This window comes from Schistocerca americana, chromosome 11 (genome assembly GCF_021461395.2).
Source record: "Schistocerca americana isolate TAMUIC-IGC-003095 chromosome 11, iqSchAmer2.1, whole genome shotgun sequence".
Taxonomy (NCBI): Eukaryota; Metazoa; Arthropoda; class Insecta; order Orthoptera; family Acrididae; genus Schistocerca; species Schistocerca americana.
The window spans coordinates 181,993,037-182,125,271 of record NC_060129.1 but is presented as its reverse complement, the minus strand read 5'-3'; the positions used below and the strand labels follow the sequence as shown (position 1 = coordinate 182,125,271).

At 43.1% G+C, this 132,235-nt stretch overlaps 1 protein-coding gene across 3 annotated transcripts; it reads right to left on the bottom strand.

Annotated features, from left to right (window-relative positions):
- Positions 1 to 12,125: 12,125 nt before the first annotated feature.
- Positions 12,126 to 125,982, bottom strand: LOC124554075 (mucin-17-like). Of its 3 annotated transcripts, XM_047128124.1 has the most exons (10): positions 64,208 to 64,248; positions 59,236 to 59,405; positions 59,074 to 59,121; positions 51,727 to 52,303; positions 49,483 to 49,629; positions 47,969 to 48,046; positions 43,242 to 43,382; positions 32,086 to 32,235; positions 18,099 to 18,242; positions 12,126 to 12,642 (listed from the first exon to the last, which is right to left on the bottom strand). In XM_047128124.1, exons 2-10 carry the CDS (start codon positions 59,321 to 59,323, stop codon positions 12,165 to 12,167), a joined length of 1,851 nt encoding a protein of 616 aa, XP_046984080.1. In that variant the 5' UTR covers positions 59,324 to 59,405; positions 64,208 to 64,248; the 3' UTR covers positions 12,126 to 12,164. The 3 variants fall into 3 exon arrangements, with proteins under 3 accessions (XP_046984080.1, XP_046984081.1, XP_046984082.1); XM_047128125.1 differs by lacking the exons at positions 59,236 to 59,405; positions 64,208 to 64,248 and adding an exon at positions 125,846 to 125,982; XM_047128126.1 differs by lacking the exon at positions 49,483 to 49,629.
- Positions 125,983 to 132,235: the final 6,253 nt, after the last annotated feature.

The following is a 132,235-nucleotide window of genomic DNA, read 5'->3' as shown; positions in this document are numbered from 1 at the left end:
TTATTATGAGAGCTGCCTTCTTATAACTCGATTTATGACAGTCCCTCCGAAATATATACTAAACTACACTGAAGCACCAAAGAAACTGGTATAGGCGTGCATATTCAAATACAGAGATATGTAACAGGCAGAATATGGCGCTATGATCGGCAACATCTATATAAGACAACAAGTGTCTGGCACAGTTGTTATATCGGTTACTGATGCTTCAATGGCAGATTATCAAGAGTTAAGTGAGTTTGAAGGTGGTGTTATAGTCGGTGCACGAGTGACGCTACACAGCATCACCGAGCTAGTGAAGAAGGGGGGGGGGGGGGGGTTTTCCTGTACGACCATTACATGTGTGTGCTCTGAATATCAGGAATCCAGTAAAACATAAAATATCTGACAAAACTGCGGCCAGAAGAAGATCCTGAATGAACAGAACCAACGACGACAAGAGTATCATCCAGTGTGACAGAAGAACAACCCTTTTGCAAATTCCTGCAGATTTCAATGCTGGACCATCAACAAGTATCATCGGTCTTGTCTTTCAGAAATGAAGGAACACTCGTGTATCCTTGATGACTATTCGACACAAAGCTTTATGTCTCGCCTGGACAAAACTAAAATAAATTTTCAAAGGCAGAAGGCCCAAAGCTTTATCCAGAAAAAAAAATTAAATGAGGCTGAAAGCCGAAACAGTGCAAGACTTCACAAGTAAGAAATTTTCAATTTTAAAACGGCTGAAGGCCCGTTGTTTAAAGCCCAACTAAAATCATACAAATTCAAACTATCGGCTATGAGCCATTAAAGTACACAATCAAACACCAGTAAGAAAAGGCAGAGCAGCCAGTGGCACTCAGAAGTTTCCGGGAGTTGGTGTGCACTTGAAATATTAACGTTCACTTAGGGTAGACAGGTAGTTGGCCCAACTATATCCAATCTGCTGGCAATCCAACCAAGAGACAGTCAACGGGCCACCGATAAGACGACTTGTTTTCCACCCGAACAGTACACAAGGAACTCCAAAGCCAAAACGTAAAAGGCATAGCCGCCCACAACCAAGTATGCATAAGCTGTCAAAATTACACACACGTGTTGGACAGCAACAACATGGTGAGGAAAGAACTCTACCTGAATTTTATGTCAGCAGTCAGGGCAGGTAACTGGTATGCTAACAGCCAGAAGGCAGAAAATTCCGCTGATGCCCTTGGACTTCAAATAACCAAAATACAGTTAAACTCCGCCGGATGGTGGCCAAACTTTCGCCAACTTGAACAATCACTGTTGCTCACAGGAATACCCCCCAACAGCGAACCATGAAAATCAAGTGCCCAATGCCAACAGACTGGCTTCAGTAAGTAAATCACCACTCAACTTTGATGTCCTGGGTCGGTAAGCCGTAAACCCTTGAGCAATCTGAACAGCTCCCACACACTCTGACACTGTGTAGAGACCGCCAGTGGGTCTGGCCCAGTGTGCTGCGCAGAGATTTCCTGGCTGATCCACACTAACCGACCGGCTAGCCGGGAACTATAAGCACCAGACCAGTAAAAGGTGCGAATATTAATACACACTGCTGCTGCCACACATAGAAAGAGGACAAACCGTGGCATAACCGCAATAACTGTGGGAAACCAAACGCAGAGTAATGGTCAAGGTTTAAATCAACTCATAAGCTGGGGCTAGCATGGCTCAATCCTGTCTGATCACCTGCATCGGTTCATGCCCATTGTGCATTCCGACGGACTTGGGGAATTCCAGCAGAACACTGCAGCACCCCACACATCCAGAATTGCTACAGAGTGGCCCCAGGAACTCTCTTCTGAGTTTAAACACTTCTGCTGGCCACCAAACTCCCCAGACATATCTGGGATGTCTTGCAGCATGCTGTTCAGAATAGATCTCCACCCCCCTCATACTCTTACGGATTTATGGACAGCCCTGTAGGATTCATGGTGTCGATTCCTCCAGCAGTACTTCAGATATTAGTCGAATCCTTGCCACATCGCGTTGCGGTATTTCTACGTGCCCGCGGGGGCCCTACGTGATATTAGGCAGGTGTACCAGTTTTTTTCCGTCTTCAGTGTAGAAATGCAGTCACCAAGCTCTGAAGGAGCTAAATTTCATTTATTGCGTCCAAAATTTACTGAATAACTTTGAAGCAGTTTTTTCAGTATTGTTTCTGACGTAGCACTTTGACTACCACGTTTCAAGTTTGAGACTGAATAATTCCTGAAAATTATTTATCTGAACTTGACATTAATTTGAAACGAAAATATCGCTGGCATTTGAAAAGTTCACCAATATGGTATATTAACACTCAGTTTTGACTGAAGTAGTCTGTAAACACTTTGTTGGTTTTTCGACTGTGAGACATGTGTGGACGGTTGATAAGTGCGCCGTAGTTTGCGAACGGCTAAAGACACTTACGGCCGCAGTCATCTGTTTGTAGGCTGCTGCCTTGGAGTGTGGCAGCAGTGGAGATGTCGGCGCGCACACGAGACACCTCAGGCACCGCCGGTTTCGCCCACAGGGCTCTGCTATCAAGGAAACTTCCAGCTTACCCAAGCCGGGGCCGTGCACAGTCCAAACAAGAACATGGGAGGAGGGGCTTACTAGTTATTAGAAGCTGAAATGTTGTCGCTCGGGGTTGTAAATAAATCCACTCAGTGCATCTGCGGGTGTGCCTCCATATCTTGAGGGTGCAGTGTGCGGTAGGCTACAAGATGTGGCATTTGCGCCGCCAGGGGATTCTGAGGCCATGCTCGTTTCTCATGAGTGCCTGGTGGAAGTGGTGAAGACTGTTCGCCTCACTTGTGGTGTGCAAGTAGAGCTCACAATTGGGAAAATCCTACCGGAAGTCGATTGGGGTTCTTTGATTTGCAGCCAAGTGGAGGGTACCAACAAAAGACTTTGTCGATATTGTGATGGTCAATAACTGCAGATTTCTGGACCTGTGTTATGTGGTGGAGAATTATGGAACTCCTCTTGATAGGTCTGGGGTGCACTAGACAATGGAAGCAGCTACTCAGATAGCAGAGTACGTGTAGAGTGGACATGGGGTTTTTGTAGGCTAGAGGGCTGACTGAGGTTCTCTGAGGAGGAACACTCGGTAGTCAATATGCACATAGCGAAATCGGATTGCGTACAAAGTCAATACAGAATGAGATTTTCACTCTGCAGTGGAATGTGCACTGATATGAAACTTCTTGACAGATTAAAACTGTGTGCCGGGCCGAGACACGAGCTCGGGACCTTTGCCCTTCACAGGCAAGTGCTCTACCATCTGAGCTAAGCAAGCACGACTCATGACCCGTCCTCAGAGCTTCAATTCTGCCAGTACCTCGCCTTCTCCCTTCCAAACTTCAGAGAAGCTCTCCTACGAAGCTTGCAGAACTAGCACTCTTAGAAGAAGGGATATTGTGGAGACAAGGCTTTGCCACAATCTGGGGGATGTTTCCAGATTGAAATTTCCACTCAGCAGTGGAGCGTAGGTGGGAGACAAGGTGCTGGCGGAAGTAAAGCTGTGAGGAGGGATCGTGAGTCGTGCTTGGGTAGCTCAATTCGTAGAACACATGCCCGCAAAAGGCAAAGATCCCATTCTGTAGGGACTCCCCTACAGATATTTATTGGGGGTGTCAGTTGGCCGTTAACAGCCACTGAAGCCGAAATACCCGTAAACAGATTTGAGAGCACACACCGTGTGTCAACAGTGAAACCAACGCCCTCCAGAATCCGAAGCAGAAAGTCGTGATTGACACATTCAAATCCCTTATCGAAGTCTACAAAAGGAAGCGCACAAGGGACGGATGTTACAGCAGCAACCAAAACCATCTCACGGCACTCGACTATAGGGGTAAGAATGGTATGACCAGGTATGCAGCTTTATGTTTCGCAACAATCGTCTCCATCAGAGCCTCAAGGAAGCCGACTGTCAATGATTTTGTTTGTGTTGTTTTTGAAGCCCCTACTTTGGTTGCCAGCATCCCAGCTTACAGGTTGGATGCTTTCCAGCGGGACTACAGTTGTTGGTGCCTAAGCGGATGGCGTGATGGTTCTACTTCACAATCCTGCTGTAATCGATGATTTTTATCAGAGTTCGGTTGCAAAGCTTAAATACAAGCTTCTTCCCTTATGAGGTTTTGGTGACGCGGTTGTTCCGTGGGCTACTGCGGTTGATCAGCATATGTCTCTTGGTATCATCATTGATCGTTGTCGACTCAAAATGGCGGCGCTCAACTCGAAGTCTGTTCCGGAAAAAATTCAGGTAGTGATACTAGAGCATGAAAGGCGTTCTCTTACTCTGTTCCAGAAAGTCTGAATACTGGATACTTATGTCTTATACAAAGCTTATTACGTGACTCAAGTTTATCCACTTCCCTCGATGGTGGCGAAGAAACTACAAAAATTGTCTGGTCATTTCTTATGGAAAAGACTTATATTTTGCTTACGGTATGACGTGATTACGAAGCCCGGAGGGGGGGGGGGGGGGGGGGGCTGAACTTGACTGATATACGAAGGAAGACGCAGATGCTATATGTGCGCCGGACTATTTTGATGATGACGCAAGAAATTCACACATTCATCTTATTTATTTTTCTGTATCCATCCTGCTAGTCTTGAACCCCCTATTGATGTTGGTCGCATAAATTGTAAATAAAACACATTCGTGACTTACATCTTGCAGTGAGCTATTTAGGGGCTGACATCTTATGGACACCTGTCCTCACCATGAAATTCCTAAAGACTCGTTGGGAAACAGTCCCTTGCCCGAACCTCGTTGAACGAGAATTGCCGCAAACAACCTAGACGACAGTTTGGTTCAATATCAGTCTTCCGATTTTGCAGATGCGCGTAGCGTCCTCGTGGTGCAAAGTAGTAAATAACTTGATTCCAACGAACGAGCGGCTTTTCCGTATTGGGCTTCATGACATGGATTTATGTAGTCGTTGTATGTCTAAAGATGCGATACGACATCGCTTTACTTGTGGAGGTCATATGGCAAACTGGTCTTGCAGAAGGACACAATTGGCCTTCCTTAATCGATCTTCTGAGATTGCATACACTACGAACACCATATTTCGTCCAGATTCTTCTTTCTTTCCACGGTCGAAAACCCATTACCGTTATGTGGTTGCTGGGACACTTCGTTCATTATGTTGTAGGAGGCGAGGGAGGAGATCATGTGAACTTCTTGCAGTACATGGTCACTGCCTATTGGGCGTGCTTGCGAATGCCTCGATATCGAGACCACTTGGCCAACATGTTAAATCTTGTTTTCCGCCGGCAAGGTGTTGGTTAATTTAATGTTACTGATGATTAGTGTTTCTCTTTGTTATGTATGTTCCCATCTGATTTTCATCGTATCGATGAAGTATAGATACACATGAGTGTATACAATCCTTGCAATCAAATTGGGATATTTCTTGCTTTGCTTTCGTTTTACTTCTATTTTTAGATTATATTACAAACTATAAAAATGTTTAAAAAACACAAAATAAAATTAAAAAATACTAAAAGACCGTACAAAAATAATTGTTGATAGATATCATGTGAGCTTGGTGGTGGTTTGTCGGCTACGTTCTCGTTTTATTTGTTATTTTGTTATCATAATTAATTTGTTCTCCCATTCGCAGCTTATATTACATGGCGATTTGAGTATGGTCTACTGAAGCGTTGTGATAGTACCATTCTGATAATAAAAAAAATATTGTAAAGCACTTTCCTGCGAAAGGCAAAGGTCCCGAGTTCGTGTCTCAGTCCGGCACACATTTTTAACCTGCCAGGAAGTTTCATTTCAGGCAACTAACAGGCAACACTACGCAGTTTTCGGGCAGAAATATTTGTGTAGGTATTTCTACATTATTTCGCGTTACATTCCTTGTAGCACAAGCAGAGAAAGGTTAAGTCAGCCCGCTTTGACAATTTTCGATGTGAACAATATTAGCAGTGATCAATATTATCAGTGATTAATGTTATCACAGGGCTGTCGGCCTGCAAGTTGATGTCAGACTCTCAGTTAACTAGTTTGTCGGCATCTACAAAGCATGAGGCACTTAATTTGTTGTGATGATTCACTGGAGGTGAGGTCCATCTGAGCAGTAATTTGCATACAACAGAATATCAGAATATAGCAACCTGTTTTATAGCATTGCCGCAGTAGTGGCAATCCTTATCAGGTAGACGTGATGACAGCCTTCAAACAAGTTTTAAAAGTGTGTTGCAATGACCTTAAGAGCACAGCATTCCGTAGAGGGAAGGATTCTTCGGACGATCATGGAAATTAAATGGGACATTTTCGAAGAAAGACAACCTTTTTAATGAAACGCTACTCAGTAAACATAGAAAACTAGCACTCAAGGTAAGATGTGGAATGACGCTGCAGGTTGCTTTCTTTATCAATGCAGAGACCTTTGGACTGATGTATGGGAAATTATGCCTCGTATGAATGTACTGAAGACAATCTTTTTCCTTGGCCCAATCTTGTAAGCAATTAATCAATAATATCACAGAGTCCTGTCTCCTATTTACTGTACGTTGTGCAGGTGGGATTCTGAACGTTTCTACATCAACATCCATAGTCTGCAAACCACTTAAGTCAATGGCAGAGCACACTCCACATACTTTGCCACAGTAGCGACTCTGTCTGTTCCATTCGCATATGGATCACAGGAAGAATAACTTTCCAGTTACCTCCTGTAATTAGTCTGATCTTATCTCTTCTGACCCTTAGACAGTGATTTGATCAAATACATCTGGTGCCTTTTATAACTACACTTAACATGACATCTTAGTTGCAGTTTCGGTGGGAACAACATACTTGAAGAATCTTCAGATATATATTGTACATTGTTTGCAATCTCCTTTGTACACGGCATTTTCCCAGCAGCCTACAAAAGAACCAAAGCCTGCCAGCTGCTTTACCTACAACTTAACCCATGCAATCGTTATGTTTGCAGCCGTACAAACTATTACCGTCAAATACATGAGTTTGCTGATTCCAGTTTTTGCTTAGCTATATAGAAATCGCGGAATACTGGTTTTGTATTTTCTGAAAACCACAGTTTCATATATCTGATGATTCGAAGCAGGTTGCCAATCCTTGCACTTTTTTTACTGTTAGCAAGTTCTGAATATTTATATAATATAGCAAAACCTCAGATAATGAGTACAATCATGGCAGGCCATTAAAATACACGGTGAGTCACTAACTATTGCCACCAAGAATAACTCCGAAAGTATGATAGGAGCTGAAAAGTTTGTGGGACAAAAGTTGCATGGGATAACGGTAGCAAGAATATGACGTCGGTTTTTTGTTGCTAGGTGGTATCGCTTCAGAGATATGAAGGTCAACTTTGCTTTTTTTCAAATGGGATGATATACTTTGGTACCTATTTTCTGATAGCGGTGATCGAGACGAATCCAATTACGTGTAACAGTAAGGTCTTTGAAGGTCAGCGAAGGTCACAAAGGTGACATGAACGTCCATTTACAGAAGTTGTTCCAAGTGATGACCATTGGTATCAGTGCAGTGCTGCAATCTTCTTATCATGGATTGAGTGGTATTCCTTATCACTTCGGCACTTATCGAAGCACATGTTCTCTCGTATATCGTGCAAATAGTAACTAGTCGTCGAATACGGCGTATCAATCTAACGTGCCGTTGACGTGTAAACACCATTCGACGGTTTCGCAATACAACACTAACAGGAACAGTGCGACTTGTATCGTCGAATCAAACGAATGTGAATGATGTATTCCTTCCAAGAACAAGTCAATATGCTTCTCATTTACGGAGAATGCCAATGAAATTAACTGACAGCTAGAGACTTATACACTGAAAGATATCCTCAAAGAAATTTCAATGTACTCACCCTACACGTCGTACATTTCAATATGTGTAAGATAAATTGATAACAACTGGATCTTTAACACATCGGAAACATATCCGCCAAAGGAAACTTACTAATGTGGAAATGGATGTTGGTACTCGTGCCACTGTGGTTAGAGATCCTTGTGTTAGTTCGCGTCAAATCGCAAGGGAATCTTGTATGAGAGTTCGAGTTCTGCATCGCCATAAATATCATCCTTATCAGTCTCCACCCAGAATTAACTGGTATGGATTGTAAATGTATCATTAAATTCTCCCGATGGGCTCAACTTCACATTCAGAGGGCTGACACACTTAGTAATTTGATTTTATTTACTGAAGAGGCCACATTCACGAACCATAGAAATGTTAATTTGCGTAACATGCATTATTGGGCAACTGAAAATGAGTGAATGATGTATTCTCTCCAAGAACAAGTCGATATACTTCTCATTTACGGAGAATGCCAACGAAATTAATTGAGAGCTAGAGACTTATACACTGAAAGATACCCTCAACGTACTCACCCTACACTTACGGCAAGTTGCACACCACAAACCATGGTCAGTGAACGTATGGTGTGGGATTTTGGAGGACAGAATTATAGGCCCCTGTTTCATCGAAGCAAATCTCAATGGTAGGAAGTACACCACATTACTGCAAGAAACAGGTCTGTTATGGGAAGAAATACCTTTGTGAACAAGGAGCAGAATGTGATATCAACACAATGAGTGTCTGGCACATTTTTCGCTGATGGCTAGAAATTGGTTGCAGAGACAATTCCCAAATCGTTGGATTGGACGCGGAGGAGATGTGTCTTGGCTGGCTCGTTCACCACACTTGACGCCTCTGGATCTTTTCTTGTGGCGATTCGTAAAAGGCATTGTTTATAAAGACGATCCAACTACACCTGAAGATATGCGAGAGACAATTGTCAGATTATGTGCGCTTCGATAAGTGCCAATGAAATAAGGAATACCACTCAATCCACGATAAGAAGATTGCAGCACTACATTGATACCAATAGAGATCACTTCGAACACATTCTGTAAATGAACGTTCGTGCCACCTTTGTGACTTTCGTTGACCTTCAAAGACCTTACATTTACATGTTACTATCAAGGTTTGAACCTGTGAATGATGACTCCCTAAGAGAATGACAGTAGGTTCCATCGAGGTACTGAAGTGTGGAAGGCTCTTTTTCTAGAGCTGTTACTTTCATCGACATGAGATAGCTTAACCTTTAAAAAAATTCAGAAGAATTATTCCATTTTATTGTTTAATGGAAGTCTGAGTAACCGTATAACTTGCATCAATGGAGATCTGAACAACTCAGTTATTTATATTTACAGCAACATAATTAGAATTGCTAACATCATTTATGGGCCAATGTCTAGAATTTTACTTCATGTAGATTTGTTATTTTAATTACCACCTCAACTATACCATTCTGCTGGATGTATTTCACAGTTCGTGTTTAGTGTTGTGCAATATGTCTCACTGTGTCGCATTGATGGTTGACAATCTGTCTTGTGCTTGAAGGGCAATTACATTTATTTGACTATTGAAGTCTGATGCCGAAAAGTAGGCATAATAATATGAAGATTATATTAACGTTCTTTTTGCCTGTGCTGTGTACCATTTGTGACTGTGTTATGACGTCTGGTGGCTGCTTCAGCCTCTTTTGCCACAAGCAAAATACATACTTGTTTCATGGATTAGCACTTGGTTTTTGAGGAGGAGGAGGAGGAGGAGATTAGTGTTTAACGTCCCGTTGACAACGAGGTCATTAGAGACGGAGCGCAAGCTCGGGTGAGGGAAGGATGTGGAAGGAAATCGGCCGTGCCCTTTCAAAGGAACCATCCCGGCATTTGCCTGAAGCGATTTAGGGAAATCACGGAAAACCTAAATCACGATGGCCGGAGACGGGATTGAACCGTCGTCCTCCCAAATGGGAGTCCAGTGTGCTAACCACTGCGCCACCTCGCTCGGTCTTGGTTTTTGAATCTCTGTTGGGCTATATTACATTCTCGTTATATCACGGCTTGTAAGATACACTTGCTGCTTGCTGGTTGTCAGTGGAAATAACCTGTTTGATAATGGAGATTGATCACCATAATTATTAATCATTCTGACAAATTGCAAAGTATCCATTTTTCGAACTATTAAGAACACAATTGCCTTTCATTCATTGGGAGTGGGGTACAGTTTACGAGCTGTGTGACTTGCTAAGTGTACTGACGGGATTCGCCAGTTCTCATTTCCAGTTACCACAAGCCGTAGCTCAGCAGACTAACAGCTGAGGTTCGGCTTGTTGTGTTGCAGCCTCTGCAGGTCCTCTGCTGACATGGCGCTGGGCTGAAAAAAATTCACTGAAGTTGGACAGAAGGGAAATGTGGGAAGGTGGAACATTTGCTGCTGCTGCACCCTGTAATGTGGCTGTGATGACCCATGTTACCTGACACGTGGTAACATGTCTTGTAACTGCAGCATCACAGCTGTGTGGAAATGTTTGGAGGTTGTTATACCATTCTTAATAATTGACAATAGACTGATAATATGACTTCTCATGATAAGCAAATAATGTGGTGTGTATATTGGTACCAGCGACTGACTGTAATTTAACACAGTAGTAGCTACCGAACTATGGTTACTGCAGACACGTGTGTAAATTTACTCTGAGATCAGGGCTAAAGTGGTATGAATATTTTTATAAAATGTCACACTGTAACTACAGTTGCCCGTTTTTGCACTATCTGCACAGCAAGCAGAGAGGTAAATTTATTCTTAGATCTGAACTGAAATTGCATTTTGATTACAGACCATACAAAGCAAAAATTTGTCAATGGATAAATTTACAGTGGTTTTAGATAGTACCAAACATGCTTCTATCAAGCATTTTTCAGTAATTGGAAACAATGACATCAAAAGTATCCGGACACCCCCCCCCCCCCCCCAAAAAACATACATTTTTATATTAGGTGCATTGTGCTGCCGCCTACTGCCAGGTACTCCATATCAGCGACCTAGGCAGTCATTAGACATCGTGAGAGAGCAGAATGGGGTGGTCTGCGGATCTTACGGACTTTGAACGTGGTCAGGTGATTGGGTGTCACTTGTCTCATACGTCAGTTTGCGAAATTTCCACACTCCTAAACATCCCTAGGTCCACTTTCTCAGATGTGATAGTGAAGTGGAAACGTGAAGAGGCACGTACAGCATAAAAGCGTACAGGCCGACCGCGTCTGTTGACTGACAGAGGCTGCCGACAGTTGAAGAGGGTCTAATGTGTAATACGCAGACATCTATCCAGACCATCACACAGGAATTCCAAACTGCATCAGGATCCACTGCAAGTACTATGACAGTTAGGCGGGAGTTGAGATAACTTGGATTCCAAGGTTGAGCGGCTGCTCATAAGCCACACATCACGCCGTTAAATGACAAACGACGCCTCGGTTGGTGTAAGAAGCGTAAACAATGGACGATTTAACAGTGAAAAAAGGTTGTGTGGAGTGAAGATCATGGTACACAATGTGGCGATCCAATGGCAGGGTGTGGGTGTGGCGAATGCCCGGTGAACATCATATGCCAGCGTGTGTAGTGCCAACAGTAAAATTCGGAGGCGGTGGTGTTATGGTGTGGTCGTGTTTTTCGTAAAGGGGGGAGGGGTGGGCACTATCACAGCACATTCCTACATTGATGTTTTAAGCACCTTCTCGCTTCTCACTGTTGAAAAGCAATTCGGGGATGCCAATTGCATCTCACAAAGCAATTGAGCACCTGCTCGTAATGCACGGCCTGTGGCGTAGTGGTTACACGACAATAACGTCCCTGTAGTGGAATGGCGACTTCGTGCCAGGCCTCACTGACACAGATCAAAATCTCTCCTCAGTGCAGCAATGTGTCAAAAATGGGCTGCCATTCCCCAAGAAACCTTCCAGCACCTGATTAAACTTATGCCTGGGAGAGTGGAAGCTATCATCAAGGCTAAGGGTGGGCCAACACCATATTGAATTCCAGCATTATCGCTAGAGGACTTCACGAACATAATGTGTTGCAGATACCTAGTGTGTATTGTTAATGGAATATTTCTCTATTTTTACCTAGTTTTCAAGATTGGAAGCTCTAGTCTTTTTACTTTTCATTATACCTCTGCTTTTATCGTTGTGGTATCCATCTGGTGTTACTACAGGAGTTTTACTCACAGTGTAAGAATGGGTACAAAGACAGGTTGCTTTGTATGCTTTTTTCTGAAAACAACGAAAAGTACTGTAAAAAGGTTTATTTATTTTAGTCCACAGGTTGATCATAACACGTCTATCACCTGCTGCTGGTTGTACTGTCTGGCGATGTCCAGCGGGGTTCTCCCATTGTTGTCTATGGCCCCCTTGTCGGCCCCTGCCTCCAGCAGCGCCGTCGCTGCTTCCGTCTCGTCATTGAATGCTGCAGAGTGCAACGGCGTCCACCCGTCCACATCCCTGGCGTTGGGGTCGGCAGAGGACGCCGACAGCAGGCTGACGACGGCCGGGCGGCCGGCCCACGCAGCCAAGTGCAGCGGCGTCTGCTGGAACTTGTCCCTCGCCCCCACGTCCGCACCTGCCGCCAGCAGACGCCTCACCATCTCCTCGTATCCCCTGCCAGCTGCCCAATGCAGGGGGGTCCACTCATTCATGTCTCTCGCCCCCAAGTTCACTCCAGCCGCCAGCAGGGCCTGCAACTCCTCCATTGAGCCCAGAATAGCTGCCTGGATCAGCCTCCTGCCCTTCTCCTCTCCAGATAATGTCCTGCAAAAACCACAGATGTTCTAATAATTTTTTCCAAAAACACACACACACACACACACACACACACACACACACACACACACACACACACACACACACACACACAAATGAACGTGAAGTCTTGTGGCTGCAATGTGTCTGAAGGCAACAGTGAAACCTGCAGGATATGACAGTGAATTAATGACACATGCACTAGTTTATCATGATAAATTTGGCTCCAAGTAAATCTTGACTTCCTGAGCACACAGTAGAACTTTAGCCACTGATGTGTGTCCTCAGAAATGCACCATATCTTTTGCATTTAACAGCCTCACTGCAGTGAGCATAGCGCCAAAATTCTGATACTAAAAACTGTGTTCAGCAGTAAAATGTAGCGAACTATTTTTAAGCTAGGGACAATTTAGAACAGTTTCATGTTATTATCCTGCCAAATGTGATATCATTCCTGGTTAATCCAAAATCCATCAATCAATTAAGTACTCACTTTTTTCCTCTATAAATATCACATGCACGTGGAGTTGCTAATGTCACCCTTCCGACTAAAAATCAATTTCATATTTTAAGAATGGATATTAGAATTCTGATAACTGTGGGAAACGATTCTTGATCTTTTCTATGGAAAGGTGAGACAGGAAAATGTGAATTATGAACGACTGTACGGTGGCCAACAGGCTGTAAGTTCTTTTGACCCCCATGCTACTTTTCAAGGCGTGGTCTCGTTAGAGACATGGCGCCTTCGCCTGTCTTTGGTTTGTGCACTGGTTCACAAGGACTCACAATTATACAGTAAAGACTAGCAATGGTGCTAGTTAGTTTTGAGATGCACGGAGCAGTGACAAAGGTCAGTGTCACATCTACAGATTCAAACAATACTAAAAATGTGAGTGAAAGTCTGAGCTGTGGAATCAGGCACTTTTGCACAGAGCAGTCGACATGGTTCAGGTCCAGGTATTTTTCTATCTACTGCTGTTGCAACCTAAACCACATGCGGATTGATATGACCAGTGGCGTTGTAACTAACTAGTACGGTCACCATTGTTGTGCATTTTTCGGAATGTTCCACTGCCACAAACCTCCTGCTCCCGCGTAACAAGTATTCTGGATGGCCCACATACTGGAAGTGTAAGTTCTGACAATTATGTGCGCTTTTATATGCCTCAACGTTTAGGCTGTTAAAGGATAGGGAACTCTGCACTCCGAATCTGATTTTGAAGCACCCATAAACGTATTCTACGGTGGGAGGAGTTTCTGCTTTGCCTGCCTGTGTATGCTTATAGGACCAGCAGGGGTGTCAACCCATAGCAGTATGTCCGAGGTGCGAACACAGGACAGCCTCCTCCCACATTCAGGTGAGCAGTGACAGGACACAGCTCACCAGACACTTTTGTGAGTGGCGTTCCTGGCATCGAATGGCCTTACCACAGTGGTAACACCAGTTCCCATCAAAACACTTGGCTAACACCTCGATGGATGACCACCTGCGTCTGCCTCGCATTGTTGGCAGGCATGGTGCACTCAGCCCATGTGAGGCCAACATATCTCCACGTATGTGTGTATTAGTGTGATATAATTTGGCAGGTGCATTCACTGATAAACGAGGTGTCATCAAAACGTCAAGGGAATTTTTCTCTTTCTTGAAGATCTTTATTTATTCATCAACATCAGCTTTATTCTCTTCAGAGTAATCTCCGTCAGATAAAGCACTCCTGTGCCACTGCCTCCTTTTAGAAGCTTGGAAGCACTTCTGGAACTCACTTTTCGTTATTGTTATCAGCTCCTTCGGCGATCCTCTATTTTTCTCATTAGTGTTGGCAAAACGACGTCCTCTCATGGTTCTCTTCAGCGTCGAAAATAGAAATAAGTCGCAGAGGTCAATGTCCGAAGAATAGGTTGGCCACGTGAACACAATGGCTTTGTTTCTTGCCAAAACCTCACAATCAAGCATTGAGGTGTGATGGGAGCATTATCGTGATGCGATATCCACGAGCGGTTTTGTTACAATTCTGATCGTTTCTTTTTCGGATATCCTCGTGCAAACGGCGCGTTACTTCCAGGTAGTATACCTTAGTGAGCGCACGATCATAAGACAGGAACTCATGAAGCACTGTCCCACAGTAATAGAGGAAAACTCTGAGATGAACCTTCACACATGATCGAACTTGTCGAACCTTTTCGGTCTTCGTTCTTCAGGCAGTTACCATTAGGACGACTGGGCATTAGTTCTGACGTCGTATCCATACACTCATTTTTCGTCGCCTTTTGTAACCTTTTTTAGAAGTTCCGGATCGTTGTCGACTTCATTCAGCAGTTTCTGGGTGAAGTCTACGTGGCGTCGGTTTTGTTCGAAGTTCCATAATCTTGGAACAAACTTTGCTGCTACACATTTCATGCCCAAATCGTCTGAAAAATTGCTTGGAATGAGCCAAAGGACATGGCAAATTCATGAGCAACCTCTGTGATGGTGATTCGACAATTTTCGAAAACTGTTACCTATACTTCTTCGACATTGCCGTCAGTAAGTGATATGCTACCGCTTTCTCAGCGGTCGTCGTCTTCAACATCTTCTCGCCCCTCTTTGAAACGTTTACACCACTCGTAAACTCCTGTCTTACTTACAGTAGATTCGCCAAAGACCACGATCAAAATGTAGAACGCGTCCCTGCACGTTATTCCATCTTTCAAACAAAATTTATTGCAAATTCTTTGATCCATGTTTTTCGACGAAAAAAATGTGTACAACATGATAAAAAATTTTGAAAATCGGATGTATATAGAAAGCGAAAATAAAATGTTGACTAATTTTTGAACACACCTGATGCATGGGTACAGTCTTCAAAATGTGTTGCGAATTGAGTGAGTAATAAAGACATAACATTAAAATGTCATGCCGGGAGCGGTTGATTTTTGCGTATGCCAGTGTTTATAACATCCATCCTGAACTATGTGCCGTACAATGATATGATTTTTCAACCAAGTTTTCTGTTATGTGTGGATACAGTGTACAAAATGCGTTAGGAACAGCATTTGTAGTGACGAAGTAATAAAGGAATACGTTTTGCCTGAACGGTAATATTTCTGCATGAGGAGCGAAAATTTAAAAAAGCAAAAAACATTTTTGCCTTCCTGAAATGTATTTGCATTTGCGAATATGGACTACCATCAGCTGTAGAATGGAATGACGAAAGTGAAAAATTGTACCACACCGCGACTTGAACCCGGATTTCCCCACATATAACGAGTGGTCACTTCACCTTTTTTTCTTCTTCTTCTTCTTCCATCATCTCATGTTGTTCGTTCTTTTTCTTCCGTGCGGACGTCCCACGTCGCTTGTTCAAGTTCATCATTGATCCATTTACTCAGTTTTTTTATTACAGAGGGCAGCTAACCCTATGACCGAACACGCTCAGCTACTGTGCCGGCATGCCATTAGGCTCTCTGAGCACGACTAATGGCCAGGCACAAAGTTCCATGTGCCTACAAACTGTATATACATTATGTATATTCCCATAAAGGAAGACGTTTTATTTCAAAGTCGTTTGCCCGGTGTCGAGGAATATATACGATATTGCAATGATAGCGTTATTCCGAATTACAATGTCATATTCTTCCAGACATGAATGCATGTCCCAAGGTACATTACATCGTAATTTGGAATAACACTGAAATATCCTTCCATCATTTCGTAGGGGTCAGTTGCGAGCCACTAAGTGCTTTCAGTCTCAAATACTGGTTGAATACAAGTTGGGTATATACATACACAGCGATGTACTTACACTACTGGCCATTAAAACTGCTACACCACGAAGATGATGTGCTGCAGGTGCGAAATTCAACCGACAGGAAGAAGATGCTGTGATATGCAAATGATTAGCTTTTCAGAGCATTCACACAAGGTTGGCGCCGGTTGCGACACCTACAACGAGCTGACATGAGGAAAGTTTCCAACCGATTTCTCATACACAAAAAGCAGTTGACCGGCGTTGCCTGGCGAAACGTTGTTGTGATGCCTCGTGTAAGGAGGAGAAATGCGTACCATCACGTTTCCGACTTTGATAAAGGTGGGATTGTAACCTATCGCGATTGCGGTTTATCATATCGCGAAATTGCTGCTCACGTTGGTCGAGATCCAATGTCTGTTAGCAGAATATGGAATCGGTGGTTTCAGGAGGATAATACAGAACGTCGTGCTGGATCCCAACAGCCTCGTATCACTAGCAGTCGAGATGACAGGCATCTTATCCGCATGGCTGTAATGGATCCTGCAGCCACGTCTCGATCCCTGAGTCAACAGGTGGTGACGCTTGCAAGACAACAACCATCTGCACAAACAGTTCGACGATGTTAGCAGCAGCACGGACCAGCTCGGAGACCGTGGCTGCAGTTACCCTTGACGCTGCATCACACACAGGAGCGCCTGCGATGCTGTACTGGACGACGAACTTGGGTCCACGAATGACAAAACGTCATTTTTTTTGGATGAATCCAGGTTCTGTTTACAGCATCGTGATGGTCGCATCCGTGTTTGGCGACATCACGGTGAGCGCACATTGGAAGGGTGTATTCGTCATCGCCATACTGGCATATAACCCGGCGTGATGGTATGGGGTGCCATTGGTTACACGTCACGGTCACCTCTTGTTCGCATTGACGGCACTTTGAACAGTGTATGTTACATTTCAGATGTGTTTACGACCTGTGGCTCTACCCTTCATTCGATTCCTGTGAAACCCTACATTTCAGCAGGATAATCCATGACCGCATGTTGCAGGTCCTGTATGGGCCTTTCTTGATACAGAAAATGTTCGACTGCCGCCCTAGCCAGCACATTCTCCAGATCTCTCACCAATTGAAAAGTCTGGTCAATGGTGGCCGAGCAACTGGCTCGTCACAATACGCCATTCACTCCTCTTGATGAACTGTGGTATCGTGTTGAAGCTGCATGGGCAGCTGTACCTGAACACGCCATCCAAGCTCTGTTTGACTCAATGTTCAGGCATATCAAGGCCGTTATTATGGCCAGAGGTGGTTGTTCTGGGTGCTGATTTCTGAGGATGTATGCACCCAAATTGCGTGAAAATGTAATCACATGTCAGTTCTAGTATAATATATTTGTCCAATGAATACCCGTTTATCATCTGCATTTCTTCTTGGTGAAACAATTTTAATGGCCAGTAGTGTATATAACTTTCTCATCCTCACCCCTTCGAAATTTAGATGTATGTTACCTCCGCACTGTTTCATTCCAGACACGATGTGTTACATGTGCTTGAAATTACTCCAGTAGTTTAGAATGTGATGTTGAACAAACATACACATTTAAAATACATACAAATATAAAACGAAGACAGGAGACGCAGTAAAGTGACATTCGGTTTCATGACTATAACACTTTGTGAAATCCCAAATAACGTGTGTTGTGAATGTGGAAGAGAGACACGTGTAGTGACGCAACTCACCTCAGGAGAGCGATGGCAACGCTGTCAGGTGGGGGAGTGTCGTGGGTAGACATGGTGGTCAGTGCAGCTGCGTCGCGACTCCAGCTGTGGTCACTGAGTGGCTGAGTGGAGGGGGTCGTCCGGCTGACTGCAGTAGATGGCGAGCTGCACACAGAGACACTGCATGGCAAACTGTGTTCACGTGGAGGCCAGAGGACAGCTTACAGTGGACAGTATTCCTGAGGGTCTGTCCACACACTGACAACAGAACACACGCTGCCAAAGAAAGTAGAGGATTCGCTAACATGAATAACCAGTCACTAAATCAATCAGTTTACACACAGCTTCTCGCACACGCGCGCGCCCCCCCCCCCCTCCCGCCCCCCCCCCTCCCGCCCCCCCACACACACACACACACACACACACACACACACACACACACACACACACACACACACACACACACACACACAGAGAGAGAGAGAGAGAGAGAGAGAGAGAGAGAGAGAGAGAGAGAGAAACTGGTGCACTTGCCTAATATACGAGGGCAGTTCAATAAGTAATGCAACCCATTTTTTTTCTCGGCCAATTTTGATTGAAAAAAACCGGAAATTTCTGGTGGAATATTTTCAAACATTCCCGCTTCGTCTCGTATAGTTTCATTGACTTCCGACAGGTGGCAGCGCTGTACGGAGCTGTTAAAATGGCGTCTGTAACGGATGTGCGTTGCAAGCAACGGGCAGTGATCGAGTTTCTTTTGGCGGAAAACCAGGGCATCTCAGATATTCATAGGCGCTTGCAGAATGTCTACGGTGATCTGGCAGTGGACAAAAGCACGGTGAGTCGTTGGGCAAAGCTTGTGTCATCATTGCCACAAGGTCAAGCAAGACTGTCTGATCTCCCGCGTGCGGGCCGGCCGTGCACAGCTGCGACTCCTGCAATGGCGGAGCGTGCAAACACACTCGTTTGAGATGATCGACAGATCACCATCAAACAACTCAGTGCTCAACTTGACATCTCTGTTGGTAGTGCTGTCACAATTGTTCACCAGTTGGGATATTCAAAGGTTTGTTCCCACTGGGTCCCTCGTTGTCTAACCGAACACCATAAAGAGCAAAGGAGATCCATCTGTGCGGAATTGCTTGCTCGGCATGTGGCTGAGGGTGACAATTTCTTATTTCTTGTCAAAGATTGTTACAGGCGATGAAACATGGGTTCATCACTTCGAACCTGAAACAAAACGGCAATCAATGGAGTGGCGCCACACCCACTCCCCTACCAAGAAAAAGTTTAAAGCCATACCCTCAGCCGGTAAAGTCATGGTTACAGTCTTCTGGGACGCTGAAGGGGTTATTCTGTTCGATGTCCTTCCCCATGGTCAAACGATCAACTCTGAAGTGTATGTGCTACTCTTCAGAAATTGAAGAAACGACTTCAGCGTGTTCATAGGCACAAAAATCTGAACGAACTTCTCCTTCTTCATGACAACGCAAGACCTCACACAAGTCTTCGCACCCGAGAGGAGCTCACAAAACTTCAGTGGACTGTTCTTCCTCGTGCACCCTACAGCCCCGATCTCGCACCGTCGGATTTCCATATGTTTGGCCCAATGAAGGACGCAATCCGTGGAAGGCACTACGCGGATGATGAAGAAGTTATTGATGCAGTACGACGTTGGCTCCGACATCGACCAGTGGAATGGTACCGTGCAGGCATACAGGCACTCATTTCAAGGTGGCGTAAGGCCGTAGCATTGAATGGAGATTACGTTGAAAAATAGTGTTGTGTAGCTAAAAGATTGGGGAATAACCTGGTGTATTTCAATGCTGAATAAAACAACCCCTGTTTCAGAAAAAAAAGTGTTGCATTACTTATTGAACTGCCCTCGTAGTATAGGGTCCTGGCGAGCATGCAGAAGTGCCCCATCATGATGTGGGATGGACTCGACTAATGTATGAAGTAGTTTTGGAGGGAACTGACACCATGAATCCTGCGGGGATGTCCATAAATTCCTAAGAGTACGAGGGGGTGAAGATCTCTTCTCAACAGCACGTTGCAAGGCAACCCAGATATGCTCAGTAATGATCATGTCTGGGGAGATTGATGGCCATTAGAAGTGTACTCCTGGAGCCACTCTATAGCAGTGCTGGATGTGTGGGGTGTACATTGTCCTGCTGGAATTGCTTAAGTGCGTCGGAATGCACATGGACATGAATGGATGCAGATGATCAGACAGGATGTTTACGTATGTGTCACCTGTTAGAGTCGTATCTAGACGTATCAGGGGTCCCATATCACTCCAACTACACACCAGTACAGAGCCTCCACCAACTTGAACACATCTCTGTTGACAATTAACATACATTGAACGCGAAATGGCAGTTGGTGCAACATGCATGAGATATACCATTCAGGAAATCATTAGGAAATTCAGTATTCTGGGATGTACAGTGTCAAGAGTGTGCCCTGGATTTCAGGTATTGCCTCTCACCAGGGACTATGCAGTGGCTGACAACCTTCACTTAACGACCAGAAGCAGCAGCAGTTCAGTAGATTTGTCAGTGCTAACACACAAGGAACGCAGCTTGAAATAGCTGCAGAAACCAATGTTGGATTTACGACGAACGTATCCAGCAGGACAGTGTGGTGACGTGAGACATTTCAAAATCTTAACATGGGTCTGAAACAGCAACTGTGAAAATCTGGACAGGTTGAAAAAAATCAGCCACCCAGTTGCAAAACAATGGTTTATTAGCCTTTTACCTGGGTTCCCATATTTCTAAAAATATCTTCCATCATATGATGTAACAGGACCCATTCCTTCTGAAAAAGATATTTTTAGAAACATCGAAACCTAGGTCAAGGGCTAATACACCTGGTTGGCTGATTTTTTTCAACCTCTTTAAATCTGGCATTAATGGGCTGTGGCAGCAGACGACCGACACGGGTGCCTTTGATAACAGCACGTCAGGGGCTTGTTACCACATCAGTTGGACCCCAGACGACTGGAAAACCACGCCCCAGTCAAATGAGTTCTGATTTCAGTTGGTAAGAGCTCATAGTAAAGTTTGAGTGTGGTGCAGGCCTCATGGAGCTATGGAGCCAAGTTCTCAACAAGTCACTGCAAGCTGGTGGTGGCTTCATAATGGTGTGGGCGGTTTTTACATGAAACGGACTGGCCATTCTGGTCCAACTGAACATTGACTGTAAATGGTCGTGTTCAGCTACTTGGACTTCATGGTCCCAATCAATGATATGATGTTATTGGGTCATAACTGTTCTCTACTAGTTTGAAGAACACCCTGGATAACTTGAGCAAATGATTTGGCCACCCAGACCACTCAACATGAATCCCCTTTCTCCTAGCGTCTTCGGTTCTCCAATTTAATACTTGCTTAGAAGTCAACCATTTTGTTAGTTAAATACTACACCAGTGCTACTTTTTACGCCCGAAATATCTATACTTTGAATAGATGAAGTTTTTGATATCTCACTTACGTTCCTAGCCTCTGATGTTCTCGAAAGAACCTAAATGTATAACTTCATTCGAAGGAAGCCTTTTTAATAGTCAAATAGCACAACAATTAACTATATTTGTGGAAAATGTTAGGACTTGAAGGGATTAAGCTTTTGACACTTTATTTACATAGCTAGTAGCATTTATTAATGAAATATTTCAGTTTTCCTTGAAATGATTAATTAAGTTTTTTTAACTGTCCTGATTTTTTTCTTTAAGTAATTACATCTTTTTTTGCAAACCTGCACGTAACGGTGGTATATTTGATACCCCAATTGTCCATCTTTGTCAGATTATTCAGGGCCAAACTAGGCTATGAAAATTCAGAATAAAGTTTTACCCAGTTCTCTTAAATGTTTACTTAATTATCCTGATTGTCATAGGAAACGAACAATTTCTTCGCTAAACCAGACCCCATTTGCTCATTTCCCACGCTTCATTAGAATATAAAAATTAATACAAAACTCATTGTATAAGTTGTAGGGACTATTGTTCTTGTTAGAATAAAATCTTCGATAAGTCATTGAAAATAGTAGTAAAAAGACTGCATAATTCAGCAGAAAAAGTGTATTTTTTGTAAATAATCAAGAATGTATGATTGCATATAGAAATTGATTAAAAAATGTGATTTTGACCAGAAAGGAGAATACAGTACAAGAAAATGTCTGAAAACTGAACTCTCTCTCTCTCTCTCTCTCTCTCTCTCTCTCTCTCTCTCTCTCTCTCTCTGTGTGTGTGTGTGTGTGTGTGTGTGTGTGTGTAATAATTATATACCTGTGGTTAGTAATTTAAATTTACTGCTGTGTTTAGGATAACACATTATGAAATATATGACAGTAATTTATTATCTCAGTGCAATCCAGAAACATAGTTGGAATGTTTTCAGAAAGCAGCAGAGCAAAGTTAGTGTCTTCACAGAAATTTGTGCGTAATGTGTTGACAAATGAAAACAACTGTGGTAGGAGTGAAACTAGGCATGAAATTTACGAATGCAGCCAATGATCGAGAAGATGTAGTCAAATGAGTATTATGTTCAATGTATTGTAATTACCAGATTCGACAGTTTTCTTGTGGTTGCGTGTTAATGTGTGTTCTGGTTATTTAATCTAGCAAACTCATCTACGAATTTACCACTGACATAAAATAAAGGGCTTTGTAGACATACAGGTGATGTGAATGAAAAACTATCTTTGAAGTTGAAGTTTTGATAAGAAAACATGCAATTACCATATACTATAGAGTAACATGTGGCAATGAAGAAGATAATGGGTGGGAATTAGAACATTATCCAGTTTAGGTTATCAAGAGCATTTACGAAATATACATTTCAGTACTGCAGATAGAATTGCGTTTAAATATATGTATTATCATAGGATATCTTGAAAAGACTGTTGGTGATAAGTATTTTGTTTCGAATATTCGTTTTCGTGTTACATTACAATGAACAGGAGAGATAAGCTTTTAGTGGTTTGCGAGACAAGATACAACTAAATTAGGAATGAGTCAGACAATGCAGACAACATTATCTCGAAGGCAGGAATTCTAGTTTATCAGGCAATCAGTTAAGAGCTGTATAAACATTTAAAAATAGCTGAAAATTAAAGGAAAGTTACAAGTAATACTACACACTAGACGTGTAAGGAGGACTTGTACTGTATTTACCTGAGGACAGTTCTATCTGGAGGTCATATCAACTTTGAGGATGTTACAGACTGATCAGTAACTGCAGTGGATGGACTAGTGAACTCTTGGTAGAATGAAGCACTGGAATTCACTAGACAGCATTTAGTATCGCTATGGATAGCTACATGCAAGACAACCAAGATGATATTTGATAATGGCTCTTCTAGGAAGCAAGTACAGCGCCTTTGTCCAAGAAATACCTCCCTGTTTGAGTTATAGAAAGGAGTGGACTAAAGTCCTGTACATATCATGAGAATCAACTGACAAGAAAGGTGAATGGAAGGGCCAGCACCATATGAAACCACCCTAAGTTGCTCTGCTCTTGTGCAGTCTGGCTTGTTGTCTTGTCAGGTGTTGTATGTGGAGTAACCAGCTAACCAATCCAGCCCATGTACTTATGAGACTTTCTGTAATAGATGTCTTCCATGCCTGCTCTGATGGAGAACCAAAATCTTATTTTTGAAGACCAGTATACTCCATAAAAATTCCAATTCCCCTGCACTGTTTGGAGAGAATAAGTGGATCCTATTATGGAGATTGTACACATGTACCTAGAAAGAGAAAAGGTATACATAGCGCATCAAACAGTAGTGCTAATGTGGGAATTGCAATTACTCTGACCTTTGGCCTTACGACAGCTAACGTTTGCATAGGTCAACATTTAGAGAATGACAGCACAAGAAATGAGAAATTTTAAATACGTGGCTACCATCCTTCAACCACACAGCAGCATACTGCAGCGTTCTTGGTGCAGGTATTGAACGAGACCGATATATTCCCTTTATGCAGAGCTCACTGCTAGTAACAGAAAAGAAAGCAAACAATAAATGCTGCTCTGCACAAACTTCTTTACAGTGGCCTCAACAGCACAAGCACATACAATAAAGCCCGCTTTCTGCTTTTTTTTCTGAGCAGCACATCACTGTGTCCACCACTAGAATGGCTGCTGTTTTCTTCATAGACAGTGAACCTTTTGTTCGGAGGATTGATGTCAGAACCAAATTAAGAGCTTTTTCGCTTAAGCAGTTTAACAGAACTAATAACATCAAATAAACTCAGTTTGTGAAGCTACGAAATCTTGTCTCTTCCATGAATTTTGTTAGCCAGTCTGTGCGCTAGTAGACATAGTTCAATTTAGAGATTCCATGTACCTCTCATGACAAGTCAACGACAACTTTATGAGCTATCAGAAAATGCTGTATTTTACAGCACAGACGAATCTAAGGAAAATCAGAGGCAAAGATTGTTGGCTTGGGAATATACAGAACGATTCTAATTAGAGTCAAACTTTCAAACCGCTGTAGAAATAACACGACTGGTCAGAATGATGTAAAATTGTAACAGAATATTATTGGAGAAGGGGGAAAACGTATGGCAGAAGAAAAATAAATAGTTACAAAATGTAGCAAGAGATGGCACTGTAAGCATCTTAATCTAATAGTGATCGACTGCAAATGACAAGTGAATCGTACAACAATGCCTGAGGTGTACATTTGACGATAAACAGACTGCACTAATCAGTCTGCATGGGTGTACAGGTGTAATACAGTTATTCACCGTGGCCATGTCATGTCATATCATATCGGATGGAAAAAATCGGTTTTCAACCGTCATGAGGCCAAAAACCGCATAAAAAGTATCAATCACGTAGGTTGTTAATCATCCTGAGGACAAAAGCGCATGAAAAGCATCAATCACATTGGGTTTTGTCCTGATGCCAAAAACCGCATAAAAAGCGTCAATCAAAATCATATTGGATTATTAAGTTCCGTGTGACTGGCGCAAAACATGCTCAATATGCTGTCCAGCGTTTCCTGCAACATGTTGAAACCGAGAAACAGCATGTTCCACAACTGATAGAAATGTTTCCGGGGTCACATTCAGAATGTGTTGTGCAATGCAGCTAAGTTTGCAATCGGAACACTGAACACAACATCTTTCAGGTAACCCCACAGCCAGAAGTCTCACGGATTAATATCAGGTGATCGGGATGGCCAGGCTGTAGGGAAATGGCGACTGATAATTCTAGCATTTCCGAAATGGCGCTTCAGCAGCTGCTTAACTGGATTTGCAATGTGTGGAGGTGCTCCATCTTGCATAAAAATGATCTCCATCCACACATCCACGCTCTTGCAGAGCTGGAATGACGTGGTAACACGAAAGACGCTCATAATGCATACCAGTATGGTACAGGTAACAGGAATGGAAACACCTGCCCTCAAATAGTGCAAGGAGCCCCGTTACCAGTGTTTTGTTCGACATAATTTCTTCAGGTCTAATTGTCCCGAAGATTCTGATTCTTTTACTCTCCAATGCCATGCATTCGAAGATGAGGTGTGATGCAATTTCTTCACTCTCATAAAAAATCCTACACTTAGGGTCTTCTTCCGTTATACCCACTGTGTGCAGGTGTTTTTTGAAATTCACATGGGCGGTCATAAGTCCAGTCATGGGTTTGATCTCTTTCCTGTTCAATCCCAAGATTACAGAGCTTCTTGTAAAACATGGCTTGGGCATCATTACCTTACCATATTTTTGTTTATGGATCTTGGTCCAATATTCTACGTGCTGCTTCCTAAGCCAGTTCCATAGTTCTAGTTTGATCAGGGCAGGTTCCAATCCAATAAATGAAGTCATTGCCCTCATCCTGGCCAGTCTGTCGGTTGAGGCGTTTGTGTAGTTCTCTTTAGGGATGGGGGTAAAAACATATTTCCACTACTTCACATTACCCCAACCCTTCTTTTGCTGAATGCCTCAATCATAATGTTAGATCTAGATTGAATGCCTGTCATCACACGGGCCAGAGCAACTGGGATCGTTCACTGTGATAATTGGGGCGATGGCATTCAATACGGCATTCTGTGACACACACAAGTCAACACTGGCCAAGGTGCCTCTTGGGTATGAGGTGGCAACTCCGCTGCGCAATTTGTGGGCATCAGAGGACCTGTTGCCTAAAGGAAAGACTCCACAGCAAGTTGCGAATCAGTAGAGGACAACCAGGAAGAATATCCAGGGGGCCATAGAATGGAAGAAACACACTTAGATAAGGAACGCCAGTCTAATGCTTACTAAGTTGGATATGAGGTTCATGTTAAGAATTTTGAAGGGAATATTAAGTCAGCTGATAGTATTACTAAGAATTTGTTGGCCTGGTGTAGGGGACGATTCTTACTGTAGGATTATCTTACCCTTATAACATTGCTGCCAATGGCCTTGCTGCAGTGGTACCACCAGTTCCACCAAAGTTAAGCACTGTCAGGCTGGGCTAGCTTTTGGATGGATAACCATTTGGTCTGCCGAGCACTGTTAGCAAGCAAGGTGCACTTAGTCCTTGTGAGGCAAACTGAGGAGCTACTCGATTGAGAAGTAGTGGCTCCAATCTCATAAACTGACATACAGCCACAAGAGCAGTGTGCTGACCACATGCCCCTCCATATCCACATCCAGTGACGCCTGTGGGCTGAGGATATCACGACGGCCGGTCGGTACCATTGGGCCTTCCAACGCCTGTTTGGACGAAGTTATAACAGTGCTGCTACAAGAACTGCACACTGGTCAAGAGCTAAGGGTCCATCTCCGATTAAGACAGATACCAAGAGTTAAGGAAGGAGAATTTTCGGACCCAGCTGAATTTTATTGGGGGGGGGGGGGGGGGGGGGGGGGAGTCTGTGACACGTCGGCACTCATGTCACTCATGGCTCACCACTCCATCTATGGTGGGCATCGGGTCGCGTCCCACACTGACAGCGGACGTGGCATTTTGCTGGCAGGAGTCTCGCTGGTGCATGTGAGGTGTCATGGGAGGTGTGCATTGAGGCAATGTGGGTGGTGAGATGGTGCACTTGAGATCAGTTACCATGGCGCTGTGGATGATCTCGGAACTGTCCATGTTTGACAGCAACTGGGATGGAACATGCACTGTTGATTATGTACCCAAGCTGTGATTATGTCCAAGGGGATTTTCAATGCCACCGAGCATGCTCTGTGTTTCTGATGTTGGAGGTCGGCACTAGTCGTTGTGTCACAGTAAACTACTTATAGTGCTTATTGTGATTCCAACAAAGTGTCCTTGTGGTTTACTGTGGAACTGTCTACCTTTCAACATTGTCCCTGCATGTCATGAACGTGAGTTTGCTACAAGTGGCATTTTATTGCACTGTGTTGGTCTGCAAGCACTAAAGCAAATGTGTATCTGAGTGTTATTATTGGCAGGAGAAGCTAGAACGAAGAGGAAAGACTGATGTCGCATGGAAGAATTTGAGTCAGTGGAAACACACTGATACTAGGGAAAACACGATGCTTTATTTCATTAATAGATGTATACAGTTTGTTAAAGGGTGTACATAAAGTCCAGGAACACTTTCAGTTATTTATTGCACATGAACTAAACATTGTACGCATTTGATACATATTGCATTTTGAAGAGAAACTCTCAACATTTTCTTACAAACAATCGATATGCAAACCATAAGTGACCTGGCTGATGTCAATACGATAATCAAATCCTTTCCATACCCGTCCCAGCACAGCATCATCGACTGTGGCAGTCGCTTCCCATATTCTCTCCCGGAGCTCTGCTACACGGTAGAGGCGCTACATACACCAGATCTTTAATGTGTCCCCACAGAAAAAAGTCACATGGAGTGAGACCTGGTGATCGAGGAGGCCATTTCATGAATCATCTGTCCCCTTCTGTAGCACACCGATCCATCAATGCAGCTGCTCTGTGTTCAGGTACCCATGAACTCATGATAAAAATGGGGTGGAGCCCCATCCTTCTGAAAGATGAATGGGGAGTCCGACTGCAATTGAGGCATCAGCCATTGCTGAAACAGGTCCAAGTAGGAATATCCAGTGACAGCGTTCTCAGCGAAAATGAATGGCCTGTGCAGTTTTCGACGTGGCAAGGTACAAAAAACATTTACTTTTCGGGAATCACGCTCGAATTAAATGCATTTTTGTGGATGCTTTGTACCCTAGATTCGACAATTATGCCTGTTCGGTTTCCAATTAGTGTGAAAAGTGGCTTCGTCGCTAAAAATTGAACGATCAACAATGCCATCCCCATCCTCATTCAATTGTAGCAACTGCGAACAAAACTCAAAATGCTTGTCTTTGTCGTCGTCACTGAGCTTCTGCACTAGTTACAATTTGAATAGTCTCACAGACAGTTGCTGTCGCGGGACTGTCCACACTGTCACTGGAGCCATTTCGATTTCATGCGATGCACAACGCACTGATTTCTCTGGACTCCTTACGAATGTCTCTCGTATGTGCTCCACATTCACTTCACCCACACTGCGATGTCTGCTTCTCTTTCCTGGGCACAAGCAAGCCGTGTTAACGAATTTGTTGTTCCAGTGGTAAATGTCCTTCCTTGTTGGTGGCTATCTTACCGTACTTGGTTCTAAACATCCGTTGAACAGCTGTAGCACACTTGTTTTTGTCGAACTCCAACACACAGAAAGCTCGCTCCGCACCTGAACTCGCCATGGTTGCGACTAGCGCTGACTATTGGCAAATTACCAAACTACGCTGTGGCGGTAGACATGAAAAAACTTTCACGGTTTCTCTTCAAAATGACATGTGTATGATATCTGTACAATGTTTGGTTCTTGTGCAATAAATAATTGAAAGTGTTCCCATACTTTATGTATACCCTGTATATGCCTATTTGGAAGATTTCTTTTGTTCAATGCTGTTTTTTAGAAGAACTGATTTTAATGCATCATAATTAAATTCTCTTCTAACTTTTATGTAGTGTTGCTAATGGTCTCATTGAATGGACATACAGAGTGGGTGACACTAGTATAGGAAAACTGTTCCTCTGTCACGTGATTACACAGAAGTCGCCAAGTGATTTCAGGGAGGACTTTGTGTAAATTTTCTTTTTGTCAGCTGACACTTTTTCATGAAAAACCATTTCATACTTAATAATCGAAATATTTTCTTACTTAACATTTGCGTGTATTGAGGAGCGTGACGGCTGCAATTCTGTTGTTTAATGTAGTTTTTTCTAAATTTATGGGTAACTTTTATTAACAAATGACTTCAGAGTCTATTGTGTTGAATTACACTAATTTTTGGAGTGTTTTCGATTTTTAAACGCATTTATAAGAAAAGTAAAGGTTCCTAACATCAATCAATCGTTCTGTCCCTCGACTTCCAGCTACCTGTTATAACTCAAACCAGAAATGGTATCCAACAAAACAATACAGTCACTATTTTAGTAAAAGTTGTAGCGCATATATATATATATATATATATATATATATATATATATATATATATATATATGAATATAATAGAGGGGAACATTCCACGTGGGAAAAATATATCTAAAAACGAAGATGATGTGACTTACCAAACGAAAGTGCTGGCAGGTCGATAGACACACAAACAAACACAAACATACACACAAAATTCAAGCTTTCGCAACCAACGGTTGCTTCGTCAGGAAAGACGGAAGGAGAGGGAAAGATGAAAGGATGTGGGTTTTAAGGGAGAGGGTAAGGAGTCATTCCAATCCCGGGAGCGGAAAGACTTACCTTGGGGGAAAAAAGGACAGGTATACACTCGCACACACACACACACATATCCATCCGCACATACACAGACACAAGCAGACATTTTCGTATATATATATATATATATATATATATATATATATATATATATATATATATAGAAATGCTATGAGATCAAGATGTTGCTGTGTTCGATTATATTGTTTATTAATATGGTCTTCAATGGTCTTCTTTTGGTGTGAGTGCCATCTTCAGGTTATCTGTGGCAAGTATGTAATTTGGAGTTTGATTAAAAATTTCAAATTTTGGAATGGATAACACAACATATTATAGAATTATGATTTGCCATGTACACCAGGTGGTCTTGATATCTATAAGAGGTTGATGTCGCAGTTTCTGTCATGCTACTGTATAAGCTTGCTTGTTTGATGTTGATGGAGCTACTGTGGCTGTTAAACTTTTGCTGAAACAGTTATATACTGCTCCAGTTTTAACTGCTCCAGGAAAAGTTAAACGCACACTACAGCTCCATCAGTATCAAAGGAGCAAACTTACATAGTTGTGCAAGAGCGAGTGAGACATTGATGTCATGCAGATATCAAGACCACCTGAGGTACATAGCAAATCATAATTGTATAATATGTTGTATTGTCTACTCTAAAATTTGAAATATGCTACCAAATTATGTACTTTCCACACATGACCTGACGATGGCAGTCACACCGAAATATGCCTACTTCAGTGAACTATATAATGGAACACAGCAACGTCTTGGTATCATAGCATTACATTCAACGTCCTTATATGAGATATACAATGCAGCGGGCCCACATGAGTGCAAATTGTAGCATATTTCCCAAATATCTGCGTTTATTGAAACATATCCGTTCTGATCTGAATGTAATTCACACACCTATTTCAATGTCAAATTTTACGAAGGGAATAAATTTTCCTAATAACTACACTGAAGCGCCAAAGAAACAGGTGCAGGTCTGTGTATTCACATACAGAATTACTTAAGCAGGCAGAATATGGCGCTGCGGTCGCCAACGCCTATGTAAGGCAACAAGTGTCTGGCGCACTTGTTACATCTGTTACTGCTACTACAATGGCAGGTTCTCAAGATTTAAGTGAGTTTGAATGGGGTGTTATAGTCGGCGCACGAGCGGTGGGGCACAGCATCTCCGAGGAAGCGATGCAGTGGGGATTTCCCGTACGACCACTTCACGAGTGTAACGTGAATATCAGGAATCTGGTAAAACATCAAATCTCTGACATCGCTGGGGCCAGAAAAGGATCCTGCAAGAATGGGACCAACAATGACTGAAGAGAATCGGTCAACGTGATAGATGTGCAACTCTTCCACAAATTGCTGCAGATTTAAATGTTGGGCCATCAACAAGTGTCAACGTGATAACCATTCAACAAAACATCAACGATATGGGCTTTTGGACCCAAGACCCACTCCTGTAACCTTGATGACTGCACAACACAAAGCTTTACACATCGCCTGGGCCCGTCAACACTGACATCTGACTGCTGATGACGGGAAACATGTTACCTGGTTGGACGAGTCTTGTTTCGAATTGTATCAAGTGGATGGACATATGAGGGTATGGAGACAGCCTTATGAATCCAATGACCCTGCATGTCAGCAGGGGCTGTTCAAGCTGGTGTATGCTCTGTTGCAGTGTGGGGCATGTCCTGTTGGATTGACGTGGGACCCCTGATACATCTGACAGGTGACATGTACGTATGATCATCTGCATCCATTCACGCGCACTGTGCATCCGAAGGCTTCGGCAATTCCAGAAGGACAATGCGACACTAGGCATGTCCAGAACTGCGACAGAGTGGCTCCAGGAACACTCAGTATAATTTAAACACTTCCACTGGCCACCAAAATCCCAAGGCATGAATATAATTGAGCATATTTGGGATGCCTGGCAACGTGCTGTTCAGAAGAGATCTCCACCCACTCGTACTCTTACGGATTTATGGACAGCCCTGCGGGATTCATGATGTCAGTTCCTTCCAGCACTACTTCAGACACAGTCGAGTACATGCCACGTCGTGCTGCGGCAATTATGCGTGCTCACAGGTTCTCTACATGATGTTGGGCAGGTGTAACAGTGTCTTTGTTTCTTCAGTGTATATATCAACATTTAAAAAATACAATAATGTGACATCTGTCTTTTTGGGCATAACACTTGGTTCAAAACCCACATGCGCTGTTCTATGAATGTGAAGAAAGGGCACATGTCGTGACAAAACTCACCTCAGCAGAGTGATGGCGGTGCTATCGGTTGAGAGAGTCGGGCTGGCAACTGTGGGTGTGGTAGCTGAGGCGGAAGTCTGGCTGTGGTCGCCGTTGTTGCTCTGCAGCTGAGTGGTGGGGGCGACTGAGATCTCTGTAGAGGCTGGAGTGCTGTGAGGGGAGAAGCTACTTGAAAAAGTGCATTCACATGCAGGCCAGAGGGCAGCTTACTGCAGGCACTAACAGCTGGGGGATTGTCCACACACAGATATTAGAACACACATAGTCAACAACAGTAATATGCATACTTAGACAAATTACTTACTGTCGACCAGATCATTTTACAGTTTCGCTCTGAGCCCCTCATACAAGTAGCTTAGCACACCAAACAACAGTTTGTACATAATAAAGCACGACTGGAAAGTACATACAAGTTTCAATAGTTATGCTGGAGTGGTACAGCTACGATTGGACAGTTTAGTTTGAATACATAACAACGAAAATCACACAGAAATTGAAACAGCAATATCCTTTTAACATACGAGGTGCGACAATAAAGTAATGAGACTGATTTTACTTGCAAGATGTGGCAACCCTGCAGGCTTGTGTAGGCCCAATATCTTTGACCTTGGTCTATAAGCTGATTCTAGTCAAAGTGGCACATCGATGCAGCTGCTCAGTAGTGGGTTGTGTTGTAATAAGTCAAAACGTGTTTGTGTCTCTCGTCACGGACATAAAACCGCATAAAATTGCGCAATGGTATGCCATTTCTTTTTGCGTTAAACTGGGTGAAAACGCGTCGACAATTTACGGTAAGCTTCACAAGGCTTTTGGAGAGGAGGTTATGTCAAGAGCTCAAGTTTTTCATTGGCAAAAAATGTTTGGTGAAGGCAGAACGAATGTTGTAGACGAAGACCGCAGTGGACGACCAGTAACCTCACGGATGGATGTCAACTTGGCCAGGGTGCGTGAACTCGTACGATCTGATCGAAGATTGTCCGTGAAAATGATTGCAGAAGAACTGAACATCAATAGAGAAACAGTTCGTCTAATAATAACTGAAGATCTTGGTATGAGAAAGATTTGTGCAAAAATGGTCCCCAAAAATCTCACATCACAACAGCAAGAAACACGGAAAAATGTGGCAGCCGATCTGTTAGAGCAAACGGAAATCAATCCAGAATTGTTGAGCCGTGTTACCACTGATGATGAAAGTTGGTTTTTTCAGTACGATCCAGAGACAAAACGCCAAAGTTGGCAATGGTGCTGAAAGGGATCACCCAGACCAAAAAAAAGCTCGCATGTCAAAGTCAAACGTTAAATGCATGCTTGTCTGCTTCTTTGATTCCAAGGGAATTGTTTATTAAGAGTGGGTGCCTCCTGGACAAACAGTTAACCGATATTACTACAAAAAAATATTAGAAAGACTTTGTAAAAGAGTGCCTCATGTCTGTGCCAATATTGCTGATAATAGGATTCTGCATCACGATAATGCGGCATCCCATACTGCTCTGCCAGTACAGCAATTTTTAGCCTCAAAACAAATTTCAGTACTACCACAGCCACCTTATTCACCAGACATCGCTCTGTGGAACTTTTTTTCTATTTCCAAGAGTCAAAACGGCAGTCAAGTGACACCATTTTCAAATAACACAAGATGTCCAAAAAGGTGTGACGAGGTTCTTGGAGGATATTACGGAAGATGAGTTCAAGAAATGTTACAATCAGTGGCAGAAACGTTGGCAAAAGTGAGTGCAATCATATAGGAACTACTTTGAAGGAGACAACACTAAACTTGATTAAAACGGTAAGCAACATTTTTTTTCACATCAGTCTCATTACTTTATTTTCGCATCTCGTACATGGCGTGCGACTGCCATTATCAGTGTTTGTAGCTCACATGTCTGGAGTCAGGTTGAAAGAAGGACAGATGAGACACGGAGGTGCTAAAAATCTCTTTGTGTTATTCTGTATCTACATCTATACCATACTCCGCAAGCCACCTAATGGTGCGTGGCGGAGGATACTTCTGGTACCAGTTTCTGATCTCTCGAATCCTGTTCCACTCGCGAATAGTGCGTGGGAAGAATGATTGTCGGTAAGCCTCTGTATTGGCTCTAACTTCTCGAATTTTCTCCTCATGGTCAGTATGCGAGATGTATGTGGGAGGGAAGTAATATGTTGTCTGATCGTCCTGAAAAGTGCTGTCCCGAAATTTCAATAGTAAATCTCTCGGTGATGCACGGCGCCTCTCTTGTAACGTCTGCCAGTGGAGATTGTTTAGCATCTCTGTAACACTCTCTCGCCAGCTAAACGACCCCGTGACGAAATGCACCGCTCTTCGTTGGATCTTCTATCAGTCCTATCTGATAGGGTTTCCACATAGATGAAAAATACTCAAGAATCAGGCTAACAAGCGGCTTTTAAGCCATTTCTCTCGTGGATGAGTTTCATTTCCCTAAGATTCTTCCGATGAATCTGAGTCTGGTGTCTGATTTTCCCACTATATTTTCTATATGGTCATTCAACTTAAGGACGCTCTGGATAGTTACGGGCAGATAATTTACGGCAGACGCTGTCTCCAGCTGTTTGTAATCAATAGTGTAGCTGTATAGTAGTTGATTTCTCTTCCTATGTATGCGCAATATGTTACATTTATTTACGTTCAGGGTCAACTGCCAGAACCTGCACCATTCATCAATTCTCTGCAAGTCGTTCTGCAAATTCTTACTATCTTCTGGCGTTGCTACTTTGGTATAAACAACTGCACCATCTGCGAATAGCCTTAAAGAGCATCGGCCACTTTCTACTAAATCATTTACATATACTGTAGACAGTGTCGGTCCTATCACTTTTCCCTGTGGCACTCCAGATATTAGCTTTACATTTGTCGATTTAGTTCTGTTAAGAGCGACGTGTTGAGTTCTATCTGCAAGAAAGTCTTGAATCCAATCACAGGTCTGCTCCGATACTCCGTTAGCTTGTATTTTTTTCATTAAATGCCAATGTGGGACGGTGTCAAATGCCTTACTGAAATCAAACAACACGGCATCTGGTGGCTAACACACAATAAATCCACCTAGAAAGGAATATGAAGTAAACATAGGAAAGAATAATGTACACTGAGATAAGTCTTGGCATAACGATACGTGTAGGTATGGACGGCCGCAGTATCACGCACACAACGTACAGAAGGGTAGTTCACTGGCAGAGCTGTCGCTTGTACTCGGGTAGGACATGTGGAAAGGTTTCTGATGTGATTATGAGTGCGCGACTGGAAATAACAGACTTGGAACACCGAGAGGTAGTTTGAGCTAGATGCGTGGGGCACTCCGATATGGATACCACAATTAGGACATTACCACTCATCGCAGACAATGCAGTGGGTGACGTGCTTCACTTAACGAATGCGAGCGATAGTGTTTGCGTAGAATTGTCAATGCTAATGGACAATAAATGCTGTGTCATATAATGGGGTACACACGAGGAACGTATTCGTTTGTAGAGTGATTAAAATTTTGCGGTAATGTGGTATGGCAGCAGATGTCCGACTCGAGTGCCTTTAATAACAACACGACATTGCCTACAGTATCTCTCGTGGGCTTGTGACCGTATCGGTTGGGCTCTAGAAACCTGGAGACCGTGGCCTGTTCAGATGAGTCCTGATTTCAGTTAGTAAGTTCTGATGGTAGGGTTCGAGTGTGGCGCGGTCCCCACGAAACTATGGACCCAGATTGTCTGCAAGACACTGTGCAAGCTGGTGGTGGCTCCAAAATGCTGTGGGATGTGCCTACATGGAATGGACTGGGTCGTCTGGTCCAACCTGAACCTACAATTGACTGGCAGTAGTTATGTTCAGCTACTTGCGACCATTTGTAACCATTCAAGCATTTCATGTTCCCAAACAATAATTGGTTTGAAGACCATTCTGGACAGTTCGAGCATTTTATTTAGTGAACCCAATTCGCTGACATGAATCCTATCGAAAATTTGCTGCACATAATCGAGATGTCGCTTTGTGCACAATATCCTGAATCCTCAACACTTTTGTAATTATGGACAGCTACAGGCAGGATGGCCCAGTGTTTCAGCAGGGGACTTCTAACGACTTGTTGAGTCGGTGCCACGGGCTAAAAGATCTCTGACATGGTATTAGGAAATATCCCAAGACTTTCATCACCTCAGTGTGGTACCACTGGTTCGATGTTTTGAGAGGTTGCCAGAATGTGTGACCTCACCTTCTACCGCTACTGATGGCCCAAAAAATGTTCATTGACATCTGTATTCCGTGAGAAAACATGTGTAATGGTAGCAATTCTGTCTTGGGATTGGATGGGAAAAACATGAAACGGCACATGTGCCAGGAATAACGTGCTACAGTGACTGTACGACAAAGAGGTGCTTACGTAAATGGTGCCGCTGGGCGAGGCGGATCTCACAACAAAAAATAGAAGTGACCTCTTTGTCTGCGCGCAACAGAAGCTGCTTGAAAACGCGCCATCACGCCTATGTCGACCAGACTGATGTCAGCCAAGACGTCATTTCCATCTCACCGCTAGCTACTCGCTTTTCAAACAAACAAACTGAGACCAAGTATATACACAATGTCATCAAAAGTATCCGGACACCCGCAAAAACATACTTTTTTCATATTACCTGTATTGTGTTGCCACCTACTGCCAGGTACTGCATATCAGCGATCTCACCAGTCATTAGACATCGTGAGAGAACACAATGGGGTGCTCAGCGGAACTCACGGACTTCGACGTGGTCAGGTGATTGGATGTCACTTATATCATACATTTGTACGCGAGATTTCCACACTCCTAAGCATCCGTAGGTCCACTGTTTCCCATGTGGTAGTGAAGAGGAAAAGTGAAGAGATACATACACCACAAAAGCGTACAAGCCGACCTCGTCTTTTGACTGATAGAGACTGCCGACTGTTGAAGAGCGTTGTAATGTGTAATAGGCAAACATCTATCCAGACCATCACACAGAAATTCCAAACTGCATCAGGATCCACTGCAAGTACTATGACAGTTAGGTGGGAGGTGAGAGAACTTGGATTTCATGGTCGAGCATCTGCTCATAAGCCACAGATCACGCCAGTAAATGCCAAACGACGCCTCGCTTGGTGTAAGGAGCGTAAACACTGGGCGATAGAACAGTGGAAAAACGTTGTGTGGAGTGACGAATCACGGTACATGATGTGGTGATCTGATGGCAGGGTGTGGGTATGGCGAATGCCGGGTGAACGTCATCTGCAATCGTGTGTAGTGCCAACAGTAAAATTCGGAGGCGGTTGTGTTGGTGTGGTCGTGTTTTTCATGGAGGAGACTTTCTCCCCTTATTGTTTTGCGTGGCACTATCACAGCACAGGCCTACATTGATGTTTTAAGCACCTTCTTGCTTCCCACTCTTGAAGAGCAATTTGGGAATGGCGATAGCATCTTTCAACATGATCGAGCGATTGTTCATAGTGCACAGCCTGTGGCAGAGTGGTTACACGACAATAACATCATTGTAATGGTCTGGCCTGCTCAGAGTCCTGACCTGAATCCTATCGAACACCTTTGGGATGTTTTGGAACGCCTACTTCGTGCCATTGCTCACTGACTGACATCGATTCCTCTCCTCAGTGCAGCACTCCGTGAAGAATGGGTTTTCATTCCCCAAGAAACCTTCCAGCACCTGATTGAAGCTGTCATCAAGTCTAAAGGTAGGCCAACACCGTACTGAAATCCAGCATTACCGATGGAGGGCGCCACGAACTTGTAAGTCATTTTCAGCCATGTGTCCGATTACTTTTGATCACATAGTGTATATCCTACAATATTACAAATGACTTTTGTGTAATGAAGTAGATATGTAACACCTTAATTTTAATGAGCTGCCATTTGTCTCAAGTAGTTCAGCTTCCACGAGTTCCTGAGTGAGTGCTATTCGGCTGTTGTCAAGAAATAGGTGCCCATTGTAAGTATTTTTCAAATATTCAAATTTTTGTGAATTCCTAAGGGACCAAACTGCTGATATCATCTGTCCCTAGACTGACACACAACTTAAGCTAACTTATGCCAAGAACAATATATACATCCATGCCCGAGGGAGGACTCGCCGAACTTCCGGAGGGAGATGCCATGCATTCCGTGACTTAGCGCCTCAAACCGCGCGGCAAATATTTTTCTCCACGAGAAACTGGACACGTAGCGGATAAACATGATCTCTTCATATCTTGACTTGGATTACAAGTGGTGTTTAACGTATAAGAAATTATAGATAGTATACTTTTAAAAGTAAAAGTCGCACTAGAAGATGGCGGCAGATGTAGTTGTGCATTTCCGTCGAGTCGTTTAATGCGCAGGAACATACTGTAATATCAAAAAGCTGTGGGATGTAGAATTTCTACGAACTGCATTTAGTCATTTTCTTCGTCGCGGACGAAAGTCCTCCACGTCGCTCCTTATTCGTCATGTACACTATGTGATCAATAGCATCCGGACACAAGGCTGAAAATGACTTACAAGTTCGAGGCACCCTCCATCGGTAATGCTGGCATTCAATACGGTGATGGCCCACCCTTAGCCTTGATGACAGCTTCCACTCTAGCAGGCATACGTTCAATCCAGTGCTGCAAGGTTTCTTGGGGAATGACAGCCCATTCTTCACGGAGTGCTCCACTGAGGAGAGGTTCGAAAACATCCCAAAGGTGTTCTGAAGGATTCAGGTCAGGACTGTGCAGGCCATTCCACTATAGGGGTGTTATTGTGTGTAACCACTCCGCCACAGGCCGTGCATTATGAACAGGTGCTCGATCGTGTTGACAGATGCAATTTCCATCCCCAAATTGCTCCTCAACAGAGGGAATCAAGAATTTGCGTAAAACATCAATGTAGGCCTGTGGCGGGATAGCGCCACGCAAAACAAAGGGTGCAAGCCCCCTCGATGAAAAACACGACCACACCGTAACACCACCACCTCCGAATTTTACTGTTGGCACTACACACGCTGGCAGATGATGTTCACCGGGCATTCGCCATACTCACACCCTGCCATTGGATCACCACATTGTGTACCGTGATTTGTCAGTCCACACAAGTTTTTCCACTGATCAATCATCCAGTTTTTACGCTCCTTACACCAAGCGAGGCGTCGTTTGGGATTGCCAGTGTGATTTGTGGTTTATGAGCAGCCGCTCGACCATGAAATCCAAGTTTTCTCACCTCCCGCCTAACTGTCATAGTACTTGGTGGATCCTGATGCAGTTCGGAATTCTTGTGTGATGGTCTGGATAGATGTCTGCCTATGACACTTTAAGATCCTCTTCAACTGTCGGCGGTCTCTGTCAGTCAACAGAAGAAGTCAGCCTATACACTTTTGTGCTGTCCGTGTCCCTTGCCGTTTCCACTTCACTATCACATCGGAAACAGTGGACCTAGGGATGTTTAGGAGTGTGGAAATCTCGCGTACAGACGTATGACGCAAGTGACGCCCAATCACCTGACCACGTTCGAAGTTCCGCACAGCGCCCCATTCTGCTCTCTCACGATGTCTAATGACTGCTGAGGTCGCGGATAGGGAGTACCTGGCAGTAAGTCTCAGCACATTCCACATACTGTGAAAAACGTATGTTTTTGGAGGTGTTCATGTGCTTTTGATTACTTAGAGTATGTTGTGTAATGAAGACTCATAGTTGTGAGCTAAACACAGCGAATTAACCTCTAATGATCGAAAGGATTGGTTTACTAAGTTTTACAGTATATTTATGAGTGGCAGTGAGGTGCCCAGAAGTTTCAGTAGTGATTAAATCGTATCTCGAAACACTGGATATGTGTTGTAATCAGATCGACCATTCTTTCAACAGAAATTAGATATTTTCCATTCGTGTTAATTGGCAAGAATGGAGGTTTAACACAGTAAGAAATGGAAGCTGACATGTTTCTGAAGTTGTACAGTAGTGACTGCTGGTAATTTTTCTCATGCTAATGAAATCACAGTCAGTGTCAAAGAAGTCTGGTACACAAATCGAACTTCGTCTCGACACACTCTAAAAATTTCAAAATCGTGTAGTTCACAGAAAATGACAATGATAAATCCAAGTTCTGACTGTTCTGAAAGTAGACTCTGACTATAGATAAACTTTCACTTGCTACTGAATACATAAAATCAGACAATGGGTGCACTAACCTGACGATCTCAAACTGGCAACAACTGAATGGGAAAAACCCTTAAGATAGTGTTAATTGTCAAGTAGTGTTTACTCTGAATTGATGCAGTGTGTATAATGGAATTTCTACCAACTTCAAAAAGATAAAGAGTTTTCAGTATGTGTTGTGCTCGCAACTTAAATTTTAAACTAAAGTAATTCATTGAAAAGTGTCCTCCAGTTGTGTGTTCTGAATTGAATAGTGAAGTGAGAACTAATTTCTGTTTGGACTGGTTCCAAATAGTGCAGTGATTTGATCGAACTTTGACTGAGCTAATCTCTCAAGTTTCATAATTAAAGTAAATGCAGGAAAGTGTCTTAGGTCAGTGTTTAATCCAAAGGAGTGAGTGTATTCTGTTTAACACTGTGACCAGGAGAAACTTCTTTAATTTTTTTTATTTTACACATCTAGTTTCGTAGTACCAAATTAAGGAGCCAGTCTCAAAGGTCAAGGAACGTGTCAGTACATGAAAGTACAACATAAAAGTGATAGCAGACAATATAAAGTGTTTATGAACCCAAAAAAAGACAAGTCATAAGTTCATGTAAATGCAATCAACAACATAACACAGGGATCAGCTTAATTTTTCAAGGACTTATCGACAGAATAGAAGGAGTGACGCATGAGAAAAAACTTCAGTTTAGATTTGAAAGCTTGTGGATTATTACTAAGATTTTTGAATTCTTGTGGTAGCTCACTGAAAATGGATGCAGCAGTATATTATACATCTTTCTACAAAAGAGTTAAGGAATTGCGACCCAAATGGAGATCGGATTTCTGCCTTGTATTAACTGAGTGCAAACTGCTAATTCTTGGGAATAAGGTGATATTGTCAACAAGAAACGACAGCAAAGTGTTTGTATATTGAGAGGCCAATCTTAGAAAACCCAGACTATTGAACAAGGCTCGACAAGAGATTCATGAACTTAGATTTACTTAAAACACACAATTAAGTAGCATGGTACTTAAATGGAACTTTGGACGATTTTGGTGGAGCGAGTGAGATGTGTTAGTTAAATATTTTACCTCAGAGGTGTAACTTAAGTGTTCTCCTTTCGTACTTTGTCAAAGACAGTACATCTTTGGTTAGAGTTCTAACACTAACAACTGACATTGACTGATGTTCAAGATATTCGGCTCCACGGAACTTGGAAGCACGTGTCAGATCTACAGAGGATAATGGCTGTGCACATCACTATAGTCACACTCTGCAGGCATCTTCGAAGTGTGGTGTATGCTCTCATCGTTCTCGTCATCTTGAGTAGTACATCTCGACATTTCCTGTTGCAACCACAGCCATTATTGTCTTGCAGTGCAGCGTAGAGATAAGTACATGAGGCTGAAGCTCTAACTGCAGCTACAGGTTTATGGTCAGGCAGGAGCAAGCTAGTGGGTGTACGAATAAGTGTGAGATTCAGATGCAGACAAGGGGAGCTCTGCTGGTGAATAACAAGGTACGTTATGAGGATATTACCAAATACACACACAAAAAAAAGTTTTGCACCACCCCAGTGCCCAGAACTCCTGAAGATAGACGTTGACTGTGGATATTGTATCACAGGCACAGTCCCTTTGACTGTTCAGAGATGTCACTAAACCTGCCCTAAGATGTAAATACAACAGCCCATCAGTTCCAGTCATTCCACCAGGAAGGAGGTACATGGCTTGTGTTGCCTGTAGTTCAACCACACCTAGAAAAACAATAGCGCGGTTCGATCGCATCTCTATTATTACTTTGTGCCAGGAAGGGCTCTCAAGAATGGAAGTGTCCAGGTATCTCAGAGAGAACCGAAACGATGTTGTTTGAAAATGGAGGAGATACAGAGAGACATGAAGTGTCGATGATATGCCTCACTCAGGGTGGCCAAGGGCTACTACTGCAGTGGATGACCGCTACTTACGGATTATGGCTCGGAAGAACCCTGACAATAACGCCACCATGTTGAATAATGCTTTTCGTGCAGCTACAGAACATCTTGTTACGACTCAAACTGTGCACATAAGCTCCATGGCGAGGTCCATCCTTGCAACCATGACACAATGCAGCGAGGTACAGATGAGCCCAACAACGTGCCGAATGGACTGCTCAGGATTGGCATTATGTTCTCTTCAACGATGAGTGCTGCATATGCCTTCAACCAAACAACTGTCAGAGAAGTGTTTGGAGGCAACCCGGTCAGGCTGAACATGTTAGACACACTGTCCAGCGAGTGCAGCAAGGCGGAGGTTCCCTTCTGTTTTGGGGTGGCATCATGTGGGGCCGACGTATGCAGCTGGTGCTCATGGATGGCCCCGTAGTGGCTGTACGATACGTGAATGTCATCCTTTCATCAATAGTGCAACCACATTGACAGTGTATTGGCGAGGCATTCGTCTTTGTGGACGACAACTCGCGCCGCCATCTTGCACATCCTGTGAATGGCTTCCTTCAGGATAATGACATCACTCAACTAGAGGGGCCAGCATGTTCTCGAGATGTGAACCCTATCGAGCATACCTGGGATATACTGAAAAGGGCTATTTATGGACGAAGTGACCCACTAACCACTCTGATGGATCTACGCCGAATCGCTGGTGAGGAGACAGACAATGTTGATGATCAGTGCGTTGATGAACTTTTGGATAGTATGTCAAGTCGAATACAGGCATGCATCAATGCAAGAGGACGTGCTACTGGGTATTAGAGGTATTGGTGTGTACAGCGGTCTGGACCACCATCTCTGAAGGTCTCGCTGTATGGTGGTATAACATGCAATGTGTGGTTTTCATGAGCAATAAAAAGGGCGGAAATGGTGCCTATGTTGATCTATATTCTAATTGACTGCACAGATTCTGGAAATCTCGGAACCGAGCTGATGCAAAACTTTTTTTGATGTGTGTACAATAAAACGATATTTGCTTTTCTAACTTATGCCGCTGCACGCTGTACTATGGATGTGGAAAAAGAGCACATGTAGTAATGGAACTCACTGCAGAGTAGAGGCGGTGCTGCCATCAGGCCAGAGTGTGGAGTGCAGAGTCGTGGGTGGTGCAGCTGTGACCGAAGTCCAGCCACGGTTGCTGTGCAGCTCAGTAGCGGGGGTGGTCCTGCCGTCTGCAGTTGCTGGCAGTCTGCACAGAGAGGCAATGGTTAGGATAGTATTTCACCTGGAGGCTGGAGGACAGCTTACCACAGACAGTAGTACTGAGGAATTGTGCACACACACACACACACACACACACACACACACACACACACACACACACACACACACAAATAATGGGATACACATTGCCGACAAAAACAGTGGTTCAGCTAAGATACATGACTTACCATTGCTCTAATCAGTTTACACTATGCTTCTCCAGAGTTCCCCAAAGCAATAGCCTGGCATCTGAATCGACCGCGTGCACCGAAATAAAGCAGAGATGAAAGGTACATACAAGAGTCGACAGTTATGCTGGACTGATGTGACAATGACTGGTAGGCAGATTTAGAATACATAACAACAATCACTCATAAATTTCAAAGGCAACAACACTTTATGTACTACATATAGTTCAATTATCGTGCCTGGGCATCAGCCACTGGTCTGTAGGATATAGAGAACAGTAAATGGGGAGGCTAAAGAGCTCTTTGAGTTATTCCATTCCAGCTGTCTGCAGAAAGAAGGCATGAAAATAAATCGAACATACAAAAATATGGAAAATACAATTAAAAACGATAAATGAAACCAGTGATATGATGTAAGAAGGCGTTAACATGTGTGATGTTACTTCCTGGGGCTATCAAAAACTAAACTAAACCCCTCCCAAACAGGCCATGAAGACCCAACGGTTCCGACCCGCCGCCGTGTCATCCTCAGCCCATTGGCGTCACTGGATGGGGATATGGAGTGGCATGTGGTCAGTACACCACTCTTCTGATTGTATGACGGTTTCCAAGACCAGAGCCGCTACTCAATCAAGTAGCTCCTCAGTTTGCCTCACAAGGGCTGAGTGTACCCCACTTGCCAATAGCACTCGGCAGACCAGATGGTCACCCATACAAGTGCTAGCCCAGCCCGACAGCGCTTAATTTCGGTGATCTGTTGAGAACTGGTGTTGCCACTGCAGCAAGGCCATTTGCTCCTGGGGCTATTTGTGACACTAAAAACCGTAACCGACAGGAGTGTGCCTCGACATCCACAGGGACTCGCGCCAATTGAAACATACGTGCCATTAGAATACACAAGCGCCAACTGCCTGTACTGTTCTGGGACCAGCATGGTGACAATTTCAAACATCACGGGCCCTGGATATGCTGCTGCGCTTTCGACACGGGACAAACAGAGTGGCTGTTGTGTGGTTTTTACCAGTAGGGGAAGCAGATGGCGTGACACAGAAAGCAAGGGTATCTATGTCCGTGTGCTGTGAGAGCTTCTTGAAAGACGCCAACCAAGACATTTCCATTCCACTGCTCATTACTTGATTTCCAAGACAACTGAGAACAATTTTATGTATCCTATAGTAGAAAATAAGTAGATATATAAGAACCAACAATTAATTTTAATCGGGTTCTGGATGTGTCAAATTTTTAAATTTCCATGAGTTCCCCACCATGACTACTTCCGCCACCATTGTCAAGTAAAAGAGGTGCCGGCTGTAACAATTTTTTTTATATTGCTGTCTTAGTGCCCCACGGAAAAGTGTGTAGGCAGCAGATGGTCACTGTCTCTTGAAAGCAAGATCGGTTTCGAAATTCTGCATAATCTAAAAGAACAGAGGTGATATTATTCTTCTAAATGTAAACATCACAAAAGAATTGACCAGCTATGAAATGTTTAAAGGCAGTATGGACATGTGGTGAGTCGAGAATGATAAGTGTAGAATTGAAGGTATGACATTCAGCCGCCAAAATGAACTCGCTAATGTAAAGGAGGTAGAGATCGACTGAAACAAAAAGTTTGCTGGGGTGGATTAAAACTGTTCTGGATCGTGCAATAGGACATCCTCCTCAACATTACCCTTTTTTAATAGAAATAGTCGATACCAGGTATACTTTCGATTCTTGTATAGGTGAACATTATCTCAGCTGTTTAAGTAAATGAATTTCATTTTATTTTGTCTATGATCCATTACATTTCAGGCTAAAATGTATAAAAAAGAAATTAATTTATTACAATCGATATATATGTTCAGTTAAAATTACTCTTCTTTTAGAAATATTTGAAATTACGAAACATCTGGCATACTTAAAATTCATATTATTAATTGCACAATCTAATTCTAATTATTAAATTGGTCTCTGGACTCACTTATAAAAAAATGATATAACTTGATCAAGCTTCTTCTTTTGTCAAGAAAGTTTGTATTCTCTTTTACTTTGTAAACTCTTTGGATTATAGTTAGTACTGCAGAATGTTAGGAATAGTGGGCATGCCTCTGATGGAATCAGACATGTTTTAATTTTGGCATTAACACCGTAATTATTGTTTTTATGGAAGTGACATAAAAGAATGCGAAAAGCAAAGAAAAATGTCACAGAAAGAGAAATTACTTCATCAGTTATCAGATCAACAGGAACCCACTGAGTTAAAGGACTTACAGCCTCAAGATTAATCTCCTAGGCGTGCAGCCAACAACGAGAAAATGAAGTAAGTAAAAAAGGTTTTTTTTATATCTTACGCCTCTCTAAGCTTTTTAAACTAATGAAGAGACTAGAAAATTTAATGTGGGAAGGTAAGATTACAATTGGAACTGTAAACTGGGACTATAGCCTTCCCATTCATGTGCTCTACCAACAGTGCATGTGCTCTACCCGAACGCGACTTTGGACCCGCCCTCATAGCTTTACATCCTTTAATGCCCTACTTTCCAAACTTCTCAAAAGTTCTGCTGCGAAATTTGCAGAACCAGCATTGCCAGAAAAAAGGAAAAAAAATGTTCAAATGTGTGTGAAATCTTATGGGACTTAACTGCTAAGGTCATCAGTCTCTAAGCTTATGTACTACTCAACCTGAATTATCCTAAAATCACACACACACACACACACACACACACACACACACACACACACACACACACACACACACACCCATGCCCGAGGGAGGACTCGAGCCTCCACTGGGACCAGTCGCACAGTCCATGACTGCAGCGCCCTAGACCGCTTGGCTAAGAAAGGAAACACACTCACAGGCTGTGGCTAAGCCACTTCTCCACAATAACCTTTCTACCAGGAGAACGATTCTACCAACCATCGCAGGAAAACTTCTGTGTGATTTGGAATTTATGAGATGTGCTAGTGGAAGTATTATGCGGGGGATCATCAGTTGGTAGAGCAGTTGCCTCCAAAAGGCTAAGGTCCCTGGTGCGATTCCTGGTCCAGGCACCATTTACATGTGCCAGGAAGTTTCATTTGAGTGTACACTCTGTCTCAAAGTGAAAGATTCCGTCTGTGAGCAAGTTTGCTGTCAACAGTCTTAACCTCAGCTTTATTGAAAAATCCATTAAAGTGATATTCCGTTTTTGGTCCATAACACTTGCTGAATGCCCCCGTAAGTTATAATGTGAATGTAGAAAATGTGCGCAGAGAACTTACTGCAGGACAGACGTGGTGGCGTTACAAGGTGTGGGAGAGAGGCGGGGAGCCGTGGACAGTGCAGCTGAGGCAAGAGTCCAGAAATAGTCGCTGTGGTCGTGGTGAAGGGGAGTGGCTGGGGATTCCCCACTGTCTCCAGTGGCTTGCGTGCCCCCACAGAGAGACTGACGTGGCAAAGTGTTTTCATGTGGAGGTCAGACAGCAGATTACTACTTCTGATGGATCGGCCATACACAAATCATATAACACACAGTAACAACGACAGTAATAGGTCCTCTAAGATGAATGAATTACCATTGACCTAATTTATCACTGCTCTTCATGAAAACCCAATACTAGGAGCTTAGCACACTGATCAACACTTCGTAAAAAAAAAAAAAAAAAAAGCACGACTCAAAATTATATACAGGAGCAAAGAGTTATGCTGGAGTGATGTGACAAATATTGGGCATGACTCTGAATACATATCGATAACAACCGTACAGAAATTTAAATCAGAAATAGATTGAAGCCCTTCCTCACCCACACTGACATGATGCCCAACACGAAAGGACTACTGCCATCTCTGCATATTGGTCACTTTTCACTAAGTGATGTCTCGCAGAATGTGGGTACTGCGATGTCTGTGTATGTCTGTTATGATTAACGCCCTCATCTAGAGAGATGGTGATGATGATGATGAAGTCGCATTCTCCTTGACAGAGCGTGGGGGACGATGCAGGAGACCCACACCACTGTACCAGGCAAGGTCCTAGCGGAGGTAGTTTGCCATTGCCCTCCTCTGACGGTAATGGGGATGAATGATGATTATGAAGACGACACAACAACACCCAGTCATCTCGAGGCAGGTGAAAATCCATGACCCCTCCGGCAATTGAACCCGGGACCCCATGGTAGGGAAAAGAGAACACTACCGCGAGACCACGAGCTGCGGACTCTGGAGAAGGATTGGGTCTAAAGTTGAAAGAAGAGTAGCGGTTTGAGGGGAAGTGGGCAAAAGGTCCCTAGGCAAGAGCCAAGGCGAAACACCACTGCGATAGTTGGGGTGGGTTGTAAGAGCAGTAGCCGTTTTGTTGCTGACTGTATAGCTCACGCAAGGGTAGACTTTGTTAGTAATGGGTATCATACAGGTGCATACCTTTGACGTTGTGCAGTGGTGTTACTCGGCGTCTGCAGTGGGGTGCCAGTGTTGGCTTCTCGGTGAGCGTCAGCATATCTGTAACAGTTAGGTTCATCATCGTTTGGTGTCCAATAGGTTATATATCGTATTCAGAGTGTAGGGTAGAGTTGGCGGTTTGTTTGCGCGTCAGTGTGTGAGCTTGTCAGCTTCCCTGCTCTAGCCTGCTTTAATAGCAGCTGGCATATCTAGTCAGTGTTCCTAATTTGTAGGGGCTTGCTTATGTTGTCGCTTGTGGATGTATGTTAGCTCCTAATAGGGGGCTACGCCCAAGCTAATGGCAATAGCCATTAAATGTAGTTCAGGCGTTAGGGACCATGCTGTTGGAGGCACAGTGGTAAGTATGGATGCTAGATAGCTCTCTGTGTTATTCGAAGCTGTTGTCTACTAGAAAGACACCAAAATGAATCCAGAATAAGAATATATGGGAAAATAGAACAGGAAATGTTAAATTAAACCAGAGATATTATGTTGTGACAAGTCGTCAGCATGACTTTCTGATAATAATGATGGCCTAGAAAATGGTCAGCATAGCCCATGTAGCGTGAGAAATCATGGGCGCTGGGGCTAGATCTGCTCTGGTACAAGGATTGTGTTAAAAGTTGAATGTACTGTGCATCGCATCACGCTGTAGATATAGGACGAAGACAAGTACGTCTGTGTGGTTGACACAGACAAGTACGTCTGTGTGGTTGACACTGCTAGGAGAAGTGGATGACGTGACACAAAAGTAAAGGGACATCTATGTCCTTGCACCACAGGCGCTACTGAAAGCGTGTCACTTGACTTGCACACAGCTGACTGGCACCAGACAAGGCGTCATTTCTGCCTCGCCATGTGTTACTTGCCTTTCAAAAAACTATATACTCCAGTTATGTATCACATTATACAAAGCTGTACCACTGTGCACTAAGAGATTTAAATCCTGACAATTAATTTTAATGAGCTTCCACATGTGTCAACACATTGTTCCTCAATGTGTTCTGGATCAAGACCTCTTTGGCTACTGGTAAGTAATACCGTAGCTTCCATTGGTACTTTAGTAACCCACGGTGAGGTGTGTAGGTAGCAGATTATCAATGTCTCTTGAAAGCCCAATTGTTTTACAAATGTTGCATAATATAAAACAAATAAGGAGATAATATTCTTTTAAAATTGAACACAGAAAACATTCACTCAATTGTAAAATGTTTAGGGGCAGTCTGCATACACGGTGAATCGAGAAAAGTATGTGGAGCATCAATGGAATGACATCCACTCTCGAAACTTAGTGCAATTCAGTACATGTATGCTATGAGGGTTGTAGAAATCAACTGAAACAATAAGTTTGCTGTTAACAATCACAAGCTCTGCTTCATTTAAAACATAAAAATGCAATACTGCTAAATTCAATTTTTTTCCACAGCATTTGGTTAGTGCCACCATAAGCAACACTGTGGATGTGGAAGATGTGCGTCTGTAGTGACAGAACTCACCGCAGGTGAGAGAGGGCATTGCCATCAGGTGGAGCGGCTGGGCGTTGAGTGGTGGGTGGTGCGGCTGTGGCAGGGGTCCCGCCGTGGTCGCTGTGTGGCTCAGTGGTGGGGGTGGCCCCGCTGTCACTGTCTCCAACAGCTGGCGCGCTGCACAAAGAGATACTGCTCAGGAGAGTGTCTTCACATGGGGGCCAGAGGGCAGTTTCCTGCAGATGGTACTGATGGGAAATTGACAGCACACAAATAACAGTGGTCAACACATTGCCAACAATGGTAGTAGCTCCAGTAAGATGCATAACTTACCACTGATCTAATCACCGTATCCACCACTTTTGCCGAGCTCCCCATACTGGTATATTACCATACCAAGCAACAGTTTGTACAGAAAGAGGCACATGTGAGAGGTATCTAAACGGGCATAGAAGGCATCAGCAGACTCCTACATGCTCCATAAATCATCGAACATTCGTCGTCCACTTGCACCAGCGTGCACCAAATGATAGGTAGGTGTGAGGGCAATAAACACTGTGTAAGTGTTGTAATGCTTAGAGCCAATATCTGTTCGATGTCCAAATGATATTTAAGATCTGGTCACAGACACTGCCTGTTATGATATGTCATAGTTCGCTACATGACCACAGTGTCATGTCGAGTAACCCGCTTTTCTATAAGTTGAAGGAATACAATGATGCGAATTGGGTTCCCAATTAGAAGTTATGAAATATTGCCTCCTGTAATCTCACAGCATGGAGGTGGGGATCACAGTTCCATCTTTGGCGGAAGGAAGAAAATGCTTCAGACAAAATGTTTGTAGATTTAGCTGTTGAATCGTAAAAATAAAAAGCGAGGGTTCCCACTGAAGCTTTCTAAGTTGCTTTCCACCATCCACACATGGGGTGGGGTGACAGGTTTTGTGTGGTATCGTTGGATTTCTTCCTCTGAACAAACAAATTGGAATTACAACTTTTTTTTAAAACCTTTATATATATAGAAAGAAAGAGAGAGAGAGAGATAGAAATAAATGAGAAGTAAATCAGGCAGGAATTCCAGTGTATCCAATACTGCATAAATATTTAAGCATATAAGAAAGACAAAGGAGATATGTGGGAATTATTAGGCACTACACTTGTAGGAAATACTTGTATTGTGATAGAGTATGCAACAAAGGACAGTTGTATCGATAGGCCCCCATCCCATCAGTATTGTCGTTGTTAGAGATGAATTAGTAACAGCAGTAGGTGGGATAGCGAAGGTCTCAGTAGATGGAACCACTGCAGAGTAGACTGGACAGAAATGAATAACACTGTAGAGATTTTCAGGCAAGATGGGTGGGCAGAGATTTGACCTGCTCCTCCAAGAAGCAAGTACAGCGTCTTGACTGGTAATGTTCTCTCCTGTGCATGCAATAGACTGGAGTGTTCCAAAGTACAGTACACATTTTGGGGATGAAAGGCCCTGCGTCATGTGCAGCTGACTGAGGCTGCCTTGTTGTTGTGAGGGCTAGTTCTTTTTTGCCTTGTGGGGTGTTCACAGGATCTGCGAGGAGCAAGCAGCTGCAACCTGGTGCACATGTGCTCACGTCACCTGCTATAATAGATGTATTCCACACATGCTCCAACTGAGAACAACACACATCTTCTTGGAGCCTAATTTACTTCTGAAAAGTTATTCCTAACGTCGACGTATTGCTTGGAGGAATAAACTAACGATGCTATGGAATTTGCACACATATTGCACACATGTATCTAGAAAGTGAAAAAGAAGCTGTAGTACTGATGTGGGAATAGCGATTACTTCCTCTGTCTGCTTTGTTACAACTAACTTTTCTACAGATGAGTATTCACAGCACAGTAACACGACAGTCGGGAAATTATAATACGTTTCTGGCCTTATTGAACCTTAGTGCAGCGTCGTAAAGAGTTCCCATTGCAAATAATACGTGACGCACATGCTTCTCATCTTTATGTTCCCAATTTACAGCATGTCGCCATTTATAGGTACCTCACTGTCAGCAGCATCAGAGACAACAAGGCTACTTGCATGAACTAGTTAACACTAGCCTAATGGGACACAAAATAGATGGCCATTGATGATACACGACAGACACGTCTAAGGAAACTCAGTGGCAAACAATGTAGGCTGGTAAATTTACACACACACACACACACACACACACACACACACACACACACACACACACACACATATGGAAGTGGACAGCACAGAAGAGTGGCCTATGCTTACCTGGTTTCCATTGGCGTCTCCAAGAGCAGGCGATACACATCAGCCATGTCTTGAGGCTGGGAGCGCAGTGCATCAGCCCAGCCCGGTGTGAAAATCACCTGCACCAAGTGAGCCCTTATGAATTTAATGGCCGCCTGCTTGAGGCTGTCAGAGGAGTGCCTGACCGCGAGAGCAGCCGTGGCCGCCGCTGTCCCGACGGAGAGCTGTGCAGCCAGCTGCAGCTCGCACTCTGCCTTCAGGGCCGACACGCCGTACTTATCAGCGGCGGCCAGCAGTTGTGCAGACATGCTGGGCAGCCGGGGGGCCTGGAGTGTATACAGGTAGGCCAGCAGCTGGCGCAGCACTGGGCCCTCCACGTCCTGGACTGCGACCTGACCATTGCTGGCCTCCAGCGGGTCGTGGCGGAACATGGCTTCGAACACAGGGCTCCTGGAAGCCAGGACAGCCCTGTGCGCTGCAAGACGCGCGTCGCCGGCCACCAGGGTCACCACGGCGCCCTCCCCGGCGTCCAGCAGGGCGCTCAGACCCACAGTTGGGGTCTCCTTAGCCTCCGTTTCTGGTTCCACTGTGGACTGTCCTTAAACACACAGTGTCACTAAGATCCTTCTGCCCCCATAGAACACTCTGTTTACTTACTTGAGCCCTATGCAGATTTGCATCAAGTAACTATTGCGAATATTTTACATTTCATGTGGGTCGCAAGAATATGCTTTCTCTCTCGAAATAATGAAATAGGTGAACAGCTGCAAATCTCAATGTACATTGAAGAGCGAAAGATGCAGGTATAGGCACGCATTTTCAAATACAGAGATATAAACAAGCAGAATACAATGCTGTGGTCGGCAACGCCTGCCTAAGACAACAAGTGTCGGCCGCAGTTGTTAGACCGTTTACCAACTGAGTTTGAACGTGGTGCTATAGTCGGCGCACGAGCCATGGGACACAGCATATCCGAGGTAGCAAAGAAGTGGGGATTTTCCGGTACGACTATCTCGCGAGTGTACCACAAGTATCAGAAATCCGGTATAAACACCAAATCCCTGACAACACTGCGGCTGGAAGAAGATCCTGCAATAACAGAACCAATGACAACTCATGAGATCATTCAACGTGACGGAAGCCCAACCCTTCAGTAAATTGCTACAGATTTCAATGCTGGGCCATGAAGAAGTGTCTGCGTGTGAACGATTCAACGAAACATCATCGATGTGGGCTTTTGGAGCCGAAAGCCCACACGTGTACCCTCGATAACTGCTCGAAACAAAGCTTTATACCTCGCCTGGGCCCGCCAACCTTAACATTCTACTGATGATGACTGGAAACATGTTGCCTGGTCGGACGAGTCTCGTTTCAAACTGTATCGAGCAGATGGACGTGTGCCGGTATGGAGACAACCTCATGAATCTATGGACCCTGCATGTTAGCAGCGGACTGTTCAAGCTGGTGGAGGCTCTCTGTTCGTGTGTGTGCAGTTGCCCCCTGATATGTCTAGGTACGACTCTGACAGGTGACATGTATGTAAACATACTGTCTCATCACCTGCATCCATTAATATCCATTGTGCATTCCGACGGACTAGCGAAATTCCAGCAGGACAATGCGACACCCACATGTCCACAATTGCTACAGAGTGGCTCGAGGAACACTCTTCTGTGTTTGAACACTTCCGCTGGCGACCAAACTCCCCATACATGAACATTATTGAGCGTATCTGGGATGCCTTGTAACGTGCTGTTCATAAGAGATCGCACTCGCTCGTATTCTTAGTTATTTATGCACAGCTCTGCAGGATTCATGGTGCCAGTTCGCTCCAGCACTACTTCAACAATTAGTCGAGTCCATGACACTTCATGCTGCGACACTTCTGCGTGCTTGCTCGGGCACTACACGATGTTAGGCTTTCTTTGGCTCTTCAGTGTATGAAGGCCAATGACTGAATCACTCACAGACTGATCATCACCCAGCCCAATCCGCTAAGGATAGAAAGTTGAAATTTGGAGAGCGTGTTGGTCTTAAATTGTAGGCGTCGTTTAAGAAGGTATTTTTCGGAATTCCACCCCTAAGGCGGTGAAATGGGGGATAAAGCGTTTTTTGAAAATGGGTCATTGGCAACTCCTTAATACCTTTCTAAATGAAATGTAATAAACAAAAACTGTGGTGCTTTAGATGTGGCCAAGAATACGACACATGTCAGAAGCCTTGTAAGATTCATGAAGAATCAGCATCTAGCGGCAGTGCTATTAAATAACAGTTAACCTTCCATTTATTAGTAGAGCACTGGTATGACGCGAATTCGCGATACTCGGCATTAAAGGCTTGTGTCAATTTTGAAGCTAGAACTACGAAAATTGGTATGTGGTTTTTCAGTCAGAAATAAATAATACTTTGAGAATTTTTGGAAATTGAGCCACTAAGGGGCTAAAACAGTGGGTGAAAGTTTATTTGAAAATAAATCATGTTGAAGAACTAATGAAACATTAAAAAAAATCTGTGGAAATTGGTATTTGACTTAAAAAAAAGTGTTTCAGTGTTTCTGGAAGTTCAAGGTCTAGGGGAGTGCGACACAGGGTGAAAAGTTTAATGGAATTATTTCATTACGAAAGTATATTAAAAGCTAAATCTACGGAAATTTGTATTTGCCTTCTATGTCAGAAATATATACATTACGTGTTTCACTTTGTTTGGAAACTGAACCCCTCAAGGGGTGAAATGGGGGATGGAAAATGTCAAGGAAATATTACATTAAAAACTGTAGAGTCAAGTCTATGAAAATGGTATTTCAATTCTCGATTAGATATAAATACATATGTATTACAGAATGAAAGTTCCTATGCCAATATCACCACAAGAACGTAAAACGCATGATTAACAAAAGAACTTGGACTTCAGCTACCAGAATGATCTTTTTGGCAGAAGTATGTTCAGAAAAGACCACGCTTCGGTGGCCTTAATTTGCGCGAAATGTTTAGAACGTCTAGAAATTTGTGAACAATATAAAAATTCGATTAAAGAAAGAAATATCTGTGCACACCATACAGTCTGCGTGGGAGAAACAGCGAGTGGTAATCTAGTCTTTAATTAAACCACTTCAACAATTTTCTATTGCTTCAGCACATTTCGTCTGCAAAACAAGCCACAGATGTGGTGCAAATCTCACATCCTTAATTTCCTTCTACAGTTATTTGCCCAGGAGATATTTCACAAAGTGGCAGTTCTTTATTCAACGAGGTATCATCCTGATATTTCCATTTATTTAAAGGAACAACAATATTGTACTGCAGGAAACTGTATTGCTCTGCTCCTGACTGATACTCCTCTTTGTTGCCAGTTACACAGGGTCAACGACGGGCTAATAGAGTGTCGGGTGCGTTTCTAGGAACCATTAACTCGGGGTAGCAACATAATCAGACTGCAACCAGTTTTCAGCACTTCTTACACATGTCAATACTGCAAAATGTGATCAAAAGTATACGGATACCCCCAAAAACATACGTTTCTCATATTAGGTGCATTGTGCCACCACCTACTGCCAGGTACTCCATATCAGCGACCTCAATAGTCATTAGACATCGTGAGAGAGCAGAATGGGGCGCTCCGCAGAACTCATGGGCTTTGAATGTGGTAAGGTTATTGAATATATTGGGTGTCACTTGTGTCTTACGTCTGTACGCGAGATTTCCACACTCCTAAACATCCCTAGGTCCACTGTTTCTGATGTGATAGTGAAGTGGAAACGTAAAAGGACACATACAGAACGATTGCGTACAGGCTGATGTCGTCTGTTGACTGACAGAGACCGCCGACAGTTGAAAAGGGTCGTAATGTGTAATAGGCAGACATCTATCCAACCCATAACACAGGAATTCCAAACTGCATCAGGATCCACTGCAAGTACTATGACAGTTCGGCAAGAGGTGAGAAAACTGGGATTTCGTGGTCGAGCGGCTGCTCATAAGCCACACATCACGCCGGTAAATGCCAAACGACGCCTCGCTTGGTGTAAGGAGCGTAAACATTGGACGATTGAACAGAAGAAGAACGTTGTGTAGAGTAACGAATCACGATACACAATGTGGCGATCCGATGGCGGGGTGTGTGTATGGCGAATCCCCGGTGGACATCATCTGCCAGCGTGTGTAGTGCCAACAGTAAAAGTCGGAGGCGATGATGTTATGGTGTGGTCGTGTTTTTCATGGAAGGGACTTAAACCCATCGTCGTTTTGCGTGGCACTATCACACCACAGGCCTACATTGATGTTTTAAGCATCTTCTTGCTTCCCACTGTTGTAGAGCAATTCGGGGATTGCAATTGCATCTTTCAACACGATCAAGCACCTGTTCATAATGCACGGCCTATGGCGAAAGGTTACACGGCAATAACATCCCTGTAATGGACTGGCTTGCACAGAGTCCTGACCTGAACCCTATAGAACACTTTCGGAATGTTTTGGAACGCCGTCTTTGTGCAAGGCCTTACCGAACATTATAGATACCTCTGCACAGTGTAGCACTTCGTGAAGAATGGGCCGCCATTCCTCAAGAAATCTTACAGGACCTGATTGAACGTATGCCTGCGGGAGAAGAAGCTGTCATCACGGCAAAGGGTGGGCCAACGCCACAACATTGAATTCCAACATTACCGGTGGAGGGCAGTACGAACTTGTCATTTTCAGCCAGGTGTCGGGATACTTTTGATCACATAGTGCACCTTTCCTTCCTGATATTATTTTGAGCTGATGTACGCTAAAACAGCGTTTCATATGACATTAATAATTTGAAAGGTTAAGTTCTCAATTGCAAGATCTAATTTTCGTTCAATAAATTACCAGTTCCTGTTCATAACCAGTGTCTAGAAAATCCTCTTTAGATGATAAGGGGATACTTCAAATGAGAAGTTAAATTACGTTTTACATATATGCAATGTCCTTCTGTCTACCAGCCCAAGACTTCGTTATATTCATTTTAAAATCAGAATTTGTAGTAGCTCCAAAAAAACATGAGCAACTAGGTACCCTAGGAATCGACAATATTCTGTCCTAACTTCTCTATGTGTCTGGAATGGATATCAAAGTCCTGTTATATGCTCTTAACTGTAGCGTACATGAACACGGAAAACTGCCAGGTGATTTTGAGAGAAGCCTTATAATGCCCATACGCAAAATTAAGAATGTCTGTAAAAGCGAAAATTACCGAAAAACTTCACCACCCAATAAGAACCTCCTTCGTCCTCGAACAGTTGGCGCCACATTCTCAGAAAATCAATTTGGCTCCAAAATAAAATTTAAAATCACTTTAGAGAGCTGTACGAAAGAAATTTAAGAATGTACATAGCTTTTGCAGATATATAGTAGGTGTGTGATAATATGAAAGTAGGAATAAACTTGATAGCTTTGAAAGCATTATAAAAACGAGATAACACTTACTGGTCGGCATTGTACACAGGTAAAAACTTATATTCGCAAAGGAATCGAAGAAGAAAGTGGCGTGTCAGCAGCTACTTTTACTCCATACAAAGAGAAGACACCTAAACATGTGAGAGAACAGTTAGATATAGGTGTAGTGAAAGTGAACCCATGATAAATAAAACAGGTAAAGTTACAGGGAGATACTATAACATTAAAGTATATAAGGGCCAAAATCATAGGTGAAGGCTTTTTGATAAAGCACGAGAAACCAGTGTTCCAGTGTATCTATGTGACAAGCTACTCATATCTCGAAACGAGTCACCTTTTTCGAATCTATCTGCTAAGGATCCCATACAGCAAAAACACGAGCACTGTTTTTAAACAGTCCCTTTGCATCTTGTAGCTGCTCCTCAATCTCTGCCCTGCCATCCCTGCAGATTCGTCTATGTTATGGTCCCAGCCTAAGTCGGACCTGAACGGAAGTCAGAGAGTGCTATATCTGTGGCCTTCTGCATCTCGCGGAGAAACAGGACGAGCTGAGTTAATGCGGCAGGAGTGCGTTTTGACCACTCAGCGGAAATGGGAGAATGTTGCCGTAACCCCGCCAACCGTGTACAATGTGTAATGTCAGCGCCAAGTGAATCTTTCCCCTGGAGCATGAGGTAGTAGAAAAGACAGTACGAGCAGTTACGGTTGTTTCTTATCGGGAAAATTAGAAAGAGTTAACATCATACAGGTACTCCACTCCACACATACTCAGCTACTTGGGTAGCAGCTTCTAATGTACACCTGACCATTTTAGTGGGACCTTGCAGTTCTCAAGCCAATGGTGGAAGTCCTGGAAACTGCAGCCAAGCGTTTCATAGAACTGGCTTCCTCTAGATTCAGAACCAGGAGGCACTATCAGTTCTTCAGACACTGCTGCAGATTGTGAGCTTCGTCGGAACTCCATGAACAAGGCTTGTGTTCTCTGTCTTCTCTGCCAGATGCTGGAATGATCCAAGCACGATCTCGGAGCTGCAACGACGGGCATTGTCGTTCCAATGTGTGCCACAATCTGCATCAGGTGTATCCTGTTCTCTCAGTAGCTGCCGGAATAGCCTCTACAACATGTCAAATGAGGAAATCGGGCGTGAAAAATGAGTGAAACTCGTGTTGCTCCCCAACCCTTGTTGCAATTTCTCTAAGGGTTACCATCATTCGCCATTCATTGGAATTGCCGACGATTTATAGACCTCCAGCATTTTTGCGTTTGGCTAGTCCTCACACGGGACACAGCATGTTTCCAAACATGTGAAGTGAGTCACTTGTTGGTCAGAGGTATGGGTAAAACACCATGAGCTCTCTCTGATCACTCTCTCTCCTTTTCATGGCGTCTACTCACTCAGTGTCAAGTGCATCAGTAATTATGAAAACTGTACATCCTGTAGAGGAGCAGAATACACAGGAGAGGACGATACACGAGGCGTATGCTTGCTGTCTGTGGTACACGACTGTTACAGTTGAGAACTAGTATCTATTAACACAGCAGAAAAATCAGGGATAAAAATATATAAATTTTTGTTAAACGTTTTTTGAAGTTACAGTAGCTAACAGACTCAAAAGCAGCTATAATTTGCGATAAGATGTGCATCACTAAGCGATCAACCAAAGTCCATTTACTAAAAATTTTTTTTAGATGTAGCACTCGTAAATACCGACAAATCTCCAAAATTTCCGTTTCTTCACGTTGATATACGCTGAAATTTGGGATGAAGAGGATACAAGTAATAAAATCGTATAAAGTACACGTGTTGATTACAACTGACATTACAGCAGGTAACAGATTTTGCGAGGCAGTTATTAAATCACGGAAGTAGAGAACCACAACGAGATAGGTCAGCACCAAATGAAGCTATTAGACCTTGAAATGTCCTTAGAAATTATGCAAAAGAATATTTACCTGGGTTTCCAGATCTTAAGCGTAAAACATTGACTTCCAGATCGGGTCCTGTAAAAGAAATTCATACAAATCGCAATGGAAAAACTGAAAACATATTTTAATACTGCTTATGAAATGGTTATTCGTTATCTACACTTATACCAACAGAAAAAGAGAATTTACCTGTAATGGAATCTGAGTCACTACAATTTGCAGCTATGACTACGGCCACCAAAATGCAGATGAACCAACTAATGCTTCTGCAGAACATGACGCAAGGACTAAGATATCGGACCAAGTGAAGAACTTTTCTCACGAAATATTTTCATCAGATTTCCACACTGTTGCACGACCTGTAATTTTATGAACAAATAGAGTTACAAAATTGATTTTACTTTGCAAGCTGTATGGTATATTAATTACTGTAAATTAATGTTTTGATGTAACTTGGATTACGTCGTTCTAAGAGACAGATGTCACTTCGGTCAGCGCATTATATTTCTGTTTGCGTCTGATTAACTGTCGGAAAGTGCTCTCTAAATGACTTATAGTCTTTTGTCACACCTATATCAGTTGCAGAGGTATCGGTATTAACTTCAGTTTCTTTAATGAAGCTGCAGTATATTACATTGTGTGCCAATGTTTCACACAGGTGGAGAGAGGGATGGGGGTGTGTGTTGCCTGCAGCAAAGGCGTCAGGTGGCTAAATGAGCCTCAGGCGTGTAAGGACAGGCCAGGGGGAGCTTCCCAGCGAGGTCGTGGGGAGAACTGTTGTATTAGGAGTATAGGCTACACAGCTCTGTGTCGAACATGGCTGTTGCAAGCTTCTAGTCAACGCTATGATGAACCTAAGACAGTTAAAAGCTGATCGCAGTGAGACGAGTTCAAAGGAACATAGGCCACGATTTTGCGATAGTTATTGTAAAAGCTACGAAATTTTATGTTTGTGAAAATTATGATAGGTAGTAGAAAGTAATAACTAAGAACTGCTTTAAGCTATTGTGGAAAAAGCAGATATTAAATGAAAGCTAAGCAAATCAGTAAATACTACAGAAGTCACATTTCGGTCATTTTACGTGTTCTAAATACTGCAGCAGATTTTAGAACAGTATGACGGTGTAAATGTGCCATTACTCTGAATTTGTCAAGATTACACGTAATGTTAAAATAGCATGAGTTATGTGTTTCTGTTCGTAATAATACATCATCATGAATATTTGAAGTTTGATGATATTTAATCACCGGTGTATTCATTATGTAAATGCGCATTCATAATATTTCCGAATAAAAATTATGTGGTCAACATTGTGACTTTCTTCAGCGTCATATACAGTGAATAGCCAAAGAAACTGTTACACCTGCCTAAAATCGTGTAGTTCCCCAGCAAGCACGCAGATGTGCCGCAACACGACGTGGCAAGAACTGGACTAATGTCTGAAGTTGTGCTGAAGGGAACTGACACCATGAATTCAGCAGGGCTGTCCATAAATCCGTAAGTGTGTGAGGGGATGGAAATCTCTTCTGAACAGCACGTTGCAAGACATCCCAGATATGCTGAATAATGTTTATGTCTGGGGAGTTTGGTGGATAGCGAAACTGTTTAAACTCAGAAGAGTGTTCCTGGAGCCACTCTCTAGCAATTCTGGACGTTTGGGGTGTAACATTGTCCTGTTGGAATTGCCCAAGTCCATCGTAATCCACAATGGATATCAATAAATGCAGGTGACCAGGTAGGATACTTATATATGTGCCATCTGTCAAAGTCGTATCTGGACATATCAGGGGCCCCATATCACTCCAACTCCACGTGCCCCACACCATTATGAAGCCTCCACCACCTTGGACAGTCCCCTGCTGAGATGCAGGGTCCATGGATTCATGAGGTTGTCTCCATACCCGCATACGTCCATCCTCTCGATATAATATGAAACGAGACTCGTCCGATCAGGCAACATGTTTCCAGCCATCAACAGTCCAATATCGGTTTTGACTGGCCCAGGCAAGGTGTAAAGCTTTGTGTCGTGCAGTCATCAAGGGTACACGAGTGGGTCTTCGGCTCTGAAAGTCCCTAACGATGATGTTTCGTTTGGTTAGCATGATCACACTTGTTGATGGCCCAGCATAGAAATCTGCAGCAGTTTGCGGAAGGGTTGCACTTCTGTGACACTGTACGATTCTCTTCAGTCGTCGTTGGTCCCGTTCTTGCAGGATCTTCTTTCGGCAGCAGTGATGTCGTAGATTCTTGTTTTACCAGATTCCTGCTAGTCGCGGTACAGTCTTGAAATGGTCGCACAAGAAAATCCCAACTTCATCGCCACATCGGAGCTGCTGTGTCCCATCTCTCGTGCGCCGACTATAACACCACGTTCAAACTCACTTAAATCTTGATAACCTGCCATTATAGCAGCAGTAACCGATCTACAAAGGCACCCGACACTTGTTGTCTTACGTAGGCGTTGCCGACTGCAGCGCAGTATTCTGCCTTTTTATGTATCACTGTATTTGATCACGCATAGGTATACCAGTTACTTTGGCGCTTCAGTGTATAATAAACAGTGTACTCAATAATATCGTTGAGATGATGTGCAAAATGGCAACTACTGGATTCATTACACGCGTAATACCGACGTACAAATGTCTTGGACACTTCGCCAAGTACACCAGACGTCACACAGATTTCATTAGATCCAACAAACTGCCAACAAAAGTAACATTCATAGAGGAACTTGATGCATGGGCATGCACCATATAAGAGTAATAGGAACTGCTAGTAGCGCCTTTACTCGGTGAGGAGTTGTCTGCTAATGCACGTAACTGACACGAACCGATACAGGAAGACACAGAAGAGCTGTCGCGCTACAAGTCGTGGAAAACAGTTGAGAAAAAAAGAAAATGACTTGGTGCTTTCTTTAGCTTTCCTCGTTTTCATAACCAACTCTTTTAAGACTGAGTAACACTGAGAAGTTTACACCCGCGGTTACACCATGGGTAACAGAAGAAATACTTGAATTCATCGATGAAAGGAGGAAGTCCAAAAACGTTGAGGGAATTTCGGCAATACAGAAATACAAGTCGCTGAGGAATGGGATATATAGGAAGTGCAAGGAAGCTAAGACGAAATGGCAGCATGAAAAATGTGTAGAAATCGAAAAAGAAATGATTGTTGGAAGGACTGACTCAGCATATAGGAAGTCAAACCAATGTTTGGTGAAATTAAAGGCAATGGTGGTAACATTAACAGTGCAACGTGAATTCCCTGTTAAATTCAGAGGAGAGAGTGAATGTGTAGAAAGAGTACACAAAAGACCTTTATGAGGGGGAAAATTTAACTGATGTGATAGAAGAAGAAACAGTAGTCGATTTAGAAGAGATAGGGCATCCAGTATTAGAATCACAATTTAAGAGAGCTTTCGAGGACTAAAAATCAAATAAGGCAGAAGGGATGGACTACATTCTATCATAATTTCTAAAATAATAGCGGGAAGTGAAAGCAAAATATCTATTCACGTTGGTGTGTAAAATGTATGAGTCTGGCGACATACCATCTGACTTTCAGAAAAATATCATCCACACAGTTTCGAAGACTGCAAGAGCCGACAAGCGCGAGAACTATCGCGTAATCACCTTAATAGTTCATGCATCTTCGTTACTGACAGGAATGGAAAAGAAAATCGAGGATGTGTTAGGTGACGATCAGTTTGGCTTTAAGGAAACGTAAAGGCACCAGCGAGGCAATTCTGACGGTCCGGTTGATAATGGAAGCAAGACTAAAGAAAAAGCAAGAAACGTTCATAGGATTTGTCGACATGGAAAAAGCGTTCGACAATATGAAATGGTACAAGATGTTCGAGAATTCTGAAAAAAATAGGGTGAATCTAAAGGGAGAGACGGCTAATATACAATATGTACAAGAGCCAAGAAAGTTATGAGGGAGGATAGGTTAAGAGAGGACGACCAAGAACGAAGTGCTTGCATTAAAAAGACGGGACTGTAGTCTTTCGCCCCTACTGTTCAATCAGCACATTGATGAAGGAAAGAAAAGGAAAGGTCAGGAGTGGAATTAAAATTCAAGGTGAAACGATATCAATGATACGATTTGCTGATGACATTGATATCCTGAGTGAAAGTGTAGAAGAATTACATAATTTGCTGAATGGGATGAACAGTCTAATGAGTGCAGAATATGGATTGTGAGTAAATAGAAGAAAGAGGAAATTAATGAGAAGTAATAGAAATGAGAATAGTGAGGGGCCCAACATCAGGATTTATGCTCACGAAGTAGATGTAGTTAAGGGGTTCTACTAGCTAGGCGGCAAATTAACCAACGGTGGGTGGAGCAAAGAGGACATCAAAAGCAGACTAGCACCGGCAAAAAGGGGATTCCTAGTCAAGAGAAGCCTAGTAGTACAAAAATAGGCCTTAATTTGATAAAGAAATTTCTGAGACTGTACGTTTGGAGCGCAGCATTGTGTGGTAGTGAAACGTGGACGGTGGGAAAACTGGAACAGAAGTGAATCGAAGAATTCGAGAGGTGGTGCTGCAGACAAATGTTGAAAAAAATGGCTCTGAGCTCTATGGGACTTAACATCTATGGCCATCAGTCCCCTAGAACTTAGAACTACTTAAACCTAACTAACCTAAGGACATCACACAACACCCAGTCATCACGAGGCAGAGAAAATCCCTGACCCCGCCAGGAATCGAACCCGGAAACGGGAAGCGAGAACGCTACCGCACGACCACGAGCTGCGGACACAAATGTTGAAAATTAGATGGGCTGATAAGGCAGGGAATTAGGAGTGTCTGCCCACAATCGGACAGGAAAGGAATATGTGGAAAACACTGACAAGGAGAAGGTACCAGATGATAGGATATCTGTTAAAACATCAGGGAATGACTTCCATGGCACTAGAGGGAGCTGTAGAGGGCAAACACTGTAGAGAAAGAGATTGGGGTACACCCAAAAAATAATGGATGACGTAGATATGCATGTGCTGCTCTGAGATTGGCACAGGAGGGGAACTGGTGGCGGGTCGCATCGAACCAGTCAGAAAACCAGAAAAAAAAAAGGACAGAGAACTGGATAGTGTCAAATTCCAGAAAGGGATACGTTCAGCACACGGCACAGTAATGGAGAAAACACGTAGAGACTTACCAGACACGTGTTACCCCGTTCCGCGCCGTAGCAGCCTGCTCTGTGGCGGTCAGCGGTCGCGAGTCGCTCCTTTTATACTTGGGCTGTGCACGGCTGGGCAGGGCTGCCACCTCCCACCCACTCTGTTCTCCGATTTCCCTCTACTCCATACCCCACTCCACATTCCCCTGCCACTTTCCTGCAGTGATAACGCGTGAGCACGTCTGACGTCCGAAGTCTTGCTACGCGATGTCTGACAGCAACAAACGCCAAAGACACGTGACTTCTATAAGTAAGTGTATCGAAATTTTGTATGAAATCACTCAGTGACCACACCACGTCTATAGTGGGAAATGATAGAACAGGCCGAAATACTGAATTCGTTCTTTCGCAAGAGTTTCACGGTGGAAGATAGTGACGTGGTCTATCTTTTCTAGCCGAAATGCTAGATACTGAGGTAAGCGATCGAGAAACCGAATAGATACAAACGCTTAGTAGTAGGAGGGCATGCGGACGAAATCAGACATTACGCAAAAGAACTTGCTCCCCTACTACAGCAGTTTATCATTGGTCGCTACAGAAACGAACAGCGCGTAGTGAAAAGAAAAAAGCGCAGGTCATTCCCATTTCCGCCGGCCGGTGTGGTCGAGCGGTTCTAGGCGCTTCAGTCTGATGACCTCAGATGTTAAGTCCCATAGTACTCTGAGCCGTTTGAACCATTCCCATTTCCACGATGTGCCGTAGGACAGATGCACAAAATTACATCCCCACGTTGCCGACGTTTGTCTGTTGTGGAATTATGGCACGTGTTCTATGCTCACTTATTAGGTCTGTTCTTGATAGCAAATAATCTCCTGTATAAAAATGAGCATGGATTCCAGAAATTGAGGTCTGATCGAATTTTCTCGTTTTGAGATGACAGAGGGAGGGATCTGTTATACTTGTTAAAAACAAAGATCGCACAAATATTTCTCTAGTTAAAACAACGGGTTTCGACAGACTTTGCTGTTATCTTCATGTGTTAAAAAACCTTTTTCTTATGAATCGCGTTCATTTTAAGTTGGACCTCTCGCCAAGTTGTCATATGTGACATTAGGAAAGTTTATATACAGGGTGTTACAAAAAGGTACGGCCAAACTTTCAGGAAACATTCCTCCCACACAAATAAAGAAAAGATGTTATGTGGACATGTGCCTGGAAACGCTTAATTTCCATGTTAGAGCTCATTTTAGTTTCGTTCTTCCACCTACGCTCAATGGAGCACGTTATCACGATTTCATACGGGATACTCTACCTGTGCTGCTAGAACATGTGCCTTTACAAGTACGACACAACATGTGGTTCATGCACGATGGAGCTCCTGCACATTTCAGTCGAAGTGTTCGTACGCTTCTCAACAACAAATTCGGTGACCGACGGATTGGTAGAGGCGGACCAATTCCGTGGCCTCCACGCTCTCCTGACCTCAACCCTCTCGACTTTCATTTACGGGGGCATTTGAAAGCTCTCGTCTACGCAACCCCGGTACCAAATGTAGAGACTCTTCGTGCTCGTATTGTGGACGGCTGTGATACAATACGCCATTCTCCAGGGCTGCATCAGCGCATCAGGGATTCCATGCGACGGAGGGTGGATGCATGTATCCCTGCTAACGGAGGACACTTTGAACATTTCCTGTAACAAAGTGTTTGAAGTCACGCGGGTACGTTCTGTTGCTGTGTGTTTCCATTCCGTGATTAATGTGATTTGAAGAGAAGTAATAAAATGAACTCTAACATGGAAAGTAAGCGTTTCCGGACACATGTCCACATAACATATTTTCTTTCTTTGTGTGTGAGGAATGTTTCCTGAATGTTTGGCCGTACCTTTTTGTAACACCCTGTATATACCGCTCACAGATGGTTCTAACGTCAAAAAAACGCAGCACTCGAAGCACATCTGTTTACATAAGCTGGACATTTTCTGAGATTAACTGGTCGCTACTATAAGGTCCACAGCCCCGTAGATACCGCCGCTGCTGCGATGGCCCGGTAATCGACCTCAGAGATGCTCTTCACACAGTACCCCACTGCCGTTTAGTGAGAAGAAAAGTAAGAGCCTAGCGCGTCTTGGACCAGATTTGTGACTGGATTCGCGACCTCCTTGCAGACAAAAGACAAAACGTCGCTTCTAATGGAACAGAACCGAAAGATCTGAAGGTAATTTCAGGAGTACCACGATGGAGTGTGGTAGGACCGTTACTGTTTACAATATGTACAAAAATGATGTTGTATACAACGTCGGCAGCTCCATTCGCGGATGATGCTCTTCTGTATAAGAACGTAACAAGTCCGAAAAAATGTCAAATTCTGATGAATGTAACGCATTATGCTTACTTAGGAGAAGAAATCTACTGCTGTGCAACTGGACTGTTGTTGACAAACTGCTGGAAACTGTTATTACCGTAAAGCATCATGCAGTAACCATCTGGACACTGTCTCCGCTAATCACTCCACCACGCAAACATTGGGGTTGCACACGTCTGGTATGAGACAATCCCGGGGGTGGCGGGGAGGGGGTGTCTGGAGCCGCACAATAACCCTGTGTTCGGTGTGGGGCGGCGGTGGGGTGGGTGGACTGCTGTAGCCTGTTGTGGGGCTGTGAAACACTGAGGGCTACGGCTGGGGCGAAGCGTATCCGTCGTTTCTAGGTCCGCAGTTAAGTACATACGTACATGCATACATACAGTTACCTGGAACGACCTTAAGTGGAGTGACAACATACAGAAAAAAAAAAACAGTAGGCAAAGCAGATATCTGACTCATATTCACACGAGTCTTGAAAAAACGCAATTCATCCACGAAATTAGTGCCTTACAGGATACTTCTTCGACTTATTTTCAGTATTGTTTATTAGTGTGGGATCCTTACCAAGTTGGATTAACAGAAGATGTTGACAGGACCCAAACATGAGCGGCGCGAGACGTCACCCCTCTGTAACGCGATCGTTACACAGGTACCCAACAACCCCTAGTGTTGAGGTTTGCTGTTGACATTCCGAGAGAGTACGTTCCAGGAGTCAGATAACATATCAGTTGCTGCATCATACGTCTAAGGAAATGACAACAGCGAGAAAATCAGAGCAAATATGAAAGTTAACTGTGAAATATTCTATCCACGCGCTATTCGTGAATGGAAGGGGAAAGAGGCATGACACAGTTGTAGCTGAAGCTCCCTCTGGCGCACACCGTTGATGTAGATGTAGATGACGTCACCGGTTAATGGGGTAGAAATGCGGGTACTGCAGCCACACTACGTGAAACATTCAGCTGTCAAGTGTGAGTTGCGTAAAACGCAGCCCAGAGTTTTCGCTGCAGAAGCAGGAGGTGACCGTGAGCGTATCTGGGACCGTTCAACCCGAGATAACCTCTCGACAGTACGACTTCTTCCTCGACGCGATTGAGCCTCGTATTGGCTGCACACTGCTTCCTCGTCTGTATCCTGCACCGTAGTTCGCTAAATGTAATTTTCAGACGAAGGAAGATAAGGGTTAGGGTCCTGTCGACTCCGAGGTCATTAGCGACGGAAAGCAACCTCGGACAGTGTGCAGGATAGGGAAACTAATCGAGCGAGCGCATTCAAAGGGATTGCCACATACGCTGAAACTTCCCCTCCGAATGTAAAGAATGACTGTGCTGGTAAAACTATGTTACTTGATTTTCAAACACCAGAGTGAAAATGTATGTTCTGAGACTGTTTTCTCTTTACTTATTCTGATCATTTCTGAACTGACACACAATATGTAATTTGATGTAATGTAATGTAATATGACACACAGTAACAAGGAAAATGCAGAAATCATGGCAAAAGCATTTTACAAACTTCTGAATTGCGAGGAACCCAAAGAACCCTTACAAATCAACATCAATACCCCAATAAAAACCAAACCTAACAAATTAGACCCTCCAACTTTCCAAGATGTAGAAGAAATTCTCAAAGAACAAAAAAATTATAAGGCATGTGGAGAAGATCAGGTTTTTGTTGAAATGTGGAAATATGCAAGTGACACAGTCAAGACCTCCTTACACATGGCTCTAACAAAAATTTGGGTAACAGAACAATTTCCCGAACATTGGACCACAGCTATCATCCACCCACTACACAAAAAGGGAGATAAGAGCAACCCAGACAACTACAGAGGCATCTCTCTCCTAGATTGCACATATAAAATTCTATCCAAGATCCTATATGAAAGAATCAAGGAGCAATTAGAATAGGAGTTAGGGGAATACCAGGGAGGTTTTAGACCATGGAGAAGCTGTGCAGAGCAGATAATTAGATTAAAATTGATTATGGCATACTACAAGAAACGCAACGCAATCTGACTTTGAACAATCTCTACAAAGGAATAGCCCTGACTAACAATAATCTATACCCTCTATGAATCACTTACCACACAAAAATCTTCATTACTCGAACTACTGCAATACAGCGAGCGCCAATACTGCCAGCTAAATAAAAGATTCTAACTACTGAAGGCACTAACTACTGATACACGTGTAGTCAGCAAATGAAAGATTCTGATAGAGAACAAACAATGTATTTACCTTCGTCCACTCATATTAACATCTCAAAACTCTGGGATTTCTCTCCCCCCATCCATCACTCCTGGCGGTTCACCTCCAACTGCCCAATGCTATGCGCTGTTCACCTCCGACTGCCCAACAATACACTGGCGAATAACTTCCAACAATGAGTCCAGCCAGCCACAGACTGCACACAGCGCAGTCAGCGATTTTAATACCGAGCGCTGCACAGCGCTACCAACATACAAAACTAAACAGCCTACTTACAACGCTTATCATTCGTTGGTTGTGGTGCCAGCCAGCTCAAGAAGAGAAAAAATCAAATCCGGTGGCATTCTTCACGGAATGGGGAGATTATGCATGAAAAGGAAGTACAATGTGGGTCCAGAGAAGACGTATTACTGAAGGGAAAGCTACAGTGGAGCCCTACAGTAAAACTGCACAATGTGAGTATTCACAGAAAGCACGTAATATGATACTTAGGGGTACATACTGACGATTGACTGGCGATTAACCGGCACTTAGAACATGCAACTGATCAAGCAGGAAATCTGGAAAACTCGCAAGCATCAGCAGAATTACAGACTGCTGCTGCAAACTGAACGAATCTACCACTCAGCTTAGTTTGAATCAATAGTGCATGGCCATACTGAAAAGTGATGTCCCTGAACGAATTTTGTATGTGAAAAGTCGTCACCCTTGTAATATTGGGGAGGGGGGGGGGGGGGAGGGGAGGCGGGGCCTTGCAAGCGGTCTTCATGCTTACATTTTAAAAATATTGTAATCTACTCATATACCTACTGTATACATTAAAATATTGAAAGAAATATTTATTGCTTTTGATGAATTTTTGTATCAGGTTCTGTATTTTTCACTTTTTTTTTTGTATTTTTCGGTAGAACGTAAGCCAAAAATTTAAGTCTTAATACTAAATGTGGCTTTACGCAATGAATTTGTTTTTCATATTTTGATGTTCAGGATCACTCTTACATAACTATACTGCATATTTTTAAAAAATATGGTGTCAACAAAAGTGAATGATAGTTAACGAATACCTTATTTTTTTAAAAAAAATTGTGGTGCTCTCTGTGTACACATTACGAAAAATTTTCAGGTTCTTGGCCGTACCTATATGTCAGAACGTTATTCAAAAATGACGTTGTTGATGAAGTTGACAAAAGTTACCGAAATTGGTCTTTCTTGTGGTGGGGATAAAGTACATCCCCTTGGCAGTATGCGTTATTGGTATTGCTAGGGTGAAAGCTTTTTAAATAAAACAATCACTGAAACTTCCTGGCAGATTAAAACTGTGTGCTGGACCGAGACTCGAACTCGGGACCTTTGCCTTTCTCGGGCAAGTGCTCTGCCAACTAAGCTACCCAAGGACGACTAACACCCCGTCAGTTTTAATCTGCCAGGAAGTTTCTTATCAGCGGACACTCCGCTGCAGGGTGAAAATCTCATTCTGGAAACAAACATTACTAATAACTTACAGCTTTATTCTTCACATCTGCATACTCAGATTGAGCGAATTTCAGTTTGTACAGAACATTGTGGACATACCACGTGTTATACAGTATTAATGTTAAAGAAAAAAATATAGATTATAACAGTAGTACAAGGATAATTATAACAATCAAAAAATAATTATAACGATCAATAAAAATAATAATAATAACAGTAATAGTAATGCCCATGTATATGAAAGTAAACATATTTTACTTTTATGAATGTCAGTACTATTGCTATTTGGAAATTTTCTCGTTATGTTCTTGCAGCTTGTGAGTTATTCACATCGAGCAGAGACATAAGACGATAGAATGGGATGAAAAAGATATAGAAGAGGTAGCTAGGTTAGGGGAAGAGAAATAGAATGGTAAAATTCGGAGCTTCCATGAATACCGTAAGCTGGAGATACCTTGACGTCTCCCAACGTGTACTATCAATTATATTTTAGGCAAGTCGTAACACAAATTTCATTTCTCCCCACTTCTGATCAGTATCTCCTCATTAGTTACATGGTTTACCAATCTAATCTTCAACATTCTCCTGTAGCACCACATTTGCAAACCTTCTATTCTCTTCTTGTCTGAACAGTTCATCATCCATGCCTCACTTCCTTACAAAACTACACTCCATACAAAATACTTTCAGAAAAGACTTCTTAACATTTAAATAGGTATTAGATGTTAACAAAATTGTCTTCTTCAGAGACGCTTTTCTTGCCACTTCCAGTCTTCTTTTACATTCTCTTACTTCGGCAATTATCAGTTATTTTGCTGCCCAAATAGCAAAACTCATCTACTACTTTTGGTGTCTCGTTTCCTAATCTAATGGCCACGGCGTCATCTGATGTCATTTGCCTACATTCCATTACCACTGCTTTGCTTTTTTTGATGTTCGTTTCAGTCGTCCTTTCAAGACACTGTCCATTCCATGCAACTGCTCTTCCGAGTCATTTGACGTCCCTTACAGAACTTCAAAGCTTATATTTCTTCTCCCTGAACTTTAATTCCTTCTCTGAACATTTCTTTGGTTATCTTTACCACCCGTTCAGAGTCGAGATTGAATAGCATCGGCGATAGGTTACAACACTGTATCACGTCCTTCTCGGCCACTGCTTCCATTTCATTCCCCTCGGCAGTTCCATTTGCCAGTGTCAGTTGCCAGTGTACAAGTTGTACACTGAAGCGCCAAAAAAAGTGATATAGGCATGAGTATTCAAATACAGTGATATGTAAACAGGCAACGTCTATATAAGACAACAAGTGTCCGGCGCAGTTCTTAGATCAGTTACTACTGCTACAATGGAAGATTATCAAGATTTAATTGAGTCTGAATGTGTGTTACAGTCGGCGCACGAGCGATGGTACACAGTATATCCGAGGTAGCGATGAAGCTGGGATTTTCCCGTACAATCATTTCACGAGTATCAGGAATCCGGTGAAACATCAAATCTTCGACATCAACGTCACTGGAAAAAGATCCTGAGAGAACGGGACCGACGACGACTGAAGAGAATCATTCAACGTGACAGAAGGGCAACCCTTCGCCAAACTGCTGCAGATTTAATTGCTGAGCAATCAACAAGTGTCATCCCGCAAAAAGTACAACCATAAGTTCGAATTGACAGCGTAGCAGCCTCCTCCGAAGAAGATCCCACGACCGACGAGCTGTCTTCTTAGCTGGGAACACAACTTTAGAAGACGACAGGCTGGTGGAAAGAACGGTCAGAGACTCTTATTCAATTCCTCCAGATATCTCCAGCTTCCAGATCCAGGGAAACATAATTTATACTTTTCTTTCATTAGCAGGGTCCATTGCTTATTGATTTCGACGAATCTTGCGTCTCCAACAATGGGGAACGGTACTGCGCAACGCTGGATAAATTACGGCGTGCAGTTAGGTTGAAACGTCGGGAAAACTGTGTCAGGGGATTATGCCGTTTCAGGTTACGGCAGATCAAGTGGCAGACACCCGCCAAATAGTTCTGATCTCACCCCATGCCACTGTCACGCTTTCAGACCCTTCAAAAAGCCCCTGAAGGGTCGACGCTTCTTGTCGGACGAGGGTGTACAGCAGACAGTTACGGAGTTCACGCAACAGGACAAGGCGTTTTACTAAGCGGATACCTTACCGAATAATTTTACAGAAATTATTCAGTGAAAGTATTTATTTTTGCCTTACTTGTAGCGTTATATGTCAGCTTCACGGCGAAGTGCCCACAGTCTTACTAATAATCATACTTAATTGTGATGTACAGGTTTTAGTAAGATACTAGCAAATTTCGAAAAGTTTGCAATGAAAAATAGGGGTCGCTATGATTTTTCGTTTGGTGCGTATTACACCATATATTGCTGCGTATGAAATTTAGCTAACATGCTGAATTTTTGTTTAGACTTAGGAGGAGGTCTCTATCTGCCTCCGGTCTCGAGAAAATCGATCCCATGTAGCGCGCTCACTTCCGATCTCACGCCCGCGAGAATGAAATACTCGCAACATCTCTCATGTCTCCTAAACCGCTCGAGACATCGAAACGAAAGTTTGGCGAATGATAGAACACAAGGAGGAGAGTGTTTTGCCAATTCTTAAACACACGGAACTTTCTTATCTATGGCGATATATCACCACTTATGCTTCCCTTTTCATTTATTTCACTCCAGTGACTGTAATTTTTTAAGAGTTATCGACAGCTAGCGAAACAAGAGCTTTCTAGTATGAAAATAAACATGAAATTTCTTCTTTTGTTATTGCAAACCGACACTAGGAGGTTTTTCGTAAGCTATTGAGCTGTGTGATTGCCAATTACTTGTTTAATGAGGCACTCCGTTTCGGAATTCTGTCACAATAGCTGCTAAGTGAGATGAGTTTGGCAAATTACAATGTGACAAAGGACTTACAATTAAACTAGTCACCAAGAGAAATGTGGCCGTTACTCACAAACGGTGATGCTTCTCCAAATGAGAAAAGGTTAACAACTCACACAAAAATAGATTGCCAATTCTGTTGGAATTTTGGTGGAATCCCCATAACCCATCGTTTTTTTAACAATGAGCGACTGGAATGGAAGCTTACCAAAGGATTTTATTCCTTCTCTTGACCTGAGCAGTATTAAAATAATGACGAGCGTTCCTTCAGGCGGAATGATAGGCACTCGCCAGATACTGGTTACTCACCTACGGCTTGCCAAACTGACAGTGTGTGATCGCGAATAAAATAGTTGATATTGAGAAAAATAAACAATTGATCTGTCGCACAACACAATGGTCAGTGTATTGTCAGCAGCGGAGGATAATGGGCGCGATATGAATGATTTGAACGATTTGAAGTGGAATGATCATATAAAATTAATTGTTGGTAAGGCGGGTACCTGGTTGAGATTCATTGGGAGAGTGCTTAGAAAATGTAGTCCATCAACAAAGGAGGTGGCTTACAAAACACTCGTTCGACCTATACTTGAGTATTGCTCATCAGTGTGGGATCCGTACCAGGTCGGGTTGACGGAGGAGATAGAGAAGATCCAAAGAAGAGCGGCGCGTTTCGTCACCGGGTTATTTGGTAAGCGTGATAGCGTTACGGAGATGTTTAACAAACTCAAGTGGCAGACTCTGCAAGAGAGGCGCTCTGCATCGCGGTGTAGCTTCCTCGCCAGGTTTCGAGAGGGTGCGTTTCTGGATGAGGTATCGAATATATTGCTTTCCCCAACTTATACCTCCCGAGGAGATCACGAATGTAAAATTAGAGAGATTAGAGCGCGCACGGAGGCTTTCAGACAGTCGTTCTTCCCGCGAACCATACGCACTGGAACAGGAAAGGGAGGTAATGACAGTGGCACGTAAAGTGCCCTCCGCCACACACCGTTGGGTGGCTTGCGGAGTATCACTGTAGATGTAGATGTAGATGTAGAATGCACTAGCTTGCCTTGTGAGCCGGAGTTCGAGAAACATTGTCATGAAGGTAGATCTGCCTTTGTCAGCAGTACATTTCAACAAATTAAGTATATCTAATCATGACACTCTTTTAGGATATTCCTACTTTCGCAAAAATGCCGACCATTTTCTTCATTTGTGTAGCCTGTTGTTTAATTAGTTTATTAATGCTGATAATGTGCATGCAACAATTGAAATGCTTTTCAATTAAAACATTGTTATTTGTGACTGCTTTTCAACTGCTTCTAGCTTGCAGTGGAAATGTGTTGTTCACATGCATGTAGTACAGTGTGTCGTAGTACATTATTACATCCATATCAGAGTAATCACAGTGAAACTTCTATACTTCAGATCTTGGACGCTTTTTACCACAAGCACAAAGGGATCACACCTGTGGAGACTATCCCTTTCTAAATTTTTGTAACAGATCGTACATATACGCCAGCATACTAGGCAGCGAGAAGATAACCTTGTTTTACTTTCCTGCCTTGCTTTTTAATCACATGGTTTTATAATATTCCTTGCTTCCTGATTCACTACCCTCTTTCCCTTCTTGTGATCTGAAAACATCGCGGAGGCGTATGCTGCAATTCCAGCGGCCAATGGCTCATCAGTTACTGAAGTATGCATTTTTCTTGACAGAAGAAAAACAAAACAAAACAAAACTATGTAGATATAAATAACAGAAAAGTATAATGTACTAACGAAGAAAGCTGGAGCGTTTAAATGGCGAAAAATGAAACACTACCCAAAGGCAATAAAATTCAGTACACAGTAAGGCAAAATTTATCGTATGGGCAATACTACCACTGCTCATATGCACCGGTCCGATGTGAGCATATGGCCGGGCTACTTTTCCGCTCCCCGCCTCAGATTTCCCACGGTGCTAACGAGGCACGCGCGACGAGAGAACTGTGCCTCAACCACAAGGCCGCGCGACCTGGCGCAGGCGCGCGTCGCGTCCCAGTCGCGTCGCGTCGCAGTTTGCGCGGCCCCATTTGACCCTACAGGGTGTTACAAAAACGCGCGCTGCCAGCGTCGCGCCGCACGCGCTATACGCGTCTCAATTTGCGCCTAGCCTTACGGAGTTCACACAACAGGACAAGGCGTTATACTAAACGGATACCTTACCGAATGATTTTACAGAAATTATTTAATGAAAGTATTTGATTTTTGCCTTACTTGTAGCTTTACACGTCAGCTTCGAGGCGAAATGCACACAGTCTTACTAATAATCATACTTAATTGTGATGTACAGGTTTTAGTAAGATACTAGGCAAATTTCGAAAAGTTTGCAATGAAAAATAGGGGTCGCTATGATTTTCAGTTTGGTGCGTATTACACCATATGAAGCTGCGTATGAAATTTAGCTAACATACTGAATCTTTGTTTAGACTTGAGAGGAGGTGTCTATCTGTCTCCGATCTCGAGAAAATGGACCCAATGTAGTGCGTTCACTCCCGATCTCAGTCCCGCGGGAATAAAACACTCAAAAATTGCCTCATATCTTTCTAAACCGCTCGAGACATCGAAACGAGGTTTTGGCGATGATGTAACACAAGGAGGAGAGTCCTTTGCCAGTTCATAAACACATTGAACCTTGTTATCTATGGCGATATGGGAATAAAATAGTTGTTATTGAGAAAAGTAAACAACTGGTATGTGGCAAAACACAATGGTCAGTGTATCGTCAGCAGCTGAGAATAATGCATGAGACAGGAATATGGAAGCCAAGTGTACTTTGTGAGAGGAAGAATTCACGTCGTTCTAAAAACATTGTCATGTAGGTAGGTCTGCCTTTGTCAGCAATACATTTCAACAAAGTAAGTATATAATGTCACCACACTCTTTCAGGATACTGATACTTTTGGAATAATACCGACCCCTACTTCATTTGTGTAGCCTGTTGTATAATTAGATTATTAATGCTGATAATGTGTATGAAACCTGTGAAATGATTTTTCTCGTCAGGATGATGTTTTGATCAAAAACATCGTTACTCGTGAGGGCTTCTCGACTGTATCTAGCTTGCACTGGAAATGTGACATCCACATGTACATAGTATGATTTCTCTTATTACATCCAAATCCAAATAATGATAGTGAAACTTATGTACATCACATCTTGGACGCTTTTTACGAGGAGCACAAAGGGGTCATAGCTGTGGATATTACGCTTTTTGGACTTTTTGTAGCAGATCGTAGAGAAACGTTCGCATAACGGGCAGTAGGAAGATAACCTTGTTTTACTTTCCTCCCTTGCTCCTAGATCACATGATTTTGTTGTATTCTTTATCACATGATTTCGTAATATTCTTTACTTTACTATCCTCACGATGAATCGTCTGTCCTTTCTTACGATCTGAAAGCATCGTGGAAGCGGAAGATATAGTTCCAGCAGCTAATGGCTCACCAGTTATTGAACTGTGCATTGTTCTTGACAAAAGAATAAACAAAACAAAAATATACTATTAGGTACTAACGAAAAGAGATGGAGCGCTTACACGGTGAAAAACGAAACACCACTCAGTGACAATAAAATTCAGTACAAGTAAAGTCGTATTTTTCGGATGGGCAATGCTTCCATCGCCCATATGCGCCATGCCGACGTGAGCATATGGCAGGACTGCCTTCCCGCGAGAAACTGTGCCGCAACCACAACGCAGCGCGACCTGGCGCAGGCGCGTATCGCGTCCCAGTCGCGTCACGTCGCAGTTTGCGCGGTCCCATTTGAACCTGTGAGGCTATACGCGTTTCAATTTGCGCCTAGCGTTAAACCTGGTGCGTCGGCGAAATGATTGCCTCAATGCTCACGACCATTTTGCCTTATTGGCATACCGATTCTGAACTGCACTGCCTTCGAACGGAAATTTTTTGGTCGTGTTTCAGGTGGCCATCGATATCTAGATGTTCGCAGCATGTGGTACAGCCAATTATTCCACCCCTACAAGGCGCATGGGTAAGCACGTGGTACTCATTGATGACGTCACGTATTGGCCTGGATGTTGTCCCGGATGTACGACGGTTTTGTTGATACGGAGCCCTGGAATGGGGCTTAATCCCTCTCCCTGCTCCTGTGTGTGTCAGTGCTACGAACATCGTCTCTTTTCATGACTTATGGAGAAAGTCGGAATACGGAAGTTGTGGAAGTACTGGTTCGTATCCATTTCAAGAAACAGAAATGAATCAACAAGAACTAAATTTTATTCTAAAGATTTAGCTTGTGCTGCTCCGATAATACATATTTAAACTATAACGCCATTGGAAAAAAAGGAAAAAATCATTATTCTCCCCTATTTATGCCAGCCAATTAAGGAAGTTAAATTTTTTGTATACTGTACTTTATGCAAGTCTAAATTTATACACATGATTAAATGATACATCAAAGAGCGATATGGTAGTGAAGTGGGATTTATCTAAACAGTTTAGTGCACTGAGCAATCTCACATCTGACAGTAAACACTCCAAATAACCGATAAGCTGATATGTGAGTCGTAGTTATCGGAATTCAACACTTGTTAAACCAGCCTATAATTTTTCACATCCTGCGTGCTTTGGATGAAGTGAGGCACTTTGCACGGCCTGTAGAACCGCGTAGTTTAGAGGTCTGCATTGGGACGAGGGGCCGGCCGGAGTGGCCGAGCGGTTCTAGGCGCTACAGTTTGGAGCCGAGCGACCGCAACGGTCGCAGGTTCGAATCCTGCCACGGACATAGATGTGTGTGATGTCCTTAGGTTAGTTAGGTTTAAGTAGTTCTAAGTTCTAGGCGACTGATGACCTCAGAAGTTAAGTCGCATAGTGCTCAGAGCCATTTGAACCATTTTTTGGGAGGAGGGCCAGCCTCAACTATGGGTGAGTGCTGAGTGCCTAATCATAGGGTGGGGAAGGGGAGAGTGGAGCAGCGGGAAGGAAAACGAAGTATCGGGGAGCCTCCACTGTCGGGGAAATGTAAGTGCAAATGTATCTCGGATTCTAGTGGGAAAGGAAGAGACAGGTATCTGTACTTATATATAGAACATCACTCGTCTAAGGAGTGAAGAAAGATTTGGATTGTTTGCTGTAATGCGCCGAAACCGCCTGCAGCTGGAAAAAGCGCACTCTTTGTTTGTATTGCCTCAACTTATTATCGACTTTAATGTTTCCAGTGAATGAGGAGTTTGTTATGAGGTTTGTAAAGTTCCCTTATATCTCTTTGTGTTAAAATATTGTAGGTATGTCACACCTAATTGTCAGGAATGCTGTGTCCGGTCGAGTCAGCGAGTTTGCAACGGCCAGCCGACTGCCAAATCGCGGTGTGCGGCAAAGCTAACAACTACGGAACAGCCGGCCACTACGACCGTTTGTCGCCGACTGCTAAGAAGAAACACTCATTGTTAAAGAGAGAATTAGCGTAGTATGTTAGTTGCCAGAGAATGGTTGATGGCTTGTCCTTTTCGAGTTTGGGTTCAGTATCCGAGTATTGTTCGAGTGGTGAGCCTCGAGACAGGTCATCTCAAGAGTGTGGCGAGATCGGTTAGCACGTACGACACGTGACTCAGTCTGCAACAGAGATAGAACTCGTGTCCAAAGCAGTTCTAAATCGTTAGAAAGATATTTTGGGAAGATTGGTTCCAATGGCTCTGAGCACTATGGGACTTAAGATCTTAGGTCATCAGTCCCCTAGGACTTAGAACTACTTAAACCTAACTAACCTAAGGACATCACACACATCCATTCCCGCGGCAGGATTCGAACATGCGACCGTAGCAGTCCCGCGGTTCCGGACTGCAGCGCCTAGAACCGCACGGCCACCGCGGCCGGCTTGGGAAGACTATCGACTTGTGTAGAAAGTGATTATTTCGCCGATTTAGGAAGAGTGTAGACTCGACAGGTATAAGAAGCGCTCTGATTTATTGAAGTGCGAGATTACTTTCTCCGATTTGCGATTAATGGTGCGTTACGTTGATTAATAGCCACGCGTTTGTAGGCGAACTATGTTTCAATAATTGTGGGAGATTTTCCGTTGGATAGTGTATGTTGTTGTTGTGGTCTTCAGTCCAGAGACTGGCTTGATGCAGCTCTCCATGCTACTCTATCCTGTGCAAGCTTCTTCATCTCCCAGTACCCACTGCTATCTACATCCTTCTGAATCTGTTTAGTGTATTCGTGTCTTGGTCTCCCTCTACGAGTTTTACCCTCCACGATGCCCTCCAATACTAAATTGGTGATTCCTTGATGCCTCAGAATATGCCCTACCAACCGATCCCTTCTTCTACTCAAGTTGTGCCACAAAGTTCTCTTCTCTCCAATTCTAATCTTCAGCATTCATCTGTAACACCACATTTCGTAAGCTTCTATTCTCTTCTTGTCCAAACTATTTATCGTCCACGTTTCACTTCCATACATGGCTACACTCCACACAAATACTTTCAGAAATGACTTCCTGACACATAAATCTATACTCGATATTAACAAATTTCTCTTCTTCAGAAACGTTTTCCTTGCCATTGCCAGTCTACATTTCATATCCTCTCTACTTCGACCATCGTGAGTTATTTTGCTCCTCAAATAGCAAAACTCATTTACTACTTTAAGCCTCATTCTATTATCCTCGTTTTGCTTCTGTTGATGTTCATCTTATATCTTCTTTTCAAGACACTGTCCGTTCGGTTCAAATGCTCTTCCAAGTCCTTTGCTGTCTCTGACAGAACTACAATGTCATCAGCGAACCTTAAAGTTTTTATTTCTTCTCAATGGATTTTAATACCTACTCCAAATTTTTCTTTTGTTTTCTTTACTGCTTGCTCAGTATATAGATTGAATAACATCGTGGATAGGCTACAACCCTGTCTCACTCCCCTCCCAACCACTGCATCCCTTTCGTGTCCGTCGACTCTTATAACTGCCATCTGGTTCCTGTACAAATTGTAAACAGCCTTTCAGTCCCTTTATTTTACCCGTGCCACCTTCAGAATTTGAAAGAGAGTATTCCAGTCAACATTGTCAAAAGCTTTCTCTAAGTCTACAAATGCTAGAAACGTAGGTTTGCCTTTCCTTAATCTATTTTCTAAGATAAGTCATAGGGTCAGTGTTGCCTCACGTGTTCCAACATTTCTACGGAATCCAAACTGATCTTCCCCGAGGTCGGCTTCTACCAGTTTTTTCATTCGTCTTTAAAGAAACCGTGTTATTATTTTGCAGCCGTGGCTTATTACACTGATAGTTCGGTACTTTTCACATCTGTCAACACTTGCTTTCTTTGGGATTGGAATTATTATATTCTTATAGAAGTCAGAGGGTATTTCGCCTGTCTCATACATCTTGCTTACTAGATGGTAGAGTTTTGTTAGGCCTGGCTCTCCCAAGGCTGTCAGTAGTTCTAATGGATTGTTGGCTAATCCCAGGGCCTTGTTTCGACTTAGGTCTTTCAGTGCTCTGCCAAACTCGTCTCCCAGTATCATATCTCCTGTTTCATCATTAGCCACATTCTCTTCCATTTCTATAATATTGTCCTCAAGAACATCGCCCTTGTATAGACCCTCTATATACTCCTTCCACCTTTCTGCTTTCCCTTCTTTGCTTAGAACTGGGCTTCCACCTGAGCTCTTGATTTTCATACAAGTGGTTCTCTTTTCTCCAAAGGTCTCTTTAATTTTCCTGTAGGCAGTATCTACCTTTCCCCTAGTAATATGCGACTTTACATCCTGACATTTGTCCTCTAGCCATCCCTGCTTAGCCATTTTGCACTTCCTGTCGATCTCATTTTGAGACGTTTGTATTCCTTTTTGCCTGCTTCATTTACTGCATTTTTATATTTTCTCCTTTCACGAATTAAGTTCATTACCTCTTCTGTTACCCAAGGATTTCTGATAGCCCTCGTCTTTTTACCTACTTGGCGCTCTGCTACCTTCACTATTTCATCTCTCAAAGCTACCCTTTCTTCTACTACTGTATTTCTTTCCCCCATTCCTGTCAATCGTTCGCTAATGCTCCCTGTAAAGCTCTCTGTGACCACTGGTTCTTTCAGTTTATCCAGGTCCCATCTCCTCAAATTCCCACCTTTCTGCAGATTCTTCCGTTTTAATCTACAGTTCATAACCAATAGATTGTGGTCAGAGTCCACATTTGCCCCTGGAAATGTTTTACAATTTAAAACCTGGTTCCTGAATATCTGTCTTACCATTATATAATCTACCTGAGACCTTCCAGTATATCCAGGCTTCTTTCATGTATACAACAATCTTTTATGATTCTTGAACCAAGTGTTAGACATGATTAAGTTATGCTCTGTGCAAAATTCTACCAGGCAGCTTCCTCTTTCATTCCTTAATCCCATTCCATATTCACCTACTACGTTTCCTTCTCTTCCTTTTCCTACTATCGAGTTCCAGTCACCCATGACCATTAAATTTTCGTCTCCCTTCACTATCTGAATAAGTTCTTTTATCTCATCATACATTTCATCATTCTCTTCGTCATCTGCAGAGCTAGTTAGCATATAAACTTGTACTATTGTGGTAGGCGTGGGCTTCGTATCTACTTGGCCACAATAATGCGTATACTATGCTGTTTGTAGTAGCTTACCCGCATTCCTATTTTCCTATTCATTATTAAACCTACTCGTGCATTACCCCTGTTTAATTTTGTGTTTATAGCCCTGGATGGTATATATGAAAAGAAAAGTTCATGCAGAGTCGTTTAGTTATTTCGTGGTTGATGATAAAAGCACACACTAAGGGATAGTCGCGTTGTATTCTATTATCCTTTTCCAACCTGAACACCTTTTTTTTAAAAAAAAAAATGGTGAATAAAGTTGAATTCTCTGTACACTTGGGCATAGTAGACACTGGGAAAAATAATAAAAAAACTCTTCCATACAAAATGTAGCGGGAAAACAACTAGCACAATCGGAGGGTCAGGTTTTATTTCACCAAAATTATTCTCTGACTTCATGCTATTTGTTTGATATTATAAGTTACCTGAGGAACAGTTATCAATAAAAAATTGTTCTTTCATTACTTTTATTTATTAGTTATTATAAAAAATATTACATAGATTGTAAATCATATTCTGTGGCAAAAAAATTAATAATAATTTTTATTTATTTATTTTGTAACACAAGGTCATGGTTCAGACTGCTTCACTTTTCGTGAAATAATTTGAAACAATCCTTTCCTTTTGCAAGACATAAGTACTGATTGCATTTTATGCACTTTGTCTTTGTTCTGGAACTGCAGCACTCATACTGACATGTTTGTAGTGACAAAATATCATCCACTGTCGGCCAGTGATCATACCCATCATATCGCCTCTCCAAACCTGGTTTCGGATGGGGTTTGTAAACTTTTTCCTTTGTGGAGGTGCTTAACGTATCATCTAATGGTGTTTCAAACTCTTCAGCTGTCAATACTGTAGTAGTTAAAGCTACGAGGCAAACTGTGACATCTTCTTCTTACTGTGTCGATCGCTGGCTGAAATTTCCACAGTCTATTAGTTTTAGCCTCTTCAGGTGGTTTCATAGTATCAACAAAGGGCACATTATTCCTGAGCGCAAGGAACTGGTCTCTAGACATAGTGTCACTAAAAGCTGATAAAGAAATAGATTCCTTCCAGTACATGGGTAGCCTAGGATACCTCATGCACGCCATCGTTAAATTTATCCCAAAAAACACTTTCAGTTCATGAGCTGTAGTCCCTAGGGATTTCCCTGTCTTTGCAACACTATACATATTTGTATATTTCACTGCCTCTTCATAAACCTTTCACTGAAATATTAACAGAAATATTCAGCAGGAGTTCCAATTGGTGAAGAAAATGGGAATGATACACGAAATAGGTAAATCAGATCGCATCTCTTTGTCACTGACCTCAACAGCATTGTAATTAATGTTTGATGGATGAAACTTCTGAACAAAACTTGATCTCCGAAAAAGCATGGTCTGACACCTTCTGTGACACTGTTTGAACTCCTGCACTCTTCAGGAATTCCTTCAGCACTCAAATCAGCATCAGTCGAGTAGTCTGCCTGCTGAATATTTGCAGGAGAAGGAACAAACACGTCGTCTTCATCTGACGAAATGCCACTCAGATCCGAATCCTCTAATACAGAACGGATTTGATTGTCTGATAAACCTGCATACAATAACGGGAATGTGCATAAAAACTTTCCCATTCAAAACTGTATGAAAAGCAGTAATATAGGAAGGCCAATGACACAATCAACAACACCCACTCGAGGATGGAGTTACACAGTCAACTCCTAACCCGCACAATCGTGCTAGTACAAATTTAACGCACAATTACTGTGCAAAGATATGAAGTTACTAATGATTATCAATATCACATCGTTGTACACACTATTACAAATAACCATATACAGCAAATCGCCGAAACTATTCAATTTAACTTAATTATGAGCTACTAATCAGGCGCTGGCATAATGTTCACTTCTCGATCAACTTCAACAACATGTGCTGCAATCTGTTGGCGCCGAATGACAACATAAACGTGAGAAACGCGTAGCGCACAACCTGCACGATCGTTGCAGGGCGGTTGGTGGCAAAGGCAAGAGATTCAGTTTGTCGTAAAAAAATAAAAACCGGACCCGCACGATCGTGTGGGTTCGGGTGGAAAGGGTTATTGTAGTTCTATAGGTGTACGCTAGCACTATAGAGTAGTGACGTAGCCGTATTTGGTTATTATTTATTGTGTGAGGCGTGAGTGTCGTAAGACAGTATATTCCTGAAATCTCGTTGGATGCACTGAATGTGTAGTCTATATTAAAGAGAACGGTCGTCCTATGCAATAGTTATTTATTGAGAAACAGTCGGAAGTTTATTGAGAATTTGATAGTTTTTTCCTTTGCCCCTAAACGACAAATCAAGAACTATTTATTAGAGAACATGCTAATTGTATCTAAAAGAGATCGCCGAATGTTGTGTTTTGAGTTTTAAATATTAATGGGCGCGGAAGTCAACGGCTGAAGTAGTTAAGCTTCGGTTGATTATTTAAAGTTCATATAGTTGAAAAGTGGCGGTGACAGTTTTGTTGTTTAATTTTTTAAATTACGTTTGTGCTTAGTGGGGTTTTGAATAGAGAACTAGCGCATGTAATGTAAAACGCCGAGTTTTAACTGTAAACGAATTAATTGCACGAAGTACAGAATTAGTTGTTTCAAACTGAAGAAGTTAGTATCGACTTGTCGTTTATCTCTAAACTTTTACAAGAAAAATATTCAGAAGTTTATTTCAAAGCAGACTAATATCTTTTCGTATCAAAATAAAGCCAAAGGACATATTAGTAGAAGCAAAGTTCAAAGAAATTAAAACCCTAAAGAGAAGTTAGTAGCTTGCAACGAAACGAAAGACAATTAATATTTATTTAGATGGGGAAAACAAGTTTACTTTTTATTGAAAAATCGTTAATTATAAATGGAAATTTATTCTATTTAATCATGAAAGGTTGAGATTGACGAAATAGTTAATTAAGATGACATTTCAATAGAGTTAACAATGTTGTTGTAGCAAAGCGCCACCGATAGAAGTTATCGTTGATTGACAATGAAAGATAAAAAATATTAAATTACATCTTTGTATTGTCAGTGTAAAACTTTATAATGTTCACACTGATTGCTTGTATACACGATAACTCTTTAAAGCTTTAAAAGAGGAGACGCTACAAGAGGCAACGGATTTACATGCAGTATTCATCTGTTATATACGAAACTGTCGTTCTTGGTACCTGTGTTGTTGAGAAAGTGTTTAGTCGTGTTGCCAGAGTATACAGAGTAAGCATCGCTATAGGTTGTTGTTATTGGTAAAGTAAACGTATCATTCCTACTCCCCGTGGACTCTCGCATTTATTATTTTTCCGTTGACTGGTACTAGTTTTTGTGGTAGTTTATCTTTCGAATCTAGTGAATCCTGATAGATGCGTTGTTGTAATTAATAACCAGATAGCTACCACTGACCGATTTATACCACGAAAAGTGTTATTGTGTCCATCGTTTTCTACATAGTGATGCCGTAGCGAACTGTAGCGTGATTTATAGCTTGAGAAGCTGAATATTAAATCCTACGTGACGTCAAAGTGTTAGTACAGACGATTATTTCAAGTCACACAGATTACGACGTCGAGTGTAGGCAAGGTATTGTCAGTACAACTTATCGTAGTATTATGAGAGTGAGCTACGACGGTCACTCCAAAAGAAATGCACACTATTTTTGTAAAAATACAGTTTTCATTCTGCATGTGTGAAAGTTTTACAGTGTGTACATACATCATTCCCACTTGTTTTCAAACTTAGTTCAACCTGTTACTGTGAGTGGCGCCACCACAGCATGTCTTCAAGATGGCTGCTACACTTGACGTTCGTCAGAAGCAACGTGCTGTCATAGAATTCCTGTGCTATGAAAATGAGACAGTGGGAAACATCCACAAGAGGTTGAAAAAGGTGTACGGAGATGCTGCTGTCGATCGCAGTACAGTTAGTCGGTGGGCAAGCAGGTTACGTGATGAAAGCGGGCACGGCAATATTGAGGATTGTCCTCGCAGCGGCAGGCCTCGTACTGCACACACTGCAGACAATGTGCAGAGAGTTAACGAATTGGTGACTGCTGACAGGTGCATCACAGTGAACGAATTGTCACGCTACGTTGGGATAGGGGAAGTAAGTATTTATAGAATACTGAAAGTGTTGGCGTTAAAAAAGGTTTGTGCCAGGTGGGTTCCCAGGGTGTTGACAGTGGCTCACAAAGAAACAACAAAAACGGTATGCAGTGAACTTTTGGAACAGTACAAGAATGGTGGAGATGAATTTCATGGAATAATTGTGGCAGGTGATGAAACATGGCTCCATCATTTTTCACCAGAGACGAAGAGTCAATCAATGAAGTGGCATCGTGCAAATTCACCCAAGAAAAAAAATTCAAAACCACACCTTCTGCTGGAAAAGTTATGGCTATGGTGTTTTTCGATTCTGAAGGACTCTCTCTTGCTTGTGGACATCGTGCCAAGTGGAACCACCATAAATTCTGATGCATATGTGACGACACTGAAGAAACTTCAAGCTCGACTGAGTCGTGTTCGACCACATCGGCAAAAGCAGGATGTTTTGCTGTTGCACGACAATGCACGGCCACATGTCAGTCAAAAAAACTTGGAAGCGATCACAAAACTCGGATGGACAACACAGACACCCGCCTTACAGTCCTGACCTGGCTCCATGTGAATACCATCTCTTTGGGAAACTGAAAGACTCTCTTCGTGGAAAAAGGTTTGAAGATGATGACTCTCTCGTGCACGCTGCCACAGAGTGGCTCCAACAGGTTGGTCCAGGATTTTACCATGCGGGTATACAGTTGCTGGTTCCAAGATGGCGTAAGGCAGTTGAGAGGGATGGAAAGTATGTGGAGAAATGAAAATATTGTTCCTAAAGGATGTATCTACACACTGTAAAACTTTCAAACATGTAGAATAAAAGATGGATTTTTTTTTTAAAAAATAGTGTGTATTTCTTTTGGAGTGACCCTCGTACATTGTACGATGCTGCTTTTCACCTTTGTATTGCAGTGCTGTTAGAGCCTGTTCATACAGTATACCTCCTACGAGTTACTGGTATTTAAAGTGTGGTGCACTATCCTGTAGACAGTGGAACCATTACAGTTAAGATACTAGCTCCGATTGGGGAGTGATATATCGGTTTTCTTATTTTTACTGTATATACTCTGCCATTCCCGTAAATGGATGAATCTTTCTTGTTGAAGGCACCAGAATCTATAAGAACCAGTGAGATGGGTACAAGTCTTAACTGATCTAGGGAAACCGAGGAAGACCTAAATGTGGATGAATGGACGGGGAGTTTAAACCTACGTCTTCCTGAATACTTGTTCAGTGTTTTACCCCTCCGAATACTCGCTGTGTGAAAATTCATTCGCGTGAAACACATTTAATGTCTTTCACGGATTTATCACAAGAACTCCAGACACAAGTGAACAGGCAGATACTCTCTTTCTGCATTCTCTAAATGCATTCACGTAGTATCTCTCTTTTAACTAATAATAGGGTCATTATTGTAAAGGTTAGATTCGGAAATTTGTCATTATCTCAATTAATACTTAACTGATTGTACCAAGAGCGTTATAATGAATATGAAATGCTCAATATAAACCAAAGTTCCATTGCGTGTGAGAAGCGAGAGAGAAAAAAACGACCGCAATTATCTCAACATGTTTACTATTAAAAACAGTCTTGATCATGATTTATTTATCAAGGTGACCGGTTTCGACCACTACTGTGGTCATCTTCTGGCCATTGAGTAGGAACCTCTTTCTGTTGGAGAATCACTCCAACAAACCAGTCTCAATGGTCTGAAGATGACCACAGTAGTGGTCGAAACGAGTCACCTTGATAAATAAATCGTGATCAAGACTGTTTTTAATAGTAAATATTTGTAAGACATTGATCACTGCCTTTCCCGTAATGTATTCAAAAGTATCTCAACATACATCTACGTCTTATAACACAGGATTACTGCGTTCTTAGATGAGGTCTTTCTCTAGAGGAACGGGTTGTTGTTAGCAGATGTAAACGAAACACAGAAAGACTTTCATGCTAATGTGCTTTGTTACACTGAATTAAAGCTCTATTTAAATGTCTACTAACGGAACTAAAATGATAGTAAAGATGAGATAATCTCGTACGTTATCCGATTACAAAATCAGTGTGAACTCTTAAAGCCTTTCACATTGCATTAATACTCGGGTGTAATACTAACAATGGAAACGCCCTATCGCACCCCACTCAGATTCACTAATAAAACGACCCTGTGGATAGCCCGTCAAAAACAGATTACAGATCAAGCATGGAAGCAGGACGAAGATGTAATGAAATATGAAAAAAAAAAACGAAGTAGAAACAGTGAATGGTCCAAGCTCAAAATATGCAAGATACTGCAAATTCCGATAAACATGGCGTCGTGGTTGTGTGACCACGGTGTTGGACTCCATAGCGGAAGATCCGTGTTGAAACCTCCCTGGTGCCTCATTTCTTTCTCATAAAATTATGAACTTTCCATCCGCTCATCGACGTGCCTGTTCTCCTTCTGTAGTCTTGGGGCAGTTGCCATTCTATACAGGGTGTTGCAAAAAGGTACGGCCAAACTTTCAGGAAACATTCCTCACACACAAAGAAAGAAAATATGTTATGTGGACATGTGTCCGGAAACGCTTACTTTCCATGTCAGAGCTCATTTTATTACTTCTCATCAAATCGCATTAATCGTGGAATGGAAACACACAGCAACAGAACGTACCAGCGTGACTTCAAACACTTTGTTACAGGAAATGTTCAAAATGTCCTCCGTTAGCGAGGATACGTGCATCCACCCTCCGTCGCACGGAATCCCTGATGCGCTGATGCAGCCCTGGAGAATGGCGTATTGTATCACAGCCGTCCACAATACGAGCACGAAGAGTCTCTACATTTGGTACCGGGGTTGCGTAGACGAGAGCTTTCAAATGCCCCCATAAATGAAAGTCAATAGGGTTGAGGTCAGGAGAGCGTGGAGGCCACGGAATTGGTCCGCCTCTACCAATCCGTCGGTCACCGAATCTGTTGTTGAGAAGCGTACGAACACTTCGAGTGAAATGTGCAGGAGCTCCATCGTGCATGAACCACATGTTGTGTCGTACTTGTAAAGGCACATGTTCTAGCAGCACAGGTAGAGTATCCCGTATGAAATCATGGCGGTGAATCGAGGAAGTACAGTACATACTGACGAAACTAAAATGAGCTCTAACATGGAAATTAAGCGTTTCCGGACACATGTCCACGTAACATCTTTTCTTTATTTGTGTGTGAGGAATGTTTGCTGAAAGTTTGGCCGTACCGTTTTGTAACACCCTGCATATTGGTTGTAGAACATGAGTAACGAGATAAAAATATATTACCGTCGCAAGTAAATGTGATGAATAGTAAAAGCAAGCGAGATGCTGCGTAGACCTCTCACAGAAATAAAAACATCACATAAATGTGTGTGAACTATGTTGCAACAAAGGACGAGCCAAAACTTGCAAAATGGAACAAATGAGTCATAACACGTGATATTTGTGTAGAATAAGTAGGAGATACGTGTGTCTGTTGGTCCCTTCCTTATACTTCGCTATTGGAAACGGACGTTACACCACAACACAGATGGAAATTTGAATACGGTGAGCAAACATGTTAATGACCGGGCAGACAGTTCGTAATTTTGTGAAAAAAATATGGGGCACGAAGGACATTTGAACACAGAAATCCAGCTTCGTATATGAACACGGTGATCAAACAACCACGACGCCGTGATTCTTGCAGCTGATGGTGCACATGTCGAACTTGGACCGTTCGCTGTTTCTGTTTTGCTTCTTTTTTCACAGTCCAGTGCACCTTTTTCCTGTTTCTTTACGCTTGACCTGTGTTCAGCTTTTGACGCGCTGTCCACTGGGTCACATTACCAATACACTATCTGATCAGAAGTATCCGGACACTTGGTTGAAAAGGTCTTACAAGTTCGTGGCGCCCTCCATCGGTAATGCTGGAATTTAATATGGTGTTGGCCCACCCTTAGTCTTGATTACAGCCTCCACTTTCGCAGGCATACGTTCCAGCAGGTGCTGGAAGGTTTCTTAGGGAATGACAGCCCATTCTTCACGGAGTGCTGCAGTGGGGAGAGGTATGGCTGTCGGTCGATGAGGCCTGTCACGAAGTCGGCGTTCCTAAACATCCGAAAGATGTTGTACAGGATACAGGTCAGGACCCTGTGCAGGCCAGTCATTACAGGGGTGTTATTGTCGTGTAACCGCCACAGGCCGTGCATTATGAACAGTTGCTAGATCATGTTGAAAGATGCAAGCGCCATCCCCGAATTGCTCTTCAACAGTGGGAAAGCAGAAGGTGCTTAAAACATCAATGTAGACCTGTGCTGTGATAGTGCCACGCAAAACAACAAGGGGTGCATGCCCCCCTCCATGAAAAACACGACTACACCGTAACACCACTGCTCCCCCTCCCCCTCCCCCCCCCCCCCCCCTGCCATTTTACTGTTGGCACTACACACTCTGGCAATTGACGTTCACCATATATTCGCCATACCCATACCCTGCCATCGGATCGCCACATTGTTTATCGTGATTCCTCAGTTCACACAACGTTTTTCCACTGTTCAATCGTCTAATGTTTACGCTCCTCGCACCAAGCGAGGCGTCGTTTGGCATTTACTGGCGTCATGTGTGGCTTATGAGCAGGCGCTCGACTATGAATTCCAAGTTTTCTCACCTGCCGTCTAACTATTATAGTACTTTCAGTGGATTCTGATGCAGTTTTGAATTCCTTTATGATGGTCTGGATAGATGTCTGCCTATTACACACTACAACCCTCTTAAACTGTCGGCGGTCTCTGTCAGGCAACAGACGAGGTCGGCCTGTACGCTTTCGTGCTGTACGTGTCCTTTCACGTTTCCACTTCTGTACTACATCAGAAACAGTGGACCTAGGGATGCTTAGGAGTGTGGAAATCTCGCGTACAGACGTATGACCCAAGTGACAGCCAATCACCTGACCACGTTCGAAGTGCGTGAGTTCTGCGGAGCACCCCATTCTGCTCTGTCACGATGTCTAACGACTACTGAGGTCGCTGATATGGAGTGCCTGTCAGAAGGTGGCAGGACAATGCACCTAATACGAAAAACGTATGTTTTGGGTGTGTCCACATACTTTTGATCACATATTGTAAATGTGAGGGGGTGAGACAGGGAGTTTCCCTTGCAAGAAGTGGTATGAGGTGGGCCGAGCGCGTAGAGTTATTCGTAGAGGCGGCCAATGGGGGAGTTAGATGTGATGGGAACGTTCTCGAAAGGTGCTGATTATCTGTTAACGATAACGCCTGCGACACTACTGTGCGACCCATTCTAGAGTACTGCTTCAGCGTTTGGGTCCACATGGTGCAGTCCCAACAGTCTGAAGAACTTCGGAGACGTGCAGCTGGGGACGTAATACTGTGGTTTAGCTTTTAGCTCTAAGGAAAGCTAAAGGCAGCAGACAGATACTTGACGTTGCACTTGATAATGGAGGCAAACCTTAAGATAAGGTTCAAAATGGTTGAAATGGCTCTGAGCACAATGGGACTTAACTTCTGAGGTCATCAGTCCCCTAGAACCCAGGACTACTTAAACCTAACTAACCTAAGCACATCACACACATCTAGAGACAGGATTCGAACCTGCGACCGTAGCGGTCGCTTGGTTCCAGACTGTAGCGCCTAGAACCGCACGGCCACTCCGGCCGGCTGAGCACTTTCCACAAATAAGTACGCTACAGGCAACACTTCACAAACTTGGATTATTTATGTGTTGAAGTGTAATAGGAGCTGTTACAACTTGCTGTTTTGTTCTCCTTTTTCCTACTCGGTTCATGCAAATACGTGTATAATACATCCTTTCCCCATAGCACACACCTATTTTTCTGGGAGTTCGGCAACACTGCATTGTGTCACAATCTGGAAAACTTTTTCTTGGCCCAGAAGTACATTGAAAGTACGTTGACTTGTCTTTCAGTGTTTCCCATTACTAAACTGAACGTCACAGTTGCCTCCGTGGCGCTTTTTATCTTCTTTTTAGTAACAAATTGCAAGTAAAAATACTTGAAATAAAAAATTTGAAGATGTTTATGCCGCGAATTGCTGACATACGGAAATTTTCCAAAAACTGACACTTCACTATCTAGTACCTGTGCAGCCGCTTCCAGAAAAGTGAAGAGCGTTCTTCAGCTGTCAGAACTGGGAGTGCCGATATTTTTGAAAATGTAGCGAATCCGATACTTTGCTTTCTTAAGAAATGTATTATTATCGGCTCGCGATATATTGAAAGCAAGTATCGATATATGGATCGAATAGATATCGACTTGCTGGGCTATAAAAAAATCATCTGTAAATTGTAAATATACGGTCGGTTCTAGAGCTCTACATTTAAGTATAGATTCATTATTAGATATTCTGTACGTCAACAAGTCTTGAAAGGAGGATATAAGATGAACATCAACAAAAGCAAAACAAGGATAATGAAATGTAGTCGAATTAAGTCGGGTGATGCTGAGGGAATTAGATTAGGAAATGAGACACTTAAAGTAGTAAAGGAGTTTTGCTATTTGGGGAGCAAAGTAACTGATGATGGTCGAAGTAGAGAGGATATAAAATGTAGACTGGCAATGGCAAGGAAAGCGTTTCTGAAGAAGAGAAATTTGTTAACATCGAGTATAGATTTAAGTGTCAGGAAGTCGTTTCTGAAAGTATTTGTACGGAGTGTAGCCATGTATGAAAGTGAATCATGACCAATAAATAGTTTGGACAAGAAGAGAATAGAAGCTTTCGAAATGTGGTGCTACAGAAGAATGTTGAAGATTAGGTGGGTAGATCACTTAACTAATGAGGAGGTACTGAATAGGATTGGGGAGAAGAGAAGTTTGTGGCACAACTTGACTAGAAGAAGGGATCGGTTGGTAGGACATGTCCTGAGGCATCAAGGGATCACCAATTTAGTATTGGAGGGCAGCGTGGAGGGTAAAAATCGTAGAGGGAGACCAAGAGTTGAATACACTAAGCAGATTCAGAAGGATGTAGGTTGCAGTAGGTACTGGGAGATGAAGGAGCTTCCACAGGATAGATTAGCATGGAGAGCTGCATCAAACCAGTCTCAGGACTGAAGACTACAACAACAACAACAACAACAAGCTAGTAGTCTGCTTATCCCCCTTAGGGCAAAAACTGAAAGGAGAACGATGCACGTTCGCGCTTGGCGATAACCACGTTGCTAACAATGGTAACTGCACGTAGGTGGCACTATAAAAGGTGTCAGATGGGTCCGTCGTTGGGTTTCGTCACATATCGGATTTGTCCGGACCACTTCATGTCGACTTCCCTGTTTCTCTCATTTCTGCCAACGACCCAGCAGCTGTAGTGTCAAAATTGCGTGGTGAAGTTAAATGTTGCATTTTCTGTTGGTAGCGCCGATTTCTCCCCACACGTCTCCACCCGCCGCAAATAGAAGTCTTGTCGTTTAGATTTTTATTCATCGTTTTCAGCAGTTGTTTTTGAAGAATGCGGATGGGAAGAAATAGCACACTAGATGGGCTAAAAATTGTTTTCTAACGCAACTGGTATGCTGTTTCTTCGCATCGGAAATCTTATTATTCCATAAACACTTTCACTCCCCCACCAACCCTACAAAGGACTCCTTTTTTGAGCCACCTATACTTGCTCCACACATTCAAAGAGAAAGATTGGTCGTGACGAAAGCTGAAAAAGTAGCAAGTCTTCTTCACACAATGAAAGTAAAATTACGTTCTACTGCGATTTCGAAAAAATAATTTCAAATATCTACCGAAAATTGCCAAAAAAAAATATAACACTAAAGAAAAATTTCGGCGCTCGATATTGCCATTTCGATATCGATGTGTTGATCTCGGTGCAGATATTCGCCGATATACAGGGTGTTACAAAATGTACGGCTAAACTTTCAGGAAACATTCCTCACACACATAGAAAGAAAAGATGTTATGTGGACATGTGTCCGGAAACGTTTAATTTCCATGTTAGAGCTCATTTTAGTTTCGTCAGTATGTACTGTACTTCCTCGCCAGTTGGCCCAATTGAAGGAAGGTAATGTTGACTTCGGTGCTTGTGTTGACATGCGACTCATTGCTCTACAGTACTAGCATCAAGCACATCAGTACGTAGCATCAACAGGTTAGTGTTCATCACGAACGTGGTTTTGCAGTCAGTGCAATGTTTACAAATGCGGAGTTGGCAGATGGCCATTTGATGTATGGATCAGCACGGGGCAATAGCCGTGGCGCGGTACGTTTGTATCGAGTCAGATTTCAAGAACGAAGGTGTCCCGACAGGAAGACGTTCGAAGCAATTGATCGGCGTCTTAGGGAGCACGGAACATTCCAGCCTAAGACTCGCGACTGGGGACGACCTAGAACGACGAGGACACCTGCAATGGACGAGGCAATTCTTCGTGCAGTTGACGATAACCCTAATGTCGGCGTCAGAGAAGTTGCTGCTGTACAAGGTAACATTGACCACGTCACTGTATGGAGAGTGCTACGGGAGAACCACTTGTTTCCGTACCATGTACAGCGTGTGCAGGCACTATCGGCAGCTGATTGGCCTCCACAGGTACACTTCCGCGAATGGTTCATCTGACAATGTGTCAATCCTCATTTCAGTGCAAATGTTCTCTTTGCGGATGAGGCTTCATTCCAACGTGATCAAATTGTAAATTTTCACAATCAACATGTGTAGGCTGACGAGAATCCGCACGCAATTGTGCAATCACGTTATCGACACAGATTTTCTGTGAACGTTTGCGCAGGCATTGTTAGTGATGTCTCGATTGGGCCCCACGTTCTTCCACCTACGCTCAATGGAGCACGTTATCATTATTTCATACGGAATACTATACCTGTGCTGCTAGAACGTGTGCCTTTGCAAGTACGACACAACATGTCGTTCATGCACGATGGAGCTCCTGCACATTTCAGTCCAAGTGTTTGTACGCTTCTCGACAACAGATTCGGTGACCGACGGATTGGTAGAGGCGGACCAATTCCGTGGCCTCCACGCTCTCCTGACCTCAACGCTCTTGACTTTCATTTATGGGGGCATTTGAAAGCTCTTGTCTACGCAACCCCGGTACCAAATGTAGAGACTCTTCGTGCTCGTATTGTGGACGGCTGTGATACAATACACCATTCTCCAGGGCTGCATCAGCGCATCAGGGATTCCGTGCGACGGAGGGTGGATGCATGTATCCTCGCTAACGGAGGAAATTTTGAACATTTCCTGTAACAAAGTGTTTGAAGTCACGCTGGTACGTTCTGTTGCTGTGTGTTTCCATTCCATGATTAATGCGATTTGAAGAGAAGTAATAAAACGAGCTCTAACATGGAAAGTACCTGTATATAGATATATTATAGGAAAATATATCAATATATAGATATTTTATCAACAGCGCTAGACAGTACCGTGCCTGGTTGAGCAACCCCTCTCTGGCAGCAGACGAGAGGCAACCACTGGCCTCAGAGAGGCGAGGTGGGGGGAGGACCGCAGCGTCTGCCTGCACAGTGCTCAACTCCCCCACTCCCCTCTGCATACTGCAGACCGGGTACCGAGTCACATCCTGAACAGTATCCTAGAACTGTCCACCATCACGTCCCTCCCCAAGCTACTGACGACTTCTAGAAGAAAAACACGTACTGCAGGATAAATTCGTTGAAGCATCCTGGTAGATTAAAATTGTGCGCTAAGAGAGACTCGAACTCGGGACGTTTGCGTTTCGCGGGCAAGTGATCTGCCGACTGAACTATCCGAGCACGACTCGCGCCCCGCCTTCACAGCCTCACTTCCGGCAGTAGCTCGTCCCACACCTTCCAGACTTCACAGAAGCTCTCCTGTGAAACTGAGCGATTTGACGCAATGGTTACGACACTGCACTCGTACTCGGGAGGACAATAGTTCAAACCCGCGTCTGGCCATGCCTACTTAGGTTTTCCATGACTTCCCTCAATCGCTTCAGGTAAACACCGGGATGGTTCCTGTGAAAAAGCACGTCCGAGTTTCTCCCCCATCCTTCCCTAATCCGATCGGACCGATGACGTCGTTGTTTGGCCCCTTCCCTCGAATCAACCTACCAACGGATCTCCTGCGAAATTTGGAAGACTGGCACTGCTGGGAGAAAGGATGCTGCGGGGAGATGGCTTAGCCACATTCTGGTGGATGTTTCCAAAACGAAAATTTTCTCTCTGCAGCGGAGCGTGCACACACTCAGCTCCAGCGCCAAAGTTGCTTTCTGTAAATTCATTATTTTGAAAGAAGACTGACACAGTATCAGTTACTGACATATGAAGTGAGAAAGATTAGAAAACGAACATACCATAAAAACTGTGTAGTTTCGCCTAATTTAGGTCGCTTATCAGATAAGGCCGTCTTTGGAGAGCGTTTGCACGTGACGTGCATCAGATTTATGTAGCAAACGAGTCAGTTACCTTTATCAGACAATCCATCAAGCATCTCAAGTACCAGACACGTTATATTTTGTCTTTCGACAGTTTCACTTCTATCACAAGGAGAACAGTAGGTGTTGAGACTAACTGCAGCTTGCACAACATGTAAACTCCAAACCTATGATACCATGTTCTTCTATTTAGTAAAAGAGATTGAAAAGGGTTCATGGAGAGGCATGTCTGAAGCAAACTAAACGAAGAAGAAGAACCGTAATGCCATAAAACTAGACAGTGAATTACATGTCTGAAGTTTCAATATTGCTCCTTGGAAGTTAATGTCACCTGCATGTAGCTGGAGGAATCGGGAATAAGGACAGCTAGGAAAGGCGTGTGTTTTAAAACCCGGCAACCCTACATGAACCGTATTTCACAGACGCTGCCCCAGCAGCTCAACAGAGATGTGGCCTAGTTTTGTGGTATCGGGTCGGAGCAGGAGGCTGGTCAGTAGTTTTTCTGGAGTGGTGTTTACGTAATTAAAGCTTCTACATAACAACAGCATTATGTAAAATGATCTGGCTATGTAGTTAGAAACCAAAACTTAGTTTTATTGTAAACTGCTTATGTAATTAACGATTACAGCATACATTACTGAAAATAAAAAGGAGTGGTGTTCTCTAAACTGATAGTATGCCAAGTATAGCATTAGACATTGTATTAAGCATCGAAAGCTGCAATCCTTCACGAATTTTGGAGGAGTCGTTTCACAAATCAGTTTGTCAGTTTCTTTTGATTTAATACATAGCCTGTGCTATTTCTTATTTTTCGTCAAGAATCGTATCAAAGTCATCATTTCTTTGCTTGATTCGTGGACTGTGAAGTGACACTCATTTCATGTGCCGAGTTTTCTGAATTCTTCATAGCCGGCCGCTGTGGCCGAGCAGTTCTAGGCGCTTCAGTCCGGAACCGAGCCGCAGCTACAGTCGCAGGTTCGAATCCTGGCTACGGCGTGGATGTGTGTGATGTCCTTAGGTTAGTTAGGTTTAAGTAGTTCTAAGTCTAGGGGACTGATGACCTCAGATGTTCAAATCCCGTAGTGCGGCTATGGAGGGGCATGTGGTCAGCAAACCGCTCTCCCAGCCGTATGTCAATTTCCGGGACCGGAGCCGCTACTTCTCAGTCAAGTAGCTCCTCAGTTTGCATCACAAGGGCTGAGTGCACCCCGCTTGCCAACAGCGCTCGGCAGACCGGACGGTCACCCATCCAAGTGTTAGCCCAGCGCGACAGCGCTTAACTTCGGTGATGTGACGGCAACCAGTGTTACGACTGCGGCAAGGCCGTTGGCAGAACTACAGACACAGAGATGCTGAAAGAAACGCATTTTTCTGTCAAGAGCACAATACATGAAGCTTCGAACGACAACTATAACGGAATACTGTCGAAGGATTTTTCGCAAAACTCGATAAAATTCTGGTCATATATACCTCATGTAGTTCCCGACACTCACGGATGAGACAGGAAGTGAAATTAAGGTTAGCAAAGCGAAAGTAGGAATGTTGCACTCCATTCCCAAATGTTCCTTTACAAACGAAAATCTAGGACAGGGCTTAACAACTGGCCGGTTTTGAGCGCGAGTACTCGCGTCTGCTCAGGCACGTGCTCGCGAGCAGGTGCAAGGTCGCGGAGAAGGGAGGGAGGGGAGGGAGGGGAGGGAGGGGAAATGCGCGCGCACATTTGAATGTGATCTCGCGTTCTTAGCAGATTTAACTAGCCATCTGAATGCTTTCAACATTTTACTGCAAGGTAAAGATCTGCTAATTACTCATTTCATAGATCGAATACGACCTTTTAAAATGAAATTGACACTTTGGGTGAGTCAGCTAGAAACAGGAAAACTAGCTCATTTTCCCAAATTATCATCCATGCAAGATGTTCACAAAGACTGTGAACGTTATTCACATAGTTTAGTTGATCAGCGCTTTCAAGATCGGACAGCACTAGACAGTGATTTTGATCTGTTCTCTCCATATTCAGCGAATATTTAGATTCTTATATAAGTGAACTTCATCTCAGCGGTTCAACTAAATGATGCATTATATTTCAAGCTAAAATGTAAAAAAAAGAAATTAATTTATTACAATCAATATGTGTGTATGGTTAAAATTACTCTTCTTTTCGAAAGATTTGAAATTACGAAATATCTGGTATACATAAATTCATATTACTAATTGTACAATCCGATGCTAATCATTAAATTTGTTTCTGGACTCACATATAAAAAAATGATATAACTTGATGAAGATTCTTCTTTCGTCAAGAAAGTTGGTATACTCTTTTGGTTTTGGATTATAGTTAGCACCGCAGAATGTAAGGAATAGTGGGCACGCCTCTGATGGAATCGGACATGTTTTAATTTTGGCACTAACAATGTAATAATTGTTTCTATGGAAGTGGAATTTGTAAATACAATGTGACATAGAAGAATGGGAAAAGGAAAAAAAAGAATGTCATAGAAAGAGAACTTACTTCACCAATTATCAGATCAACAGGAACCCACTAAGTTAAAAAACTTATAGCCTCAAGAATAAACTCCTAGGTGTGAATGCAGCCAACAATGAGGAAATGAAATAAGTAAATAAATTTCTTTTTGTATGTATTATGCCTCTCGAAGATTATGAAACTAATGAAGAGACCGGAAAATTTAATGTTGATGTGTGGGAAGGTTAGATTACAATGGAAACTGTAAACTGGGGCTGTAGCCTTTCCTATTCACGTGCTCTGCCAACAGCACATGCTCTACCCGAGCGCGACTTAGGACCCGCCCTGATAGCTTTAGATCCCTCAGTAGCCTACTTCCCAAACTTCACGAAAGTTCTGCTGCGAAATTTGCAGGACCAGCATTGCCGGAAGAAAGGAAACACTCTCACGGGCTGTGGCTAAGCCACTTCTCCACAATAACCTTTCTACCAGTAGAACGATTCTACGAACTATCGCAGGAAAACTTCTGTGTGGTTTGGAAGTTATGAGATGTACTCGCGGAAGTAAAACAATGATGCCCATCGTGAATTATGTGGCAGGGGGACTGGGAGCCGTGGACGGCGCAGCTGAGGCAGGAGCCCAGAGACAGTGGAGTGGCTGGGGTGTCCCCACTGTCTCTAGTGAGTTGCGTGCCACACAGAGAGAGACTGACGTGGCAAGGTGTTTTTCACGTGGGGGTCAGAGAGCAGATTATTTCTTCTGATGGATTTCCCATGCACAGATCACAGTCGTGGGTCCACTAAGATGAATGAATTACCATCGACCTAATCAGTTCACTGCTCCTCATGACTACCCAATACCAGCAGCTTAGCATACTAATCAACAATTCGTACAAAAAACGCACGACTCAAAAGTACATAAAGGAGTGAACAGTTACGCTGGAGTGATGTGGCAAATATTGGACATGACTCTGAATACATATCGAGAACAACCATACAGAAATTAAAATCAGAAATAGGGTGAAGCCCCTCCACACTCATAATGACATGATGGCCAACACGAAAGGTCTACTGCCATCTCTGCATATAGGTCACTTTTCACTAAGTGAGGTCTCGCAGGATGTGGGTACTGCGATGTTTGTGTATGTCTGTTATGATTAACGCGCTCATCTAGAGAGATGATGATGATGATGAAGTCCCATTCTCCTTGACAGAGCGTGGGGGACGGTGCAGGAGACCCACACCACTGTACTAGGCAAGGTCCTAGCGGAGGTGGTTTACCATTGCCTTCCTCTGACTGTAATGGGGATTAATGATGATGATGAAGACGACACAAAAACACCCAGTCATCTCGAGGCTGGTGAAAACCCCTGACCCCACCGGGAATCGAACCCGGGACCCCATGCTAGGGAAACGAGAACACTACCGCAAGTCCAGGAACTGCGGACTCTCTAGAGAGATTGGGTCTAAAGTTGACAGAAGAGTAACGGTTTGAAGGGCAGTGGGAAAAAGGTCCCTAGGCAAGAGCCAAGGCAAAACACTTCTGCGATAGTTGGGGCGGGTTGTAAGGGCAGTAGCAGTTTTGTTGCTGCCTGCATAGGTCATACAAGGCTAGACTTTGCTAATAGTGGATGTTGTGCAGTGGTGTTATTCGGTGTCTGCAGTGGGGTGCCAGTGTTGTCTTCTCGGTGAGTGTCAGCGTACCTGTAACAGTTAGGTTCATCATCGTGTCCAATAGGTCATATATGGAAATCATAGCATTGGATTGTGTTGGCGGTTTGTTTGTGCATCAGTTTACATGCATATCGGTCTCCCTGCCGTAGCCTGTCGATCGGATTTAATAGCAGCTGACATATCCAGTCAGTGTTCCTAATTTGTAGGGGCTTGTCTATGTTGTCGCTTGTGGATGTATGTTAGCTCCCAATGGGGGGTTACAACCTAGGTAATGGCAATAGCCATTAAATGTAGTTCATGCATTAGGGACCAGGCTGTAGGAGGCACAGCATATGGATGCTAGATAGTGGTCTGTGTTATTCAAAGGTGTTGTCTACTAGAAAGACATCAAAATGAATCCACAATACGAAGATATGAGAAAATAAAACAGAAAATGTTGAATTAAACCAGAGATATGACGTTGTGACAAGTCATCAGCATGAGTCGTTTCACTTTCTGATAATAATTATGGCCTGGAAAATGGTCATCATAGCCCATGTAGCGTGAGATATCATGGGCGCTGAGACCAGATCTGCTCTGGGACAAGGATGCTGACTGCATTAAAAGTTGCATGTACTGTGCATCGCATCACGCTGTAGATATTGGACGAAGAGAGTGATGTCTGTGTGGTTGACACTGCTAGGAGAAGTGGATGACGTGACACAAAAGTAAAGGGACATCTATGTCCTTGCACCACAGGCGCTACTGAAAGCGTGTCACTTGACTTGCACGCAGCTGACTGGCACCGGACAAGGCGTCATTTCTGCCTCGCCATGTGTTACTTGCCTTTCAAAAAACTATATACTCAAGTTATGTATCATATTACACAAAGATGTACCACTGTGCACTAAGAGATTTAAATCCTGACAATTAATTTTTATGAGCTTCCACATGTGTCACCACATTGTTTCTCAATGTGTTCTGGATCAAGACCTCTTTGGCTACTGGCAAGTTATACTGTAGCTTCCATTGGTACTCCAGTATCCCACGGTGAGGTGGGTAGGTAGCAGATTATCACTGTCTCTTGAAAGCCCAATTGTTTTACAAATGTTGCATAATATAAAACAAATAAGGAGATAATATTCATTTAAAATTAAACACAGAAAACATTCACTCAATTGTAAAATGTTTAGGGGCAGTCTGTATACACGGTGAATCGAGAAAAGTATGTGGGGCATCAATAGAATGATATCCAGTCTCGAAACTTAGTGCAATTGAGTACATGTATGTTATGAGGGTTGTAGATATCAACTGAAACAATAAGTTTGCTGCTAACAGTCACAAGCTCTGCTTCATTGAAAACAGAAAAATGCAATACTGCTAAATTCAATTTTTTTCCACAGCGTGTGGTTAATGCCACCATAAGCAACACTGTGGATGTGGAAGATGTGCGTCTGTAGTGACAGAACTCACCGCAGGAGAGAGAGGGCGTCGCCATCAGGTGGAACAGCTGGGCGTTGAGTGGTGGGTGGTGCGGCTGTGGCAGGGATCTGGCCGTGGTCGCTGTGTGGCTGAATGGCGGGGGTGGGAGTGGCCCCGCTGTCACAGTCTCCAACAGCTGGCACGCTGCACAAAGAGGTGCTCAGGAAAGTGTCTTCACATGGGGGCCAGAGGACAGTTTACTGCAGACAGTACTGCTGAGGAATTGTCGGCACACAAATAACGGTACTCAGCATAATGCAATATTTGACACTGGAATTCCTGTCTGATCTACTTCTCATTTATTTATATCAAGGCAAATAAACTCCCCCCCCCCCCCCCCCCCACACACACATATATATAAAGATAGGATTTCGAAAATGTCCAACACTGCATAAATATTTAAGCATATCAGAAAGAAAAAAGAGATATTTCGGAATTACTAGGCACTAAATTTGTAGCGAATACTTGTAGTGTGATACAGTATGTAACAAATGACAGATACCTATGGTCCCAGTCCCATCGGTATTGTCGTTGTTAGAGATGAATTAGTAACAACGATAGGTGGAATAGGGAAAGTCTCAGTAGATGGAACCACTGCAGAGTAGACTTGACAGAAATGAGTAACGCTGTAGAGATTTTCAAGCAAGATGGGTGGACAGAGATTTGACAGCTGCTCCCCCAAGAAGTAAATACAGCGTCTTGCCTGGTAATGTTCCCTCCTGTGCATGCTATAAACTGGAGTGTTCCAAAGTACAGCACACATATTGGGGATGAAAGGCCCTGCGTCATGTGCAGCTGGCTAAGGCTGCCTTGTTGTTGTGAGGGTTAGCTTTTTACCTTCTGAGATGTTCACAGAATCTACGAGGAGTCAGCAGCTGCAACCTAGTGCACATGTGCTTACGTCACCTGCTTTAATAGATGTATTCCACACTTGCTCCAACTGAGAACAAGACGCGTCTTCTTGGAGCCTAATTTACTTCTGAAAAGTTATTCCTAACGTCCAAGTATTTCTTGGAGGAATAAACAAACGATGTTACGGAATTTGCAGGCACATTTCGCACATGTACCTAGAAAGTGAAAAAGAAATTCCAAACTGTAGCGGTCACGCGGTTCCAAACTGAGGCGCCTAGAACCGCTCGGCCACACCGGATGGCGGTGCAAATAATATGTGACACACATGCTTCTCATCTTCATGTTCCCAATTTACAGTATCTCGCCATTTATAGGTACCCAGCAGTAGCAGAGACAAGTAATAACGGAGGCTACTTGCATAAACAAGTCAACAGTAGCCTAATGGCACACAAAGTAGAGCTCGCACACTTGTTTGACAGGGCTGCAAACTGCTGCAAATCAAACGCAGCATTGTGCGAGTCTTTTAGAGGCTTGATGCCACAGACCTAATCACAGCTGGTTGTCTACAACTGGACAGATAGAACGAATGCAAATAAGATCGACACAATTTGTGAAGCTACAAAAAACCTGTCTTTCCCACTTTTGTTCGTTAACTGGTCTACTAAGAAACGAAGTTGAAACTAGAGATTTTATGGACGTGTTATAAGAAGTCAGGGAAGGCATCAGTAGCTGTTAGCAAATGGCCATAGCTGATACAGCACAGACACGTCTAAGAAAACTCAGTGGCAAACATTGTAGGCTAGGAAATTCACACACACACACACACACACACACATACACACACACACACACACACACACACACATATGGAAGTGGGCAGCACAGAAGAGTGGCCTATGCTTACCTGGTTTCCATTGGCACCTCCAAGAGCAGGCGATACACATCAGCCATGTCTTGAGGCTGGGAGCGCACTGCGTCATACCAGCCCCGTGTGAAAATCACCTGCACCAAGTGAGCCCTTATGAATTTAATGGCCGCCTGCTTGAGGCTGTCAGAAGAGTGCCTGACCGCGAGAGCAGCCGTGGCGGCCGCTGTCTCGACGGAGAGCTGTGCGGCCAGCTGCAGCTCGCACTCTGCCTTCAGGGCCGACACGCCGTACTTATCAGCGGTGGCCAGCAGCTGTGCAGACATGCCGGGCAGCCGGGGGGCCTGGAGTGTATACAGGTAGGCCAGCAGCTGGCGCAGCACTGGGCCCTCCACGTCCTGGACTGCGACCTGACCACTGCTGGCCTCCAGCGGGTCGTGGCGGAACATGGCTTCGAACACGGGGCTCCTGGAAGCCAGGACGGCCCTGTGCGCTGCAAGACGCGTGCCGCCGGCCACCAGGGTCACCACGGCGCCCTCCCCGGCGTCCAGCAGGGCGCTCAGACCCACAGTTGGGGTCTCCTTAGCCTCCGTTTCTGGTTCCACTGCAGACTGTCCTGAAACACACAGTGTCACTAAGATCCTTGTTCCCCCATAGAACACTCTGCTTACTTACTTGAGCCCTATGCAGATCTGCATCAAGTAACTATTAAGAATATTTTACATTTTATGTGGGTCGCAAGAATATGCTTTCTCTCTCAAAATACTGAAATAGGTGAATAGCTGCAAATCTCAATGTACATTGAAGAGCGAAAGATGCAGGTATAGGCATGCATATTCAAATACAGAGATATGTAAACAGGCAGAATACAATGTTGTGGTTGGCAACGCCTGCCTAAGACAACAAGTGTCGGACGCAGTTGTTAGACCGTTTACCAAGTGAGTTTGAAAGTGGTGCTACAGTCTGCGCACACAGCATCTCCGAGGTAGCGATGATGTGGGGGTTTTCCGGTACGACTATTTCGCGAGTGTACCATGAGTATCAGAAACCCGGTATAAACACCAGATCTCCGACAATACTGCGGCTGGAAGAAGATCCTGCAATAACAGAACCAATGACAACTCATGAGATCATTCAACATGACAGGAGTCCAACCCTTCAGTAAATTGCTACAGATTTCGATGCTGGGCCATGAATAAGTGTCTGTGTATGAACCATTCAACTAAACGTCATCGATGTGGGCTTTTGGAGCCGAAAGCCCACACGTGTACCCTCGATGACTGCTCGAAACAAAGCTTTATACCTCGCCTGGGCCCACCAACCTTAACATTCTACTGTTGATGACTGGAAACATGTTGCCTGGTCGGACGAGTCTCCTTTCAAACTGTATCGAGCAGATGTACGTGTGCCGCTATGGAGACAACCTCATGAATCTATGGACCCTGCATGTCAGCAGCGGACTGTTCAACCTGGTGGAGGCTCTCTAGTCGTGTGGGTGTGTGCACTTGGAGTGATATCTGACCCCTGATATGTCTAGGTACGACTCTGATAGGCGACATGTATGTAATCATCCTGTCTGATCACCTGCATCGATTAATGTCCATTGTGCATTCCGATCGACTAGCGAAATTCCAGCAGGACAATGCGACACCCGACATGTCCACAATTGCTACAGAGTGGCTCGAGGAACACTCTTCTGACTTTAAACACTTCCGGTGGCCACCAAACTCCCCATACATGAACATTATTGAGCATATCTGGAATGCCTTGCAACGTGCTGTTGAGAAGAGATCTCCACTCCTTCGTATTCTTAGTGATTTATGCACAGCCCTGCAGGATTCATGGTGTCAATTCCCTTCAGCACTAGTTCAGACATTATTCGAGTCCATTCCACTTCATGTTGCGGCACTTCTGCATGCTCGTTTGGGCCCTACGATATTAGGCAGGTACTCTTCAGTGTGTAAAGGGCGATGACTGTATCACTCACTGACTCATCAGCAACCATCCCAATTCGCTAAGGATAGAAAGATTTGCAGAGCGTGTTCATCTTATATTGTAGGCGTTGGTTAAAAGGTATTTTTCGGAATTCCACCCCTAAGGCGGTGAAATGGGGGATAAAGCATTTTTTGAAAATATGGCACTGGTATTTCCTTAATGCCTGAATAAGTTTCTAGATGGAAGGTAAAAACCGAAAACTGCGGTGCGTAGAGGTACCTGAAACACTCAGAAGAATGCAACACTTGTCAGAATCCTTGTAAGATTAATGAAAAATCAAGATCTAGCGGCAGTGGTATTAAATAACACTTAACCTTCGATTTATTAGTAGAGCACTGGTATGACGTGAATTCGCGATACTCGGCGTTAAAGGCTTGTGGCAATTTTGAAGCTAGAACTACGAAAATTGGTATCTGGTTTTTCAGTCAGAGATAAATAATACGTCAATAAAACGGAAGTTAGCAATTCACCCTGAAGAATGCGTTTTGCAGTAGTCGCCGAAACGTCGGAATTTTATAATTGACAATGCGGTCCCAAACCAAAACGAATTTTATTAAGTGTGGTAACGGTCACAGAAGCCTATGCTTATATAAAAAATACGTGTTTGAGCAATTTTTTGGAAACTGGACCGCCAAGGGGATAAAACAGTGGGTGAAAGTTTTTCTGAAAACAAATATTTAAAACAAATACGTCTATAGAAATTGGTATTTGATTTCTTAGCTAGAATTTTCTTTAAAAAATACGTGTCTGAGTGTTTCTGGAAGTTCAAGCTCTAGGGGAGTGAAGCAGGGGAAGAAACGTTTTATGGAATTATTTCATTATAAAAGCATACTAAAAGCTAAATCTGCGGAAATCTGTATGTGGCTTCTGTGTTAGAAATAAAAACATTACCCGTTTCACTTTGTTTGGAAATTAAACCCCCCAGGGGTTAAAATGGGGGATGAAAAATTTCAAGAAAATGTTTAATTATATTATAAAAGTTAGAGTTAAATCTATGAAAATAGTATTTGAATTCTCGATCAGATATAAAGAAATATGGATTAGAGGATGAAAGTTTCTAAGCAAATATCACCACAAGAACGTAAAACGCGTGATTAACAAAAAATTTGGACTCCAGCTACCAGAATCGTCTTTTTGTCAGAAGTATGTTCGGAAAAGAGCACCCTTCGGTGGCCTTCGTTTGCATGAAAAGTTTAGAAGGTGTTGAAATTTGTGAACGACATAAAAATTCGATTAAAGAAAAAAATATCTATGAACACCATATAGTCCACGTGAGAGAAGCAGCGTGTGCTAATCTAGTCTTTAATAAAACACTTAAACATTTTTCTATTGGTTTCAGCACATTTCGTATGCAAAACAAGCCATATATGGGGTGCAAATCTCATATCCTTAATTTCCATTTGCAATTATTTGCCCAAGAGGTCATTCACAATGTGTCAGTACTTTATTCAACGAGTTATAGTCTTGGTATCTCCATTTATTCAAAGTATATATATATATATATATATATATATATATATATATATACAAAATGTCTTTCTGGCAACCAACCCAAGACTATGGTGTATTCATTTTAAAATCAGAATTTGTACCAGCTCCAAATCACCTGAGCAACTAGGAACCCTAGGAATCGACAATATTTCGTCCTAACTTCTCCATGTGGGTGGAATGATCAAAGTCCTGTATGCTGCATACATGAACAGGGAAAACTGCCAGCAGATTTTGAGGGATGCCTTCTAATGCCCATATGCAAAATTAAGTATGTCTTAAAAAGCGAAAATTACATAAAAAATTCATCATCAAATACGAACCTCCTTCGTCCTCATACAGTTGACGCCACATTCCCAGAAAATCAATTTGGTTCCAAAAAAAAAAAAAAACTTTAAATTTACTAGTAGAGAACTCTATGAAAAAAATTTAACAAAGTACATACCTTTTGTAGATATATAGGTGTGTGATATTATGAACTTTAAAAATAATGTTTGAGAATATGAAGAAACTAGGAATAAGCTTGATAACTTTGAAAGAGCTATAAAAACTAGACAACACTTACAGGCATTGTATACAGATAAAAACTTATGTTCACAAAGGAATCGAAGAAGAAAGTGGCGTGCCAACAGCTATGTTTACTCCTTGCAAGGAGAAGGCACCTAAACATGTGAGAAAAAAGTTAGATATAGATGTAGTGAAAATGAACATCATCTCGAACCCACGATAAATAAAACAGGTAAAGTTACAGGGAGATACTATAACATTAAAGTATGTTGTTGTTGTTGGTGTTGAAGTCTTCAGTCCAGAGACTGGTTTGATGCAGCTCTCCATGCTACTCTATCCTGTGCAAGCTTCTTCATCTTTCTGAATCTGCTTAGTGTATTCATCTATTCGTCACCCTCTACAATTTCTACCCTCTGCGGTGCCCTCAAGTACGAAATTGGTGGTCCCTTGATGCCTCAAAACATGTCCTACCAACCGATCCCTTCTTCTAGTCAAGTTGTGCCACAAAGTCCTCTTCTCCCCAATTCTGTTCAGTACCTCCTCATTAGTTATCTGATCTACCAATCTAATCTTCAGCAGTCTTCTATAGCACCACATTTCGAAAGCTTCTAAACTATTTATTGTCCACATTTCACATCCATACATTGTTACACTTCATAGAAACACTTTTAGAAAAGACTTCCTGACACTTGAATCTATATCGATGTTAACAAATTGCTCTTCTTCAGAAACGCTTTTCCTGCCATTGCCAGTCTACATTTTATATCCTCTCTACTTCGACTATCATCAGTTATTTTGCTCCCCAAATAGCAAAACCCATCTTCTACTATAAGCGTCTTATTTCCTAATCTAATTCCCTCAGCATCACCTGATTTGCCGGCCGGTGTGGCCGAGCGGTTCTAGGCGCTACAGTCTGGAACCGCACGACCGCTACGGTCGCAGATTCGAATCCTGCCTCGGGCATGGGTGTGTGTGTGATGTCCTTAGTTAGGTTTAAGTAGTTCTAAGTTTTAGGGGTCTAATGACCTCAGAAGTTAAATCCCGTAGTGGTCAGAGTCATTTGAATCACACCTGATTTAATTAGACTACATTGTATTATCCTCGTTTTGCTTTTGTTGATGTCCATCATATATCCTCCTTTCAAGACACTGTCCATTCCGTTCAACTGCTCTTTCAGGTCCTTGACTGTCTCTGATAGAATTACGCTGTGATCGGAAAACTCAAAGTTTTTATCTCTTCTCCATAGATTTTAATTACTACTACAAATTTTTCTTTGGTTTCCTTTACTGCTTGCTCAGTATATAAATTGAATAACATTGGGGATAGGCTACAACCCTGTCTCACTCTCTTCCCAACCACTGCTTCTCTTTCATGCCCCACGACTCTTATAACTCCCATCTCGTTTCTGTACAAATTGTAAATAGTCTTTTGCACCCTGTATTTGACCCCTGCCATCTTCAGAATTTGAAGGAGGGTATTCCAGTCCACATTGTCAAAGGCTTTCTCCAAGTCTACAAATGCTAGAAACGTAGGTTTTCCTTTCCTTAACCCATCTTCTGAGATAAGTCGCAGTGTCAGTATTGCCTCACGTGCTGCAACATTTCTATGGACTCTGAACTGATCTTCCCCAAGATCGGCTTCTACCAGCTTTTCCATCCGTCTGTAAAGAATTCGTGTCAGAATTTTGCAGCAGTCACTTATTAAGCTGATAGCTCGGTAATTTTCACACCTCTCAACACCTGCTTTCTTTGGGTTTGGAATAATTATATCCTTCTTGAAGCCTGAGGGTATTTCGCCTGTCTCAAATTCTCGCTCACCAGATGGTAGAGTTTTGTCAGGGTTGGTTCTCCCAAGGCTACCAGTAGTTCCAATGGAATTTTGTCTACTCCCGGGGCTTTGTTTCGACTTAGATCTTTCAGTGCTCTGTCAAATTGTTCACGCAGTATCTCCCATTTCATCGTCCCTTACGTCTTCCCCCATTTCAATAATATTGCCCTCAAGTACATCGCCCTTTTATAGACCCTATATAAACTCCTTTCACCTTTCTGCTTTGCGTTTTTTGCTTAGAACTGGCTTTCCATCCGAGCTCTTGATATTGTCTTTTCTCCAAAGGTCTCTTTAATTTACCTCTAGATTCTTACGTTTGTCCTCTAGACATCCCTGCTTACCCAATTTGCACTTCCTGTCGATCTCGTTTTTGAGACGTTTGTATTCCTTTTTTCTGCTTCATTTACTGCGTTCTTGCATTTTATCCTTACATCAATTAAATTCAATATCTCTTCTGTTACCCAAGGATTTCTACTAGCCCTCGTCTTTTTACCTACTTGATCCTCTGCTGCCTTCATGATTAAAGTTATGAGAGACAAAATTATAAGTGCTTGCTCGTGACAAAGCATGAGAAACCGAGTTCCAGAGTATCTATGTGACAAGCTACTGCAAAGAGCTGACCCGCTCGCTTATTGACGAAATAAGATCGCTGAAACCGGAAAAAAACAAAAGAGAAATAAGACGCAGAACTGCACGAGATAATGCTATCATCAGTAAAAGAACGGTAACAACTCACACATCATGCAACGATTTTTATAAGCGTATGTTCGACGTGTAGCGTTTTTGGCTGTGAGATCTGAACTCTGGGGTCTGGGGAACGGAAAAGACTGAATTCTTTAGAGGTCTGGCGTCACATGAGCATCATGAAAATCCAGAATGAGATTTTCACTCTGCAGCGGAGTGTGCGCTGATGTGAAACTTCCTGGCAGATTAAAACTGTGTGCCGGACCGAGACTCGAAATCGGGACCTCTGCCTTTCGCGGGCAAGTGCTCTAGCAACTGAGCTACCCAAGCACGACTCACGCCCCGTCCTCACAGCTTTACTTCTCCCAGTACCTCGTCTCCTACCTTTCAAACTTTACAGAAGCTCTCCTGCGTACCTAGCAGAACTAGCACTGCTGAAAGAAAGGATATTGCGGAGACATGGCTTAGCCACAGCCTAGGGGATGTTTCCAGAATGATGAGATTTTCACTCTGCAGCGGAGTGTGCGCTGATGTCTCAATCGTTACGGACTGATAAAACGTTAATGATGAAGTCGTTAAGAGAGCAAAGGAGAAGCGATGTTTATGGAACACTTTTGTGATACAAAGGGGTCATATTGATGGCTGTCTGCTGCAAAACAATAACAGATAGATATATCAATTGGGAAAGGCGCAGACAGAGACCACCACTGAAGTATATACATCGAACTACCAAATAGATCAGATGCTACTTTGAAATGAACACGAAGGCAGGAAGCCTTGAAACTTGGAGATCTAAAGCCAAGAAGGATTAGGCACTGAAAAACCGTCCTTCCATATATTCTAGAACAGGTAACTTAGTAACTGATATTGTCATATTTTGCCTCTCTCAGTTCTCTGTAGGAATTTAAGTTTATCATATTTCAGCATCTCAAAATTCCTCACCTGTGTCACGTCAGCACTGATGATATGTGTGTCTCTAGCAGACACAGTGTTCTTTATACATACATATGTCATACATTAATACTTGTTCCATAGATCATGAATACTACATTTCGTAATGATGTGGAACATGTCACTCAAACATAAGTTTTCTTTACACAAAATAATTAATATTTTTTTGCAGTTGGTGCTTCATATCTAAAAATTCATCTACTAAATAGAAGGAGCTGTCATTCTTTTAATTTGTTTTTGAGTGCTGCTTGGCTGTCTGTCAGACTTTTAATGTTATTTGGCAAATGACCAAAGATTTTTGTTGCAACATAATTCACCCCCTTTCTGTGCCAAAGTCAGATCATCCTTTCTTCTAGTGATGTAGCTACGCACTACGCTGTTATTTTTGCACCTGAGAAACTGGTGCCTTTGTTATTCAAATATTTTCACGAATCCCCAGTAGGGGGTCATTTAGGTGTCTACAAGACGCAGGAAGAAAACCTAACAATCCTCCTGGCGGCCGAAAATGGACGGGAGGGAAGCCAGCCGTCGAGTATGCGCTATGACCAAGCCAGCTCAGGATTCCAGGGTTGGTAACTTCGCGTCTAAATCCACAAAGAAACCTTTCCGCCACATTATGGATTTTGTCGGCCCGTTACCAAGGTCTAAGGAGGGGAATAGATACATTTTCGTGCATGCTGATGCGTGTACAAGATTTACGTGATTGCTGTCAACCAGAGCTGCAACGACCTGAGAATTTAGTCCAGTATTTTTAGGACCTTTGGTTCGTCACAGTCAATGGCCACTGATAATGCAAGGCTGACGCGATTTGATTTGACTTGATTTTGACAGGGAAGCCAAAACAACTTTGGTCTAACCCGTCACTACCCGCACCAAAACCGAGTTTCTTGTGTGGTATCGGTCCCTGTATAATTAGTAAAGCCAACCAGTGCCCTTAAATAGTACAATGAGTCCTTTACCAGTTTTTTGTTAGACACAATTTCTTCAAGGCTAGTTGTCTTGAAGATTCTGTATCTATTACTCTCCGATGCCATGCATTCGAAGATTAGGTGTGACGCAGTTTCTTCATCCTCATCACAAATCCTACACTTCTGCCACTCCTGCACTTCTTCTTCTATCAGTGACCACTGACTTTGACGAACCAAAGGTCCTAAAAATACTGCACTACATTCTGGGTAACAAATCTTGTTCTGTTATACCCAATGTGTGTAGGTGTTTTTTGAAATTCACATGGCCAGTCATCGTCCAGTCATGAGTTTGATCTCTTTCCTGTTCAATCCCAGGATTACAGAGCTTCTTTTAAAAACCTTCAACATCGCAGGGTGTCAGCAATCGTTGGTTCTTTTAAAACTTAGCTAGGCATCATTACCTTACCATGTTTTTGTTTATGGACCTTGGTCCAATATTGTACATGCTATACTAAGCCAGTTACGTAGTTCTAGTTTGATCATAGCCTTGATGATTGTCAGGTCAGGTTCTGGTCCAATAAATGGAGTCGTTGCCCCCATCCTGGCCAATCTGCCGGTTGAGGCGTTAAGGTTGTTCTCTTTAGGGATGGGGGTAGAAACATATTTCCACAATTCCACATTACCCCAACCCTTCTTTTGGTGAATGTCTCAATCACATTACCCCAACCCTTCTTTTGCTGAATGCCTCAATCACAATGTTAGATCTGCATTGACTGCTTGTCAGCACAAGGGCCAGAGTAACTGGGATCGTTCACTGCAGTGGTTGGGGCTATGGCATTCATTACAGTATGACATGAAAAACATAGGTCAACACTGGCCAAGGTGCCTGTCGGGTATGAGGTCACAACCCCACTGTGCAATTTGTGGACACTAGGGGACCTGTTGCCCAAAGGACAGACTCCACAACAAGTTGTGAATCAGTAGAGGACAACCAGGAAGAACACCCAGGGGCCCACAGAAAGGGAGTAATATGCTGCAATAAGGAACACCAGTCTACTGCTTACCAAGTTGGAGATGAGGTCCGCATTAAGAACTTTCAGGGGAATGGTGAGTCAGCTGACTTCTTAATCAAGAAATTTCTTACCCTTATAATGGTGCTGTCAACGGCCTTGCCATAGTGGTAACACCGGTTCCCATCAGATCACTGAAATTAAGTGCTGTCGGGCTGGGCTAGCACTTGGATGGGTGACCATCTGGTCTGCCGAGCACTGTTGGCAAGCAGGGTGCACTCAGCCCATGTGAGACAAGCAGAGGAGCTACTTGATCGATAAGTAGTGGCTCCGGTCTCATAAACTGGCAATTGGCTGGGAGGGCAGTGTGCTGACCACATGCCCCTCCATATCCACATTCAGTGATGCCTGTGGGATGAGGAGGACACGGCGGCCGGTCGGTCTAATTGGGCCTTCATGGCCTGTTCAGGAGGAGTTATAAAAGTGCTGCTATAATAACTGCACACTGGTGAGGAGCTATGGGCCCATCTCTCTCTCTATCTCAGATTGAGCCAGATGCCAAGAATTTTCAGACCCAACTGAGTTTTACTGGGGGGGAGTCTGTGACATGTCAGCACATGTGCCACTTGTGGCTCGCCACTTCACCTACAGTGGACATCAGGTCGTGTCTCACACTGACAGAGTACGTGGCTTTTAGCTGGCAGGAATCTCATTGGCACACATGAGGGGGCACGCGAATTGTTCATTGAGGCGACAAGGGTGGTGAGATGGTGCGTTTGAGGTCGGTTACCATGGGGCCATGGATGAACTTAGACTGTCCATGTTTGACAGCACTGGGTTGGAATATGCACTGCGGATTATGTACCTAAGCTGTGATTATGTCCAAGGGGATTTTCAATACCACCGAGCATGGCAAGTGTTTCTGATGTTGGAGACTGGTATTAGTCGTTGTGTCATAGTCAACGACTTACAGTGATTCCAACGAAGTGTCCTTGTGTATTACTGTGGAACTGTCTACCTTTCAACATTGTCCCTGCAAGTCATTCACTCGAGTTTGTTACAAGTGGCATTTTATTGCACTGTGTTGCTCCGCAAGCACTAAAGCAAATGTGTATCGGAGTGTTGTTATTGGTGGGAGAAGCAAGAAGCAAGAGGAAAGATTGACGTCGCATGGAAGAATTTGACAGTTGAAACACACTGATGCTAGGGAAAACACGATGCTTTATTTCATTAATAGATGTAGTATACAGTTTGTTAAAGGGTGTACATAAAGTCCAGGAACACTTTCAATTATTTATTGCACATGAACTAAACATTGGACATATGTCATACATATTGCATTTTGAAGAGAAACTCTGAAAGTTTTTTTTTTTACAAATATTCGATATGCGAACCATGAGTGACCCGGCAGATGTCAATGCGCTAATCGAATTCTTGCCTTGCCCGTCCCACATTGGCATCATCGACTATGGCAGTGGCTTCCCATATACTCTCCCATAGCTCTGCTACATCACATGGTAGAGGAGGTACATGCACCAGATCTTTAATGTGTCCCCACAGAAAGAAGTCACACAGAGTGAGATCTGGTGGTCGTGCAGGCCATTTCATGAAACAGCTGTCCCCTTCTGTAGCACGGCCAATCCATCTATGTGGCAGCTCTGTGTTCAGGTACCCACGAACTTTCACAATGAAAATGAGGTGGAGCCCCATTATGCTGAAAGATGAATGGAGTCTGATTGCATTTGAGGCATCAGCCATTGCTGCAACATGTCCAAGCAGGGATATCCAGTGATAGTGCTCTTAGCGAAGAAGAATGGCCTGTACAGTTTTCGACATGACAAGGCACGAAAAACATTTACCTTTGGGGAATCACGCTCAAATTCAATGCATTTGTGTCGATGCCTTGTACACAAGATTCGACAATTATGACTGTTCAGTTTCTCATTAGCTTGAAAAGTGGCTTCGTCACTAAAAATTAAGCGATCAACAATGCCATCCCCATCCTCATTCAATTGTTGCAACTGTGAACAAAACTCAGAATACTTGTCTTTGTCGTCGTCATTAAGCTTCTGCACGAGCTCCAATTATAATGGTTTCATAGACAGCTTCTGTCGCAGGACTTCCCACACTGTCACTGGAGCCATTTTAGTTATGGGATGCACAACGCACTGATTTCTTTGGACCCCTTATGAATGTTTCTCGTATGTGCTCCACATTTACTTAAGGGGCTCCGGAACGCCCTATACTTGCAATGTTAAAATAACGCTTATAAATTACATCTTTCCTCACAAAGTATTTGAGGTAGATAGTTGAACTTTTTGCAGATTATTTATTGGAATATGGAGTACAACGTAATACAGGGATTTTACAAAATTTTAGTTCAGTTGTTAAAGATGATTTTTTCAATTGTAATGAAAATTCACAACATTTTTTTGCAATTTTTTATTTATATATTCAAAAATATACAGTTTTTTGGAAAAAGGCTGTGTTAAATTATGTAGAAGGTACTGTGTAACACTTACTGAAAGTTTGAAACAAATATGTTTGGAAGATCCTTAGAAAACATGTAATTAGTATCAGAAAATAAAAGTTTTGGGAATCGAGCGACAAAGATTGGATTAACTTTTTAGTGCATTCCAGGTCCATAGGATGGATTATCTTCATCCTCTGCAAACTCCTCCAGCTTCCTCTTGTTCCTCCTCCTGTTTACTCTTGCTTGTATTTCTAGACTCTTTACAGCCCTGTCTGCAGCCCGAAAGCGTTCCTTGTCTAAAGCAAGCATCGCTCGTTCCATGTTAGAACCTATCTTCATTCCCATATTTCTAAATACCTTGCACCTTACAATGTTGACATCATTGAAAGTCGCAACAGCATCATACACACCAAAGTGAAGTGTTTCTATTCCAACAAATACAGTCTTGGGGATTCTCGACCATATAACACTATTTACACTTTCATTGGGGTTTTGAGTTTTTCCGTGAATACACTTTTTCAACAGTTCAGGTGCTGCTAAGTCTCTGAAAATGGGTTTTATCACCTCCATTATTGCATGAGGCAGACTATGCTTATGAGTGTACACTTCACCAGTTAGCAATCCTTTGTTATATTTACACCAACTGTCTTCTTCTTTGGGACACAAGCTATGTTGGGGATTTTCATCGGTTGAAGAAGTATGAAAAAAAAGAGCCCAATCAGCCTTCTTCATTTCGTCGACACTTTGTGTATTTTGCCTAATAGCCATTCCATAATAGTTCTGTATTTTGTCAATTACACTGTCAGTTAACCTTCCCTTCCCATCCAACCCTTTACCATCACTGAGTTTTTGTGTTTTGTACGAAGCTTTCAGTCGCCGAAGTCTTGTTCCCATTCGCTTCTGTACGTGTCCAATACACTCAGATTTCCGCACTACAACATCATCACCATAGGGCTTCAGTCCTTGAACATGTTTGAAACTTTTAAAATCACCGTCACCAAGGTAATTAACATATCGCACTTTATCACTCGCCTCAGAACGCTGGAATATACTGGCAACACCAGCCACTTCCATTCCTCCACTACTGCCACTATAGTTAGCTTTGCAATTATTTTCATGTGTACCTTTATATTTTTGTGGACATTTACAATACTTTGATATTACTGCTACATCTAAAACTTTCCCTGTATACATACTGATGGCAGATACTACACCATGAAGAGATGTGTGTCCCCGTTTATGCCAGGTACCATCGAACGCTGCAGTCAAATCTCTGTTACCATTATTTTCCATTACTGCCTCTTCCACAGCGTTCTTCATAGATTCTATACAGACATCTTCTACTTTAGACCCTATTAATTTATTATAGGTCGTAAACTTGGTTGGGGGATTTGGAAGATTCATGATGCCACAGAAAATTGCACCTGCAGTAGCACCCTTACCAACTGAACGCAAGGAATAAACAAATCTAATGTTGTGTTCGTAGATTTTGCTACCATTTTCTTCAGTTGCAGTTACTGCAACACTGTTCCAAAAGGTGGTCATGTATGAACACTTGTCACATTTCAGTTGTATTTCACTAGCAAGTCCTACGTGCTTTATTATGGAGAGTTCCAGACCAACTTCACTACAATGAATACATCTTACACAGTTTGAAAAAATTCCTTTGAGAACCGACATATCAAATATTTCATTCACATCCGATTCGCCCATAAAACATTCATAGTTTTCACTCATTGAACCAAGCTTCTTCTGTGAAGTATTTCCTTTCCCACTTTGACTGCTATGGGCAAGTGTACTTGAGAGGTTAGGTTCACTCACTTGGTTATCGTCTTTATTGTTTACAGTAATAACACATACCTTTGGCTTTCCAACATTTCTCCTTTTCTTAAAAGCCTTCAGAGGATTTCTAATAACTTTACTTTTACTCATTATTGCACTTCAACAAAACAGAGACTCAAGAAACAGAATTAATTACGGATATTTTCAAGATAACGACAGAGTAAATAAACATGAAACAATCGACAATCACACCAGCGATATATATTGAACCATCACAGGTTAGCCACAACACATACTTTATCTCACATCACTAAAATGTACCTGATGAACACGGACGTTAATAATAACACCATTTGACAGCAGTTTAACAGCGCCACAGTGGGTCACGCCCATGTAGAACACATTTCAAAAAAAAATTTAAAAATAGTTGTAGTCTTCGGAATTGAATAAATTATATATCTATTAAAACGTAATAGTCTGCAGATTCAGAAAACGCAAAAAAGTAAAAATTGAACTTTTCATGATTTTGTGCCTTTCCGGAGCCCCTTAACTCACATTGGAACGTCTGCTTCTCTTTGCCGGGCACAAGCAACTCGTTGTAACGAACTTTCTGTGTCAGTGGTAAATGGCCTCCCGTGTTGGTGGCTTCTTACTGTACTTGGTTCTAAACATACGCTGAACAGCTGTAGCACACTTGTTTTTGTCGAACTCCAACACACAGAAAGCTCGCTCCGCACCTGAACTCGCCATGGTTGCGACTAGCGCTGACTATCGGCAAATTACCAAACTACGCTTTGGCGGTAGACATGAAAAAAACTTTCAGGGTTTCTCTTCAAAATGACATGTGTATGATATCTGTACAATATTTGGTTCTTGTGCAATAAATAATTGAAAGTGTTCCCATACTTTATGTACACCCTGTATACGCCTATTTGCAAGATTTCTTTTGTTCAATGCTGCTCTGTAGAAGAACTGATTTTAATGCACCATAATTAAATGCTCTTCTATCTTTTATGTAGTGTTGCTAATGGTCTCACTGAATGGACAAAAAAATGGTTCAAATGGCTCTGAGCACTATGGGACTCAACTGCTGTGGTCATCAGTCCCCTAGAACTTAGAACTACTTAAACCTAACTAACCTAAGGACATCACACACATCCATGCCCGAGGCAGGATTCGAACCTGCGACCGTAGCAGTCCCACGGTTCCGGACTGCGCGCCTAGAACCGCGAGACCACCGCGGCCGGCTGAATGGACATACAGAGTGGGTGACACTAGTATAGGAAAACTGTCCCTCTGTCACGGGTCGTGGTCGATCTGTAGAAATTCTTCTCCCTGACGTTTCATTCTCAACTACGGAGAACATCTTCCGAGGTGAGTCGACGAATGGCTGCTAGGAGTTTTTTTTTACTTTATTGTTATTTTAAAGCCTGCACAACAGGCAGGCTGTCAGCAGCACACTACGCTGCTCTTCACCCATAGAAGACACAAGCAGCAAAAACAGTGAGAAGACACAAGTTACAGAACGGTGGGCAATAAAACAGGAGACACATAGAGACAAACACGGAGCCGTTCACACTCGTCGATAATCCACACTGCTAACTGATGAGACGACGCACGAACACTGAAGATGACGATGGCACTGGTGAACGAGGGAGTGTGACGGTGAACACTGAACACTAAACACGACGGCACACACGAAACACTGATGGCGGTGATCTCCGGCGCGCGAATGTCCACGTAGCGTGTGCGAGTCTGGGGACCTGCCAAGAGGGGAACAGGGGTGAGGTGGGGGAGAGGGGAGAAAAAGGATGCCAATGGCTAAGGAGACGGGGGCAGGAGGAGAGGGACAGGGGAGGGGAGGCCCGGGGGAGGAGGGGGAGAAAAGGAAGAGGGAGGGAAAAGGGAGAGAAGGGTGGGAGGGTGCCCAGAGGAGCAAACACAGCAGGAGGGCGGGAGGATCAAAGTTGGTTGTTGGTTGTTTTGGGGAAGGAGACCAGACAGCGAGGTCATCGGTCTCATCGGGTTAGGGAAGGATGGGAAGGAAGTCGGCCGTGCCCTTTGAAAGGAACCATCCCGGCATTTGCCTGGAGCGATTTAGGGAAATCACGGAAAACCTAAATCAGGATGGCCGGACGCGGGATTGAACCGTCGTCCTCCCGAATGCGAGTCCAGTGTCTAACCACTGCGCCACCTCGCTCGGTCGATCAAAGTTGGTAGGAGGGGTAGATGGAGGGGAGGAGGGCATCATCAGGGAGGGGGAGCTGGCGGAAGCCACCTTGGGAGAGGATAAGGAGGGTGGAGAGATGGAGACCGGGTGGGACGTGGGAATACAGGCGCAGCAGCGGGCGGGGGTGGGAGAGGATCAGGGAGACGAGCGGGTGAGGATGATCGAGTTTGCGGGAGGTGTACAGGATCTGTATCCTTTCAAGGAAAAGGAGGAGATGGGGGAAGGGGATGAGATCGTACAGGATCCGCGTGGGGGAGGGGAGACGGATGCGATAGGCAAGGGGGAGAGCATGACGTTCAAGGATTTGGAGGGAATTATAAAAGGTAGGGGGGCGGAGATCCAAGCCGGATGGGCATAACAAAAGATAGGGCGGATGAGGGACTTATAGGTGTGGAGGGGTCCAGACCCCACGTACGGCCGGAGAGGAGCTTGAGAAGACTGAATTGGGAGCGTGCCTTGGCTTGGATTGTCCGGAGGTGGGGAGTCCAGGTGAGGCGACGGTCGAGGGTGACGCCAAGGTACTTAAGGGTGGGAGTGAGGGTGATAGGACGGCCATAGATGGTGAGATAGAAATCAAGGAGGCGAAAGGAAGGGGTGGTTTTGCCAACAATGATCGCCTGGGTTTTGGAGGGATTGACCTTGAGCAACCACTGGTTGCACCAAGTGGTGAACCGGTCAGGATGGGATTGGAGAAGGTGTTGGGAGCGCTGTAGGGTGGGGGCAAGGGCAAGGAAGGCGGTGTCATCGGCAAACTGGAGAAGGTGGACGGGGGCTGACGGCGGCGGCATGTCCGCCGTGTACAAAAGGTACAGAAGGGGGGAGAGGACGGAGCCTTTGGGCACACCGGCAGAGGGGAAAAAGGTGTAGGAATCCGTGTTATGGACGGTGACATAGGCTGCTAGGAGCTGGGGCTGCCGCTTATATGGAGATCGTAGAGGGCGCCACCACACGTCGCGTGGCGTCGATGTGTGGCTATCTCTGACTATCGTCTGTTCTCTCGATTGCAGGCAATCGATTGTCACGTGATTGATGCAACGTCGACCGCCATACATTGTTCAATTTTAATCTTTCTTCTTTACGATTAAAATTGTATTGATGTTTGTGGATTTCAATTGCCTCTCTGTACATACGTGTATAATAGTGCGACGTCCTCGCTAGCACGCTTGTCTCACCAAATTTTATTTCGGAACATGTTTTTAAGGATGGAGATCACGAAATAAAATTTGGTGAGACAAGCGTGCTAGCGAGGACGTCGCACTATTATACACGTATGTACAGAGAGGCAATTGAAATCCACAAACATCAATACAATTTTAATCGTAAAGAAGAAAGATTAAAATTGAACAATGTATGGCGGTCGACGTTGCATCAATCACGTGACAATCGATTGCCTGCAATCGAGAGAACAGACGATAGCCAGAGATAGCCACACATCGACGCCACGTGACGTGTGGTGGCACCCTCTACGATCTCCTTATAAGCGGCAGCCCCAGCTCCTAGCAGCCAGTCGTCGACTCACCTCGGAAGATGTTCTCCGTAGTTGAGAACGAAACGTCAGGGAGAAGAATTTCTACAGATCGACCACGGCAACTTAGCCCGGAAGTGTTTACTGATAAAGACGCCGGCCGTGAAAGCCTACATGGGATTATGTAGTTGTGTAACAGCGACTGAGACACTGATGTCATAGAGATATCAAGACCGCCTGAGGTACATAGCAAATCATAATTCGATGATATGTTGTATTGTGTACTCTAAAATTTGAAATATGCTACCAAATCATGTACTTTCCCCACATGACCTGACGATGGCAGTCACACCGAAATAGGCCTACTTCAGTTAACTATATAATGGAACACGGCAACGTCTTGGTATCATAGCATTACATTCAACGTCCTTATATGAGATATACAGTGCAGCGGCCCCATATGAGTGCAAATTATAGCATATTTCCCAAATATCTGCGTTTATTGAAACATATCCGCTCTGATCTGAATGTAATTCGCACACCTATTTGAATGTCAAATTTTATGAAGGGAATCAATTTTCCTGATAACTACACTGAACCGCCAAGTCTGTGTCGCCTGGCCACCAAGAGCTGTTGCAGAACGATTGATTCACGGATCCAGTTATATGGCTCCTTCCGTGTATAGCGATGACGAGTGGGGCCTGAAGATGGCATCAATGTAATGCCGAAACTGGTAGCACATAAAAGTTCACAACATAAATTTCTACAAATCATACGGCTGTTGGTAAATTATTGCATCAAGAAACACTCGTTTTACGTTCGACAACAACAAGCTACAACAAGAGGACGCAGCTGTTTTAGACACTGTGGCAGGTCCCACTTTACCAGTGCAGTGCTAGCCTCGCCGAATCAATCGTGAGAGCCTGTCTTCCCCAGTGTAGGTGGGAGACTGAAATTTCGTTCAAAGACATCGCCGCCAAGAAAATAAAAAATAAAAAAGGAATACCTGTCATGAATCATTCTGTGCTGCCGTAGCCATCTCATTCACCCACCAGGCGGCACATCACTGATGTAAATTTGACAAGCTAAGTAATTAAATTGATCATGGGGATCAGTCTGTTGGGCGAGTAATTTTTTTTTCAGTAGTCGGATTACACTCATTAGGTAGGTCAAATGAGAATCCGTGTAGGGAAGACGATGTTCTTTTCGAGGAACGCTACTGAGAACCGACATTTGAGGCTGACTGCAGAGGGATTCTACAGCCCACACCATACATTTCGTATAAGGATTACACTATTAAAAACACGGTCGTAGCGATTCTGTTACCGTCACCTTGCATGAAATACCATCTTGGGTCTACAGGCACACACACAAGCCACTGACAGCATTACACTTTTGGGTAGAAATTGTGTCGGAGAGTTGGCATCAAGTCTACTCATTCTACCATGAACTTGCGTTGGATCCTGTAGAGACGTCTTTCAATGATTGCAGCCACCGGCGAAGAACATTCGTGCCACTCTCATATCTCGAAACGAATCACCTTTTTCGAACCTATCTGCTAAGGACCGCACACAGCACAAACTCCAGTGCTGTTTTTTAGACAGTCCCTCTGCATCTTGTAACTGCTTCTCAATCTCTGCCCTGCCATCCTTGCAGATTCGTCTATGTTATGGTCCCAATCTAAGTCGGACCTGAACGGAAGTCAGAGAAGGCTGTATCTGTGACCTTCTGCATCTCGTGGAGAAACAGGACGAGCTGAGTTAGTGCGACAGGAGCGCGTTTTGACCACTCGGTGGAAATGGGAGAATGTTGCCGTAGCTCCACCAACCGTGTACAATGTGTAAGGCCGCCAAGTAATGCTTTCCTCTGCAACACGAGGTACTAGAAAAGATAGTATTAGTAGTTACAATGGTGTGACTCCACATCATACATGGCATGGAGGAAGGACAAGGATTTTGCTACTACATTGCAACACTTCTCCAAACTACATACAGGAACTGCAGTCAGAAGGAGATCTGCATATCTCAGGATGCATTCATGTCTATCACCAAAACATTTTCTCCCACCTTGGTATTTTATACCATTCAACGGAGAAAACCTATGAACTATAAAAACTGTGCTATCGTCATCTGTTGGAGAACTTGATAAGATAATACTACGTCCTTGTCTTCTGATATATCTGAAACAAATATAGTCTGCCTTCCGGCATTGACCATACGTGGTGATCCTATTAAATATAAGGTATTGGTTCACTGGAGCAGGTGGTTTGTGATCGAAGTCGCTTCTACAGACCTGTGTAATGTTTCATCACCTGCTAAACCGGAATTAACACATTTGGATCCTCTGCCTCTCACAGAAAACTGAACATCGCTTGGCATAAACTTAAAGCTAACGCAACACAGGCTGGTGGAAATAAAACACAGAGGCGTTGTTTCTCATTGACAGAAATGTGGAAGACATCACAACAACTGGAAGAGTTTGATGTATTGTAGAAGGCTTCCAACAGCTATTTGAAGGTGGTGACCTGTACAGTTAATCTCATCTTCCCCATCGACAGGGTAGCAGACGTCTCAGTCGCTCGGTACGGGCTTTTGTTGAAGCATTGTTCCTTCATTTCGCAGTCGTGTACATGATTACTGTTCCGGTATTGACCATTGCTGGAAGGTGCTGTTCGCAAAACGTGTGAGCTAGTACAAATAAAAAGAGGTACTGTTATCTTATTGGTGAAAAAAAAAATAATAAAAATAAAAACATGTGGAGGGCATCGCAGCGTATGGAAATAGGTCGAGTCTGTAGCATTGAGGAACGCTACCCAATAACTGTACGAAGGCGATGACCTCTACATTTAATCCCCTGCTCCACAGCGACAAGTAACAGACATCTGGTGCTACGAAGAGGCTCCCTCCATCGCAATCGAGTGGTGTCAGTCAGTCATTATGCGGTAATCATCAGCGTACCCAGTGGATGGTCGGTATGGGAAACACTGGTGATATCGGACGATGTACTGTAACACAAACCGCAGTTGATAGCGAGATCAATTTTACCCAGGAGTCGGAGAGAGCTATAACTACCCCATTCTGCAACCCGTGTAGTAAGAGAGTGAGCTGAGTTATAGGACCGTGTTTTCACCACTCAGTGGAAATGGGAACACGATGTTGTAGCTCCGCCAACCGCGTACGATATGTAAGGACAGCGCCAAACGAAGCCTGCTCATGCAACACGAGGTAGCATAAAAAGACAGTACGAGCATTTACAGTGGTGTTTTTATCGGGAAAATTAGACAGACTCGATATCTACATCTACATCCATACTCCGCAAGCCACCTGACGGTGTGTGGCGGAGGGTACCTTGAGTACATCTATCGGTTCTCCCTTCTATTCCAGTCTCGTATTGTCCGTGGAAAGAAGAATTTTCGGTATGCCTCTGTGTGGGCTCTAATCTCTCTGATTTTATCCTCATGGTCTCTTCGCGAGATATACATAGGAGGGAGCAATATACTGCTCGACTCCTCGGTGAAGGTATGTTCTCGAAACTTCAACAAAAGCCCGTACCGAGCGACTGAGCGTCTCTACTGCAGAGCCTTCCAAAGGAGTTTATCTATCATCTCCGTAACGCTTTCGCGATTACTAAATGATCCTGTAACGAAGCGCGCTGCTCTCCGTTGGATCTTCTCTATCTCTTCTATCAACCCTATCTGTTACGGATCCCACACTGCTGAGCAGTATTCGAGCAGTGGGCGAACAAGTGTACTGTAACCTACTTTCTTTGTTTTCGGATTGCATTTCCTTAGGATCCTTCCAATGAATCTCAGTCTGGCATCTTCTTTACCGACGATCAACTTCATATGAACATTCAATTTTAAATCACTCCTAATGCGTACTCTCAGATAATTTACGGAATTAACTGCTTCCAGCTGCTGACCTGCTATATTGTAGCTAAATGATATGGGATCTTTCTTTCTATGTATTTGCAGCACATTACACTTGTCTACATTGAGATTCAATTGCCATTCCCTGCATCATGCGTCAATTCGCTGCAGATCCTCCTGCACTCCAGTACAATTTTCCATTGTTACAATCTCTCTATATACCACAGCATCATCCGAAAAAAGCCAAAAAGATATCATACAGGTACTCCACTCCATACATAGTCGGCTACCTGGGTAGCAGCTTCTAATGTACACCTGACTGGTTTAGCGGAACCTTACAATTTGAAGCCAATGCCAAGTCATGGAAACTGCAGCCAAGCATTTCATAGAACTGTCCAAGTCTATGACTCAAGGCTTCCTCTAGACTCAGAACCAGGAGGCAGTATCAGTTCTTGGGACACTGCTGCAGATTGTGAGCTTCGTGAAGCTCCATGAAGAGGGTTTGTCCTCTCTACCTTCTCTGCCAGACGTTGGAATGATCCAAGTACGATCTCGGAGCTGAGATCTTTTTTCCAATGTATGCCAAAATCTACCGCAGGTGCATCCTGTTCCCTCAATAGCCTGCCGGAATAGCCTCTTCAACATGTGGAATGACCAGCAGAGGGGCCAACGTGGACGGTTAAGGAGAGCTTGTACCACCACACCGGGACTATCTTAAGTAGCATCCAGTTTATGTTGATAAAGAACAGCGTTAATTGGTGTGTGCAGTTTGTGTTACCACCAACATCCTCTCCTTGCCTCCCATGGTATAAGCCTACACTGACAACGTGCCGACACATAAATAACCACATTAGTACATTACGATTCAAAGCAGTTATTAAATCACGGAAGTAGAAAACCACAACAATATAGGTCAGCAAAAAATGAAGCTATTGGACCTTGAAATGTCCTTAGAAATTATGGAAAAGAATATTTACCTGAGTTTTCAGATCTTAACTGTAAAACATTGACTTCCAGATCGGGTACTGTAAAAGGAATTCATACAAATATCAATGGAAAAACAGAATACATATTTTATTACTGACTATGAAATTGTTATTTGTTATAGAGACTTACATCAACAGAAAAAAATTTACCTGTAATGGAATCTGAGTCACTGCAATTTGCAGCTATGACTACGGCCACCAAAATGCAGATGAACCAACTAATGCTTCCGCAGAACATGACGCAAGGACTAAGATGTCGGACCAAGTGCAGAACTTTTCCCGCGAAATATTTTCATCAAATTTGCACACTGTTCCACAACCTGTAATTTTATGAACCAATGGAGTTACAAAATTGATTTTCCTTATGCAAGCTGTATAGCATATTAATTACTGTAAATTAATGTTTTGATGTAACTTGGATTACGTCATTGTAAGAGACAGATGTCACATCGGTCAGCGCATTATATTTCTGTTTACATCTGATTAACTGCCGGAAAGTGCTCTCTAAATGACTTATAGTCTTTTGTCACACCTATACCAGTTGCACAGGTATCGGTATCAACTTAAGTTTCTTTAATGAAGCTGCAGTATAGTACATGGTGTGCTAATGTTTCACACAGGTGGAGAGAGGGGTGGGGGTGTGTTTTGCCTGCAGCAAAGGCATCAGGTGGCTACATGAGCCTCAGGCGTGTAAGGACAGGCCAGGGGGAGCTTCCCAGCGAGGTCGTGGGGAGAACTGTTGTATTGGGAATACAACGGCGGCTACAGAGCTCTGTGTCGAATATGGCTGTTGCAGACTCCTAGTCACGCGCTGTGATGAACCTAAGACTGTTAAAAGCTGATTGTGGTGAGACGAGTTCAAACTAACATAGGTCATCATTTTGAGATTGTTATTGCAAAAGCTACGAATTTTTATGATTGTGAAAATTATGATAGGTAGTAGAAAGTAATAACTAAGAACTGCTTTGAGCTATTGTGGAAAACCAGATATTAAATGAATGCTAAGGAAGTCAGTAAATACTACAGAAGTCACATCTCAGTCATTTTACGTGTTGTAAATACTGCAGCAGATTTTAGAACAGTATGATTGTGTAACCGTGAATTACTCTGAACTTGTCAAGGTTACAGGTAATGTTAAAATAGCATGAGTTATGCGCTTTTGTGCCTAATAATACATCATGAATATTTGAAGTTTGGTGATATTTAATCATCGGTGTATTCATTATGTAAATGCGTATTCATAATATTTCTGAATAAAAATTATGTGGTTAGCACTCATTACACACTGTGACTTCCTTCTTCAGCGTCATATACACCAAAGAGCCAAAGAAACTGTTACACCTGCCTAAAATCGTGCAGTTCCCTAGCGAGCACGCAGATGTTTCGCAACACGACGTGGCAAGAACTCGACTAATGTCTGAAGTTGTGCTGAAGGGAACTGACACCACGAATCCAGCAGGGCTGTCCATAAATCCGTAAGTGTGTGAGGGGATGGAAATCTCTTCTGAACAGCACGTTGCAAGCCATCCCAGATATGTTCAATAATGTCTATGTCTGGGGAGTTTGGTGCCTAGCGAAACTGTTCAAACTCAGAAGAGTGTTCCTGGAGCAACTCTCTAGCAGTTCTGGACGTGTGGGGTGTAACATTCACATGCTGGAATTGCCCAAGTCAGTCGTAATCCACAATGGACATCAATGAATGCAGGTGACCAGGTAGGATACTTATATACGTGCCACCTGTCAAGAGTCGTATCTGGACGTATCAGGGGCCCCATATCACTCCAACTGCACATGCCCCACACCATTACAGAGCCTCCACCACCTTGGACTGTCCCCTGCTGAGATGCAGGATCCATGGATTACTGAGATTGTCTCCATACCCGTAGACGTCCATCCGCTCGATATAATTTGAAACGAGACCGGTCCGACCAGGCAACATGTTTCCAGTCATCAACAGTCCAATGTCCGTGTTGGCGGGCCCAGACGAGGCGTAAAGCTTCGTGTCGTGCAGTCATCAAGGGTAGACGAGTGGGTCTTCGCCTCTAACAATGATGTTTCGTTGAATGGTTCGCATGATCACACTTGTTGATGGCCCAGCATAGAAATCTGCAGCAGTTTGGGGAAGGGCTGCACTTCTGCCACATTGAACGATTCTCTTCAGTCGTCGTTGGTCCCGGTCTTGCAGGATCTTTTTCCGGCAGCAGCGATGTCGTAGATTCTTGTTTTACCGGATTCCTGCTACTCACAGTATGCTCGTGAAATGGTCGTACGGGAAAATCCCCACTTCATCGCTACCTCAGAGATGCTGTGTCATATTACTCTTGCGCCGACTATAGCACCATGTTCAAACTCACTTAAATTTTGATAACCTGCCATTATAGTTGCAGTAACCGATCTACAAATGCACCAGACACTTAATTGTTGCCTTACATATGCGTGACCGACCGCAGAGCCGTATTCTACCTGTTAACGTATCTCTGTATTTGATCACGCATAGCTGTACCAGTTTCTTTGCCGCTTCAGTGTACTCAATAGCATTCTTGAGATGATGTGCAAAATGGCAACTACTAGATTCATTACACGCGTCATACCGTCGTACAAAAGCCTTGGACACTACGCCAAGTACACCAGACGTCACACAGATTTCATTCGATCCAACAAGCTGACAACAAAAGTAACTTTCATTCAGGAACCTGATGCAGGGACATCCAGCATGTAAGAGTAATAGGAACTGTTGGTAGCGCCTTTGGTTAGTTAGGAGTCGTCTGCTAATGCACACAGCTGACGCGAACCGATACAGGAAAACACAGAAGGACTGTCGCGCTACAGGTCGTTGAAAATAGTTGAGAAAAAAACAAAACGAAAATTACTTAGTCGTTTCATTAGTTTTCCTTATTCTCAAAGCCACCTCGTTTAAGAAAAAGTAACACTGAGAAGTTTACACCCTCTTAAGCTGTGAAGCAACCATGGGTAATAGAAGAAATACTTCAATCCATCGATGAAAGGAGGAAGTACAAAAACGTTGAGGGAATTTCGGTAGTACAGAAATACAAGTCGCTGAGGAATGAGATAAACAGGAAGTGCAAGAAAGCTAAGACAAAAGTGGCTGCATGAAAAATGTGAAGTAATCGAAGAAGAAATGACTGTTGGAAGGATTGACTCAGCATATAGGAAAATCAAACCAATGATTGGTGAAATTAAAGGCAAGGGTGGTAACATTAAGAGTGCAACGGGAATTCCCTGTTAAATTCAGAGGGGGCAGTGAATAGTTGGAAAGAGTACATTAAAGGCCTTTGTGAGGGGGAAGATTTGACCGGTGTAATAGAAGAAGAAAAAGGAGTCGATTTAGAAGATATAGGGGATCCAGTATTAGAATCACAATTTAAGAGAGCTTTGGAGGACTTAAAATCAAATAAGGCAGAAGGGATGGACCACATTCAATCAGAATTTCTAAAATCATAGCGGGAAGTGAAAGCAAAATATCTATTCACGTTGGTGTGTAAAATTTATGAGTCTGGCGACATACCATCTGACTTCCACAAAAACATCATCCACACAATTCCGAAGACTGCAAGAGCTGACAAGTTCGAGAATTACCGCGCAATCGGCTTAATAGTTCATGCATCTTCGTTGCTGACAAGAATGGAAAAGAATATCGAGGAAGTGTTAGGTGACGATCAGTTTGGCTTTATAGAAATGTAAAGGCACCAAATTCTGACGTTCCGGTTGATAGTGAAAGCAAGACTAACGAAAAAGCAAGAAACATTCATAGGATTTGTCGACATGGAAAAAGCGTTCGACAATGTAGAACGGTTCAAGATGTTCGAGAATTCTGAAAAAAATAGGGTTAATCTAAAGGGAGAGACGGGTAATACTCAATATGTACAAGAGCCAAGAAGGTTATGAGGGAGGATAGGTTAAGAAAGGACGACCAAGAACGAAGTGCTCGGATTAAAAAGGGTGTAAGACAGGACTGTAGTCTTTCGCCCCTACTGTTCAATCTGCACATCGAAGAAGAAAAGAAAAGGGAAGGCCAGGAGTGGAATTAAAATTCAAGGTAAAACGATATCAATGATACAATTTGCTAATGACATTGCTATCCTGAGTGAAAGTGTAGAAGAATTACATAATTTGCTGAATGGGATGAACAGTCTAAAGAGTGCAGAATATGGATTATGAGTAAATAGAAGAAAGAGGAAATTAATGAGAAGTAATAGAAATGAGAATAGTGAGGGGCCTAACATCAGGATTGATGCTCACGAAGTAGATGTAGTTAAGGGGTTCTACTAGTTGTTGTTGTTGTTGTGGTCTTCAGTCCTGAGACTGGTTTGATGCAGCTCTCCATGCTACTCTATCCTGTGCAAGCTTCTTCATCTCCCAGTACCTACTGCAACCTACATCCTTCTGAATCTGCTTAGTGTATTCATCTCTTGGTCTCCCCCTATGATTTTTACCCTCCACGCTGCCCTCCAATACTAAATTGGTGATCCCTTGATGCCTCAGAAAATGTCCTACCAACCGATCCCTTCTTCTGGTCAAGTTGTGCCACAAACTTCTCTTCTCCCCAATCCTATTCAATACTTCCTCATTAGTTATGTGATCTACCCATCTAATCTTCAGCATTCTTCTGTAGCACCACATTTCAAAAGCTTCTATTCTCTTCTTGTCCAAACTATTTACCGTCCATGTTTCACTTCCATACATGGCTACACTCCATACAAATACTTTCAGAAACAACTTCCTGACTCTTAAATCTATACTCGATGTTAACAAATTTCTCTTCTTCAGAAACGCTTTCCTTGCCATTGCCAGTCTACATTTTATATCCTCTCTACTTCGTCCATCATCAGTTATTTTGCTCCCCAAATAGCAAAACTCCTTTACTACTTTAAGTGTCTCATTTCCTAATCTAATACCCTCAGCATCACCCGACTTAACTCGACTACATTCCATTATCCTCGTTTTGCTTTTGTTGATGTTCATCTTATATCCTCCATTCAAGACATCATCCATTCCGTTCAACTTCTCTTCCAAGTCCTTTGCTGTCTCTGACAGAATTACAATGTCATCGGCGAACCTCAAAGATTTTATTTCTTCTCCATGGACTTTAATACCTACTCCAAATTTTTCTTTTGTTTCCTTTACTGCTTGCTCAATATAGAGATTGAATAACATCGGGGAGAGGCTGCAACCCTGTCTTACTCCTTTCCCAACAACTGCTTCCCTTTCATGTCCCTCGACTCTTATAACTGCCATCTGGTTTCTGTACAAGTTGTAAATAACCTTTCGATCCCTGTATTTTACCTCTGCCACCTTTAGAATTTGAAAGAGAGTATTCCAGTCAACATTGTCAAAAGCTTTCTCTAAGTCTACAAATGCTAGAAACGTAGGTTTGCCTTTCCTTAATCTTTCTTCTAAGATAAGTCGTAAGGTCAGTATTGCCTCACGTGTTCCAGTATTTCTACGGAATCCAAACTGATCTTCCCCGAGGTTGGCTTCTACTAGTTTTTCCATTCGTCTGTAAAGAATTCGCGTTAGTATTTTGCAGCTGTGACTTATTAAACTGATAGTTCGGTAATTTTCACATCTGTCAACACCTGCTTTCTTTGGAATTGGAATTATTATATTCTTCTTGAAGTCTGAGGGTATTTCGCCTGTCTCATACATCTTGCTCACCAGATGGTAGAGTTTTGTCAGGACTGGCTCTCCCAAGGCCGTCAGTAGTTCCAATGGAATGTTGTCTACTCCGGGGGCCTTGTTTCGACTCAGATCCTTCAGTGCTCTGCCAAACTCTTCACGCAGTATCGCATCTCCCATTTCATCTTCATCTACATCCTCTTCCATTTCCATAATATTGTCCTCAAGTGCATCGCCCTTGTATAGACCCTCTATATACTCCTTCCACCTTTCTGCTTTCCCTTCTTTGCTTAGAACTGGGTTTCCATCTGAGCTCTTGATGTTCATACATGTGGTTCTCTTATCTCCAAAGGTCTCTTTAATTTTCCTGTAGGCAGTATCTATCTTACCCCTAGTGAGATAAGCCTCTACATCCTTACATTTGTCCTCTAGCCATCCCTGCTTAGCCATTTTGCACTTCCTGTCGATCTCATTTTTGAGACGTTTGTATTCCTTTTTGCCTGCTTCATTTACTGCATTTTTATATTTTCTCCTTTCATCAATTAAATTCAATATTTCTTCTGTTACCGAAGGATTTCTACTAACCCTTTTCTTTTTACCTACTTGATCGTCTGCTGCCTTCACTACTTCGTCCCTCAGAGCTACCCATTCTTCTTCTACTGTATTTCTTTCCCCCATTCCTTTCAATTGTTCCCTTATGCTCTCCCTGAAACTCTGTACAACCTCTGGTTCTTTCAGTTTATCCAGGTCCCATCTCCTTAAACTCCGACCTTTTTGCAGTTTCTTCAGTGTTAATCTACAAGTCATAACCAATAGATTGTGGTCAGAGTCCACATCTGCCCCTGGAAATGTCTTACAATTTAAAACCTGGTTCCTAAATCTCTGTCTTACCATTATATAATC

Coding starts and splice junctions, on each gene's coding strand:
- LOC124554075 (XM_047128125.1), bottom strand. CDS start 125,933: ATGTTCTGCGGAAGCATTAGTTGGTTCATCTGCATTTTGGTGGCCGTA. Junction 49,630..51,726: donor GAGACGCCAATGGAAACCAG/GTAAGCATAGGC, acceptor CTCTTTGTGCAG/CGCGCCAGCTGTTGGAGACA. Junction 43,383..47,968: donor ACCACTGCACAACGTCAAAG/GTATGCACCTGT, acceptor CTCTCTGTGCAG/ACTGCCAGCAACTGCAGACG.